The sequence below is a fragment of the Trichosurus vulpecula genome, chromosome 2, assembly GCF_011100635.1.
Source record: "Trichosurus vulpecula isolate mTriVul1 chromosome 2, mTriVul1.pri, whole genome shotgun sequence".
NCBI classification, from domain to species: Eukaryota; Metazoa; Chordata; class Mammalia; order Diprotodontia; family Phalangeridae; genus Trichosurus; species Trichosurus vulpecula.
The window spans coordinates 71412612-71554436 of NC_050574.1; the positions used below are offsets into that span (position 1 = coordinate 71412612).

General features: G+C 50.3%; 1 protein-coding gene across 3 annotated transcripts; it reads left to right on the forward strand.

The window, feature by feature from the left end:
* Positions 1 to 59216: 59216 nt before the first annotated feature.
* Positions 59217 to 112181, forward strand: ADGRB2 (adhesion G protein-coupled receptor B2). Of its 3 annotated transcripts, none has more exons than XM_036744653.1 (30): positions 59217 to 60069; positions 85320 to 85403; positions 86407 to 86571; positions 88216 to 88380; positions 89776 to 89940; positions 90379 to 90543; positions 90982 to 91083; positions 91170 to 91276; positions 92044 to 92238; positions 92661 to 92729; positions 92920 to 93028; positions 93334 to 93655; positions 93791 to 93893; positions 94168 to 94211; positions 94631 to 94757; positions 95590 to 95693; positions 96087 to 96189; positions 96994 to 97144; positions 97941 to 98010; positions 98908 to 98974; positions 99191 to 99276; positions 99857 to 99958; positions 101834 to 102005; positions 103661 to 103756; positions 104299 to 104338; positions 105011 to 105630; positions 110010 to 110045; positions 110535 to 110633; positions 110918 to 110971; positions 111599 to 112181. In XM_036744653.1, the coding sequence occupies exons 1-30, from the start codon at positions 59226 to 59228 to the stop codon at positions 111806 to 111808; spliced, it is 4776 nt and encodes a 1591-aa protein (XP_036600548.1). In that variant the 5' UTR covers positions 59217 to 59225; the 3' UTR covers positions 111809 to 112181. The 3 variants fall into 3 exon arrangements, with proteins under 3 accessions (XP_036600548.1, XP_036600549.1, XP_036600550.1); XM_036744654.1 differs by having other exon boundaries at positions 110538 to 110633; XM_036744655.1 differs by lacking the exon at positions 99857 to 99958 and having other exon boundaries at positions 110538 to 110633.
* Positions 112182 to 141825: the final 29644 nt, after the last annotated feature.

Sequence of the window (141825 nt, forward strand, 5' to 3'; positions counted from 1 at the left end):
ACGAGAGTTCTTGGGTTTTGTTGTATCCTGTGGCTGTGTTCCGGTGGTGCCTATGGACCGTTTCTCAGAACCACATGCTTAAATACCTAAAATGAAATACCCGCTATACTAAGATACAGACAGTTATAAAAATATTTATCTAATAATAAACAAGTTCACAGACCTCTGGGTTAAGGACCCTTGTGTCTAAACCAAAGTGTGCTAGGCTACAAGTCCGAAGAAGCGCCGAGTTCTAATCTGAACTTTGCCAATACTTGGCCTGATGACCTTGGGCAAATCCCTTTCTGGACCTCTCTTCCCTCATCTCTCCCATAAGGAGATTGAACTGCTTCCACTCGGAGGCCTCTTCTAGCTTGGAGAGCCTGTGATTTGATCAGCTGTTGAAGTCATGCTGATTTGCATGCTAATTTGCATATCATTAGCACTCTGGGACCTCCACTGAAGTCCTCCTTCGATGCCTCACTGTGGCACAGAGGTGACCCTGGGCTCCTGGAGCCTGTACCAGCAGAGCTGAAGCCCTGGTAATGCCTGGTCGTCTGGAAAGCCCCCCAAGTAGGGACCGAGGGATGGGCTGGAGCCGGCCCACCTACATCCACGGCAGCATGGCAGTTCCGTTCAATGAAATGATTTAACAAGCATTTATGAAGTGTCTATTAGGAGCCAGGCATTGTGCTAAGATGTGGTTACACAGGCTCCAAAAAGGAGAGGCATCCCTGCCCTCAAGAAGCTTCCATTCTACTGAGGAACATGCAGGCCTCCTACCAAATTAGGGAAGGGTCATGGGTTGGGAGATAGAGCTGAAGGGCCCTTCGAAGTCATCGAAGCCAGCGCTCCCCACCCCTCATGGGACGGCTGAGGAAGTTGAGATCCAGAGAGGGGAAGGAAATTGCCCAGAGTGACACAGACATTAAGTGTCATTGCCTGGATTTGGGCCCAGGCCCTGTCTCCAAGTCCAGCATTCATTCCAGGGCACCACACTGTAATGATCCTTGACAAGACATGCTCCCACCCAGGAAATCCCAGCTCTTCATGGTATTAAAGTGAGGACAGCAAGGATACTTCTTCTCCACCCAGCGCTGGAGCCCCTATGGACACATAAGGCTTAGTGTTCCCCTCCCACCCTCTGTCTAAGGTCACAGATGGGATAGCCTGGGAAGCTATTTCAAGGGGGAAGAGTATGAACTTTGGGCTTAGATACTTGGGTTCTTCCATCAAATTCTGCCCCTGATTCCCTTCTATCCCAAGATGCACCCCCCCATTCCCCATCCAGTCCCCTCATCCTTAGATCTAGAAATGTCCTTTGGACACAAAACATAGAAGACAGTCTGAACTGGAAGAGAGCTTAGAGATCATCTGATTTAATCACTTCATTTTACAGACAAGGAAACTGAGTTCCCCAGGAAGGAAGGCGACTTGTGCACACAGGTCACACAGCTGACCAGTAGTGGAGCCAGTATTAGAATCTGTTTTCTGACTGCCAGCCTAGGGGCACTTTCCAATGTATTATATGCCACTCTTCAGGGAGCATGCCAGACATGGCAGACAGATTGGCATGAATCTTATAGGAGAAAGGCAATCTGAGGACCCACCAAAAGGAGGTCCTTTACCATTGTCCCAGAAGGGAAGGAGGTTAGACTTCAGCAGGGTCTTCTCCACGTAGAATGGGGTGCATTTCTGGCCATGGGACCCCTGAGAAGCCATTTCCCAGGCCCAGGGTTGTGTCTACCTTGGTTCAAGATAGCCCTGTGTACAGTCTGGGCTCATCCAAGATCTGCATGCTCCTGGGCTTGCTGGGAGTGGGAAGAAGCTGGGGAACTGACAGGCCTTCTGTCTCCATCACACTGATTACCAACAGCTTATTCCTGGAGACATTTCATTATCTCTGCTGAGATGGAGCTGGGTCTGGCAGTGGCTTCAGTGAACGCAGACACCTGCTGAAGACCACAGCCTCTGAGGCTGAGAAATGGGGACCTCAGATGGCATTTAATTCTCCCCATCATGGAGCAGGAATGCCCTTTTCCACAACTCTTGTGTCCAGCACATAGTAGGAAGTGAATCAATGTTTGTTACTGTTGACTGACTCCCACAGGAATGCTCTTCCTTTGCCCCATTCCATAGAGAGCTCCTGCCTGACCCATCAGTGTGAAGGCCATACCACCGCTGCTACTGCCCCCTGTTCTAGGACTTGGCTAGAGCCCTGTTCCCCTTTGCCAGCAATTCAATATTTTCCCGTCCCTTGAAGATGATGGGCAACTGATCTTCCAGCTGGCTGGGCTTCATTTAGGAACAAATGAGAAAGTCCATTTGGAGCAGGACAGACCTGGACCTTCTAGGCTTCTCCACCCATTGGTTAGTCCTGCTGCCTACTAAGCAAAAGTGGATTGTCAGAATTTTGTTCAACTCTTCCCCCTGGATATGGAGCAAGATAGGGCTGCTGGTGATCAGAGGGCAATGAACAGGGCCCAAGGAGAAGAGGTGGCAGCAGGGGTGGGCAGGGGGGGGGAAGACATAGTCCAGGTCCTGATCTGAGAAGGCAAAGGAAATGCCCAAGTTGGTCAAGCTGTTAAGACAGCAATCAGGAGATGGTTGGCTCTCCTCCCAGTCACAGAGCTCCCAACAAATCCAGGCCTCATCCTCAACTCTCCACTCTCACCATCGATTTAGCCTTCATAATATCTCTCCTGAAGTGCAGATCTGACCCTGTCACCTTCCCCCAGCCCCACTCCCATTCAATAAACTCCAGTAGTTCCCTGTTATTGCCAGGATCAACTATGAAATCCTCTGTTTGGCTTTTAAAGCTCTTCATAAGCCCCTTCCTCTCTTTTCAGGCTTCTCAGGCCTCACTCCCCTCCACATCCTCTTTTATCCAGGGACTGGCTTCCTTTGCTGTTCCTTGAGCAAGAAGCTCTCAAGCCCAGGCAATGTTGTTTCCCTGGGGCCTGATATCCTTCTCACCTCTGCCTCTCGGCTTCCTTCATGTCCCAGCTGAGATCCCACCCTCTGCATGGAGCCTTTCCCATCCTCCCTTACGCTAATGCCTTCGCTCTGAGATGGCCCCCAACTTAGCCTGAATGTATCTCACTTATTCATGGTTATTTGCATGTTGTCTCCCTTATTAGACTAGGAGCATCCCGAAGGCAGGGATTTTTTTTTTGAATCACATGGATTTAGCACAATGCTTAATAAATGCTTATTGATTTGATTTGACTTGACTTGAAAATGTCTGGTGATGGGGAAGTCCCTATCTCCCATTCCGTTGTTGGACAACTGATTCTTAGGAAGTTTTTTTCTTTCCTAGAGCCTAGATTTTCCTCCTTGAGCACCCCACCGCCATCTCACCCCCCACCTCACCCACACACACATTGCTCCTGGTTCTGCCCTCTGAGGTCAAAGGAAATGAGCCCAGTCCTTTTTCCCCGCGTTAGCCCTTTGAATGTTTGAATACAGCTATAATGGCAGCTAGAAGGTGCAGTGGATAGAGTGCAAGGCCCTGGAGTCAGGAAGACTCATCTCCTGGAGTTCAAATCTGACATTTACTAGCTGTGTGACTCTGAGTAGGTCACTTAACCCTGTTTGCCTCAGTTTCCTTTACTGTAAAATGAGCTGGAGAGGGAAACAGCAAACCCCTCCAGTATCTCTGCCAAGAAAAACCCAAATAGGTCATGAGGAGTCCGACAGGACTGAAAATGACTGAACCATAAAATCATGTCCCCATTAAGTCTTTTCTCCAGGCCTGGTTCCTTCGACTGACCTTTGTGTGACTTGATTTCCAGTCTTCTACTCATTCCAGGCACATGCTCTAGCCTGTTGATGACTCCTCTAAAATGTAGTACTAGGATCTGGCTCCCAAATCCAGATGTGGACTGTCCGGGACACAGGATGGAGGTATAAGGGGTCATCTCCTTATGCTGGAAACCCCAACTTCTTAACGCAGCCTAAGATCTCATTAGCTTCTTTAGTGGCCAGACCGTACCAGGGACTCCTGGAGCTTGCAGTCCACTGACTCCCCAAGATCTTTTTCATACAAACTCTTATCTAGCTATGCCCTTGCCAACTTTTGCTTGTGCAGTTGATTTTTTGAACCTAAGCAGAGGACTTTACATTAATCCCTATTCAATTTCATCTGTTCAGACTAGGCCCGTGGCTTTAGCCTGTTGAGAACCTTTCTAATCATTATTTATCCTGTCATCTAACATGTTATCTCTTTTCCTCAAGTGCAGAGAACTCAGTTAGCTCTGGGAAGATCAGAGATTGGAAAAGCATTTATTGAGTCCTTATCAATTGTGCCAGACACTGTACCTGGGGAGACAATACAATACAAATATCAAATATCTTACATTTTAATAGGGGAAGATAACGTGCATTGGGGAATGGTGGCCAAGGGGGAATGTTTTGATCAGGAAAGTCAGAGAAAACCAAGGTTGGAATAATAGGGGGCTCAGTTGACACGTCCTTACAGGGTAGAATCGATCTGGTTACTGTCCTCGGAGACAGAGCTGGAAGGGGAGGGCCTGAGACCAGAGCCCAGGGTCCCGGGGATGATTCAAGCTAAGTGAGCAGCTCTGGGAAATGGGCTCTTGGGTAATTTTGGAAGCAGGTCAGATAGGAGGGTTGCCTGTCTGTTGGTCAGTAACAGGCGGAATGGTTTGGGGGCCTGTGGAGGAAGGATGGAGGGAAGTGGGCTGGCTGGTTTCTCTCTTCATCAGTTTCTGGAGCCCATTACCAACAGAGATGCTCATCTGGAAGTCTCTAAATGACAGGACAGGCTTCTTCTCGTAGAATGTAAACTCCTCCAGGGAGGGGAGTATCCCATTTTTTTTTTTGGCTCTGTATGTCCCTGGCACATAGTAGGCATTGCCTCGCATTGAACTGAATTGACCTGCCTGGGAAGGTGTGGGCCAGTGAGGCCCCAGACTGGTCCCAGAAGGATGGCAGGGGGAACGAGGCTCAAGGCAGTAATAACCATGAGGTTCAGCACCAACCTTTCATCGGCTTAGGAGATAGCATTTTAGGATCCTTTCGGCTCCCCAGCAATTTCAGTCCCAATAATACTTTTAGATTGAGGTGAGGGAGCAGATTCATCCGGAGGCTCAGAATTAACCAGCCTTTGCTATCTGATGGTCTGAGGGATAGACTTCAGAGGGCAGAACTAGGGATGATTGATGGAGGTGGGCCTGGGAGAGAGGGGAGGGCATTCCAGGGGGGCCAACTTGAGATCAGTATAAGGAAGAACTCCCTAAGAGTCCAAACTGTCCATGAATCAAGTTTCTTGGAAGCCTTGGAAGGTAATGAGTTTCCTGCCACTGAAAGTGGTTAAGCATACATTTCAGAACAGAGGACTTGTGCCCAGCACATAGTAGGTGTTTTGTCAAACTCTTTGCTGAATTGCCTACGTGTGTCAGCATGCTGAACTTGGGAATCATGGAAACCTGGGTTCAGATATTCTGTCTGGCTCTTAGTGTGACCACAGGCAAGCCACTTAACCCCTTCCAGGTATCCTCCTCTTTAAAGAATACCTAACAGGCCTTTCTCCAGCCTCCTAGGGTTGTTGTTAGGCTCAGATGAGCTAATATATGTAAAGTACTTGGCAAACTTGAAGGGGCTGAGTAAATGTCAGTTATTATTAGAGAGGATTCCTGCATGGGGTGGAGAGCTGGCCTGGATGGACCTTGAGGATCTTCCCAGTTCTGAGGTTCTAGGGTTCTAACCAGGATCTCTCTCACCCAGACCTTGGGGGCCATTACCCACCCCATCCCCTACCCCGGGGAAAAAGCCTTTACTCTTCCCCTTCCCCTCCCCCCCATAAAGGAAAAGGAGACAGGTCCTGGGCAGGAAGGAGGAGGCCCAACTATGGAGCAACCAGATGCTATAGTTATCCCCCTTGCCCAGAGGCTACCACGGGTCACCTGGCTCCTAGCCCCAAGGCCCTTACTCCTAGCCAGGCTAGAGTGAAAAGAGCAAAGTAAGCCACCTGGTGCCTTGGCCTGGAAGTGAGGTGACCTTGGTTCAAATCCTGACCGGCCATTATAACTACCTCACTGACATGAGCCCTGCTTCCCTTCTCCAGTCCTCAGTTTCCCCATATATAAACGAAAGGGTTGAGAACAAGGATCTGCCGCAGTCCCTTTCAGCTCGAGAGCCTCTAATCCTCCAGCCCCTTGTGGCCCTCCTGGCTTCCCTGGCCGCCAATTACCTCCCCCTCCTCGAACGTGCCCGATTAAAAGTTAATAAGGCAGCAAACACCTGCAGCTTTGGAGGGGCATTAAGAGCACCAGCCTCACCATCCGCATGCAGATAAGTGAGCAATTAACAAGCGGAGAAGGATGGATGGCAGTAATTACGGCCCCTCGAGCTTCCTGTCCACTGAAGATGGTGCCACGGGTGGGTGAGGGGGCAGGGGGAGCCCCGGCGGAGGCACCGGCCATGGGGAGAGCTCTGGCTTGTCCTGGCAGACGTGCCCTCACGCACACACACAGTGACACACATGTGCCATCTGGTCTCTGAGAAGCAGCTTGATCTAGAGGAAAGGCTTCTCCTTCTCCTGGAAGCCTGGGGACCTGGCTTCAAATCCCAGCTCTGCCCCTTACCTGCCCTGTGACTCTTGGCCAGTCCCCAATGCCTCCCAGACTCAGTTTTTCTCATCTGTTGAGTGGGGATGATGCACCTGGAATACCTACCTGCTCCAGGGGGTTGTCAGGAGTGGGGCAGTGCTTAATGCCATTCCTTGTAAACCCGAGTGCTTTCTGGAAAGGCAGACCCTGATGGCCATCCTGCCTTCTTGGGTCATTCTTTGGCATTTGTCAGCAGAGGAGAAGGAGCTCTCCTGCCCTTGGGAAGGTCCCAGCTCCTGGGGGAGGTTAGTCTCCTACCCGTGGAACGAGCGCCAACCAGCTCAGGACACCTCCAATGATGTCCTGAGATAGAGAGGCCCACGGGCTCCTAGATCAGGGCCAGCTCCCTAGACACCAGAGCAGGCAGGGAGGGCTCCCTGGAGGAGGTGAGCCATAAGTTGGGCCCTGAAGAATGGACAGGGAAGAAATCAAAAGATCATAGGATTCCTTGGAGGATTCCAGTCTGAGAGCTGACAGGAACCTCTGAGGCCATCAGGTCCAGTTCCCTTGATTTACAGGTAAGGACACTGAGACCCCAGGAGATGAAGCGATTTGTCTAAGGCCACACAGGGAGGAAAGGCCAGAAGATGGATTTCAGCCCAGGACCTCTGACAATGGGGCAGCTAGGTGGCACAGTGGTTAGAGCACTGGGCCTGAGTCAGGAAGACCTGAGTTCAGACACTTACTTGCTTGGTGACCCTGTTTGCCTCAGTTTCCCCTTCTGTAAAGTGAGCTGGAAAAGGAAATGGCAAACTGCTCCAGTATCTTTGCCAAGAAAACCCCAAATGGAGTCACAAAGAGTCAGACGTAACTGAACAACGACAAAGCCTCTGACTCAGAGCCAACACTCCTTATACGGTATTGTGGTCATCACGTCCAACGCCTTGGTTTTACAGTGAGGGAAACTGAGCCCAGTGAGAAGGGACTTGCAGCCAGGCTCGTGGTCCAGATTTCCCAGTTCCAAACCTAGCGCCCTCTCTATGATACAGCACAGGCATTGTGGAGAAGGTAGAGGGGGAGTGAGGGACGGGGAGGGAGGAATACTTTTTGTGGGAGACAGTGGGTAGTCCAATGTGGCTCCAGTAGAGGTATGGGGATGGTGGGCAGTGACTGGTAAGACTTGAGACCATCAAGGGCCTTGAATGCCAGAATCAGGAGTTTAGGGTCTGTCTCCTAGACCTTGGGAAGCTATGGAAAGTCCTGAGAGGGGGAGAGGACACGGCATGATACAAAGTGGGCTGCAGGAAGGGAAATCGGACAGCATGAGCAGGGACCTTGGGGCACAGGTCAGCGGGAGTCGCCCAGAAAATAGAAGGGCTGTCAGAGTTTGAATTTATACAACACTTAATGGTTTGTGAAACACTACACGAGGAGGAGGGTAACATGATTATCCCCATTTTATAGTTGAGGAGCCTGAGGCTGAAAGAGGTCAAGGAATTTGCCCATGATCCCCCAGCTAGTAAGTGTCTGAGGCAGGATTCAAACTCAGGACTTCCTCACCCCAGAGGACAGAACTCCCAGCCTCCAATATCCACCAGTCTCCTTCCTGGGGTTCTTTCCCATTCCCCTACTCCATTTTCATGCCTAAGGACCCTTTTCAGGGGGCAAGGGGCCCTGGGCCCCTGGGCCCCAATCCCCTTGGTCTGATCTTTTAGAGGTCCCCCTAACCAATCCTGAGGAAGCACTGGACCATTCTGCTTGGCCGCAGAGGGCCAGAACCAGGAGCAAAGTGGAGAAGCTGCAGAGAGGCAGATTCTAGTTTGATGTAAGGAAGAACTTCCTCAAGGTGAAATGGACTGCCTTAGGAGGTAGTGAGTTCCCCATCCCTAGAAGTCTTCAAATGTGTCTGGACAGTTAAGTAGGTTATAGAGACTCGGTGCACTTTGAGGACTCTCCTGCTGGCGGAGGACACGGCTGGGGGCCGCTGTCCCCCCTCGCTCCCGTCCCCTGTCTGCTCTCTTGAGGCAGGGCCCTGACTCCCCCCTCAGACTCTCATGAGCGTCCCACAGGCCCTGTCTTTCTGGAGAGCTAAGCACCTATAGGGCCAGGGCCTGGCAGGGCCTGCGCCAGAGTTTCAGGCCTGAGCCCAGCTCTGCGGAGGGCTGGCCCATGGGTCCCCTGGCGCCTGCTTCACCAGTTGGTATTCAGGCCACGCTTGGCTCAGCTCGTCTGTCCCTGCTTCTCACCCGTCACAACCTGCCTCCTGCTCCACGGCCTCAGAGGGAGAGACCGGGAGAGCAAACAGGAGACTGGGGAGGGGGTGTAAAGGGCCTTATGGGCTCAGAATTAACTCCTTTGTGGCCAGAGGAGTCTGCCCCTCTCCCCCATTCCCCTCCTACCCCAGCTGGATGTTGGACACCTGGGGGGCCTCAGAACCTGGCACTGGGGCTTTGGGGAGAGTACCCCACCCCCAGCAGAATCACGTTGGGTGTGTCCTCACCATGCCTTGGTGTAGCAACTCAGCCTTAGCCCTCTCCCTAGGCTCTCACATCCCTCCCCAGGATTTGCAGAGGGAAGCAGGAGCCCCCCAGTATTGCTCCCTGGCGCTGTGGCTGCATGTGGATGGGCCATAGGTCTGTCCTTGTGTGGTGGCACTGACCCCCACCCCTGGGGCCTGGGCAGCTCTGCTGCACTATCCATCATGGGTACTGAAGCAGGTATGACAAGCCATCTGCATACCCCCTTCAGCTTGAGGACATGCAGCAGAGTGGTTAGAGTGCTGACCTTGGAGTCAGGAACACTCAGGTTCAGACCCTGCCTAAGGCATTTACTAGCTTCAGGACCCCTTGAAAAGCACTTCATCTTGGTGGGCCTCAGTTATCTAATCTGTAAAATGGAAAGACTAGAAGGGACAGCTTCTAAGGTCCCTCTCTGCTCTGAGTCTGGGCCCCTGATTCCTCACTGGCAGACAGAGCTACCATAGCGGGGCGAGGCCCCTCTTCCTAACCCTTCCTCCCTCCCAAGCCCCCTGCCTGGGCAGGGTCTGCTTTCTCCTTGTTCTCCCTAACAGTTCGGCAGCTCCTGTAATGATCCTGAATAGAGGCTCCCCTTCCCCCAGATTTGGCTTGTAGGAAATCCAAGGGCCTTCTGTAATGTGGATTATTTGTCAGCATGAACCAAAAATTACCGTTCGTTCCAAACAGACCTCATTCGAGGGGGTGACTGGCATTTTGGCCTATGCAGTAATGACCGTATAGCGCCGGCCGGGGGCCCCATTTACAGGGCATTTCCATGGCTCCGAAAGGCTTTCTTCGCACCTACCCTAGGCTCTCCTCAGCCCGTCACCCTTTGGGTAGCTGTGGCCCGTGGCTGCATCTCTCAAGTCCCCTCGCCTCCGTGGATGGGGCTGCTCTCTTCCCAAAGAGAGAGAAATTGGTCTTTGTGCAATGAATGGACTCGGAAACATTTCTGTAGGAGGGCAGGTGGGAGCTGCAGTACAGCTCAGCTACCCGGATGCTCCCCCAGAGCCCAGGAAAAACCTGGCCACTTGTGCCTTCCCTAGGGTGGCTCCCAGGACTGCTGGGCTGTGCCTGGGGGCCTGTGGCAGGACACACACACACACACACACACACACACACACACACACACACACACACACTGTGTTTGTCTCTGCGTGGGTCTCTTTTTATCCATGTCTGTCACACATATGCCCACAGACATAGGAACATACTCTTTCTCAGCTGGAGGAAAGGGGGCCCCTCCAACAAGGGAGGGAAACAGGGGAGCCCCCCTCCAGCTCATGCCCCTCCTTTTCCTCCTTTGCCCCTCAGGCCAGATGGCAAGAGGGAGGGGGGGGGAGGGGAGACTGTCCCTCTCTCTCTCCATCACTGGCTAATCCGAGGCTGACAGGCGGGCTCGCTGGGCCCTGGTGCAAGGGCGAGTGAGCAGACGGCTGTAAATAGGGAGGTAATGATGCTTGGTGCCCCCCTCCCCTATGGAGACTGGTGGGGGGGTAGGGGACACTGCCTGGGGTGACCCTGAGAAATGTGGTTTTCCCAAAGAGCCCCCTCCACAGCAAGTCACGCAGGAGTGTCTGAGTGGGTGAGCAAGTGACTACGTGTGTCTCTTCTGTGAATGAGTTTTCATGTGTGTGTTTGAGTGTGTCCCACTTGAGTCAGCCTGTGGGTACATACCTTGTGTGAATGCACGTGTATGGGGGCTGGAGGGACAGGGGGACCAGGAGGGTCAGCCTCGTGTGAGTCTGTGTGTTTACCTCGTGTGAATGATTTTCTGTGTGTGTGGGGAGGTGAGGTTTCTTGTATGAGTCTGTATGTGTGTCTCTTGTGCAAGTCAATGTGTGAGTGAATGCATTGATGTGTGTGTGTATGTGTGTGTGTGTGTGTGTGTGTATCTCTTGTGTGAGTGAGCCTGTGTGGGTAGGTTTGTATGGCTGCCTGGGAGATGGCTTTGTGTCTGGTAGGCTAAACTCCCACCACCTTCCTTGAAATTCAAGGTCTCTGCCTCATTTCCCTGTCCCTGACTTCTCTGGGCCCTCCAGTCACAGAGGCAGCCAGACCTAGACACACACACACACACACACACACACACACACACATGCACACACACACACACACACCCCACCTCTCTCCTCTGATGGAGGCCCTGCCCCATGGGGTCTGTAGAAGGAGGAGGGTACTTTCCTCTGTTGGGAGAAAGCCTAATACACAAAAGGTCGGGGCAGGCCTGGATCTCTTCTACCCACCTCTAGCAGGTGTCTCAGGATGAGCCCCAGTGACTCCTATGCCTAAGGGCACCTGGAGCCACCAGATAGCCCCTTTGAGAGACCTGCCAGTAGGAGCCTGGCTTCCCAGCCAGTAGACCCAGGGGGTTCCATAAAGGGCTCCCTCTATCACTGACTTTGGACAGGTATCCTTCCCTTGTGGAGGCTGTTTCCTCTCCTGTACAGTCTGATGGACTCGATGATTTATTTCCAAGGGCCATCTGCCATACTGACACTAGTTCATTCATCTCTGGCCTCCCCAGGGTGCCGAGAGCAGGGCCCTCCTGGGCCAGTGCCTGGCTGGCTGGAATCCCAACAGGGCAGGCAGGGCCCTGGATGCTTGAGTCTTTGGCTCCTGGGCCTTGCCTGGCTGGGTCTCAAGGGGTTTGGGACCATGGCTGGAGAGCAGAAAGTTCTACTTGTAGTCTGACTGCAGTCCTTCCTGCTTCGTTCCCGGAGGCCTCAGGCACTAACAACTCTCCAGGCTCAGTCAATCATCTCCTCTGGCCCCACACCTCCCCAAGGCAAGACCCAGGTTCCCTTCCCCACCCAAATGAAAACTGACAGAAGCAATTTTCTCTGTTGGGGAAACAGATTGAGACTTCCTGGTCCCTGGGCCTCAGAGAGATGGAATGCCTGCTTGCCATCTGTCTGTCTTTCTGTCTGTCTATCAGTCTGTTTGTGCATCTGTCTGTCTGCCTGCCCGTCCATCTGTCTGCCTCTTTCTGGTGGAGGAGAGGGGGATGTAAGGGGCTGTTAGGGTCAGAGGGAGTCCAGCCTTATTTAAGGACAGACAATGAGTTTCCACTGCAGGACATGGGGCTGGAGTTTTGGAAGCATGGGGGGTGGGGAGGGGGGAAGGATGATGAAGGAGGCTCAAATTTCCTTCAACCCCACAGAGACCCGTGGAAAAATCCACCTGACCCATTTGCTGTACTAGGGGACTCCTGGAGGCAGGAGATCTGTGTTTTAGTCTTGGCTCTGACACTAACTTGCTGTGTGACCTTTGGTAGGTCATTTCCCTACTGTGGGACTCAGTTTCTCTTCTGGGAAAACGAGGGGAATAGATTTTCTTTGAAGTACCCACATGCTTTGTAACTCCTTAAGAAACAGAGAGGAAAGAGGAAGGGCATAAGTATTTATATAGCGTTTACTGTGTGCCAGGCACCCGGCTAAGCACTTTACAAAAATGATCTGAGCTCCTTCCAGTATCCTCTCTAATGTCTTGGGGGGCTTGGGGGGAGGGGATATTTAAGAGAAAGGGAGGGGAGCCAGAAAAAGGGCTTGGGGGTTGTGGCTGTCGGCCCCCTGCCTCCCACCTGCTCTGGGGACGGAGGTTCTGGGAGACCAGCTCTGCCCGAGGCTGCTCAGGCTCAGGGATTCCACTTGACAAGGTCTGCCAGTCCCCGGAATGCAAATACATGCAAATGAGATGTAAATTGGACAGTCCTAGATTAATGGAGAAATCCCCCAGTAGCCTCAGCCAGCTGCAGTGTCAGCGAGGGCTCCCCCATCCTCCCTCCATCTCTGTCTCTCTCTCTCTCTCTCTCTCTCCATCTCTCTGACTCTGCCTCTGTTTCTCTCTCAGGGCCCTTGTCTGCCTGTCTGTCTGTCTCTCCCTATCCCTCTGTCTGTTTCTTAGCCTCTCTGTCTCTGTTTCGGTGGGGCCGTCTCCCCCGTTTTCTTTGCCTCTTGACTCATGGTTTCCGACTCTTTCTGTCCCCTTCTTTTTAGTGTCTGTCTGACTCCCTGTCTCCCCTGCTCCTCCTCGTCTGGTGGCTTGGGCGGGGGTGGAGGCTGGCTCCTTTCTGGGGAATGGGGCACCGCCGGGGGTCTCTGATGGACACGGACTCTACTCCAGCTTGAGTCTGAATTGATGGGAGGAATCTTGCCGTGGAGTTCCTCTGAGAGAGGAAGGTGTTGATACCTCCCCCCTCCCACCAGATTCGCTCTGCCAAGACACACAGACCCCAGCAGAACTCCTAAGGAATGACTCGCTCCGTCAGAATCACCTGGAAGGAGTCTCCCATCACCAACTTCCCAGATGGGGGGAGGGGAGGGTGTGGCTGATCTGGGGGCTCAGGCCACCTTCGAATGGAGACATTTGGGGAGGAAACGGGGAGAGGGACTAGAAGGAGAAGAGAAAGGTGGTAAATCTGGGGACTGGGGAGTGTTCTCCGTCTGGAAGAGAAAGAAAGGGGGAGGGATCTGAGCAATAAGGTAGAAGGGGAAGACAGGGGTCTGGGGGAAGGGTTGGTGAAGGGAAGGAGAGAGGCGATGTGGTGGGTAGTGGGTCTGAGGCCGGGGTGAGGTTCTGGGATAGGAGAAAATGGGAGGAGGAAAGTATGGGGGTGGAGAGAGGGGGAAGAGAAGGAGGCACATGGGAGGGGGAGGAGAGACAGGGGTGTTCTGGGCTTCAGCCTTGGGATTAGCACCTCTGCTCGGGGCCACTCTTCTATCAGGCTTCATTATTAATGAGGCCATGGGTGATGCTGGGGAGGGAGCAGTGCAAAGAAGCTGTCAGTCTGAGGCAAAGGCACCTGGGTTTGGGGGGCCAAGGTTAGGAAGGGTTGATGCCCAGCCCCAACTTCTAAAAATAAGGGCTGGGGGGGGAGGGCTCCACTCATTGGCTCTGCAGGATGCCCGTTGCCTTGGCAACCCCTTCTCCAGGGTACCTGCCTCCCCCTCTGCTTGCAAAAGGGTTTGGCTGCCAGTCTGCCTGTCCCTCTGTCTGCCTGTCCCTGTGTTCATCTGCCTACCTGCTTTTCAACCTATCTCTCCCCACTGCCCCCTGTCCCTTCTCCCCACCCAGGTGTGTTGGGGGGGCAGGGTATGTATGCATTGAGAAAATGCTCCCCTTCCCCAGAGGAACCCAGATTGTTTTGTGTGTGTATTTACATGTGAGTATTTTTGTGTGTTGTTACTGTTTTGTCATCGTATATGAATCCATTATGTGTGCCTCAGTGACTCTGTGTGTGTGTGTGTATGAGGGGGGAGGGTTATGTGCATATGTACCTTCCTGAGTGTGGGTGTATGAGGGCGTGCTTTTGTCAGTTTGCTTGTCCATATAATGGCCATGGCTGGCTTTGGCTCAGGGGTCCCTCTCCGTCTCCTTTTGTGGGGAGTATTCCACTGTGGAGCCCAGGATCCTCTCCTGGGGGCACTGTTCTGTGCCCCACTCCCCTCTCTGTCCCCTCACATCCCAGACATCTCCGGGTCCATCCTGTCCCTCCTTCCACTCAATTATTTTGTCATTTTTAACCTCAAATGAGAATAACCTGCTACTCCAACCCACTGCATACTGGCTAGAGAGGCCACCCACCCAGGACCAAGAACTGTTTCTCTTTCTGGAGGAAGAGCCTCTTCTGTCCTTTACCCTGAGTTCTGAGGCAGAACTGGAGAATGGGGGGAGGGAAGAGGAATAAATAAACCAGGAGTCAGAAGACACCTGGGTGTGTAACCTTGGACAAGACATTTAGACTCTCTCTGAGCCTGTTTCCTGGTCTATAAAATAGAGATAATACCTCTTTCCAACCAGGACTGGAGAAAACTCCCTATAAACCTTCAGTAGCTGGAGAAGTGGGACTTATTATGAGTACTTCCTAGTGTCTACCTTCCATCCCTCCTGCTGTGGCTCAGGTGGGGAGGTAGCCAGGCTTACCAGGTGAGGAGCAGGGCAGAACCACAGCACCCGAGGCCACGGGCAGATGGGCCCGAGCCACATTTGGCTTCAGAAGCAATGGAGTGGTTTGTCCTCTCTTCCACTTCAGGGAAGAAGAGTGATGGTGTCTATGGTACCGTCTCCACCCTCCTCCCCCGGGGTCACCTCCAGGAGTTTAGGGAGCAAGGAACCATGATCTATCAGGCATGGCTGGGACCTGGCAGAGCTGGCTTTTTCCCTAAAGGAGAGAGAGACTTTCAGGGCAGCCTGAAGGTACAGGTTGGGAAAGTCAGACTCTGAACCTAGGCTGGAATAAATGAATGAATGGATGAAAAAGCATCTATTGAGCACTTCTTGTTTTCTGAGCACTAAGCAGCAGGGATACTAGAAAAAAACAAGGCAGTCCCTGCTTTCAAGGAGCAAATTGGGGAGATAATACTGAAGAGTTCAGCAAATGGGAAGGCTTGGAAGTCTTCGGGGCTCAGTGGTGGGCACAGGGCAAGGCCCAGAGGTCTTTAGGTTCCGTGAGTAGTTCTGGCACTGGAGGCGCTTGTTGGTGGCGGTCCTTCTTTGTTGAAACAGACTAGTGACATGTCTTGACTCGAAGGTGAACTGGATTTAAGTGAGGCCGAGCTGCACAAAGTGGCCAGCCTCACTCTCTCCTCCAGAGTCATCGGAGTCCAGTGGCAGGACAAAATTCAGGGTGACAGACAATGGCCTGGGATGAAGCCGCTGTAGGTTGTAGAGGCAGGGAAGGTAATAAGGCCCAGAAAACAGGAGGAGAGTACAGACAGTAAAGCCTGGTGGTCCCCAATCTCAGTGAAAGATCCAAGCCCAGTGGGCAGTTCAGTTGCCTGGGCAGGGCAAGGGCAGTAGCTGCCGGTGGTGGTGCTGAGCCTCATGATTCTCTCCCCCTCCTAAACTTTATGGGTTCTGGGACCAGCCAGAGGAGGGGGCAAGGGAGGAAGGAAAGGGGGCATGGTGACTTTAATGGCAGCCTATGTATGAGAAGGAGCATGAGAAACTATCTAGTCTGATCTCATTTTATAAATGGGAAGACTAAGGCTCAGATAGGAAAAGGATTTAAGTTCACATAGCTAACAAGAGGCCAAGGAAGACTGGAACCCAGGCATCCAGGACCATGCTGGAGCTGGCTAAGAGCTGATTGTTAAATTTTCCGTGTGAACATCTATACCTTGGAAATCAGCAAACGCTGTAAATCAGGGCTTGATTTATTGATTTTTCTTGATGTCTAGACTTAAGAAAGTGAAGGAGAAAATGCTGATGATGCAGGTTAAAACAAAAGTGTGTCATGCATACATTTTCCCCCCAGAGAGTTAGTTGTTAAACATTCACCAGCATATCCCTCCTTCCAGCCCAGAGATTCTTTCCCTATACAACTACCTAGGCCTGGGTAAGGAAAGCCAGGATGAGTAGGGAAGCTGGAGAGTAAGAAACTCTGATCTGCAAGGAAAAAAGGAATTAATTAATTAAGCTCTTTACTGAGCCAAAGAGGGAGGGGAAGGAGAGTGGGACCCCGAGGGCCCAGATGTTAATAACTGGCGTATTAATAACTGACTGAGAAGGGGGCAAGGGGCCCTTGCATGTCCTACCTCACCCTAGGAGAAAGTTTGACCTTGACTTTCTTCCAACAGGCAGCAGATGGTCCCTATGTGGCTGCCAAGCCTGGCACCAAGATGCCCACCTTCCCTGCCCCCACTGTGGAAGGTGGAGCCAAGTGTTCCGAAGGGATCCCAAGGGCCATATGCTGATGCTGATAGCAACACTCAGCTTGGGCGCCTTAGAAAGAACAGGATGAGGATAGGATCGTAGGGCTTAGAACTAGAAGGGGCCTTCGATGTTATCATCTAGCCCAAGGGTGGGGAACCTGTGGCCTTGAGGCTGCATATGGCCCTCTAGGTCCTTAATTGCAGCCCTTCCCTCCCTTCCCCTCTCCTCCCTTTCCCTCCTCTCCCTTCCCTTTCCCTTCCTTTCCCAGCCTCATTTTATAGATGTGGAAACTGTGGCCCAGAAAACTGAAGTGATTTGCCCATGGTCACAAAGGTAGCAAACAGTGGAATCAGGATCCAGACTCGTGTCCTCTGGGCCCCAAATTAAGGGTCTTTCTATGCCATGAAGGGGACCTTGCTCCACAGTGAGAGAACTGGTAGCCCAGATAAATCCCACCTAGAGGATGGGATGAAGGAGTTGGAGACATTTAAGCGTCAAGTCTGGCACATAGTAGATGCTTTGTAAAATGCTTACTGAATTGAATTAAATGCCTATTTTGTGCAAGGCAGAAGAAGCTGGTGTAGTGGATAGAGTCCTGTAGAGTCAGAAAGCCCTGAGTTCAAATCCTGCCCCTGACATTTCCCAAGTATCATCCAGCTGGTAAGGGTAGGGATCACTGAATGATTCTGAGCCTCATCCCAGTGCAGGGTACACATAAATGCTTGCTGAGTGGATTTGAGAGAAGACATGAGAGATATCTTCAAGGACCTGAAAGGCTGCCTGCTAGGAGAGGGGGCAGAATTGTTCTGCTTGGTCTCAGAGGGCAGAACAGGGGGCAGCGAGAACCAATGATCTGGGGGCAGATTCCTGCTCAACCTAAGAAAAAACTTGTCTTTGAGAGGCCTTGCTTGGGGGTGAGGGACTTCTAACCTTGTCTCTGACACTGATACTTCCTTGTCTGTACAATGAGGGAAGAGGTTTAGGCGCCTCGACTTTCTTCCTAGTCCAGTGATGGTTCTCAGCTTGGATCCTGGTCCTTTGGCCCTGTGCCCACATGCTTGGCATCATGGGTATATGCACAGCCAGCTTGGGGTGCTAGGAGTGGGGGCGGTGCTTCTTTCTGCTCCAACCCACTGCCCTCTTTCTTCACCAGGAAGGAGAGGTATAGGTAGGTGGGGAGAGATTTTGACAGCTCCAGACCTCGGTGAAGCTCATAAATCCAGCTATAAATTCAGTTGCCCAGACCCAGTCACCACAATTTATTTGTGTCCCCCCATCAATCAGTCAAATCTTTCTCGTTACGGTTATTGAGGGCACCCTCCAGCGGAAGAGAGGCAGCTAAGCTGTAGCCGGACCAGAGAGGAGGAGGTCCCAAGGTGCAGGGTGGGCACTGTCCTCCCAGCACTGAATGGAAGGAAGGTCTAAAGGGAGGGGCATTTCCTTCATTAGACTGGGAGCTTCTTGAGGGCAGAAACTGTTTTTTTGCCCTTCTTTGTATCTATAGCACTTGGCGCATAATAAATGCTTGTTCTTGTCGACTTGTTCCATCTGTTCCACAGCAGGGTAGGAAGACTTGGGCCAGAACACCTCAGACCCTTTCCACCAAGGTCCTGGGAGAAGGCTCTTTCTGTCAGTGCCCATGATAAAGCTAAGGGGGGTGGGAAGAAGGAAGGTGGAAGCAGAGAGAGCAGTGGTTTGACCCTGAAAGGCAGGGTCACTTTAGTTCCCCCTTGCCCTCTCCCCCTACGATGGGATGCAACTTGGATGAAGGTCATGGGGGGGGTGTGAGTGACCCCCTCTGCTCTCTCCAGGCAGAATCCTTGGATGGGAATCTTTGCTTGGGAAGCTCCAAAGGGCTGGGGGGGGGGGCTTGTGCTAGGGAGATAGTTGGGGGCCTGGGCCCTGATGGGATCTCCTCCTACCCCCAGCATCTCCTTCATGCTCCCCTGGGGCTCAGGACCCCAAACTGGCATCGGGTGAGATGGGAAAAAGGGAGGAGGTCTGACTGAAGGGGGGTTCATCCACGGAGCGTTGGCCACTCTTGAAACAGAATCCCAGAGGTGGTGAGGCTCCAGTAGGGAGACCCATATTCAATTCCTTCATTTATTCAATAAATAAACAAGTGTTTATTAATCATCTATCATGTGCCAAGCATGGTGCCAGGTGTAGGGGATTAACGTCATTCGGTTGTTTTTCAGCCATGTCTGACTCTCTGTGACCCTATTTGGGGTTTTCTTGGCAGAGACACTGGAGTGGTTTGCCATTTCCTTCTCCATCTCATTTTACAGATGAGGAAACTGAGGCAAACAGGGATAAGTGACTTACCCAGGGTCACACAGCTAATAAGTGTCTGAGGCCAGATTTGAACTCAGGAAGATGAGTCTTCCTGACTCCAGGCCTGACACTATCCACTGAACCATCCAGTTGTTCTAAGTGCAGAGAATACAAAGATAGAAATGGACATAGTCCCTGACCTCAAGGAGCTTACATTCTATGGAGAGAAATTGTATGTGCAGATAAATCCTTGTTGCAGCTACCTTCCCTGAAAACCCTCTGCCCATATCCCTACACCCTCTCCTCTGAGCCCCTAGCACCGACACCCTTCTTATGCAATCAGCCTGTTCTAATTAGTCCTGGGTCCTTGTCTTTTCTCCCTCCTAGACTGTGAGCTTCCTGAGGTCTGGGTACAAAGAACACAAGACTTGGGGGTTGGAGGACCAGAGCTGAGTCTCTGCTGTTATTACCTGTGTGATCGCTATCTCTCTGAGCCTCAGTTTCTTCACCTGACAAATAGGGATCATAATACCCTGCTTACCTGGAGGGTTGTTGTGATAGTCAGATGGGAGAATGTTCACAAATTATTTCCTACGACCCAAAGTGCTGGAAAAATAGGAGCGATTGCTCCATCCTGGAAACTATAGCTGGGTTCCACATCGGTGTTCCTGCTTGGGTCTGTTCCCATCCTTCCCCTGTGCTCTTCCCCCTTGAACATTCCTACCCCAAGTTCCTTCAGGGGTGGGGAACCTGCAGCCTCAAGGCCACATGTGGCCTCGGGGCTGCAGGTTCCCCATCCCTACATCTAGGCTCTGATCCAACTTGGGGTAATGCTTGGCTGGGGAGTTAGAACCATATTCAGGACCATACAGGTCAAGGCAGGGGCTCGAGCCTTAGAGGGATCCTAGAGAGATTCTGAAGTGAAAGAAAAGAGTTGCCCCAGGAGGTAGTGAATTCCCCATTCCAGAGGGTGATGGAGACTCTGGGAGTAAATACCATAAAGCCTTGACTGGGGTAGAGCAAGGGATGTGAGGTGTGTCTTCAATCCGTTGAGAGGGACGGAGGCCACACTGGCTTGAAGCCACAGCCAGGTAGGCGGCTGCAATGATAGAATGGTCATTTATATAAGCTTCAAGGTTTGCGAAGACCTTACAAATATTATCCTTACAATGACCTTGCTGTTATAACCCCTGTTTGATAGATGAAGAGATGGAGTCACAATGATGTGAAGTCACTTGCTCAGGGTCACAAAGCTAGTCAGTGTCTGGGGCCAGATTTGAACTCAGGTCTTACTGATTCCATTTTCTATATGGCGGGGGTGAGGGCAAGGATCAGCCCTGCCATCTGGTAGCTTCCCGTTTGAAGGAATTATTCTTACAAACTAGGCATCAAGCTAGGAGGCTGGATCTGGTCAGAGGACCTTGGGTCATCTTCCAGAGCTGGTTTGGCATCCATGTCTGTCACAGCCTTGGCGTGTCATGCACTTACAAATCACTTACTAACCTCTCCGGGCCAGTTTTCTGTCTTGTCAAACCAGGGGGGTTGGACTTGGTGACTTCTCACGTTCCTAGTTCTGCCCCTAAATCTACGGCTGGAAAGGCTGTGAGCACCCTCCTATTTTAGGGCCTTGGATCAAACCCCAATTGCCCTGCCTAAGTTATAGGTCTGGTCTTCAAGCAGAGTCTGGGCAGCCCATTGAGAGTGTTGCAGAGAGAATTCTTGCATGGGAAGGGGTTCAACTACATGATCTTTGAGGCTTCTTCCAATTTGACATTTCCAGACTCTGAAGCAATTACTGTCCCAGGCTGGGGAAAGGCCAGAGGAAGAGAGACCATGTGTTCTAAGTTCTCTCTGCACTCTACACCCCCTCACGAGTGAACCAGAACTTGGCCTGGGGTAGGGAGATTGGAACGGGGTTTAGGGATCATTATGTCTAAGAACTGATCGTCCATTTGATAGTTGCGGGAACTGAGGCACAGAGAAGGGGTGGGACTTTCCCTAGATCATACAGTGGTTGGCGTAGCAGCCAAGTAGGGGTTCAGAAAAGGAAGTAGTGGGGAACCAAGGTCAGAGCCAGAACCCAGGTGCCCATCTCCCTGTGATGAGCCCTAGAGCCCAATTCTGAAGTAGCTATGGGGTTTCTATGGAAGAAGAAGCTTTCGCCCTAACCCCCAAAGTTTGCTCCCTCTTTTCCTGGGCTCAGGACACAATCCAAGAGAGACACACACAATTTCTCTGAATGTCATCAGCCTATTGTTAGAGTCAGGAAACGCTGAGAATTCCTTTTCTTTCCTATAGTTAACATGAGCAACGGGCCCCGGGTGAGAGAAGGGAGCCTGCCCCCTGCCCTTTCCTGAGAACCTGCAGAACTCTAGCCCTGCCTCCGGTTAGACTGCCTCCAGTCCACTGATCAGTCAATAAACATTTATGGAGCATCTAATTGGTGCTGAGTGAGAGGCAGAATGTAGAATATTAGAACCAGAAGAGAACCTTAGAAAATACAACATGGAGAGGTAGAATGGCACCGTGAATAGAGCCAGCCTTTGAGCCAGGAAAACCCGGGTTTGAGTCCTGCCTATGGCACATACTAGCTGGGTGACCCTGGGTAAGTCACTGAACCTCTTAATGTGTCTGGAAACTCTCTACCTCGGTGAAATCACAGTTCTTGCTTTTCTGCCTCCAAATTTCCTTGGCTTCCTTCAAGTGTCAGTTTAAATCCCACTTTCTACAGGAAGCTTTTCCTGGTCCTCACAACTGCTAATTCACCCCCTCTTCAGGTCACCTCCTGTCTTCTTGGTACACATCTTATATGTTGCTATTATTCAGTTCTGACCTCGTTTGGAGTTTTCTTGGCAAAGATACTACAGCGATTTGCCATTTCCTTCTCCACCTCATTTTACAGATGAGGAAACTGAGGCAGACAGGGTTAAGTGACTTGCCCAGGGTCATACAGCTAGTAAGTGTCTGAGGCTAGATTTGAACTCAGGAAGATGAGTCTTCCTGACTCCAGGCCCAGCACTCTATGCACTATGGTGCTACCTAGCTGTCCCAAGAATGCACTTGATATCATGTTATCTCCCCAATTAGAATATATGCTTCTTGAGTACAAGGCCTGTATTGTTTCCTTTCTTTGTACATCCCCAGCAATAAGCAGAGTGCCTGCCACATAGGAAGACCGTAATAAATGCTTGTTGACTGACAAAAAAAAAGTGTCAAGCACTATGCTAGGTACCAGGGAGGCAAATACAAAAAACAATATAGCTTTTGCCCTCAAGGAATTTACATTTTGCAGGAGAGAAATATAAGATATTCTCAGATAATCAATAAACTTTTATTAAGTGCCTGCTATGTGTCAGGCATCATGCCAAAAAGAGGCAAAAGACAGTCACGGCCCTCAAGGAGCTACAATCCAGTGGGGGAGATGATATGCAAGGAAATACATACCAAGCAAGCCATAGACAGATAAGGAAATGCAGGATATATTCCAGGTCTTAACACAGTGCCTGGCATAGAGTCAAGATTTGATTGATTCATTGGTATAGATAAAATAAATACAAAGTCATTGGGAAGGGGAAGATCAACAACTAGGAGAATAAAGAAAGGCTTCCTGTAGGAGGTGGCGCTTAAGCTGAGCCTTGAAGGGAGTCCAGGATTCTGAGAGGTGGAGTAGAGGAGTGAGAACATTTCGGGCATGAGGGACTGCCTGGGCAAAGGTGCGCAGGCAGGAGATTGCGTGTGCTATATGACGGAACGACAAATAGGCCTGTTTGGCTGCATATGGAACCCATGAGGGGCAACTTGGAAAAACAGGCTGGAGCCATACTGGACTTTTACTATAATAATAATAACAATATATAGCAATATTTATTAATTAATGTGGCGAGTGGGGCAGTTAGGTGATGTAGTAGATAGAGCACCAGGAAGACCTGAGTTCAAATTTGGCCTTAGATGATTACTAGCTGTGTGACCCTGGGCAAGTCACTTAACTTTGTTTGCCTCAGTTTCCTCATCTGTAAAATGACCTGGAGAGGGAAATGGCAAAGCGCTCCAGTATCTTTGTCAAGAAACCCCACCCACCCACCCACCCATAAAAGGTGCTGAAGAATCAGACAAGACTAAAATGACTGAACAACATATGCCAGGCGCCCCTGTGCTAAGCACTTCACCATTATCGCCTTGTTTGATCCTTACAACAACCCTTCGAGGGAGGGGCTGTTATTATCCACATTTTTCAGATAAAGAAACTGAGGCAGGCAGAAGTTAAGTGACTCGCCCAAAGTCACCCAGCTTTTGAAGTATCTGAGGCCGCACTTGAACTCAGGTCTTCCTGACTCGCAGCCCAGCACTCCATCAAACCCAGAAGCTTGCATTTCATTCTAGAGGTAACAGGGAGTCGCTGAAGATTCTGGAGCAGTGAAGCAGATGGGCCTGGGCATTAGGTGAATGACTTTGGCCACCGAGCAAAGGGTGGTTTGGAAAGGGAAGGGATCAGATGAGTGGGAACAACTGGGAGGAGAGGTGGGGAGGGCCTGGACCAGAGTGCTGCCAGTCTGAGAGGAGAGGCGATGGATTGCTGCCGCGTCAGGGGTCTAGACCAGAGGTGGGGAGCTTCAGCCTCGAAGCCACATGTGGCCCTCAAGACTTGAGGCCGCAGCTTCCCCGCCCGTGGTCTAGAAGAGCAAGATGAGGCAGTTAATTAGGCTTGAGAGGGAAGATGATTTGGAGGCAGGACCCAAGGCGATTGGCAGGATGAGGGGTGCCTTTAACGAAAACAAATTGATCAGGGGGAGGCTTGGGCTTGGGGCCCGGCCTCGTTGGCCTGTCTCTGCCTGCGTTCCCAGCATCACCCCCTTTGGGGACCGCCAGGGCATGAGTAGCCGTTAACATCGCCCCAGGCTTTATGGTGTATGAAGCACTTTGTCACACCATTATCTCCTACAAATCTCAAAGGTGTTGTTCCCCTCCTGTTCCAAATGAGGAAAATGAGACCCAGACAATTCGCACCAGCCCCAGCCTGTGCTCTTCCCTTGGCTCCGAATCCTCAGGAACTCCTGCCCTCGAGGAGCCCGCCATTCTGTGGAGAGAGGGGCCTAGCCTATGCAGACAGACAGATAATGATGCAGAATGAAAATAGAAATAAGATAATAATTAATATAGAATAATAAACGAAATACAAACAAATAAATAATTAATTAATAATAGCTAACGTTTCTATAGTGCTAAGCATGTGTGCCAGGCACAATTATTATCTCATTTGATTTTGAGCCTCACAACAACCTTGGTGCGATAGATGCAACTACAATTCCTGTTTTACAGAGGAGGAAACTGAGGCAAAGAGGGTTACGTGACTTGCCCAGGGTCACACAGCTAGTAAGTGGCCGATTTGAACTCAGGTCTTCCCGACTCCGTGCCCGGTCTTCGATCCACTGGGCCACCCAGAGAGGATTGATTGACAATCAGGGGCATCAGGGAAGGCTCCTTGAGGGCAGACAGGTTTGCATTTTTGGTCTCTGCATTCTCAGCTCCTACCACAAGACATAACAAAATTTAATGAATGTTTGTTGAGTTGAAATGCAGCTGAATTGTCCAAGGTAAGATGACGAAAAGCAAGCTCTGGGAGCTGCTGCCTCCTGCCTCCCAGCCCAGGGCCACATCTGTCTCAGCCCGGGTTCCCTTCCCCGTCGGCTCTGACCCTGCCCTCCAGGAAGCAGCCCTCGTTCCTCTTTGAGGGCCCTCGAGGACTCTGACTGGTTGAGATCTCCGATCCTCTCCTTGTGGGGCTCATCAGAGACTCCCACCTCTTTGAGGAAGGCACTATAGAAGAGACAGTATGGGATGGGGGAGAGAATGCTAACTGTGTGACCCTGGGCAAGTCCCCTAACCCAGTCTGCCTCAGTTTCCTCATCTGTAAAATGAGCTGAAGAAAGAAATGGCAAACCGCTCCGGTGTCTCTGCCAAGAAAAACCCAAATGGGGTCACGGAGAGTCAGATACAACTGAAAAAAATGACTGAACAAGCTTGATACATGTGGATCATTGTTGTGCTATGAAATGGTAGAATCTCAGAGCTGAACGGGACAGGAGAGGTCATTTAGTCCCACTTATGCTGAAGTAGTCATCCTCTTTACAATATGCCCAACAGGGCATGACCCGGACTGTACTCGAAGAGCTTCAGTGATGGGGAACTCACTACCTATCAAGACAGCCATTCATTCTACTTTTGCAATGGGCTATCATGAATTACTATATTATAGTTTATATGTATATAAAAGTGATGTATGTTACACAATATTATATATACTATTATGTAATAAAGAATATATTAATATAGAATTATCATTTATCGTCTATTATCATACATCACATTTAATTATATGAATCTATAATATATTAGATATGTATAGTATATGGACAACACATTATAATGTTCTATATTATGCATTATTATCTATTATACATATATTGGTTTAATATGTTACACATATATAATATGTACATGTATTAGTTACTATATTAGCATAATGTTAAATGTAAGTCAACATTAGGGTTTTCCTCTACTACTGAAGTTAACTCTGCCTCTTGGGATCTCTCCCCACCCCAACTGCCTTATCCCCCCTTTCCCATGACAGCCGTTCAAATACTCGAAGGCAATTAGCACAGCCCCTCCTCAGTCTTGTCTTTTCCAGGCCAGACACCCTCAGTTCTTTAACCAATCTTTGCATGGCTTGTTTTCCAGCCTCTGCCCCCACCACCATCAGGGTCTGCTCTCAACTATCAACGGACTCATTCATGTTCTTCCTAAAATACGGTACCCAGAATTGAGCACGATACTCCAGGTGTGGTCTGAGCAGGGCAGAGGACCATGGGACAACGATAACCTCCCTAACCTTGGCCCACGCTCCTCTCCTGATAGAGCCCAAGGCTGCCCTGGAGGATTGACCAACTGGTGATGTGTTTTGGATGTCAGAAAAGCTCAGTACAGTACTAAGAAGGGCTGGAGGGCCTGGGCCATATCAGTAAAATCCTAGATGCTTGAAGCAGAGGGGCTGTAGGCTTCTGGGCTGCCGCTCGTACAGTTGACTCATATCGAGCTCCTTGCTACCTCTGAGGTCCCACCTCAGTTTCCCTTCAAAATCAACATTACAAGATGCAAATTCAGTGTGTTGGCTGGTGGTGTTTCAGCCAAAAACAACAACAACCCAAAAACCTCTTGGCTCCTAGACTGCAGTAAGAAATACAGAGAGTCCGGAACCTCAGAGGTGAGAGTCCCGCTGTCCCTTGCTCTGGCCAGGTCCCACCTATAGTGCCATGTTCAGTTCTGAGGCCAGATTTTAGGAAGGAGGATAAAGCGGGGAATGTTTCCTATTCTTTTCAAATTGACTGCCCTGTCTTCCTCTTCCGTGCTTCTCTTTCCACAAGTGGTCCTCTGAGCCTAGAACAGCCTAGGCAAGCGGTGTGGTACAGCAGAAAGAACCTAGCTCCAGAGTCATGGGTTCAAATCTTGCCTCTGACACTACCTATGTGACCTTAGGCAAGTCACAGCTTTCATGGGCCTCAGTTTCTGGACTCAGGTGGTCTCTGAGGTCCCTATGATCCCTCCTCACCTCTCCTTGCAGAATCCTTAGCTTCCTTCAAAGCCCAGCTCAGGTGCCCCCTCCTACACAAGCCCTTTCCTGATTGATTTCCCTTCCTTAATTCTCTTTGTCTCTTGCAGTCGATTGGCTTTAATATGCTTTTTATTCACTTACCGGTATTCATGTTTAATCCTCCACTCCTACCCCAGGAGAAGGGTGAGGACTAAGGCAGAGGCTGCTTTTTCTTTTTTGTGTCTTTGTACTCCCAGCACCTAGTATAGGCCTGGCACACAGTAGGTCTCTTAATGATTGTTTAATTGGATTATACAAGGATGGTGAAGGGTTCGGCAATCCCACCCTGCATAAAGATGACCTGAAACAGCTAGCAATGCTTAGCCAGGAGAATGAAATCCTTAGTGGCTGTCTTCTAGTTCTTGAAGGGCCATCCTATGGGAGAGGGCTTAGGCAGGTTCTGTCGGGCCCCAGAGGAGAGAATTAGGAACAATGTAGGGCAAGCTGCAGAGAGGCACATTTAGGCTGAATATCAGGAATAAACCTTCCTAATGATTAGAGCCATTCCAAAGTGGATTGAGCTGCCTCGGGAGGTAGTGAGCTCCCCATCATCAGAGGTCTTCTCGAAGGCAGGAGGCTTATGGCTTAAGTGCAGGACAGAGGGACTCTTGGTCCAAGGGGGTCAGGCCAGAGAGCCGGCTTTGACATTCTGTGATTCTGTGACTGGTAGGAGGCTGAGGTTTATCCCTTCTCTCTGTGCATTAACCAGCAAGCCTGAGAAGGGGCAAGGAGGCCCCAGTCCCTGCTTTTTCCTTAGTCCTGAACTTTGGTGTTATTATTATGTGTGTGAACTTGGGGACATCTCTCTGAACATAGAGGAAACAGTGGAGGTCCTGGGTTCAGATCTTCAGCTCTGCTACTCTGTGACCTTGGCTAAGTCATTTCTCCTCTTGGAATCTCTGTAAAATAAGGGGGTTGGACTGAATGACCTCTAAGGTGCCTCCCAGCTCTCCATGAATGATCAGCTTATGGTGAGAAAAGGGGCATGAGTCTTCCAGAATGGCTTCCATTGCTCATGGGGTAGGGTAGGTGAGTCTAATTTCCTGAGCCTGGCATTTGAGGCCCTATCCCAACTAGCCCCAAACTCTCCATCCTGATCTCCCACAGCTTCCCAACCTAGGTCATCCATTTCACCCTAGCTGGTATATTCCTTGTCCTGCTTCCCCTTTTCCTTTCTGCATTCCAGCCTTACTTACTCTGTTCTTCCCCCTTGGAATACCCTTCCTCCTTCCAAGCCCGCTTCCTCCTGTAGCTTTTTTCCCCCTCCAAAACAAAAGACGTTTAATCAACCATAGCAAATTAAATGACAAAACAACGTACACTCACTCTCACGGGTTACCGTACCACCCAGTCAGTGGTGCTGGTGGGGCAGAATATATTCCCAGAGAACATGTGTGAACAGAGAACACACTCACTAGAGAGGCATGCACACACACATATGTGTGGGCACATCTTTGTCTAACACAGGTCCTAGAGAACCTAACTGGCATCTTGTTCTGATGAGTGCAGAAATCTTTCTCTCCCTGCTTTTGCTATGGTCGCAGTCTTTTTTCAATTATATTTTTATTTTCAGTTCCAGATTCTCTCCCTCTCCGTCCCAATGGTCCCCAAAGTCAAGACCACACCAGAGCCTGTTCCCCACACTCCTCCCCAAGCAGGGGTTTTTGCTGGTATCTTTGTCTCTGTCCTCTACAGCTCATATCTGGACAAATGAGGAAGTCAGTAAAGACATACTCATTGGCTTCAGGCCATGGACATCCTGAAGGACCCTCTAGAACTTTGGTCCAAACTGCACTTCCAGAGTGGTAGGAATGGAACTCGGTAGCCAGGCCTTTCCCAGTGACTTCATGAGGGGCTGCCATGATGGTCCTGGGCCAATGGGTTGGGGGAATTGGGTCTCTGTGCCAATGGAGCTATATTTATTACTTCTAAATTAAGCACCAATTTACCCATGTAATTGTCTACTAATTGACACAAAAGCCTAATGCAATTAGCAGGGACCCTTATCTCTCTTGGAGCTAAAAGAGGGGAAGAGCTATAGTGGAAGGGTACTTGGCTCTAGGAGAGAAAACAGAAGAAAGAGGAGACTCATTCCCTGCCCTCAGAGAGTTCCTGGTTTGAGGAAAGAAGCCCCCGGTGGTGGGGGGAGACACAGCTCCTCTTTCAGGCCGAGGTCTTTTCTGACTAGTGGAGTCCCTGCCCATCCCTTGATATGACCCCATTTGCCTTCCTTCTCTGTTTGAAGCCATGGTCCCTCCTCCTGCTAAGCTTTGCCCTCTCATCCCCTGCCCTTCCGAGGGGCCTGGAGAACATCCTGGTAGCGCTTCAGTAAGAACTTCATGGTTGGGCACCTCCTGGATTCATGCATTGTCCTCTTGGATTCCAACCCAACAAGGAGGAAGACAGCTGGATTTGGAGGTTGGGAAACTAAGCTCAAAACCTGATTCATCCACTTACTACCCATGTGACCTTGGGCTATTCATTTACCTTCCCTGGCCTCAATGACCACTACAGTAAAATGAGGTTGTGCTAGATGAGTATAAGACCTGGGGTCAGGAAGACTTGAGTTCAAATACAGCTTCAGACACTTACTAGCTGTGTGACCCTGGGCAAGTCACTTAACCCTCTTTGCCTCGGTTTCCTGATCTGTAAAAGGAGCTGGAGAAGGAAATGGCAAACCAGTCCAGCATCTTTGCCAAGAAAACCCCAAATAGGGTCACAGAAAGCCAAGCGTGACCGTAAAACGACTCAACAGCAACAAATGGTAGTAGTAGTGGTGGTAGTAGTGGTAGCAGCAGCAGCAGCTAACATCATATAGCACTGACTAAGTGCGAGGCACTGTGCTAAGTGTTTTACAAGCATTATTTTATTTGATCTCCCAGCATCCCTGCCAGGTAGGTACTATTATTATCCCCGTGTTACAGGACACTGAGAAAAACAGAAGTTAAGTGACTTGCCCAGGGTCACACAGCTAGGCCACATTTGAACTCAGATCTTCCTCCCTCCAGGCCTGGTTCTCCATCTATTGTATCATGTGAACATGGTGCACTACTCTGTCTCTGAGGTCCGTTGCAGATCTAGATCTCTGATCTTCTCCCTCAATCCTGTGGCTAGCTGCTGCCTCTGTCCCTCTCCCCCTCACCTCTGGTTTGACTGACATCTCTCTCTTTCCCTGTCTTCTCTTTCCCTTGGGTTTCTGAGGAAGCCCTTGCTCTCTCCCTGTGTCCTTGACTGCCCTCCCTCCTCCTGCCTCCTTCCATAGCTCACCTCTCCTCTTCAGTCTCTTCATCCCCTCTCCTTTGGAACAGGCTCAGGTCTCCCTTCAGCCCTCCCACCCCCGTAAGCTGTCCTTCCTTCTCTCTCTTCCCTTTTATAGCCAAACACCTAAAAAGAGGTACCTCCACCCACTGCCTCCACTTCCTTATCACAGGCTCACTCTCCAACCCCCAGCAATATTCTCCTCCCACCGCTTTACTTAAAACACTCTCTCCAAGGTCACCAATGACCTCTAATCCTCAAATCCAACGGCTTCCTTTTGACTCTGATCATAGGAACATAAGTATAGAAATTGAAAGGACCCTCGATTCTTCTGGTCCAGTCCTCTCATTTTATAGTTCATTGGAGAGATTTAGAATTAGAAAGGACCTCAGAGGCCATTAAGTCCAACCCCATCATTTTACAAATAAGGAAACTGAGGCAAACAGGGATAAGCGACTTGCCCAAGGTCACACAGCTAGTAAGCATCTGAAGCTGGATTTGAACTCAGGTCTTTCGCTCTAGCCACTGCAACACGACTGAATTCTAATTCGTCACCTTCTCCTTTAAACTAGCCCTTCCTCCCATCTTTCTTAGTTCTCTTCATGGTCCCATCATCCTCCCAATCGCCCCAGCTCAAAACCCTGGAGCCATCTCTGACTCCTCCCCTTCTCCTCTCCCACTTTCAACGAGATGCCAAAATCTGTTGATTCTTCTTCCTCAGGGTCTCCAGCTTCTGTCTCCTCCTACTCCCCTCCCACAGCCATGCCCCAGGTACAGGTCCTCCTTGCCACCCACCTGGACCATTGGGATAACAGCAAACAACAGCATCTTAATAGTTCTTCCCACCTCCCTTCTCTCCCTTTTCCAATGCCGCCTCCGAAACCGGAATAAGCTTGTGACACTGCTGCTCACGGGTGCTCAAGGTCCCCCTCTGGAGCCCCACAGTTCAGTTCAATCTTTGGAACGATGTCAGCACCACAACTCTGGTAACGCCCACCTTTCCAGCTCCATCTCATGCAATCCTCTACCACGCACGCTTGGTGTTGTTGTTCAGTTGTTTCAGTCGTGTCTGACTCTTCGTGACCCTATCTGGGGTTTTCTTGGCAGAGATAGTGGAGTGGTTGTCTCTTCCTTCTCCAGCTCATTTTACAGATCAGGAAACTGAGGCAAACAGGGTGAAGTGACTTGGCCAGGGTCACACAGCTAGTAGGTGTCTGAGGTTGGATTTGAACTCTGGAAGATGAATCTTCCCGATTCCAGGCCAAGCACTCTATCCACTCCTCTACCTAGCTGCCCACCGTATACTTGACATACTGACAGAATTGGATTATTCTTCCCTAGTTCAGAGAAAGTGCTTGTTGATTGGTTTCCCACCTCTGTGCCTCTGTCCTTCCTCCTGCTTGGGATGGCTATCTCTCATCTACCTCACCCCTTGAAGTGGCCCTGTTATCTATGCGACTGTGCCCAGTGTGTTCAGCGGATCCTGAGCCCCTCCTTCTGGAAATGACTAAGATGCCCTCCCAGCCTGGGACCTGCATGCACGGCCCTAGCTATGTCTCAAGGCCTCCTCTTTTCTTGGCAGTGAGAGTCGAGGAGGTAAGGCGCGGTGGCAGGTATTATCTGCTCTCCCAACTCTCCCTCAGACCAGCCCTCTCTCTGTCTCTAGCTACGGGCTCTGTGACAGAAAGGAGATCTCTCCAAGGAGAAACCTCTGGTTAGGACATCCTGCTTAAGCTCTCTGGCCCTGTTCAGAAAGTGGCCTGGAAAGAGCTTGAGACCTGGAATCTGAAGGCCTGCCTGGCTCCTGTGGCCAGCTCTACCACTGTATGGCCTTGGATCCTTTCCCTCACTTGCCCCATCTCTGCAATAAGGCAGTTAGGTGGTGGGGTCTGGAGTCAGGAAAACCAGAGATCAAATTTCACCTAAGACTATTACTAGCTATATGACTTTGGGAAAGTCACTTAACTTGCCTTTGCCTCAGTTTCCTTAACCATAAAAAGGAGGCAATATCTCTGCCCCCTTTCCAGGGTTGTTGTGAGAATCAAATGAGATAATATTTGTAAGGCGCTTAACACAGGGTCTGGCACATAGTAGGTGCTATGCAAAGGCTAGCTGTTATTATTAGACTGCATGATTCTTTCTCGTTCCAATATTCTAATTTTATGTTCTAGCATTCCATGTCCGAAGATCCTTCCAGCTCTGACAGTCTATGTTCCAGGGCCCCTCCTCATGCTGTTATCCTGTGTTCTAAGGGCCCTCCCAGCCCTGACACCCCGTGTTCTAAGGGCCCTTCCAGCCCTGACATCCCGTGTTCTAAAGGCCCTCCCAGTTCTGTCATTCTACAATATAAAGTCTCTCCTGCTCTGACAGTCATAGATTTACAGCTGGAACGAAATGTAGAGGTCATCTTGACCAACCCTTTCATTTTATCAGTGAGGTGCCTGAGGTCCACAGAGGCTCGATGATTGGCCCAAGTTCACACAGATGGTAAGAGGCAGACCTGGGTTTTGAACCTGGGTCCAAGTCTAGCTCTTTCCACCACTCCATGCTGTGTCCTGTGTTCTAACCTCACTGTTAAGGCTCCTCCAGCTCCGACATCTTGTCTAGCCAGTCAGAATGGCCAGAGGGAAGTCCTTCCTGGGCTCTGGCCTGTATTCCCAGTGGGTTTCTGTCCTGTGACAGCATCAAGTGTGTGAGAGCCCCATTATCTAAGACAGATGACTCTCCACCTCCCCCCCGGAGACCCTGGGAGCGTGAAATGGGTTGTGCCCAATGGAGGGTGGCAGCTCCCCGCCTAACAGCCCATCCTCTCCGGCTGTTAGCTCCCGAGTGCCCATTCGGGAGGGCAGGGAGGGGAGTGAGTGTACTAGAGCAGGGCCTGGCCCTCACTCCTCAGCTTCCATGCCAGGTTAGACCTGGACACCCAAGACCCAGCTTCACTCGTCTTGCCTAGATTCCAGACAGTCAGCCCAAGATCTCCTGCCATAGAGCCTTGAAGGGGTAGGATGGTCCAGGGGTTAGTGCCAGGATGGGTATGCGTCAGGACAGGAGAACATACAGGTTAAGGCTTTTGGTTTCCACCTCCATAAGGGTTTAAAGCTCTGTACATGGTCCCCTGACCCCACTGGCCCAGGGGAGAGATTCTTACCCTTGACTCCCCATCCCCCAGCCCCTGCCCCAAGCCCAGAGTGTGAGCCATTTCCCCGGGTGCCATATAGGGTGGGCAGGGCAGAGAGAATCCCCAGTGGATCAGGCTGCTATCAGATGGGGAAGTCTGGCCTTGGTGGGCTGTTGGGGGTGGGGGATGGGAAGACAGCGCTTGTTCTTCCCCAAACACCGCACACCACAGCTGCCTTTGAAATTCAAATTCTCCCTTTGCTCACTGGGCCCAGTCCGCCAGCCTCGGATCCCCAGCTGCTGTAGCCGGAATCACCACGTTTCATCCTGTCTAATTACCGCAGGCTGCCCAGATCGGGAAATTAAAATTCATTCCAGGGGCGACCTTTGGAAACCAGCTCTGGGAGGAGGGGGCTTCCCTGGGTATGTTGGCTGCAGGATCAGCTCCTGGGGGCTGTGTCCATGTGTGTCTGTGACTGAGCCGTGTTCCAACTGTTCTTGTGTCCCTGTGTGAACAGGTCTGTATCAGGGTCTCGGCAGAAGCTCACATGGCTGCTGTTTGATGCTACAGGTCTGGAGGGGCCCTTTCCCTCTGTGTGACCTTGGGTCCTTCTCTGAGGCCAGGGAGAGGGGGGGGGGTGGGTCCGGATGGGGGAGAATAGGAGAGATGAGGCTGGTGGTGCGGTGGGAGTGTGGGAGGGGGAGGGAGGAGACTTAAGACTGAGTTTGGGGAATAAAAGAGCAGAGACTGTTAAGGAGATGACTTCTGGGGGTGAGGGAGAGGGGAGACTGAGTGATGAGAAAGAAGGAAGGTGCCTGGGTGGGGAGGGTCTTACGCTTAGGAAGAAGACAAAACCCCCAGAGCTGCAGTCGCATGTAGACCCATGCCATGAACGTCGGGCAGAGCCAGAGCAACAGACAGGCAGATCAACCTGCCACAAACACTGTGAGCGCATACACATACACTCCACACACCCCCACACTGACGCACACACCCACACACTCCTGCCAGTGAGTGCAGCGTTCACCGCCCCCACAGCACAATTGGGGAGCTTGCTCTGGGCGCCCCAGGCACTGGTAGCTCCCTCTCCTCTCTGCCCAGTCCTCCCTCCAGATCCTAGAGATCCCTTATCTCAGGGACCCTCTGGGAAGGTTTGCGGCTTCCCCCCCCCACCCCCAGCCTGCTCCCACTCCTCTCTCATCTTTTCCTTCTATCTCCTCTGTAGGGCTGAGTTGGGGCCTTCTATTCCAGGTGTCTAGGCTGCAGAGGTTTCTGGGCAGGGCATTCCCACATCTAGTCTAGGCATAAAAGGGCAGGGCCAAAGCTATAGGCAAAGAGACATGGAAGAACTTTTTTTGGCAGGGGCTGAGCTTTCCAGGCTGAGAGAAAAGCTTGCCACCCTTGGAACACTCATACACACTGATGGTCAAACCCCAAGCCCCCACCCGCTATGACTCTGGGGTGTGTCGGGGCGGGGCTGGTATTTCTCAATCTCTGGTTTGGAGAGGTTCTTTTTGGGAAAAAAAGGTCAGGGAATCCCAGAGACTGAAGGGAGTCCTGGTATCTGAAACAAAATGGAGAAGGAAGAAGTAGGGACCCTTACTGAGGTAGACGGCTCAAGAAATACTAGCTGAAAAGGGTCATTCTTTTCAGCTCTGCCTTTCAGGCTCTCACTTAATCCTTGTGGGGTTCAGCTGAGCCAGCTCTGTGGGACCTGCTCTGGACCTGAAACATTTCCATTTGTTCCTCCAAAACATTCATCCTCTCCCCCAAATACTTCCCATCATGTCCCCTGAACATCCCCATCCTTCCCCAAAGTCCCCTATCTTCCCCCCAAATATCCTGACCCTCAAACTTCCCGTCCTGTACCCACCTTATCTCCTTAACAGCCCCATTCCCCTCTCCAGCCCCACCTCTGCCCTAAAACCTCAGACAAATGACAAGGGGGCCATTTTTAAAGGGATTAGGCCCCGGGGAAGAGTGTGTGGGGGAGGGGGGCAAGAAGCAGGTGTCTAGGGGAAGATTATCAGTAATCAGGAAAATAAATTGTTTTCTGTCGCTTCAGTGCAGACCCAGCCCCTGGGAGAGAGGGGGTGGTGGAGGAAGAGAAGCTGCTGGGAGAGAGGATTTCGAAAGGGATGAAGAGAGGGAGGATCTAGGGGATGGGACCAGAGGAGAAATTGAGCACGGGAGAGGGGAAGATGAAGCGCTGGGATGAGGTCTCCTCAGAGAGATGGAAGCTTGGGGATCAGAGTTTAGACTGGGAGTTGGGGGATAGCCAGAGATTATCAGGAGATGGAGATGTCCTAAGGTTCTTTTTGGGAAAAAGGTTGGGAGACTGAAGGGAGTCCTAGTACTTGAAACAGTGACCCCCAAAGTAGGGGAAATGGAGAGCTTAAATTGACTACCTGGAGGAGTTGGCAGGGGTGGTGGGGAGAGGGGGAGGTTGGACCCTCCTCTCTGGGAGGAGCTAGGACGGTTATCAGAGGCAGCGGACTGGCTGAGAAGACCTGCCTTGAGTGGTGAAGGAAAGCAGAGTTTGGTTCTCCTGATATTTCGGAGTCTTTGTGTGGTGGTGGGCCAAGCAGCTGTTGGTGAAATGAATATGATAAAGTCTGCCTGGCTGGATCTTTTCCTATACCCTCCCTCACACAACCTTGGATGTCTAACTTCAGCTTCCATAGAAAGAATCCCAGAACCTCAGATTTGGAAGGGACTTCAGAAACAATCCCTTCCAACCAATTCCTTAGCATGGTTCTCTTGTACAGTATCCCTAAGGAATGAAAGAAAGAAAGAACATTGAAGTGTTTACTATGAGCCAGACACTATGCTAAGTTGCTGGAAGCACAAAGATTAAAAGATGAGATGGTCCCTGCTCTCAAGGGGCTTACATTCTTTTTTTTCTTCTCCTTTTTCTTTCAGTTATCTTATTTATTTATTTTTAGTTTTCAACATTCACTTTTATAAGATTTTCAGTTCCAAATTGTCCTCTTCCCTCCCCTCCCCACTTTCCAAGACAGCGTCTAATCTGGTATAGGCTATACACGTACAATCATATTAAACATGTTTCCTTATTAGTCGTGTTCTGAAAGAAGAATCAGAACAAAAGGGAAAAATCACAAGAAAGAAAAAAAGAGAGAGAAAATAGTCTGCTTCAATCTGCATTCAGACCCCATAGTTCTTTCTCTGGATGTGGATAGCATTTTCCATCATGAATCTTTCGACGTTGTCTTGGGTCCTTGCATCACTGAGAAGAGCTAAGTTTCTATGAAAGCTGGTCGTCAAGCAATGTTTCTGTTACTGAGTACAATGTTCTCCTGGTTCTGTTCACTTCACTCAGCATCAGTTCATCTAAGTCTTTCCAGGTTTTTCCGAAGTCTGCCTGCTCATCACTTCTTATAGCACAACAGTATTCCGTTACATTCACATACCACACCTAGTTCAGCCACTCCCCAGTGGATGGGTATCCCCTCAGTTTCCAATTTTCTTTGCCACCACAGAAAGAGCTGCTATAAATATTTTTGTACATGTGGGTCCTTTTTCCTTTTTTTTATGATGATCTCTTTGGGGCACAGACCTAGTAGTGGTTTTGCTGGATCAAAGGGTATGCACAGTTTTATAGCCCTTTGGGCATAGTTCCAAATTGCAAGGAGCTTACATTCTAGTAAGGGCAGAAGACACATGTAAGAGAGAAGGGAACTGGAGAAGGGAATTTTGTTCTGGGAGATGAAGGAAGGAGAGGGTGTGGGGGTCACCATCAGGGTGACAGGCAGATGGTGAGTTGGCTTGGGTGCCATATGTAGATGGGGCATGAAGGTGAAGTGTGGTATGGTGTCTAGGGTTGGGCCCTAGGATGGTGGCTCTAAAAATTGGGTGGATTAATTTCCCCAGGGACTGGAGCTTGGTTTCAGGAAGACCCTGCACTGAGGTCCAAGTGTCAGGTCCTGTGTGCAGTGAGTGTGCTGAGGAGCTCACTACCTTCTAGACACCATTCCACGTCAGGCCAGAGCATGTGTTGGCACTCACTACTATACAGCAGAGATCAAGCCTCCCTTGTCATTTCCACAGTGGCTCCTAGTGTGCCCTCTGAGGCCAAGCAGAGCACATCTAATCCCTTTTCCACTTGACGGTCTTTCAAATGCTTCAAGACAGCTATCATTTCTTCCTTCTGTTTTCTTCTCTCCTGGCTAAATATTGCCATTTCATTCCCATTTTCTCTCTCCCCACCCCCCCTTCATACCTGCTTGTTCCCCCTCAACCCTCAACCTAGGGCATGAAGATCCCCCATTGCAGCTCCAGCCTGGCTGGCTAGATGCCTGCCTGGGGAGGGATCCAGGTGGCCAGGAGCCCAGGGGAGGCAGCCTTACTGTCTGCTAAGCCCTAGCTTCCCCGAGGGATTCCCCTTCAGCCCTGCGCTGGCTACTCAGCTGGAAGGTAGGACTCCTGGGTCCTGCTCTCCCCAGCTGCCTCCCTTTCCCCCTCCCCATCCCCACAAGGCAGAGGATAAAGGGAAGGACACAAGGGTGTTGTGCCTGTGAGCCTGGGTGTGATGTTCCCAAGTTTGTTTGTGGGTCTGTGTCTGTATGTGTGTGGTATATGTCTCCGTGTGTATATGTGTGTGTTTCACACAAACAGGGAAGGAAGACAGCAGGAGAGAGAGAGAGAGAGAGAGAGAGAGAGAGAGAGAGAGAGAGAGAGAGGAAGAGACAGCTGAAGATGAGCCAGAAACAGGGAAATGGATCCAAATTCAATTTCTCTGCACGGAGACACACAGACGTACAGACACAGGGACACACTGCTATACACACACACACAAACACACACACACACAGATATAGAGACATATATCTGCAGAGATTCATACACCTAGATCTTATATATAAACCCTAGGATCCTCCCAAGGTCATGACAGTCAATCTCCTGCCTCTACTCAGCCCCAGTTGAGGCGGCGGTGGGGGTTCTCAGGTTTTGGAGCCCAGAGACATTGCCCCAGATCCCCGCCCTCCTCCAACTCTAACACAGATAGGTAGGGGGAGATCTTCTCTCTCCTTCTTCCAGTGACCAAGCATCTAACCAAGTCTTCCTACTGGCCTTCACTCCTGCAATAGAGGGGGATTGAGGCTAGACTAAGGGAAAGACTTTCTGTCTGGCAAGGTCTGTTAGTCACCTTTTCCAGGAAACTTCCATGGGAAGCCAGTGTCCAGGTAGGGGAGGAAGGTCCTATGTGGAGGCAGGGGTATGGATGAAATGACCCTGGTGAGGCGGGGGATGGGGAAGTAGACTGCAGAGAACAAGGAACTAGAGGAGACAAGGTCAAGGAGCCCGGCTGAAGATATGCTGGGGGCTTTCACCCCCTTCAGCCAAGCCAGGCCCCTGCCTAAGGAAACCTGCCTAGGCCCTAGGCCCAATAAATAATGGGAAAGAAAATGAGAGTACTTTCTAATCTGTTTAAAGGGCAATGAAGCATGGTAGAGACCTCCTCCCATGGGGAAGGAGGCCTAGCCTATGCCAAGCCAGGGACTTCACTGAGGGAGTGTGGAGGAGGGTAAAGGGAAGGGAAGGGTCTAGAAAAGGAAGCTTCAGGTCCTTCAGCCCTTGGGGGCAAATTCACTCCTTGCCTTCTTTCACTTATTAATTCATTCTCTTCTTTTTTCCTTTTCCCTCCCTTTTATTCTTTCCTCATCTGTCCACCCATTCAACACACATTTGTGGGCCTACTATGAGTCAGGCAGATGCCGGGAGCACTGCTGGTAATGTCAGCAGGAACCAAGGACCATCTCTTACTCTAGCTAGGTATGGCCCACTCCCACTTCTTGGGCCTAAGTAGTTAGAAACTAGGGAAATTGTTCCCTGGGTATCTGTTTTGGTGCCCTTTCACCTATGGGGCTGAAAGGCTAGGGTCAATTCCTATAGTGCCCGGGGGGGGGGGCAGAGGTCATTGGGATAAAGGGCTAGCAGAACCCTCCTGACTCCCATTCTGCTCCAGGCCAAGGGTCCTTAGTTCTGATTTGGATGTCCTTCCCTCAACCCTAATTCTGACTCCCCTTCTCTCTTCTTCTCTCTCCTCCTTTCTTTCCTCCCCCATGGGCCATTAGAGAAGTCAATTTGGCCTCAATCAGCTGCGTTTGAATATGGAAATGATTTTTAATTACTCCAAGTCATCCTGGGTGGTTTTATCATCCAAAATGGCTTTGAGGATTCCCTGGGGAGGGGACTTGAGAAGAGGTGGTGGTGGTGGTTGGGGGGATTGCAAGAGTTTCCCTCCCAAGAAAGGCCCTCCTGAGATCTGATCAAAGCTCTTCATGCCATCTGCCTTGGAGTCCCTGAGATCCTTCCCACCCCTTAGACCTCAAGCTAACTGCCCCTTTCCCCAAAAAAGGGTGTTGGGGTATCCTCCTGCTAGAGGCCAGGGAAGGGGTGGGGTGGGGAGTAAGTGGGTGAGATCTCTATCTGTTCCAGAGATGGCATTTTTGGGGGAGGGGCCTGATAAGAAGACCCACCTCCCTCCACCTGGAGCAGATTTTCTTAGGGGGAAATGGGTTCAGGAGCCAATTGTGGCACACCTAGAGTGTGGAACCTCTCCCTATCCCAGTTTCTGGCTCTCACTAGTCATTCACTCATCCATTTATTTATTTATTCAATCACTTATTCAGCATCGCTCCAGCGCAAGGCCTTGAGTTGTGCCTTTGTGTAGAGGAAGCTGCCACAAGCCCTGCCCTCAGGGCACTTACTTCGGTTGGTGAGGGAGGAAGGAGAAAGGAGGGAGTACCTCTCCCTGTATTTCTCTGGTCTTGCATACCCTCATTTGTTTATTTATTCCTTTCATTCAACTACCATTAAATAAACCCCGCCTGAGCTCTTTGTTCAGCCTGGAGGGAGACCGTGTCCCAGGCACTCTCGGAGAGTAGGAGTCTAGGGGAGGTAGGGATGGCTCCCAGCCTCTGAGAATCTCCCAGTCTCTGGGTCTCTCCCAGTTTCTGAGTCTTTTCTTGTCTCAGTACTTCTCAGTCTCAGGGTCTCTCTTAGTCTCTGAGTCTCTCTCCCTATCTTCATGTTTATTAATCTCTATGAATATTTATGAAGAGTTGATGGCCTCCCTCCGGTAGCTACTGGCCCCATTTTTATTCTATGTATAAAAATACATGCACACAAACACCCATATATGGGGCGGGGGGGAGGGGGGTGGGGGGAGGTGGGTGGGGGGAGGTGGAGAGGAGTTGTTAGTACCTGTGTGTGGGGGAAGGACAGATGTAGAGACCACTTTTAGGCCCCTTCCCAGTGGAAATGCTGCATGCATCTTGGTTTTGGGTGTGTGAGGTGAACAAGGGTTGGGCCTGCCATCCTTCCTTAGCCTTCATACTAGCCTTCAGGGACACACTGTCCTGGGGACAGATCTTTGGCTAAGATATCTAGTTCCCTCCCTTCCTGGTTTCTCTTTCCCCTAGGGGTCCCTAAAGTGAGGGGGGGGGAAGATAAGAAGGTCCACTCTTTGTTGGGGAGAGGGGTGGGAGCAGAGGCAACCAGTACTCAAACTCCAGTGACTGCTGAAGAGGGGGTAGTGATACTCCCATTCCTTGTCCACCTTGGACCGGGAAGATGCTCTCCTTTGTGATCCCCTTATTGGCTGGCTCACTGTCCCCACCCTCTGTGACCAGGAAAAGAGTACCCTAAGGAACTTGCCTTTCTGATATGCTAGAGAGGGAGAGGAGGTCAGAGATAGGAGGACCCTCAGGCCTAGTCTCACTCCTTTATTTTAGACATGGGTAAACTGAGGCTCCAGTCAGGGAAGGGACTACCCAGAGAGTGTCAGCAGGATACGGATTCCATCCTAGGTCTCCTGACTCCTCATCTAGAATGGAGCTAGGGGTTCTTGGGGGTGGGGAGAGGGAAATATAATCTGAAGACTGATGGGTTTACTCTCCTCCCACATAACCTCTCTGTGGACCTCAGGCCATCACTGGGAGGACACCCTAGCCTGCAGAGCCAGAAGGGAGTGGGGTTGAGAGAGATTCCAGAAAACAGATTCCAAGTTCTCCCACAATACTTTTCTGGCACAGGATGTGGCTGGAAAGGAATCTTGGGGAGCCTATTTCCCAGGGCCAAGTGAGGGACACAAAACCCTGTTGGGCACCAGCTCCAGTCTCCCCTCCCCTCTCTCCCCACCTTCATAAATTTTTTAAGGTGACAGATGAGGGTCCTTTTCTATTAAGGTTGATAATCTCTTCCCCTCTCAGAGAACACATTTTGCTCTCAAGAGGTGGCACAATGAGAGGAAGGGAGAGGGGCTCCTGGGAAAGTGGTTGGCTCTGTTGTCCTAGGGAAGACCAAGGCCAGGAAGCTTGGGGCTACCGGGAGATGGGAGATGCCCTTCCTAGTGCCCAGGGCCCATTTGTAGGTCAATTGTAATTTCCTGCCCTGGGAATGGGGGAGCCTAGGGGAGGGTCACTGACTGTTGCTTCTCCCCTGCTCTCTCTTCTTTTCCCTGGATCCCAATGGAAGTCTCGGAGGTAGAGTTGAGGGGGCCTCTCCCTGCTCTGTGGCTGATGTTTGTAAGGGACCAGTTGCATCTAATGTGTGGGTGGGATGGGGGAAGGAGGGCACCAGCCAAACAAGACCTAGTAGTACGGGGCAGAGCCGGTTCTGGGAGGTTTATGCTCCCCCATTCAAAGGCTTCACTATGCTTTGGGTCAGCAGTATCCTCTTGGTAGTCTAACCCCAATCCATCCTGCTGCAGCCATCACTCTGCCTGGGACAGTGATGCCCAGAGCCTTCCCACTTCCTAGACCACAGCTTCCTCCTCTCATATCCATCTGATTAACCTACTTGTCTCTGGACTCGCTGGCTGGCCTGGCCGCAGCGGTGAGTATCCCCCCCTTCCCCCCAAGCCGGCCTCCCCTGGCCCACTGCCTGCTGCCCACACCACAAACCACCAGGAGGCAGCCACTGAGTGATGGTCCCCCTGGGGGTGGGGGATGGGCAGACAGTATTGAGGAGCTGGGCTTTGAGCAGCTCTCCCAGAGTATTCGCCTTTCCGGCTCGGGATGGGGCACCTTGGCATCGCCCCCTCCCCACAGAGGCATAATGCCCACGGTGTTTCCCGTTCTCTAGGGACTCCAACTTCTTCCCGCAACGGGGCACACCCGTGCAACACGCCAGCCTGAAGCACCCGCATGGAACATGCACACTCCGGGGGCACATAGTAGGGAAATCATCCAGTGGAATACGCCTCCATCCTTCGGACATGTGAAACATGCCAGCACACCCTTGGTACTAGGGGCAAGGAGGGCGTACCCCAGAGGCGACTGATCCTACTCTTGGAGGAGCACCCCAGGGTCACCTTAAATTCTGCGGTGCAGGGGCGTGAAGTGGAGGGGAGGGGGGTGACAGAGAGCCTCCCCGGGCAGTGCGCCCGCGCCCCTAGTGGGTGGGGGGCCTGCAGGCGGGTGCGCGCGCCCTGGAGGCCTGCTTCCCCCTTAAGAGGAGGCGGTGCGCGTCGTCCCAGCCCCCTCCCCTCCCCTTCCCCAGCGGAGCCGAGCGCCCGGGAAGCCACGGGCCCCTTCCTTTCCGAGTGTCGCGCAGAACTGTCACTCAGGCCGGGCGCGCACCGCCCCTGCCCCCCTCTCCAAAGGCTTCCCCCCTCCCCCCTCCCCCCGTTCCCAGCCCCTCCATCTTCTCTCCCCTCCTCCCCCGTCCCCGGGTCTCGCGCAGCCGCGTGGTCCCGCCCCGCGCTGTCACTCAGCCCCGGCGCGCGCTGCGGGCAGCGGAGCCCGGGCACAGGCAGCGGCGGCGGCGGCGGCGGCAGCAGCAGCAGCAGCGGCGGCCACCCCCGGCTCTCGGCCCGGGCGCGAGGAGGAGGAGGAGGAGAAGGCGGCAGCGACAGCAGCGGAGGATGAGGCGGAGGCTCCGCGAACCCCGCGCGGCCGCCAGCGGATGAGGCGCGGGGCCGGGGGCGCGGGCAGGGGGCCGAGTCATGCCAGCGCGCGGCGGGCGGGCGGGCTCCGAGCTCGGGGCTCCGGGCGGTGGCGGCGGCGGCGGCGGCGGCTACAGGAGGAGGGGGCAGGAGGCGGCGGCGGCGGTGCCCGCAGCCTGCCCGGCACTAGTTGCTCGCGCCCGCGGCAGCGGCGGCTCCTCCGGCTGCTCCCGGGCCCGTCTGCACCTCTCGAGCTTTTAAGCCCGGGGCCAGGTTGCGCTTCTTTTTGCATCTGATGCGCTTTGCATTATTTTTTTTAATTAAAAAGAGAACATTTTACATTTGCTTTCGGCGTCACCTCCTGCCCCCCGAGCGGGCGCTCCGGCTGCCCCCGGGACCGGCCCCGCGCCCACCCCAGCCTCAGCCTTCCCGGCCTGATGGCAAAGTTGCGCCGTGGGGCCGCCCCCGACTCCTACTGACGGCGACCAGGTGAGTGCGTGCCGGCCGGGCCTCGGCTGCCCTGCTCCCCCGCCGGAGTTACCCTCCTTCCCTCCCCTTTCCCTGGGGTCTGGAGCTGCCCCTCCCCCAGTGACTCCCTTCCTCTCCCTCTCTATCCAGGGCTGGAGGGACGGGAGATGGGGACCCCAGCACCCCTTCCCCCAACCTGCTGGCCTCTGCCCTGCAGGCAGCCCGCTTCCTCTCGCCCGGGGCCGCGTCCGGGGCCCGGGGGATTGGGGGTGGGTGAGATGTGGCGGGGGATCAGGGGCCCGGGGTCCGGGGATGCCGGGAGCCGAGTGGTCCAGGGATGCTCAGCCAGCACCGGGGCGGGGGCGCTCTCCGCAGTTCTCCGCGCTGTGCGGGGGGGTGGGGGGGGCGGGAGGTTGGTGGCGGCGGGGGATGCCTGTCAAAGCCTCCTTTGAGCGCGGCGCCCGGGCGGAGTGGGCCCGGAGTTCAGGGGCCGGGGGCTGGCCTGGCCTGGCTCCCCGCGGGGGACCGGCTGGGAACTTTGGCTGGGGAGCCGGGAGAGAGAACAAGTGCCGAGAGATGCCGAGGCCGCCCCCGGTCTCCGCGGGAGCTGCTCTCTGGCGTCTCCTGTCGGTGGCCCGAGCGGCGGTGGTCCCGGTCCTCTGCTCCGCCCGGGCCCCCTCCCTCCTCGTCCGTTTCTTTTCGGGAGCCCCAGGGCTACTTCCTCGAACTCGACCCTGTCACAGGAGCGAGGATCGGGTTTAGCCTCGGGCATGCCGTCAGAGGCTCCTGGCCTTAAGTGAGTGCCCGTGGGCATCAGTGGGTGGAGGGGCCCACGTGGGCCGAAGACAGTAATCTTCCCTCTACCCCACCACCATGCACTCCCACTAGGGAAGAGACTTTTAGGTGCGACAGCCTCCCCTGCCTACATAGGTATGTAACCACCTGCAGTGTGGGTCTAATTGGCACGGTGTCTTCCCATGCTCCCCCTAGGCACTTTTAGGCCAATGGGCAGAAATGCCCTCCAGAGAGTAGCTAGATCTGATGCCAACAAAGTGGGGGAGAGTTCCTGAGGCAGTAGGAATGAACTTGGGGGTCTGGGAGACATGCAGGTAGGTCCTAGGATGCTGGGGGAGAGTGGAACTAGTGCACCCCAATGCCAGCCCCCTCCTCTCCAAGCCAGAGACAGAATGTTCCTGGCAGGAAGGGGAATGGGGGGAGGGGTGGCCCTGGGGAGGGAGCCAGCCATTGGCAGGGCCTTTTCCTCATTCATCATTGCCCAGCCCTGGAAGGGAGGAAGAGAAAGGCGGCTCGGGGGAGAGGGCCAGGGACCCTTCACTAGGTTTCTTGTCCCTCCCTCCCCCAAGTCTTTTAGGCGAGGGAGGGGTTGGAAGGAGAAGGGTGAGGTTGGAGACTGGGGGGTGGTGGTGCACTAGGTCCCAGCTGGGCATTCCCCCCAAAGAGGGCCTTGTTCTGTTTGTCTGGTGTCTGGGATCTTGTCTGTCTAGTCTGGCTTACAGCAGACAAGCCCCCCTCACTGCCTTTGAGAAGCCATCCTCAGAGCATTTACCCTGTCTTTCCTGATGGTCCTGGGTTGAGCCATGGGTGGGGCTGGTGGGGGGTCAGTGAGGAGCCCCCTGGATGGGCAGCCCTTTATCCCCACGCAGGTGGATCTGGGAGCCCTGAGACCTTTTCTTGCCCCCAGGTAGGGCACAACCTTGAATTGGATCTCCTTGGTGTTGTCCTATGTGTGTATGTATGTATAAGTAACGGGGGTGGTTTGGGCTAAGTGCTTAGAGATCTTCAGATCAAAGTCGATATAAGAAAACTCTTCCCAGGGGGCATTACCCTATTTCACTGTGTGGCTGGTCATTCCCAGGTGGTGGTGGTGGTGGTGGTGGTGAGGGGGATCCCAGTGTTGGATTGTTTTCGAGTGGCGTTGGATTTACTGCACTCTGCCTGGTCCGGGGGGCGGGGTGTGTGTGTGATACCACCAGAAGAAGCTGGTGTCCAGGAGGGACTTTTAAAGAACCTGGCCTGGACACAGAAGAGGCCTGCAGTTTTGGAATAATGATGACTGGTGGGAGCTGTGTGGGAGGGGCTGTGAATGGTCCGGGTGAGAGTGGGAGGAAATGCCCACAAGGCTTCCTGCTGATTGAGGATCATTTGTTGGGGGAGAAGGGGGAAGAGGCTGAGAAGCCTTGAGTCTCAAGGAAGTCACCGGGAGGGACAGGTGTTGTAACAACCCAGCTGGTGTCAGAGCATATAGTAGGAGAGCTCAAGATTTGAACCCTGGCCAGCCCCCCCAGAGGCTTCTGAGGGATGGCTGTCCCTGCCAGGTCCAGGGCTAGAAGGAGGACTCTTGTGTCCTCTCCACTAGGCCCTGACTTGTCAGGGGGGTGGTAGGCAGAGGTCTGGGTCAGGTGACCGAGGCCCAGCAGCCACAAACCTGAGAGCAGCCCCTGCTCACTGCCGAGGGGTAGGAAAACCAGAGGCCAGGACTCAAGGACCCTCTCCCATCCTGGCGTGGGGCTGGGGGTGTGTGGGGAGGAATGCTAAGGAAGCCAGTTTTCCAGCCCCCCTCCCCACCCCCCAAGGCTAGAAGAACAAAAGGTTTCTTCTCATTTGTTCATGTAGCAAGACCGGCTGTTGCAAAGTTCTGGGGAGATGGGGTGGGCTGAGTCACCACCCCCCTTCCCCTGCCTCCTCCAGGCTGGCTCAGTACCCAGGCACCACCTGGTGCCCCTGATGATGCACTGGGCTCTTCCCTCTATCTCCTCCCTATCTCCTCCCTTTCTCCCTTTTCCTCCTTCTGTTCCCTGGGCTGTATGCATGTATGTGGGGAAGAGAAAAGCCAGATTCTTCTCCCTCTTCCTCTCTCCTCTGCCAGTCACCAGAGGTAGGAGGAAAGCTTGTGAGGCTCCCCCGCCCCCAAACACATACCCAGGAGCTGCTGGAAGAGGAAAGAGGAAGGCAGAAGGTGCTTGCCAGGACAGTGTCCATCTCAGGAGCCTTTCTGTGCCAAAATAGCAGATTTGGTTAATCTTGTGCTGCTTAGTGGCCCTGCCCAGGGGGTTGTGTGGGCATGTTCCTGCCTGACACCTCAGAGGTTGGTTGGGGGCTCACAAAAGAGCCCAAAAGAGAGAAGGCAGAGAGCCGGAGGTGGGGGTGGTCACAGGGGAATGCAGTTTTGGTTGGGCACTGTCTGGAAGAGAACTCCTGGGGCTGTCCGTTTCTACCTGGAAGCTACCACTCACTCCTGGACAGTTATATAAGACTGGGGTTTTGAGATCATTTAACCTCCTCATTTTATACATGGAGAACCCTGGGCCTAGAAAGGGCAAGGGACCTATTCACAATTATACAGCAGAGCCCAGGAATAGGCCCAGGGTCTTGTGACTCCAGGACATTTCCCCCCATACCACATGGACAATCTGTCCCTAAGAATGTATTAGGGTGGGGAACTGCTAGCAGCGGGGAGGATACTTGGAGATCGGACCTCCAAAATGATCTGTTCTGGTCATTCAGAGCTGTTTGGGAGGGAGGGATAGGACTGGGTATTCTTGGCTTCTTTCCAGGGTCCAAGCCCTCTGGGGCCACATGGCTCTCAGAGTGTGTTGTGTTGTGGGGTGGGGCATGGGGCTGGTTGTAGGGCCCAGCAGGGGCTTTGGGCAGTAAAAAGCTGACAGTGGGGCATGCCTGGGTCCCACCCACACTGGGCATACCCAGGCCAAGCCAGGTGGGAAGCCCCTCCTTGTAATGGACTGTTTGGGAGGCCGAGCATGAGTGACGGCTGGGCAAATTAGAACTGCCAGGTTGGTAAACGGTGTGGACGTTCTTCCTGCTGCGTCTCCCTTCATATCCTCCATCAGGCCCTGGCAGAGCCTTCCCAGCCCACCCGACACCAGTCTGCGTTCTACAGACACTCCCATGCTCTCCAGCCCAGGCGCTCAGGAAGGGCCTCGTGGGGGATCTCTGATATGCTGTCTTCTTTTCTGCCCTCACCCAGCCCAAATGAACAGGAGCCACCCCTAGGGAACCCTGCCTTCCCCCTTTGCTCACCTGTCCCTGGGTTTCCCATTTCCTGTGGAGGTCCAGCATTAATCCCTCCCATTTCCATGTTTGGTTCTGGGGCTCCAGAGGATGTGGCTTCTAATGGGCAGATCTTTGCAGAACCGCAGGCCCTTCAGAGTTACCTGAGGCCCTGGCTGTGGGAGATAGGACAAAGCTGGTTGTTGTGGGGATAAGGAAGGGGCTGGGTGGTGCCTGATGACTTGCCAGGGCTCTCAGAGGCAGCCTGTGATATAGTACGTTAGAGCTCAGAGGGGCTTTAGAGATCATGTCATCTGCCCCCTCATTGTACAGGGCAGGCATTGTCTGCCTTTGTACAGTGTCCAGCACAGTGCCCAGTATAGAGAAGACACTAAATGAAGGCTTGTTGATTGATTGATGCAGAGAAAGAAATTAGGACACAGAAGGATTAGAAATGACTTAGCCAGGGTCACACAGGGAGACAACATACTCTTTACCCCCTCTCTTTACCTAGGGGCTGAGGGAGCCTTGGAATCAGGACCCCAGAGTGGCCCCTCAGGAGGGTGGGTAACTGTGTGTGCGTGTGTATGTGTGTGTAATAGTTTTTGGCCGTAAAAGTGTCTGACTGCCAGGTTTTGACTACCAGGGTAGAGGCCCCCACTGAACTCTACAAGCTGTGATTTGGGGAGCCTAACGTGGCTCCCTATTGCCTTGGGAATAAAATATACCTTCCTCAGTTTAGCATTTTGAACCCTTCACAATCAGTCTGCAGTCTGTCCTTCCAGGCTTATTTCAGGCCATCCCCTTTCAGCCACTCTGTATGCCAGCTTCCCTGGCCTGCCTGTTTGTCCCCAAATTCATCATTTCTTTACACATTCCCCACCCCTTTTTGATTTTTCACAGGTGCCTGTAGGCGACTCCTTCCTTCCTCACCGTTACCTCCTAGGCTCCCTGGTTTCATTCGGTGCTCAATTCTTGCTGCCTTCCACTGTAGTAAACTTTTCCCAATCTCACCCTCCTCACTTTAAAAAAATTAATTTATATTGTTATCTAATTTTTTCTACATCACCATTATTTCCGGAAGTATCCTTCTCCTTTCCCCTCTCCAGGCAGCCATCCTTTGTAACAAAGGATTTTTAAAAAAAGACAAATTAGCCCAGCAAAGCTAATGTGCACCTCAACCAAGTCTGACAGAATTCACAATTCACGGTATTCCACAACACTAGCCCCCTAACTCTACAAAGAAGGGAGACTCTTTTAGTTCGTAAGTCTTCTCTTCCTGCTCAGTACAATGTACTCTTCTTGAGGGCAGGAGATGGTTTTTCCTTTCGTCTTTGTATCCCCTACCCTTAGCACAGTGCCTGATTGAGAACAGAAGCTTAAATGCTTATTGGATTGACCTGGAACCTCCCAAGAGGGGGATAGCATCCCGGGGGCTCATCCCCCACAGGCCCCACAGCATCACCTGGACAACCTTCACTGAGGCTCTGAAGTGGGGGACCGGTGCTGTGGTGTGAGTATGCAACGGGGTGACCTAGAAGACCTGGCTGGAGAAGGATGTCCTCACCATCATCTCTTCTTACAGGTTCCTGTCTGCCATGATCCATACCACCAGCCTCCTGGCTGTTCCATGAACAAGACCCTCCATCCCCTGTGCATTCTATCTGGCCGTCCCTCAGGCCTGCAAAGTTCTCTCCTCATCTCTGCCTACTGACCTCCCTGACTTCCTTGAAGTACCAGCTAAAATCCAGTCTTCTCCAGAAAGCCTTCCCCAACCCCTCTTAATTCTAGCGCCTTCCTATTCTATATGTAACTTGTCTGTATGCCAGTGCCTGGCACACAGTAGGCATTTAATCAATGTTTGTCGAGTGATCACATCCCCCCATGCTGGGGCCATTCCAGCCATTGTACCAAGCCTGTTGTCTCATCACAGATGTGCAGGGAAGAAGCTTGCTCTGCATTCTGTAGAAGCCCACCCCTCCCAGGCTAGGGCATTCCCTGTCTCATCAGAGGTTATAGGACAAGGTTGGGGAACCTTTGGGGCCTCAGGGCCACATGTGGCCCTCTAGGTCCTCAAGTGCAGCCCTTTGGCTGAATCCAAACTTCACAGAGCAAATCAGTCAAAAGGCTAAACCCAAGGACCTAGAGGGTCACATGTGGCCTCAAGGCTGCAGGCTCCCCACCCTTGCCTTGGGGGGTAACTTGGTCTCGGATGTTCTAAGAATTGAAAGGGAACTTAGACCTTTAAAGTTTCGACCCCTTTTATTTTACAGGTGATGAAAATGAGGTCTACACAGGCTCAGCAAGGCCTCAGATAGCAAATGACAAAGCAGGGATTTGAAGGCAGGCCTGAGGACTCCAATTCAATGTTCTTCCCAACAGGTGAACCTGGCTTCCACTAAGACTCGATGGTGAACCCTACGGTGCAGGGCATTGAAAGAGACTGACTGGCATGTTTGCCTGGCCTTCCTCACAACTCCCTCCCCAGGACGAGGGGAGAGTTAGGCTGGGCCGGGGCCAGATAAATAGAGGGGATGGACATGGTCTCTGATAGGGCTGGAGAGCTTCCTGATAGCAGGGAATCTTTTGTCCTCAGTTGGTGGTTTGGATTCCCAAAGGTGTGAAAACTCTGACCCCAGTCAGGCATACCTCTGTCCAGCTTCAGGGCCTGGAGGTGGCATTTCAGGACAAAGAAACAGTGCGATTTTCATGTCCCACCCACACACTGTTGATGTAGGCTCTGGCCTGGGCCTCCATTCCCTTCCTTGCTCCTATCATCTGCCATGGGTTTAATTGGCTCCCAGATGGATACATCCAGCCCTAGCTTCCCTCCTGAGCTCTAGCTCTGCATTCCCAAGGACCTGCCACATTTCCGAATGGAAGTCTCACGGGCACCTCAAACTCAAGGTGCCCTAAGCAGAACTCGGCGTCTTCCCCACTCTTCTTCCAAGCTTCCCTATTTCTGTCTAGAGCACCATTGCCTTCTCAGTCCCCTGGGCCCTCAGCCCCCTTGTCATCCTTGGTGCCTCACAGAGCCAGATAGTCGCCAGATCTGGGCATGCATCTCCAAAGCATCTTTCACATCTTTCTCTAGTTTGGGTGCTCATCACCCGGACCATTTCCTGTCTCAAGTCTCCCTATACTTCAGCCCGCTTTCCAATCAGCCATCAGAGTGATTTCCCTAAAGTACAGGTCTGCTCATGTCCCCTAACCCTTGCCCCTTCACCCCATCTCCCTCCTTGGTAAACTCCAGCGGCTTCCTCTTCTGTCTAGAATCAAATTCAAATTACTCTTTTAAGCATTGGAAGCCCTTTGAAATCTGATCCTTTCATACACTAGGCAGCTAACATATGCAGTGCATGCAGGATTCAAATCCTGCCTCATGTACTTACTAGCTGTGTGACCCTGGGCCCTGTTTGCCTCAGTTTCCTCAACCGTAAAGTGGGAATAGTAGCAGAATTGTTACGAGGATCAGAGGAGATAATATGTTTGTAAGATTCTTGGTGTGGTGTCTGGCAGATAGTGGACACCACAGAGATGCTTATTCCGTCACTCCCCTCAGTTCACTCTGTGGCCTACCTTTGGCTCCGTATACAAAGGCCATTCACTTTCCCATCTTCGTGCCTCCGGGCCTGGAATGTTCTCCCTCTAGACTCGGTGCATGCCACACTCTGTACAGAAGGCCTTTCCCCCTCAGGTTACATTGTGTCTGTCTTCTGTCTTACCTCTTCATATATGTGTACATGTTATCTCTCTCCTTAGAGTATAAGCTACCTGAGGGCAGGGACTATTTTGGCTTTTTCTTTGTATCCTCAGCCTTAGAGCAGTGTGTGGTAAACGGTGATTGCTTAATAAATCCTTGTTGATCGATCCAACTGAGGGCCATCCTCTGTTCCTAGCAAGGAGTCAGTGAGAGAAAATGGGCTTATGCCGGGGATGGGGATCCTTCGGCCTGGAGGCCTCGTGTAGCCCTCTAGGCCCTTGGGTGTGGCCTTTTGATTGGGTCCAAGTTTTACAGAACAAATCCTTTTAATGAAGGGGATTTGTTCTGTGAAGTTTAGATTCCGTCAAAGGGCCACAGTCGAGGACTTAGAGGGCCACATGTGGCCTTGAGGCTGCAGGTTCCTCACCCCTGCCTTATGCTATAGTAGGAGGGATTGAGGCCAGACTCCAGAAAGAACTTACACAGGAGTATGGGCCCTGGAACAGATTTGGGCTCACCTGTTTGCCCAGAGCAGAAGTATGAATAGGATCAGACCTAGGCCTTTTCTGCCCCCAGGCTTTAAAGACCTGGGAGATACAGAAGCAGCACTTTGTTCTGGTAGTCTCCTATTTAAGGAGGGAGGAAGGGGGAATGCAGACTCGGGGGCCCAGGTTGGGAATGGAGATGCCTCTCCCTCTCCCCTCCCCACCCCGGAGTGGGTTGACTGGCTGGCTATGGGGGTTGCCTGATGAGCTAGCTGGGAACCTCCTGCGGCCCACAAGAAAAGGCATGGTTAATGAGAGTTTGCAGGGCTGATCAATTATCCATCATTGGCCTGTGCCCTCCCTAGCTCTGCTCCGGCTGCCTGCCTGCCTCCCATAGGAACACATGGAAGGAAGGAATGAATCTTACTCGGGGCCCCAAACCTCCTCTGCCTGCTCGATTTCTACTCGGCATCCCCCAGAAACCCTGGAGTGAGCCTGTGTGCGGATAACGATATGTGTGTCTGTAGACACCCGTGTACACAGGCGTATACATGTGGGAATCGGGGAGGGGGACAGGAGATGTGGGATGGGGGGAGGTTCTCCGGCACCCTGTTCTCAGTAGGGGGGGAGGAGAAAGTCTGTCATAATGCTGCCTCCCCCATTCCTCCCTCCCTTCCTCTCTCCTTTCCTTCTTCCCTCCCTTCCCTCCCACCCCCTTCTCTGTGTCTCTTTTCCTCTGCTGAGCCTAGAAGCCGCAGCCTGAATTTTGCAACCTGCTTAAAAATAATTGGGGGCAGTGGGGGGATTGGACGTCACTCATCTGCTATTTACCCAATGCCCGACTGTAAGCCTGACACCTGGGGAGGGCTGGACTGGGCTGGGCCTGAAGAAGCTCAGGGCCCTCTCTCTGGGGGCAAGGGAGCAAGTCCAGGCCCCTTGCCTGTGACTGAGGCCAACTCAGTCCCACCTCCAAATGAAACACATTGAGACAACATGGATGTCTGGGGACCCTAACCTTACTCTCTTCCCCTAAGAAGGTTGAGTGGCATGGGCCAAATGCCCAGAAGTGTGGATGGGGGTTCACAGAGTCCGCACCCTCTCATCCAGGTTTCCTGCTGGCCAAGGGCACAAGTTGGTGAGATGGCTGGGCAGGAAGGGTGTTGTGTGTGCCTGGGGCTCGGGGCAGGGGGTGGGGTAGGGTGGGGTTTGAGTTTGCCTTTCCACAGGATTGGAGGTTGGATCTGGAGATCAGACTGGATCTGGGGTTTTAGGATGACCAGTCAGAATCCAGGAGGGGCAGTATGTGGGTGACAGGTTTAGGGCTATAGTCTGTGAGGTTAGAATTGGCTTTGGGTCCAGGGTAGGGTATATTCTGTGGGCAAAACAGCAAGAATGAATTCTCAGAAAGGACCTCTGAATCTGCCCCCATCTAATGTAGTAAATGGGTTTTGGGGCGATGATTGGTGAGACTTAGAGCATAATTTGGAGGCAGAGGTTCAGAGTGTGGGGGTTAGGGTATAGTTTGTGGGATTGGGAATATCTAGGGGTGCAGGATATATTCTAAATGGATTTGGGAGGTTGTCTGACCAATGGAATATAGCATGGGAGATTGGGGGCTTGGGTGCAGTGTGGGACTAAGAGGATGGCAGAGAGGATGGGAGTTGTATTTGGGGGTTGGGAGGTAAAGATCCAGCCTGTGAACTTGGGGGAGACTTGAGGACAGAGGGCACCTTTCTTTGACCCCCATGCTGGCCTAGTGGCTGTGGGCCTTGGCACTCTGATCAGCCTGAACCAAACATATGGAAGGAGGGGGATCTCTGGCAGAAACTCTGGGGAGAAGAACAATTAGCTAGTACCTCAACCACCCTTCTGTTTACACTTCAATTTCCGAAGCTAATTGTCAGTTTGCTTAAGGCTGGTATCCTGCAGGGATCCAAGGTGTGAGCACATCTGCCTTCACTCTTTAGCCAAGCTGCAAATGGGAGGCTTGAGAAATCCAGACCTACTGAGTAGCCAAACATAGATTCATTTATTAATGAGCGTGGCTTAGAGTTAAACCCCCTAGACACAAGCTTATGTGCCGGGGCTGTGGGCAGAGTTGGGGGGTGAAGATACAAATCGTTGTAGACCTGTAGAGCTGGATAGAACTTTAAAAATCATCAAGTCCAACCCTGCTCATGTCACTGATGGAGAAGTTGGGACCCAGGGAAGGGAAACCACATGGTCAGTAAGCATCCGGGCCAGTAAAAAGCTAGGTCTCCTGCCCCCTTCCTCCCGAGTTTCCTGCTCTCTCTTTGCACCAAACTATGACATTGCCTCTTAAGATGTTTTTCCTTGCTTTGGGGGGGTGCCTTACAGGTTCAAGGTGTTGCCCGCTATGGGTTGCAGGGGCGTGCTTAAACTGGCCCTGGCAGTCTATAGAGCTCACGGCTAAATTTCCTGGGCTCTAACCAATCTCAGTAACCCTGGATGGCTGGTGGAGCCAAAGCTTGGGAATAGTTGAATCTCAAGAGGTGGTGGCTTCCCCTACTTGGAGGTCTTCAGGCAGAGGCTGGGCAACCACCAGTCTGGTATGTTAGAATGGCTATTCTTTTCAGATGCTGCTGAAGTCTTGTCCAAATCAGAAATTCTGTGATTCTGTGGCTTGGGTTCAAGCTGTGCCTCTTGATGCTTGGCCTTGGACAAATGGCTTAGTCTCTTCCAACCTTATTTACCTCATCTGTAAACCAAGAGGGTTGGATTTGGCCTCTGAAGACCCTTCCAGCTTTAAATCTATACTCCAGAGAGCCTGTGATTAGCCTGTTTGCTCAGAGTCAGAACCTGAGGCCCAGATACAGGAAGGCACCCATCCTCAGTCACTCAGCCCAGACTTCAGTAGAAGGGTCCCCTGGCCTCTCCCTGAGCCCAGGTCTCCTATTTCACAGCTATGGGACACAGATAGGGGAGCCACCTTGGAATTTTGTCATGGCCTTGGCACTGGCCTGGCCTGGATTGACCAGAGGTGAGCTGAGTGCCTTCTTTCCTCCTGGTCCCGGGCCTTCTAAAACCACTGTTCACTCACACCCAGCTTCAATTTTTCTGTTCTTTTTCCATTTGGATGTGGTTGTGGGTACCAGCGCGAGAGTGTCTGTTTTTGATTATCAGCTCCTGCCCTCGTGAGGGGTCGGCTGTAATCAATCGACTGATGGATACTTGAGCACCTACTATGCGAGCAACTGGGTTCTCAATGCCTCAGGGCTAGAGAGGCATTAGGACATGGTCCCTGGTCCACAATCTATTTGGAGAGAGAAGACTCACATGCATAAAGCAATTATGGAATAGTACAAGACAGTCTATAATTAAGTGGTAAATTGTGTGGTGCGGGCTACAAATGCCGTAGGAATCATTTGGGGAGTTGAAGGGGCGACCAGTGAAGGTTGGCGATGTCAGGAACAGCTTCCTGGGGGAGGAAAGATCCATATGGGGCCTGGCAGGATGGGGATTCAGGGATGGACAGAGGCTGTTTCTAGGCCAGAGAAGGATGGGGGCAGGGGAAATAGCCTTGTGATTTTGCAGGGAAAATGCTGGTTTTGGAGTGAGGAGAAATTTGGGTTTGAATCCTAATTTGTATGCCTTCTAGCAAATCGAATTCTTTGAGACTCCTTATTTCCTTTATCTGTAAAATGGGGACTCTACCTACCTTCTGGGTTATCGTGAGTCTCTAATAAGATAATGAATGTGATAGAAACATAACATCTAAAATTTATGTAAGGTTTGCAAAGTGCTTTATATGGGTTATTTTTCTGAGATAGGTGGCTTTTCTGATCCCCACTTTACAGATGAGGAAACTGAGGCATGCAGAGGTTAAGTGATTTGCCCCAGGGCCGCATAGTGTGTAAGACTAGATTTGAATTCTCCTGCCTTCAGGCCCAGCAGTCTGCCTCTTGTACCTGCTTGCCACCTGCAGTAAGGAACCATTAGGAGTTCAATGGCAGGGGGAAGATTCTATTTCACCAACATTTCATAAAGTCACAGGGCCACGTACAGAATGCCGCGCCTCGCCTCAGGAGAGGTTCGGGGTTAAGTAAGACATCGTCCCTGCCTTCATGGTACTCACGGTGTGGTGGTGAAATGAGACCACAGCTGTGATGACTAGATATTCCCTGATAAGAGGACCTGAAAGGTCCAAGCAGAGTGCTACGGACAGGCCCAGGGAGAAGGATCAAAGAGAAAAGCTCCCCAGAGAAGGCGTCAGCCGAGCGGCCTTTTGGGGATGGGGAGGGAAAGAGATGAAAGAGGACGTCAAAGAAAGTTAGGAGTAGAAAAAGGAAATGGGCTGGTCGCATGATGAGAGTGAGGGCTGATTGGTGGGCAGGCCGTGTGCCGCATGGGTCTCCTCTTAATGTGAGGACAAGTCAAGGAACCCTCTGTGGTAACCTGCTGAGAAGTGCGTCACATGGGCAGGCACATATATGTGTGTGTGTGCATAGACACACACACATGTGTTTATATATAGGGTGTATGTATATGTATACATACACACGTGTGTATACGTGTGTATTTATGTACATACATATATGTGTGTGTATAGATACACATACATATATAATTAGCTTGGCTAGAGGCATGAGAATGAGTCCATCTGAGCCTGGAGTCTATTTTATTTACTTACCTGCTTACAGGTTGTTTTCTACCACTAATAATAATAATGCTGACATTTATATAACACATATCATGTGTCAGCTACTATGCTAAGTGTTTACAAATATCTTCTTTGGTCTTCACAACAATCCAACCCAATAAACATTTATTAAGTGCCTATTGTGTACCAGGCATTGTGCTAAGTGCTTTACAAATATCTTCTTTGGTCTTCACAACAGTCCAACCCAATAAACATTTAAGTGTCTGCTGTGTACCAAGCATTGTGCTAAGTGCTTTGCAAATATCTTTTTTGGTCTTCACAACAGTCCAACCCAATAAACACTTATTAAGTGCCTATTGTGTACCAGGCATTGTGCTAAGTGCTTTACAAATATCTTCTTTGGTCTTCACAACAATCCAACCCAATAAACATTTATTAAGTGTCTACTGTGTACCAGGCATTGTGCTAAGTGCTTTACAAATATCTTCTTTGGTTCTCACAACAATCTAATCCAATAAGCATTTATTAAGTGCCTCCTGTGTACCAGGCACTGCACTAAGTACTTTACAAATATCTCATTTGGTCTTCACAATCCAACGCAATAAACATTTATTAAGTGTCTACTGTGTACCAGGCATCGTGCTAAGTGCTTTACAAATATCTTCTTTGGTTCTCACAACAATCTAATCCAATAAGCATTTATTAAGTGCCTCCTGTGTACCAGGCACTGCACTAAGTACTTTACAAATATCTCATTTGGTCTTCACAACAATCCAACGCAATAAACATTTATTAAGTGTCTACTGTGTACCAGGCATCGTGCTAAGTGCTTTACAAATATCTTCTTTGGTTCTCATAACAATCTAATCCAACAAGCATTTATTAAGTGCCTCCTGTGTACCAGGCACTGTACTAAGTGCTTTACAAATATCTTTTTTGGTTTTCAGACAATTCAAAAAACATTGATTAAATGCCTAAGGGGTACCAGGCACTGTGATAAGTGCTTTGCAAATATCTTCTTTGGTCTTCACATCAATCCAATTGCATAAATATATATTATTAGTGCCTACTGTGCACTAGGTATTGTGCTGAGCTCCTTACAATTATCTCATGTGGTCCTCTCAACAATGCTGGGAGGTGGGTGCTATTATTATCCCCATTTTACAGATGAGGAAACTGAGGCAAACAGGTTAAGTGACTTACCTAGGGTCATACAGCTAGTCAGTATCTGAAGCCATATTTGAACTCCTCAGATCTTTCTGACTCCAGATCTGGCACACTGTCCACTGTGCCATCCAACTAGAAGCCCCCTGAAGACAAGAATCATTTTTTTGGTCTTTATATCTGTAGCTCCTAGAACTGTGCCTGGCACATAGTAGTAGTTGGGACCATAGATTTCGAGCTAGAAAGAACCTTGGTGGTTGTTGAGTCTGGCTGGGTGACTAAGGCCAGATGCCTTCTCCTCTCTGCCTCCTCAGTTTCTGACTCTGTACAGTAGGGATGGTCATTGGCTCTGAGGATCATAGAAAGGAAGCTGGAAGGGAACTTTCCAGCCATGTGGTCTAACCCTTTCGTTCTACAGATAAAGAAACTGAGGACCAGGAAGGTCAGCCCACCCTCCATCCCTCATATTTTAGAGATGAGGAAAAAATGAAGGCAGGGGTTAAGTGATTTGCCTTCACTTAACATTCCAGGGAGCAAAGGGGGCAGAGCCAGGATTCCAACTCAGATCCTGTGACTGCCTCCCTAATAACGAGATTTTTATACACTGCTTTCCTCCCAACAAGCCTGTGAGGTAGACAGTATAAGTATTATTACCCTTATGGACAGATGTGGAAAGTGAGAAAGCGAGGTTTGAAAGCGAAAGTGACTTACCTACAGTCATTCAATTCTGAAGTGCTAAAGCAAGGCGATTCATAAATGCTTGTTGATGTAAACTGAAGGATTCTCTGCTCCATGTACTCCAGGGAACCACAGGAGTAAAGGCCAGTGAGGAATCTGGTTTGTCTAGAATAGTAGTGGGAAATCTGCAGCCTCCAGGCTGCCCTTGAGGACCTAGAGGTTTGGGTTCAGCCAAAGGGCCGCCCTTGAGGACCTAGAGGTTAGGATTCAGCCAGAGAGCTGCCCTTGAGGACCTAGAGGTTTGGGTTCTGCCAAAGGGCCGCCCTTGAGGACCTAGAGGTTTGGATTCAGGGCAGCACTTAAAGACCTAGAAGTTTGTCCACACTTGAGGACCTACAGGGCCACATGTGGCCTCAAGGCCACAGGTTCCCTGTCCTTGGAATGTATAGTGCATGACAAGAAGTAGTACAACGAACATCAGACACTGGAATTTGAACTTTATACAGGAGGTAATAAGGAGCCCCTGAGGATTTTTGAGCAGAAGAGTGATGTTACCTCTTCTGTGTTTGAGAAAGATTATTTCGGCAGCTAGATGGATAAAACATTCATTGAGTGCTTACTGTGTACTCAGCACTGTGCTAAGGCTGGGGATTCAAATAGAACAAACCAGATAGTTTCTACCCTCAAGGGGCTTACATTATGATGGGGGTGGGGTATAAAGCATATAGAGGGGAACTGGAATGGGGGGAAGGGGGAGGAATCCAAAGAGTGAGCTGAGCCAGGAGTCGAGTGGGCATGTCTGAGGCCAGCTCTGAAATGGTGTCTTGGGCTAGGGACTTGCCAACCAGAGAGTTGAGGCATCTCAAGGGGAAGGCTTCTGCCCATGTTGATGCTGAAAAGGCTGGGTGGTTAGAGGCAGAGGAGATAGGTCTGTAATAAGGAGACTGCACTAGATGGAGAGAGGGGTGTGTATGTATGTATGTGTGTGTATATGTGTGTTTGCGTGTATGTGTATATGTGTGTGTATATGAGTGTGTGTGTGTGTGTGTGGGCATGTAGGAGAGAGTGGGAGTGGGACAGGAGACATCTGGTGTTGGACATGTTGCTGACCCACTGACCTCCCATCTCTTGCAGGGCAAGTGACATAGGATGACCCCGGCCTGTCCCCTCTTATTGTCTGCGATTCTGTCCCTGCGCCTCACCGCAGCCTTTGACCCTGCCCCCAGCGCCTGCTCGGCCTTGGCCTCGGGAGTCCTCTACGGGGCCTTCTCCCTTCAGGACCTCTTTCCCACCATCGCCTCGGGCTGCTCCTGGACCCTGGAGAACCCAGACCCCACCAAGTACTCTCTCTACTTGCGTTTCAACCGCCAGGACCAGGTGTGTGCCCACTTCTCGCCCAGGCTGCTGCCCTTGGATCACTACCTGGCCAACTTCACCTGCCTCCGCCAGGCACCGGAGCAGGAGCCAGAACAGGAGCCAGAGCCAGAGCAGGAGCAGGAGCAGGAGCAGGCGACGGCAGCGGCGGCAGCCCAGGCCGGACTACGGCAGGAGGAGGAAGAGGTGGGGGGTGGCCTGGAGCTGTGCCAAGGCTCCAACCCCTATACCTTTCTTCATTTTGACAAGAACTTTGTGCAGCTCTGCCTGACGGCGGAGCCCTGGGAGGCCCCCCGCTTGCTGGCACCCTCGGCCCTGGAGTTCCGCTTTGTGGAGGTTTTGCTTATCAATAATAACAATTCGAGCCAGTTCACCTGTGGGGTGCTGTGCCGCTGGGGCCAGGAGTGTGGGCGGGCCGCAGGCCGGGCCTGTGGCATTTCCCAGCCGGGCTGCAGCTGCCAAGGGGAGGAGGCTGTGCCCCCGGGGCCTCCAGCCACTGCTCCCGCCCCGCCCCACAGCCAGACCCTCTCCAATGCCCTGGTGCCAGGGAGCCCGCCAGGGGAGGCTGACCTACATGCAGGTGGCAGCAATGACCTCTTCCCACCTGAGATAAGATATGGTGAGTTTGCTTCTAACCCCTGGAGACGGGAGCTCCAGGGTCTGGCCAAGGGAGTGGGGCTGGCGTGTGTGCAGGCCTCTGGTATAGGGGCTCTTGATGTCAGAAGGACCCTCCCCAGGGCCTTTGTGGCTAGTAGCCCTGTGGACTGGTTGGTAACCTTGTTAACTACTGCCTGGGAAAGGATGGTTCAAGAAAGATTGAGGCACAGAGAAGGGGTTAGAGAGAAACTGAGGCAGGTAGAGAAAAGCATATGTGAAGAGGGGCTGGGGCTCAGAGAGAAGAGTTGGGGGAGACTAAGACAGGTAAAATGGAGACGAGGGTACATGGAGAGAAGAATGGGGCAGACTAGGGTGTGGAGGAGGGGAGGGAGACTGAGGCAGAGAGAGGAGGGGGGAGACCGAGGCAGAGTGAGGATCAGGAGGGTACTGGGACACAAAAAGGAGGAGGAGGTGAGACTTAGGCATAGATCTGGTGAGAGAAAAGGGAGACTGAGGCAGAGGGAGAGAAGGGATGGCCGAGGGATTGAGCCATAGGAAAGAGAAAGCAGGGGAGCCTGAAGCCTGGTTAGTGAAGGAGGAGGCTCCAGGACAAATGGGGAGGAGAGGGTGAGGCACACAGATGGAAAAGGAGAGAAGAGAAAGTGGAGAGAAATGAAGGAAGTCTGGGGTGGGGGTGGGGGGAGAGAGGGGGGTGGAGAAGGAGAAGAAGGAGAAGGAGAGAGAGAGGAAGAGAAAGAAAAAGAGAGAGGAGATAGAGAAAGGAAAGAGAGTGAGAAAAAAAGAAAGAAAAGGAGAGGGAGGGAGGGAGAGAGAGACAGACAGAGAGGAAGAGAAAGAAAAAGAGGGAGAGAGAGGAGATAGAGAGAGAGGAAGAGAAAGAAAGAGAGGCGACAGAGAGAGGAAAGAGAGAAAAAAAAGAAAGAAAAAGGAGAGGGAGGGAGGGAGAGAGAGACCGACAGAGAGAGATGAAGAGAAAGAAAAAGAGAGGGAGAGAGAGGAGGTAGAGAGAGGATATAGAGAGAGAAAGAGAAAAAAGAGAAAGAAAAAGGAGAGGGAGGGAGAGAGAGAGAGAGAGAGAGGGAGAGAGAGAGAGAGAGAGAGAGAGAGAGAGAGAGAGAGAGAGAGAGAGAGAGAGAGAGAGAGAGAGAGGGAACAGAGACCAGGGTAGCAGAGATGGGGCACGCAGAGCTTGGAAGGAGCTAGGATCCTGGGTCCTGGTGCCCTTGGGTGAGACTGCATGGAGCTGAGTCCAGGCCTTTCCCTTTTCATTCCTGATTCCTCTCAGTCCCATGTCATCAGGCCTGTAGTTCTGGGCAGGGTGGGGGCTGGGGTTGGGGCTAGGGGGAGTCCCCTCTCTGCTTTTTGCTGACTGGCACCAGCATCTCTGGCCCCCCACAACATCCCTACTCCCTGTCACCAGAGGTTGATGCTGACTCTTCTTTATTCCAAGCTTTCCAAACTTCTCAGCTGGATCTGAGAAAAGACCCCTTGGATGGTGAGGGCCCAGGGCCTGAGGGAGTCAGTCATATTGTGCCACCCCAGACCCGACTCGCCCCATGCACCTGTCTCTGGGCTGCCATCAGAGACCGTCTGACAGGAAAGAGGAGGGGGTGAGCTAAGCATACCCACATAGACATGAGGGCCCATGGGAGGTGCCCAGGACCTCCCAAAGCCCAGAGCATCACCCCTATTTCTAAACCTCTAGGAAAGCTCTGGGCCTACTGTACCCCTCAGGCAGAGGCCCTCATCTGAGTGGGGACCCAGGCGTCCTGCTCTCTCAGTGAAGAGGGCTCATAGCAGCAGCTCCCTCTGGGCTGCTGAGTCAGGGTTTTGCTGTGGGCACCCCCTCTCCTCCCCTCCCCTTCCTTTCTTTCTCCAGGCCTCTCTGCTCCTGTGAATTGTCCCCGGTCCTGAGGCAGCCTTGACTAAGCCTTTTACAAGGGATCAGCAGAAAGTGGAGGGATGAGAGGCCCAGTGATTGGTGTGCAGGGCATGTTCTTCTCTGTGTCTCTCGCCAGCCCAAGACCCTAGTACCCCCTGCCCCAAGCCTTTGTGTTCCGGCGCTCTTCCCTCCTCCCCATCCAGGATTCCCAGGTCCAGGTGGGCCGGGTGCTGCCTTCTTTTCTCTTCTCTGTCCCTTACCCTGGTGGAGAGAGCCTGAGAACTGGGAGCCAGGAGACCTGGTTCCAGCCCTCAATTCTGTTCACGTGACCTCTGGCAATTCCCATCCCTTTCTGGGCATGTTTCTTCCTCTGTAAAATAATCGGGGGTGGGGTGGGAAGGGTTGGACAAATGGCCTTTGTGGTCCCTTCCAAAGCCTAGGGCCTATATGAGCTTTACTTTCCTCTCCTATCTATTGGGAGAAAATCCCACCTCTAGTGCTTGAGATCATATATGTGAAAATCATTTAGAAACATCTGGCATCTCAGGGGCAAGAGGATTATTATAATTACCACCTGCTCTGTCCTGGGGACTGGGAGGGAGCTCCAGGGTTTCTAGTTCACCTCTGCCTGTCACCATTCCAGAATAGAGGAAGTTTGGGGCTATCTTATCATTCTCAGGTTCTGTGCCACCCCATCTCCCTACTCCCCCAGACCCATGGGGTCAGGGCCTCAGTGAAGGCAGGCCCCATAGCTACCGATAAAGCCTGCTAGCCGAGTAACAGGTCTGGGCCAGATCAGGGAGGCAGGGGCAAGCAACACTGGGCAGGTTTTAGATGCTTACCATGTGAGCAGGAAACCCGGTGGGGCTGGGACCTCAGATTTAGAGCCTTCAGGAGGAAATTGAATTTTGTTTCTTTGTTGAACATAACCAAGGAGAGTGGGGCCATATATCCAGTGGCTTTATTATTCTCTCTGCTCTCCTTCAGGGCACATAGCAAGGTGCACGTGGCTTTGGGGAAGGAAGCATAGAACTGGCTGGGGAGGTTGATGGGGAGAACTGTCCCCCTGCTCAGTTTCCCTTCCACTTGAAGGAGAAGATATTCCTGTCTGGCTTTCCCCTCGGTCTGCGGAGCGGTCAGAGAGGGAGGCTCTGCCCACACAGGCGGGCACCATCCAGGCACTGTGCCATCCAGGGCACTGTGCCAGGGGATGGCGGGTTGTTGTGAAGCCGGAAGCAGGATTTGGTCCGTCGCCCTGGTGACTTTGAGAGCCAGGAAACATTGGGGGCTGGGATGAGGTGGTCTGTTGAGGGAACGGAGTGCCCTGGAAGTCCCGGCTGGCCTGGCCTCCCTAGCTCCAGCAACAGAGAGCCAAAGATGATTGGAATGGTGGCTTTGGGGGCATACACATGGAGGGTACAGCTTCAGGACTAGATTCCCAGGCCAGGGCAGGAGACCCAAGATACCTGCCAAGATACCTGCCAGTCATCTCTGATAGTTAAAATCATGAGGCTGTATCTTGTGGCATGGTGGAGATAACCCTCCCTGCTCTTGGCATCACCCTACCCCATGTCTACTACAAATCATTTCTAATCCACATGGCATTTCTTAGAGGTTGTCTCCCAGGAAGGCGGGCCTCCGGGGAGAAGTGCAGGTGGTTGTCATCACAAACGGGCACTGGGAGGATCTGCCTTTGCTCTCTTGATGGGAGAGGGGCCTGTAGGCAGCCTTGCACTCCAGGAGGGCACGCTGGTTGCTATAGTGCACTGAGGCCCGTGGGTGCAGGGGGAGGCAGCCTTCCCTTCTGCTACCTCCTATGCTGCCTAGGACCATCATTGGACAGATTAGTGCCAATTAGCAGGGATAGCAGGCGCTCAGCGCGGTTTGTTCTCCGTGGCAGGGAGTGTCTCTGGGGCCAGTGCCACCGCCAGGGCCTGGAGAGGACCGTGCCTACATGGCAGTGCCATTTGTGCCAAGCATTTGGCCTCCTTCACTCCTTCCCCCACCCCCTCTGTGCCAGGCCAGCTGGATGGCTGTATCGGCAGCAGGGAGACGGGCTGGCATTTTGCAGCGGACAGATTGCAATCAGGAATATGTGGGGATGGGAGAGAAAAGGCGGGTGGGTAGCAGAGAGCCAACTCCAGTTTCCTACGCTTGGCCCAGGAGCTGGGAGGAAGTGGGAGGAGAGAGAAACCCTGACCCTTTTTTCTAACCTCCAGCCCTCTGGTGCTCACCTTTTGTCATCTGAAGGAGGGAGCAAGGGACAAGGCCCTACCTGCCGAGGGAGATGGAAGGGAGGAAGGCGGGAAGGGAAGAAAAAGGAGCAGGATTTTCTGGACATCAGGTGGTGGGAGTCAGTGGCACATGGGAAACACTTTTTTTGTGATAGCTGAGAGTGTGTGTGTGTGTGTGCATGCGCACTGGACCAGACTTACTTGGTACCACCTCTGTCTTGGAGCCAGCTTCCTGGGAACTGCTCCATCTCCTGATGCTCTGGCCAGTAGACGACTAGTAAGGGCAGCTGTAAGTTTGGTCATAGGGACTATAGGAATTGGAGCTGAAAGATGGACCTTAGAGTTTCAATCCCTGCCCCATCCCCCCATGACATGCTTCCCTTTCATAGAGAAGGAGGCTCAGTTTACAGAGACTGAGGCTCTGAGGGCAAAAGTGACTTCCTGACTGTCGTCCAACCAGTGAGTGATAGGACTGGCCTGCAGGCCGAGGTCTTGTGCATTCAGTGGTCTTTGGAAGGTGGTAGCTAGGCACTGTCCCTCCTGGCAGAGCTTTGGCATCTCCTAGCCTGGGTGAGGAGGGACGTGCCCGGGGTGTAGGCTGGGAGCCCTCTGGGTCCTCCTGGGGAGGCTGCTGCCGAGCCATCTGGACCAGGGCGGGCAGGGACGAGGCCTTGGGTAGGAGAGGCAGGAGGGAGGAGCAGGGAAAGCCAGAGGGGAGGGAGAGGAGGCCTGGCAGGGAGAAGAGGAATGGGATGGAAAGCAGCCATAGCAGGAGGAAAGGGGTGGGCAGGGAGCGGAGAACCGGAGGAGGTTGTGGGGGGAGAGTGGATGGGAAGCTGGTAGGGGAGAGGGGGGCAGGTGACAGAGCGGCATCGGTGCCTTGGCCCGCCTGAGCCCGAGTTTGACAAGAGGGTCTGGGTGCCTGTTAATTTCACGCAAACTGCCTTTGATAGATCTCTTGTTATTTTTGGTGAGTTGAGCTATAAATTTGTACCATCTTGCTGCTGCAATCTGTTAAGTGGGGGGGGGGGGGGATGCGGGGTGAGGAAGGAACAGGAAGGAGTAGGGGGTGGAGGCAGCCTCCTGTGCAGTCTTGAATGCTCTAGGTGGGGCAGTTGCTGGGGCCCTAGGACAGGCAGACGGTGTCGGGGGGGGTGAGGGGGAAGTGGGTCCAGCGGATAGGGGTAAGGAGCCCTGGGAGTGGCAGCAGGAGGCTGGCAATCCCAGCTGGGGTACCCATCACTTGGTAGGGGAGCAGATCCCATAGTTCTTGCTTTCCGACCTTTAGTTACTGGGAAATTGGCTTCTAGTGCCAGCTGTGAGAAGGTGGCACGCTGGTGCCTGGGGCAGGGGAATGCTGCCTCCACCTCCTCATTCATAATTTGTGTTTTCCCTCCTCCCTTCCCTTCCCAAGTTTTTTTTTTTACTGGTATTACCAACTGCCTCTGTGATTTGTTTTCCTTGAGGCAGGTAGGGGTGAGCCTGCCGTGAAGGAGGGGAGACCCCGTCGGGGCCACTTTCAGTTGAGAAGATAAAGGAGGGCTTTGTGGAGAAGGATGGAGAGGGTTTGGATGGGCTCAAAGGAGAAGAGAGAGCCTTCTAGGAACAGGGAGAACAAAGACATGGCAGTGGGGGAGTGTGGGCCAAGTTTGGGGAACCGTGAGTCATTTAATTTGGCTGGAGCAGCAGGGTGCAGGAAATGGAGAGTAACACCTTTCCTACACCCATCCTCTGAGATGGGTGGTGCTAATATTACTATTTCCATCTTATAAATGAGAACAGCAGCTTAGGTTAAGTGATTTGCCCACCCTCCAATAGTGAGTAAATGTCACAACTGTCATGATAGGACAATGGGACTGTTCTCTCCTTTTCTCCCCTGGATATTAGACTTCTATTAATACACGCTAAGATTGTATCACTTTTTTTTTTTTTTTAGCAGCTGCATCACACTGTTGGCCCATATTGAGCTGGCGGGGCAGTTGAGACCTTTTTCATATGTCCTTGGACCAAGCTATAGCTTCCCCATTCTGTACTTGTGCAATTGATTTTTTGAACCTAAATGTAATTACTTTACCTTTGCTCGTCAGCCTATCTCAGAATTTTCTGGGAGTTACTTCATTTGTCTTCCTGCCTGCCAGTGGAATAGGGCCAGAAGCTTGTGCTTCTCTTCATGATTGTACCAGAGGACCTGTAGGATTCTATGAGATTCTTGTGTGGTTCTGAGCAAGTCACTTAACCCTAATTGCCTCTGAAAAATGAAATGAAACAAACAAAAAAAAGATTCTAAAAGAATTCCAGGGAAGGAAACTAGCAGCTCTGATTAGTGTCTCCTATATGTAGGGGAGGTAGGAAGGGGAACGTACATTTATTAAGTACCAACTGTGTTCCAGGTACTGTACTGAACGCTTTATAAATGTCATCTCATTTAACGATAAGCATAATAACTAACGTTTACATGGCTCTGACTATGTGCCAGGCACTATGCTTAGCGCTTTTCAAATATTATCTCATTTGATCATCACAATAACCCTGGGATGAAAGTGCCATTACGATCCCCAGTTTTACAATTCAGAAACTGAGACAGAGGTTAAGTGACTTGCCCAAGGTCACACAAGCTAGTAAGTGTCTGAGGCTGGATTTGAACTCAGATCTTCCTGGCCCAGTGCTTTGCCTATGGAGCTTCCCAGGGGGAACAGAACCTCATTCTCACCTTCTAGGAACTCCCCTTCTGGAATATATAGATCGAGGTATAGACAAAAATTCCGAGGAGTAGGATGGAAGTTAATGATAGCCACAACTTTGTGGCCATGACCTCTCCCATGCAGGGGTGCTGATTGACCACCCAGTGGTACTTCCCGATAATAACATTATAATATTTAGATAATTAGCACTTTGAAATTCACATTTTGCTTTCCTCACCACAAACCCGTGAGTTAAGTTATGCAGATGAAAACTGTGGCTCCAGAAGGTTTTTGTTGGAGGTCACACAGCTAGTCAGTCTTTGTGCTTGGACTTGAACCCAGTTCTCCTGAGTTCCACCGCCGATGGTCTTTTCCCTGTAGCACCAGGCAGCAGATACCCTAACATGGGGCTCATAGTCTAGAAGCTGGAATCTTATCCATCCCTGCCACCAGCTCTTTGACCTTGGGCAGACACCTTCCCTCTCTGAACCCCTCCATAAAATGGGGATAATAATCCTCAGCTGACTTTCCTAACAAGTGAGGGGAGAGATGTAAGGATGAGTTTTGTGGGAAAAGTTTTGGAAAAGCCAACCCTCAGGAGCTTGAGATCCTGGTATGGGTTTGAGGCTTTGCTTATCTGGACTAGCTCCTCGGGATTCCAGCTCTTTCCTGGGGTTGACCTAGAGACCTTTCTCTTTGACCCCTTTCCTTACCTTGTTAAAATTTTTTTAAAAATTATTTTTTTCAGTTAACAAGCATTCAATTTTTCTTCTCATCTCCTTTTCCCCTTGAACAAAAGGAATAAAACTATCATAATAACTATGCATAGTAAAGTAAAATAGATTCCAGTACTGACCATGTCCGGAAATATCTGTGTCATTTTTGACCTTGAGTCCATTGCCTCGATGACAGGAGGTGGGTGACATTCCTCAGCCTTGGTCCTCCGAAGTGGTGATCCGTCATTGCATTGATCAGAGTTCCGTTGCCTTTCAAAGGTATTTTTCTTTATGGTGTGGTTATGGTACAGATCATTCTCTTGATTCTGGTCACTTCAGTCTGCATCAGTTCATACAGGTCTTCCTAGTTTTCTCACAGACTCTCCATTTCCTCATTTCTAATGGCGTGCACATTAACATTCCATTATATCCACATACCATAATTTGTTTCTCTATTCCCCAATAGGTGGGCACCCTCAGTTTCCAGTTTTTTTTAGTACGACCAAAAGAGCTGCTATGAATAATAGCATGGTCCTTTTGTACATGGTCTTTTCCATCTTTTTTTTTGATCTCTTTGGGATATAAGGCCAAGCAGTAAGTAGTATCCCTGGGTGAAAGGGTATGCATAATTTAGTGCTTTTAGTTTAGTTCTTTTGGGGGGGTGGATAGTTCCCAATTGGATAAAATAAAATAAAACATTTATAAAGGACTCTGTAAACCTTAAAGTACTACATAAATGCTATTATTATAATTATTACTTGTTAATTAATAAATCTATTAATATTAACAAATAATTCATTGATAAATTCCAGAATGGCTGGAAATTCAACAACAGCTCTACCCACAATGCATCAGTATGCCTATTTTCCTACAGTTCCTCCATTAGTCATCATTTTTGTCATCCTTGTCAACCAGAGGTGAAAACTCAGAGTTGATTTAATTTACATTTCTTTCATTATTAGTGATTTGATCCTTCCCTACTTTCTAAGGTTGCTCAGATCTCCTCCTGACTTTCCTTTCCCCTGAGACCTCTCAGCTCCTGAAGCTCAGACACCCTCCTAGAGCTAGTCCCTGATTACCCAACCCTCCCTTCTGCTGCTGATACCACCATAAGGGGATCCCAAAGACCTCTTACCTTAGGTTGCTCTTTCTGTTCTCCTTACTATCTCTGCATCCTCCATATCAAAAGAGTGCATTTTCTAAATGCACGTACTAAAAGGAGAAGAAAAACTGTACACATTCAGAAAGAATATATTTTAAAGGAACTAAATTATATTAGTCCCAAACTATAGAATAAACTCCTTGAAGGCAGGGAGTATATCTCCAATGCTTGGAACATAGTGGGCACTTGTTGAGATGAATTTACTGATATCAGTTTAGTGCAATTTAATACATACAATTATATAATTTATACATATTTATACATACAAATTATACAATTATACACATACATTATACATACAATTTAATAAAGAACATAAAAGTCAGAAATAAAAACAAAACAAAAACAAATTTGCAAAATGAGTGGGGGGGACCAGATGTTCTCCCATGTCCTTTCCTGCTCTGATATTCTGTGATACCCCAGGAAAGCCCTTTAAGGGGCCAGTGTTGCCCTTGGCAGCCCTTCCCACAGCACACTGTATCTGGGATCCCTGGGTCTCCTTTCTCAAGCAACAAGAATAAAAACCCTTCCTTCCCTCGAGGAAAGGCAGCTGGGTTAATAAAAAAAAGATGACTTTTCTGGGAAATTCAGAGCAAGATAAGGCACCAGCTTATGGCAGTCACGTTTGCAAATGTGGAGAGACATTCTCTCATTTACCCCTCTCTGATCTCGTCCCATTGGGATTAGAAGAAGACAGGATTTCATTTCTCACTTAGGCCAGGAGAGCCACAGGGAATTTGGGGACCTCGAGAGTCTGGGCAGGGGTGGCAGAAATGGGCCATCAGCTTAGCACATCACCAAAGAGGAAAACCTTCCAGAAAGCATCCGAAGGATCCAGGGTAGGACTTTAAGCCTCATTAAACTGGGTCAACATCCCCCTGTTTTAGCTCCTTCTTGGAGCTGCTTCAAGAGACCTCTGGCTTCAGAGCTTTCAATTGTCATGACTTTCTGGGCATGCTGGGAGCCCCCTGAGCCCGCTTGGTCCCTGGGCTTGGAGCACTGCCACCCCTGATCCCTAATTAACTCCTCTATTCTCTGGCTCCTGCTATCCTCACTGGATACCTGAGTCTGGCCTTTACCCTCTCTGCCCCTTCTCCCTCCCATCTTTAGTCACGAATGGCGACGAGAGCCGATTTTCTAGAATTCGTCTTTGAGGGCAATAAAAAGTTACTAATTCTGAAATAAAACACCAAGGTGAGGTCATTAGAAGTATAAATAAAAGTCTCAGGCTGGGTGCCACTTCATTTCTAGTCTAAGCCAGTCTATTGACTGCAGAACTTTTTATGTGGCTTGATTCTGTAGGCTTAGTACAGAAGGAAGGTAGGAAAGAAAGGAGGGAGGAAGAAAGAGAGGAAGGGAGGGAGGAAGGAAAGGAGGAAAGAAAGAAGGAAGGGAGGAAGAAGGGGAGGAAAGAGAGGAGGGAGGGAGGGAAGAAGAAAGAGAGGGAGGGAGGAAGGAAAGGAGGAAAGAAAGAAGGAAGGGAGGAAGAAAGGGAAGAAGAGAGAGGAAGGAAGGAAGAAAAGCAGGAAGGGAGAGAGGAAAGAAGAAGAGAAAGAAGGGAGGGAGGGAAGAAAAGAGGAAGGGAGAGAGGAAGGAAAGAAGGGAGGGAAGAAGAAAGAGAGGGAGAGGAAGGAAAGGAAGAAAGAAAGGAAGGGAGGAAGGAAGGAAGAAGAGAAGGATGAAAGAGAGGAAAGAAGACAAGAAAGAAGGGAGGAGGGAAGAAGGAAGGGAGGGAAGAAGGAAAGGAGGAAAGAAAGAAGGGAGGGAGGAAGAAGGGGAGGAAAGAGGAGGGAGGGAGGAAGAAAGGGAAGAAGAGGAGGAAGGAAAGGAGGGAGAAAGGAAGGAAAAAAAGCTAGGGAGGAAAGAAAGAAGGGAGGGAGGGAAGAAGAGAGGGAGAAAGGAAGAAAGGTAGGTAGCAAGGTAGCATTTATAAAGTGCCTGTTATGTGCCAAGCACTGTGCTAAGCATTTTATGACTATTACCTCAGTTGATCCTCACAACAACCCAGGGAGGTGGATACTATTATGATCCCCATTTATAGATAGGGAAACTGAGGCAGACAGTGGTTAAGTGGCTTGTGCAGGGTCACACAGTTAGTGAGTGTCTGAGGTCAGATTTGAACTCGGGTCTTCCCAACTCTAATCTTGGTGCTCTATTCACTGTGCCACCAGCTGCCTGACCCATTCTGATACCTAAGGTCAAGTCAGAACCCTTTATGGACCTTGAATAAGGACATTTCCCTTCCCCAAGAGCACACTCAGGCTGGGTCTGGCTGTTGTATCTTTGAAGTCATCCCAGGCTCACACTCAGCCTGGTGAGATGTCACTTGATTCGGGAGCAGGATTTGACTTCTTTGCCTGCCCCCCTCCGCACCTTAGAATATCATCCTCTATTTGTTATTTCATCTGGTATGTCTCTCACACAGCTCTTGTGAGGTGGCAAAGTCGGCTTGGGACTACTTGACTGACTGAAATTCAATCAATCAATCAATCAATCCTTTATCAAGTACCTACTATGCGTCAGACTCTGGTCTAGGCACTGGGAATACAGGCAAAAGTGAGATAGTCCTGTCCTGGGAGGAGCTTCCATCTTCCTCCTCCTCCTCCTCCTCCTCCTCCTCTTCCTCCTCCTCCCAACAACAGTAATAGCTAGTATTTATATAGCACCTACTATGTGCTAGCACCTACACTGTGCTAAGTGCTTTTACAAATATCTCATTCGATCCTCACAACAACCCTACAAGGTTAGGTGCTATTAGGTTTCCTGTTTCATAGTTTAGGAAACTGAGGCAGAAAGTGATTAAATGACTTGCCCAGGGTTAAACCCCACAGCTAGTGAGTGCAACCCCAACCACCTCCATTCTATTGTGTATTTATACAGGTATATACAAAAGATATGGCCCGAGCTGAATCTTCAATTCAATTTAATGTCCCTAGATCTAGACCTGGGAGGCACCTCAGAGGCCCTTTACTGCCCTTCCTCCATTTTATAGATGAGGAAGAGGAGGCCAGAGAAGCCAAGTTCCTCCCCCCCCCCCACGGCCCCTCCCACCCAGGCGGGAAGTGTCAGATTAGTATGTGATGGTGGGTCCAAGGCTCTTTCCACTGGACTACACTGCCTTCCATTGTTCCAAGGGCTGGCTCCCTGCCGCCCCCCGCTCCCAAGCAAGCATTGGTTCTTCCTTTCCTTCCTCTCCCTCTCTTTCTTCTTCCCTCCCTTCTTTCCTTCCTCCCTCCCTTCCTCTCTTCTTCACATCAATTATGAAAAGAATGATGGCTTTGGAGTCAGAGAGACTTTTCAAGAAGTTCCTTCTCTCTGGGCCTTATTTACCTCACCTGTAAAAGAAGAGCATTTGATGACATCACTTCTGAGATCCTGATATCTCCACTGAGCCTTCTCTCCTCCGGCCTAAACATTCCCAGGTCATTCATTGGTCTTTACTGAGCATGATTCAGCCTCCTCGAGGGCAAGGACCGTCTTTTTGCCTTTCTTTGTATCCACAGTGCCTGGCATACAGTAAGGGCTTAATAAATGCTTGCTGACTGATGGACCCATCCTGTTCACCTTCCTGTTTTCATGCTCCAGTTTCCTTCCAAAAACATGGCTCCCTGAACTGAACTCCAGATGTGCGGCCTGGATGGACAGTTATAACAAGATGGGTCTTCTGATGGCTCTCCCTGCCTCAGGTTCTCTCCACTCCCAACCATCTCTACTCAGCTGTCAAAATGATCTTCTTAAAGCACGTCACTCTCCTATTCAATCAATCAGTAATCACTTATTAATTATTTATTATTAATCATTTATTACTTATTAACCATGATTCATTATTATTATTCAGTCAACTCTGGTGGCTTCCTATGGCCTCCAGGCTCAAACATCAGATCCTCTTTTTGACACTGAAAGCCCTTCATCATAACCTGCCCCTCTTCTTGCCTTTCCAGTCTTTTTCTACCTTACTCCCACTTTTCTACTCTACGGTCCAGGGACACGGGCCTCCTTGGCTGTTTCTCGAACCCGACACTCCATCGCCCCACTCCAGGCATTGTCTCTGGTTCTCTCCTTGGTCAGTGCATGAAACTCTCTCTCATCTCATCTCTTGTCTCCTGGCTTCCTCCAAGTTCCAACTAAAATCCCACCTTCTGTAAGAAGCCTTGCCCAGTCCTCCTTAATCTTACTGCCTTTATAACCTCCAGTTTATCCTGCTTATATCATATTTGTACCTAGTTGTTGGGCAGCTAGGTGGCTCAGTGGATAGTGTATAGGGCTTAGAGTCAGGAAGACTCATCTTCCTGAGTTCAAATCCAGCCTCAGATACTTGCCAGCTTTGTGACGCTGGCCAAGTCACTTCACCCTGTTTGCCTCAGTTTCCTTATCTATAAAATGACCTGGTGAAGGAAATGGCAAATCACTCCTGTATTTCTGCCAAGAAAACCCCAAATGGGGTCACAAAGAGTCAAAACACGACTGAACAACAACATAGTTGTTTGCACGTTGTCTCTCCTATTATACTGTGAGTTCCTGGAGAGTGAGGACTGGGGTTTTTTGCCTTCCTTTTTAACCCCAGCACATAGCCGGCATTAATAAAGGCTTGTTGACTCGACTTGACAATGGGATCCTCACCTTCCTTGATATAGATGTTGTGCCTGTGTGAACAGCCCAAGGTCACACTTACATCTCTGGCTGCTGCTTCATGCTGTTGACTCACACAGAGTTTGCCACGTGGCAGGGCCTTGCAGGAGGGCCTGGGAAATGGGTATCTAGGCAGTTTTGGTAAGTGGGGGAGCTCTCCCGCTATTGTATTGGGCAGATTATTTCATCACACTCTGAGTAGGCTTGTCCCCTGTTATAGCTGTAAATTATAACTTTATTCTTCTCTTGTAAATAAAGTCCTTCCTACGCAGGCACTCTGTTAGGTTGGGAGGAGGAAAAGGAGGAGGAGGAGGAGGAGGAAGAAGAGGAAGAAGAAAGGGATCTGGAAAGGGAATATGCGGCTTGGGGTTCAGGATTAGGGATGAGAGGGGGAAGTGTTTTGGTGGTGTATGGCTCAGAGAGTTTGGCCTGGGGCTAGATTACAGCCCCTGGAGACAGGCTGGTCCAGCCAGGTTCCATAAGCCCAGGGAGACTGAGTCATCATAGTGCTGTAACCTGGCTTCACATACCCAAAGGATCAATAGGCTGAATGACCTCTGAAAGCCAGTGTTCCAGGCAGGGGATGACCGTCCAGTGGGAGCCCCTTGGCTGGCCCATTTCCCCTGCTGAAGGGATACAGGGGGTGGTGGTGAGCCCAGGGACGGATCAGAGACCCTGGGACATGCCAACAATAGATTTCTGAGCTTTGACACTTTGGAATTCCCTAGAAGAGTCCTCCCATGGTCATCCTTAGTGGGCCATATGGGCTCTGGGCCATCCTTCAGGAGTATTGGGGCATCAGCTGTTGAAGGTCCAGGTGATCAGAACCATCCCTTAGACATAGCCCTGGCAGAGTTAGTGGTGCCCCTAGAGGGACAATGTAGAGCCCTGAGATTTTCCCTGGGATTGTGTCTGGGGGTTGCAGGGCCCTGGGGCCATCCATGGGAAGTCTGGAGGCCCTAGAGCCCACACTAGACTGTTATAAGGGTGGAGGGTTGTCCCCAGTATGTACAGGGTTTTAATCTGATTTTGGGGAGGAGAGGTTGTCAATTCAAACTTGTGTCTTTCTCATCTCCTCCCCAATATGTCTGTCCTGTTGATTTCAACCTTCAAAGGAAAGGGGATAGTCTGGCTGCCTGTCCCTTGCTTCTGCTTTGCTTTTCCAGGGCCTGGGGCTGTGCAGACAGCCTGAACCTCGCCCAGCACCGTGACACCCACCAGCAGAGCCCCAGTGACCCTGGCTACCTCCCCTTGCTGCCCTACTTGTATTGGCTCTTCCCCACCCCCAACCCCATATAGAGCAGAAGCTTTGGGACAGCTGTGGGTGCGCCTCCGTTCAAATGTAAACTCCTTGAGGCCACGAACTGTTTTTGCCTTTCTTTGTGCCCTCAGCTCTTAGAACAGTGCCTGGCCCATAGTAGGCACTTAATAAGTGTATCAAGATACACAATGACTATCAACCCCTTTGTCTTAACATGATATTTTGCACATAGTAGGAATTTACTGTATGTAGAAAGAGTGATTGAATGGACTCAGCTTAAGATCCCTGGCCTTCTCCGTCACACACAGGTGTCACTGAGAAGGCAGCACAGGCCAGGGAACAGCTTGACCCATTGCTTTGGGGTGGGTAGAACTGATGTTGTTCAGTCATGTCGCACTCTTCACAACTTCTTTTGGGGTTTTCTTGACACAGATACTGGAACAGTTTGCCATTTCCTTCTCCAGCTCGTTGTACAGATGCAGAAACTAAGGCAGACAGGATTAAGTGACTTACCCAGGGTCATACTGCTAGTGTCTGAGGCTGGATTTGAGCCCAGGTCTTCCTGACTCCAGGCCCAGCGCTCTCGATGTTTGGTGGGTGGAGTAACGTGAGCCCACTAAGGAGAGAAAGCAGAACCATTCTACTCACATTTTGTTTCTGTTTTCCCAACAAGGAGAACAGCTTTCAGACGGAAAAGGGGAGAATAAACATCATTCAAAGGGAATTGCAGCCTGAGATAGGTGATGAGATAGGAAGGGAACATTTAACTCTTCTAAATGAGTTCGCGCCTCCAGACCCAGACAAATTATGTCCCAGCGTGTCGAAGGAATTCGCTGATGTGATCTCACACCCACTATCTGTAATCTCAGGGAAGCTGTGGAGAACGGGAAGGGTGGCAGAAGACTGGAGACGGGTAAATGTTCTCCTCCTCCTCAAATAAGAGAGGAAAGGTGGCATTCCAGAAAATCGAGCCAAACAAATTTGATCCTTGGCAAAAATACGAGATCCAATCCTCAGACAGGTGGCTATGGACATTGAGAAGAGAACGTGGGGCTCTTTACTAACTAATGTTTATTCACTAAAGACAAATCATGTCCGGACGCCCTGATTTATCTGGGGAGATGGGGATAATAGGTTGGCCTTTCGGGGAAATGCGCAGTATATCTTGACTGCATTAAGCATTTGACAAAGTCTCCCATCATGCGGATGTTAGGTGGATTCTCAGCTGGCTGCATAATTGTGCCCAAAGAGTAGGAGTCAGTAGCTTCAGAGAAGCAGGGTGACATATTAGAATCTTAGGATGAGATCCCTGGGTTCTGAAACTCCAGGAATCAAAAGAACTGGGCCCCCTTCATGGTTTTTTTTTTTTCATCTGTAAAATGCAGATAATAACCCCTGCCCTGTCTCCTTCACAGAGCTGCTGTCAGTCAGTCAACTAACATTTATTAAAAGCTTCCTATGTGTCAGGCACCATGTTAAGAGCTGAGGATACAGAGAAAGGAAAACGACAGGCCCTGCCCTCAAGCAGCTTAGAATCTAGTGGGAGAGACAATACGGAAAGAACTATGCACAAACTAGATAAAGACGGGATAAATTGGGAATGATCTCAGAGGGAAGGCATTGGAATTAAGGGATATTGGGACAGGTGGGACTTTGGCTGAGACTTAAAGGAAGGCCAAAGGTAAAGATGAGGAGGAATGGGGGAGAACCCATGAAAACACTCAGACTCGAGAGATGGGATATTGTGTGCAAGGAAGCCCCTGTCACTGCATTGAGGGCCGTAGGGTGGAAGAAGAAAGCCAAACAGGGGATTTTCTATTTGATCTCGGAGGTGAGAGGAAGCCGCTGGAGTTTATTGACTATGGGGCTGGTGTGGTCAGATCTGTTTTTTGAGATCAATCGAAAGCTGAATGGTTGGATTGGAGTGGGGAGAGACTGAGGCCGGCAGTGCCACCGGCAGGCTAGCGAGATAGTCCAGGTCTGAGGGGATGAGGGCCTGCTCTGGGGTGACAGCGGTGTCAGCGGTGTCAGCGGAAAGAAGCGGGTGTAGATGAGAGATGTTACAAAGGTAGAAATGACAGGCCTTGACAATTGATTGGATATGGGGGAGGAGGTGAGAGAGAGACAGGAGTCAAGGCTGGAGTGGAGCCTGGGTGACTGGGAGGATGGCAGTCCCTATACAGTCATAGGGAAGTTAGCAAGAGGGGAGGGCTTTGGGGGCAAGAGAATGTGTTCACCTTTGGACATGTTGAGCTTAAGATGCAGGTGTCCAAGGAGCAGCTGGAGATGTGAGACTGGAGGTCGGAAGAAGGGTTAGGGCTGGATCCGTAGTCATCTACATAAAGATAATTGAACCCATGGGAATTGGTGAGATCATCAAGTGAAATCACAGAGATGCAGAAGAGAAGAGGGCCCAGGACAGGACCCTGAGGGACATCCACCGTTAGTGAGCATGACCTGGAAGAGTATCTAGCAAAGGGAATGGAGAAGGAGCAGTCAGACAGGCAGGAGGAGAACCAGGAGGGGCAGCATCACAAAAACCTAGAGAGAAGGGGGTCTCAAGGAGAAAAGGTGACAGATAGTGTCAGAGGCTGCAGAAGAGTGGAGAAGGAGGAGGATTGAGACAAGGCCATTAGATCGGGCAGTTAGGGGAGCTCTGGTCACTTTGGAGAGAGCAGTGTCAGGGGAACGATGAGGTTGGAAGCCAGACCGCAAAGGGTTAAGAGCAAGGTGATGAAGGGGAGGTGGAGGCTGGAGGAGTTTAGCCTCAAGAGGACTATGGCAAAGATAGAATATAATCCAGTGTCTAACAGGGCTACATAGAGCTAGTGAGGGCTTTTTAGGATGGGTATGTTTCAGGCTGGATGGAAGGAGCCAGGAAACGTTGGTGAGACAGCAGGGATGACAGGGGGGACAGTCAGCTGGAGAAGAGGGGCTGGAATGGGATCACACAGAGAGGGCTTTGCTTTGGTAAGGAGAAGGGCCCCATCTTCATGCGAGGCAGAGATGAAGGAGGAAAGCGGTGGCAGGAAGCATCTGAGTGATATGAGAATGGCAGGGGGGAGAAGACAGAGCTCTCGGCAAATGGCCTCGATTTTTTTTTTCTGTCAAATATGAGGCAAGGTTCTCAGCCGAGAGGGTGGGGGGAGGAGGAGCCATGGGAGGCTTGGGGAGGGATGAAAAGGTTTGGAAGAGCCGCTGTGGAGAGTGGGAGAGTGAGTTAATTAGGGAGGTGTAGAAGGATCGCCTGAGGGCCCAGCTGAGGTTATGTAACATAAATTTGTAGTGGACCCAATCAGCTTGATTTCGTGATTTTCTTTCTCCATCTTCATTCAGCGGTGTGGAAGCAGGAACAAAGTGAGCTGATGGTGGGAGGGAGCCAAGGCTGAGGTTTGGAAGGGTAAAGGGCCGAGGGACTTAGTAGGTCAGTGTAGACAGAGTTGGACTGGCTCACCAATGGGTCAAGAGGGCAATAGGAGCACAGTGCAGGAGTGATGGCCTGGGTAGAAGGATTGGAGGCTGAGGTGAGGAGGAAGAACAGGGTTAGGTGCTGCCAGGCAGAGGGAGATGTGGAAGGACAGGCAGATTGCGACCAGATGGTGAAATGCCAGAGTTCATGAACATGGTTGGGAACATTTGTGGGGGACAGCAAGGACACGGGGATGACCATCTCTGCATGTAGCTGTGGTGGGGTGGAGGAGGAAGTCGTGGGAAATGGGTTAGTTGAGAAATTGATAGGTTAGGATGCTTGAGCTTTAGGTGGCCAGGGAGGGTGTCTCGAGCATTTGGAACTTTGTGAGAATCAGATACGATGGTTGGTGGTGATGGTGCCAGTCTGGGGAGGAGGTGTCCCTAATGAGGTGCCATAGGGCTCAGTCCTTGAGTTCAAAAGGCTGGAGAAAAGAAAGACTTTGGGGGAATGGAGGAGGCAGGACAGGAAAGCCTTCTTCAGATATTCAAAGGACTATTGTGTGAAAACCTGTTCTTCATCCACAGGGTAGAGGGGAAGGAGGTTCAGATTTCAGCTTAGTATAAGAAAAAACTTCATAATTGATAGGACTGGACAAAAGTAGGATAGTGCTGCTTCAGGGAGTAATGACTTTCACATTGTTGGAGGCTATCAAAGAAGAATAAGCAAGCATTTTCAATCTTTTCTTTCTCTAATCCAGGTGTTCTTAACCTTTTTTCATGTACTGGGCCCCTTTGGCAGTCTTAAAAAGTCCATGGATCTCTTCCCAGAATAATGTTTTTAAATACAAAAAAACCACATCACATAGAACTGCAAAGTAAACCAATTATATTGAAATAGTTAACAAAATTTTGAACAGAAGCAAATTCACGGACCCCAAGTTAAGGACCCGTATTCTAATTCATCCTCTGCACAGATGACAGATTGATATTCCTAAAGCACAAATCCGACCATGTCACTCCCCTCCTCAAGAAGCTTCAGTGGTTCCCTATTACCTCTATGTTAAAAATGCACATGCTCTCTTTAGCATTTAAAACCTTTAAAATCTGGCTCTAGCCTATCTGGACTTCTTCACATTACTCTCCCTCACTCATTCCATATTCAAGTGTAACTGACCTATTTGCTGTTCTCTTTATATAAGATTACACCTCCCACTTCCCTGCCTTTTCAGGCTGTCCTCCCTGCCTGGAACACCAGCATCCTTCCAGTTACCCACGTTCACAATCTTGGTGTCATCTTCAGATACTCACTCTATCTTTATTTTAAAATAAAAATTATTTTTTATTAGCCTGTCCCTCCCGCTACTCCCCACCATTGAACAAATCTTAAAAAAAAAATTCCTCAACACGTATATCTACATATTATGGCAAAACAAATCCACAGTAGCTGTGTTTGAAAAAGGATGTCACTTTCTGTATGCTAAGTTTATCAGGCATGAGTGCTATGTTTCCTATTTGTTCTTTTGGCCTCCTGGTTTTGTTATTGCATCGATCAGAATTGTAACATGTTTCGAAGTTGTTTCTTTGCGATGTTGTTATCATTGCATGAAATGCTCTCCTAGTTCTGCTCACTTCACTCTGTATCAGTTCATACAAGTCTTTTCAGTTTCTTCTGAAATCGACCATTCCTTATTTCTCATGGCCCAGAGACACTCGGCCACATTTGTCTGCCACGTTCCGCTGCATGAAAGGGCGTGCACAGACTGTTGGGTAATTTTGTGGCCACAGCTACTCACTGTCACTCACCCACACAGCCAAACCATCAACACATTCGGTCCCTTCAAGCATCTCCTGCATCTCTCCCATTCTCTTCATTCACACAACCATCATTTTGCCCACGTCACCTTTTTCTCCTGGGCTTTGCAGTTGTCTCCTAGCAGTCCAATCCATCCTCTGTGTAGCCGCCAAAATTATTTTCCTGTGTCACTTGAAAATAATCGAAGGGAAAGGAAAAGGATCTGAATATTCAAAAATACTTATAAAACTCATTTTGTGGTAGTCCAGAAAGGGAAGCTAAGATGGTGTCCTTTTGGAGAATAGCTGAACAAATTGTGCTATATGAATGTGGCAGAATGTTTCTGTGCCATAAGAAATGATGAAAATTCTGTCAGGTACAGTTGTGCCGATAAATGTTTTACAGTGAGCTCTCGGAGGGGGAGGGGAGGAATGTATGCATGACACATTTTTAAAAAAAATTAAATTTTTATTTTTTATGCTTTTATTTAGCATTTTATTTTCCCCCAGTTATATGTAAAGACAATTTAAAACATTCATTTTTAAAGCTTCAAGTTCCAAATTCTGCCCCCTTTTTCCTCCTCCCCTCTATTGAGAAGGCAAGTAATTTGATATCAGTTATACATGTGTAGCATGACACACTTTTAATTTTAGTCTGCATTAACCTTTTTTCTATCACTTTCTTAAGACTAGACAATCAGGAAGGGGGAGGAGAGGGAGGGGAGAAAATTTAAAACTCAAAATCTTATGGAAGTGAACGTTGAAAACTAAAAATAAATAATTATATATATAAAGAGAAAACAAACCAAAAAAAAAATCTAGGCAATCAACAAAACAATAAATCAAGCCCTGATTTGTAGAGTTGCCAGTTCCTGAGGTATAAATAAATACTCACACTGAATTTTTTTTTGAAGGCAGTAGGGTTAAGTGACTTGCCCAAGGTCACATAGCTAGTAAGTATCACACATCTGAGGCTGGATTTGAACTCAGATCCTCCTGACTCCAGGGCCAGTGCTCTATCCACTGCACCACCTAGCTGCCTCCTCACCCTAAAATTTAATAATGGTTCTCCTAAGCAGGTCAGAGCTGGTTCCAGCATGACTCTACACAAGCTTCATTATGTCACTGTCTTACCCAATAAACCCAGTGACTCCCTGTTACCTCTAGGACCCAATGTAAACTCTCCTGGTTGATATTTAAAGCCTTTCACAGCCTGGCTCCAGCCTAACTTTCCAACCTTGGACTTCCACACAGTCCAAACAAACTGGTCTTGCTGTTCGTCATGTGGGACATTCCTCTGAATTGCCTGGTGGTTATTTAGTGTCTATTTCATATCCATTTATGTATGGTAATGCTTTTTCCTTGATACAATGTAAACTCCTTTGGCATAAGAATGACTCTGTTTATCGTATTTGTACCCTCAGTGACTAGCAGTGCCTGGCACAGAGTAGGTCCCCCACCATTGAATCAATCAGCATTTATTAAACGCCTGCAGATAAATATTCTTTCATTGCTTGCTTGGGATGGACTCCCTTTTCCCCCTCTCCCTCCTAGAATCCTGAGACTCTTTCCAGGTTCCCTCAGGTGCCACCTTTTAGGAGAAGCCTTCCTGATCCTGGCCCCCTCCTGACCACCCCAAATTATTTTTTATTTACTTGGTATGTGGTTTTTAAACCATTAACAGAAAGGCAGCGTAGTATAGGGGTTGATAGACCATCAGGCTTCAAAGCTAAGCGGGGAGATTCAAATCCAGCCTTTCACACATATTGTCTGTGCGACCCCTGGTAAATCAGTGAGTGCGCTAGGAGACCTTTTAAGACAGTGTAGTCCATGGACCCCTGGGAAATTCCCAAGACTCTCGAAAGGGGTCCCTGAGGTAGAAACTTCATATTCTAGTATTTATTTATTATTACACACTAGAAGATTATTGTAATATGTTATATTATTTTATTATTATTTTCATAATGATATTAAGACATTACTTGCCTAATAAAATATTCCTTCCCCCCTTTCCAACTATTTATCTGTGTGAGACTGGATTTTCTTCATATGTTTCAAAGGCAAAACAACGTATCTTAACAGACAGAATGCAGAAGGGGCTAAGACAATGCAGCCATCTTCTCTTAAGCTAGACATTAAAGAGATTTGCAAAGATATATAAAACGACCCCACTCTTCTCACTAATTTTGTTTTGGAAAAGTTATTTCTCATAAAATAAGTTATTTATGTTAACACATAATAGGTTAATTGTTACTATAAATACATATTTTAAAATTTTACCAGTTTGAATTTTAAGTACGGTGAATATTGACATATATAACTCACAAAAGCAAAAGCTCTCTGGGTTCCCATTTTTAAGAGCATTAAGGGGTCTTGAGACCAAAAAGTCTGAGAATCGCTGTTCTATATACAAGGCTACAAAGAAAGTGCTGATGTATCAGTGAGGGAGTTTCCTTAGCCAGGAATCAAACCCCAGGTTCTGTCTTCTTTGTTTTGTCTCTGTTTACCTGTGTTCATGTGGCTTCCCCCAACCCTGGGAGTCCACAAGCTTTTTGAGGGCAGGGACTACTTTTTCACTGTGCCTCGTATATAGGGTACTTAATTCACGTGTGTGTGTGTGTGTACACGCGTGTTCAGTTGTTTTTTCCAGTCATGTCCAACTCTTTGCAAACCCATTTGGGGTTTTCTTGGCAGAGGTAGTAGTTGCCATTTCCTTCTCCAGCTCATTTTACAGGTGAGGAAACTGAGGCAAACAGGGTGAAGCAACTTGCCCTGGGTCACACTGCTAGTAAGTGAATGAGGCTGGACTTGAACTCATGAAGATGAGTCTTTCCCTTGACTCTGGGACCGGCCCTCTATCCGCTGCACCATCCAGCTGCCCAATTCACAGACGAGTTGGACGCTACATCCTTTAAGGACTCTTTCAGATCTGCGACACTGGGATTCTGAGATGCTGTGCTCAATTCTGTGGTTCTGCCTCTGAGCAACTCTAGAGACTCAGAAAAATTGGTGTGGAGAATGTGGGGGAAATCCGGGAAGGCTTCCTATAGGAGGTAGCACTTGCTTTGAAAAATAGATAAGGGGCAGCTAGGTGGCACAGTGGATAGAGCTCTGGGCCTGGAATCGGGATAGACTTGAGTTCAAATCCTACCTCAGACACTAGCTGTGTGACCCTGGGCAAGTCATTTAACCCCCGATTGCCTCTGGGGTTGTGGGGGGGGGGGATATGTGCTAGGCACAAGGGGTGGTACATGAACAAAGATGAAGACACCACAGCATGTGTGTGTGTGTGTGTGTGTGTGTGTGTGTGTGTGTGTGTGTGTGTTAGAAGTAGTACTCTTATTCCTACTGCTGGTGGTATGCTGGTAAACATTTAACAACCACCTCTCTGGGGGCAAAAGTATGCTTGACACAATTTTAAGTTTAATCTTCATTATTAATATTTTTCTGTCACTTTCTTAAGTCTAGACAATCCATTTCCGAGGTGTAAATACTTAGGCTAAAAATTTAAAAATTGGCTGCTTTCGCCCTGCCAAAGCACAGACCCTGCTTGTTGGGGTCACAGATTGCCGGCTGGTCATCTAGCCCAGCCACTTCATTTTACAGATTAGAGAAACTGAGTCTTAAAAGAGACTTGCCCAGGGTCACTCAGAGAGTAAATGGGAGAGCCAGGATTCAAACCCACATCCTCTGATTCTAAATCTAGCCCCCTTAATACCCTCCATTTCCATAGAATTCTTTAGGTTTCTAAGCTGTGTCCTTCCACCAAACCTAGGAGGCTCAGAGAGGACAAGAGACTTGCTTGGGGCCACACAGCCAGAGTCCAATGTGGGATCAGAGGGTCAGAGAGCTGGAAAAGCCGTCAGCCAATACCTAGACCAGATCACCCCATTTTTCGGATGAGGAAACTGGTTTGGGGACTTTGCGATGTGCCCAAGGTAACATTGATAGGAGTAAAAGAACCAAACTTTCTGTTCCCAGTCCTTTGCTTTTCAGTTATCTGCTTCGTGAAGTTGTGTGGTTGGGGGCTTTGAGAAAGATTCCACTCCCTAAATGCATATACATGCAGGTTTCTACCACCCAGCAGCCTCCTAGACAATCTGGTTCTTACCTCCTCCAGCTTCATGCCTCAGTTTCTCCTTTCGGGGAAATCTTGTGGCTGCCCATCTCCTCAGGCCAGTGAGGGAGGAACCAGGATGACAGTATGTCTGTGAGGGTCCTGCAACTGCCTCTGACTTTAATTCCAGGTTGGGGACTGGTCTCACTAAATTAGTCTGGCCTGGGAAGAGTAGCATATCCTGTAATAAGGGTAGGATATGGGCCCACATTCTCTGCATTGGGTGGGAGGTCTGGGGCCCAGGATCTCTGGCCTCTTAGGAATTAGGACTCGAAGCTCTCCTCCCCTTTGGGGCAACTATAGTAAACAGTGGCCACCTATCTCCTTGGCCCACAGCTGGCACCACACGTGGGCATTCTCCACCACAGTAAGAGTGCCCAGAAAATAGACTTTTCCTACCAACCTGAAATCTCTGGGGAAGGTGAAGGGGACTGGGCAGAGGGAACTGCTGGGCAGCTGAGACCACTTTCAGGCTGGACCACTGTGTGTGGAGGAGAGAGGTTGGGGCTCACCAAGGCTTCCGTAGCCGAGCTAAGGGCTCAGCTCGGATCAATGAGCACTGAGTCAGCAGTGTAAACTGTCCCAGGAGAGGGTGCATGCCACAGAGACAGACCCTTATAAAGAAAAGACTCCTAGACTAGGAGCCAGGGGTTCTGGATTCAAGTTCCAGCACTGCCTTTCATTGTCTTTTGTTGTATGACCTTGGGCACTAGAGAGACCTCCCTTTTCAGTTTCCTCATCTGTAAAAGCAAGGGAGTGAATTAGATGATTTCTAGGTTTCCTTTCATCTCTAACATTCTGCGTTCTAAGATCCCTCCCAGCTCTGACACTTTGTGTTCTAAGGCTGCTTCCAGCCCTGACATTCTGTGTCTTAAGGGCTCTCCCAGCTCTAACATTCTGTGTTCTAAGACCCCTCCTAGCTCTGCCACTGTATGTTATAAGTCCTCTTCCAGTCCTGACATTCTGTGTTCTAAGGGCCCTCCCAGCTCTAAGACCTCTCCTAGCTCTGCCACTGTATGTTCTAAAGTCCCTCCCAGCTCTGACATTCTGTGTTCTAAGGCCCCTTCCAGTCCTGACATTCTGTGTTCTAAGGCCCCTTCCAGCTCTGACATCCTGCATTTTAAGGGCCCTCCCAGCTCTGGCATTCTGTGTTCTAAGGTCCTTTATAATGTTGCCATTCTTTGACTTTAGATCTCCCTCTGTCTCAGCCTTCCCCTTCCAGACTGTCTTACTCATGGGTTTTGCATGTTCTCTGGAGACCCTGTGAACAGCCCCAGATTTGAGACGATGGGGGAGGGAGGAGAGGGGATTCTCTCTTCTCCCCCTGCCCCATCTCCTGCCCAGCTGAGGGCGTCTCCATGTTGCAGGTGAGGAGCCGGAAGAAGAGCCGAAGGTGAAAACCCAGTGGCCCAGGTCAGCAGACGAGCCCGGAGTGTACATGGCGCAGACAGGTAACCGAGTCTGTCTGAGTCTGCGGGCCTGTGATGTGTCAGCCCATGTGCTTATTGCATCAGGGCGTGTGCTTAGCATGTTGGGGGGGGTTTGTGCTTGTTTCTATGTGTCTGCAGCCTGTGCTAGGGCTTTCCTTCTTCCCAGCCCTTTGGGGAGAACAGGGGGATTGGGGCAAGAGGAGTTTGGGGACATTCTGGGAATGGGGACTTTAACTGGGGAGGGGTCCTTCCTCCATGCTGAGTCTGCTATGGCTGCAGACCAGCAAGGAGGGTAGTCAGAGCGTGTTTGGGCTCTAGGGATCATAGCTTTGCAGCTGGTGGGAAGGAGGGTCTGCCCACAGGAAGGGAGAGGGGAGCCTGAGGCCTGCAGTCAGGGAAGCCCCTGTGCCTGAAGCCATGCCATTGCCAGACATTGCAGATGACTCTCTGAGAACAGAGGGATCAGCTCAGGGTGAAGCCAAGCCTAGATCATCTCCCAGATCATGCCTTCCATGGGTTATGGTGCTATTTGAACAGTCTGGTGACCCTAGACTCTCTGCTCAGAATTGCCTAGTGACCCTAGAGTCTGCTCAGAACTGCCTGGTGACCTTAGACTCTGCTCAGTACTGCCTGGTGACCCTAGAGTCTCTGCTCAGTACTGCCTGCTGACCCTAGAGTCTCTGCTCAGTACTGCCTGGTGACCTTAGACTCTACTCAGAACTGCCTGGTGACCCTAGAGTCTCTACTCAGTACTGCCTGGTGACCCTAGAGTCTCTACTCAGTACTGCCTGGTGACCTTAAACTCTACTCAGTACTGCCTAGTGACCCTAGAGTCTCTGCCCAGCTCAGCCCAATAACTCCATAGACCCCAGTGACCCTATAGTCACTGGTCAGAACAGCCTGGTGTCCCTACAGTCTCAGCACAAAACAGCCCTGGTGACCTTTCTAAGCAGCCTTGTGTTCCTGCCCTGAGAGGCATCTCTTGTCCCGCTGCTCCCCGACACTCCATGTCCCTTTCTCCTAGGAGACCCAGCAGCTGAGGAGTGGTCTCAGTGGAGCGTGTGCTCTCTGACGTGTGGGCAGGGCCTTCAGGTTCGGACTCGCTCCTGTGTCTCCTCCCCGTATGGGACGTTGTGCAGTGGGCCACTGCGGGAGACTCGGACCTGCAACAACACGGACACCTGTCCAGGTACGGCCCTTGGGGCCGCCCGTCCCCTAAATACACCAGAACACTGGGTCACCAAGGGCGGGGCACCGCCCCCCACCCAGCCACCAGGGCCTCTCTAGTTGAGTGGACATTCTCTGAGAAGGGGTCAGGGTCCCTAATTGGAGACCCGCTGGCCCCTCATTGAGTGAGGGGATGTCCTGGATAGGATGGAGAAAGGCACTCCCATCTGTTCCCAGGTCCAGAAGAAGCCTGATAGTGTGGAAAGGGAACCAGATTAGGAATCGGGACCTGGGTTTAGATCGCACTGTCTGTTACTTATCACCTATGTGATGTGGCACTCTTGGGCAAGAGATCCTCTCTGGGCTTCCATTTTCGCTTCTGTAAAATGAAAGAGTTGTCTCCTCCAGCCCTGAATCCCATGATGGTCAAAGGAAGGCAGCAGGGATGTCCCCATGACCCAACTCTAGGGTCAATTTCCTCTCCCCTTGGGGAGGAATCACCGCACATCAGCTCCTTCACATCTTTACTTAGCAGGGCTAAGCCAGACACCTGGAAGGTCTGGCTCTCTGTGCAAGGAGACACATTATTTTCTTGTCTTGAGGGTTTGAGGGGGAAGAGAAAAGTCCCCTTCCAGCTGGTCAGCTGTGGGCTGCCTAGGACTAGGAGGGGGCATGGGGCCCCCAGAAAGGGCTGGGGACAGGGTGGTCCTGCTCATGGCCGTGGGGCCTGTAGGCGTGCCCCTGTGTGTCTGCGTGTCCTTGTCCTCTTGTCTGTCTCTGGTGGGCTGGGGGTGCTGCTTGGCCCCCATCTTCCCCGTACTTCTGCCACACCCCACACACATGTAGCTCCTCTGCCAGCTCCCCAACTCTTGATCCCCCATCAAACATAGGAGTGATTGGCCCCATCTCTCCATTGGGGGAGATCATTTCTGATCCTGGTATCTTGGGTCCTCAGCAGCAGGCACCTTGGTGCAAGGGGTGATGACCATGAGAGAGGCAGGGCTTTCCCATCTGACCTAAATTAAAATCCCAGCCATGCTGCTTAATGCCCGTGTGACCTTGGGCAAATAACTTCCCTTGGCTCAGTTTCCTCATGTGTAAAATGAGCGGAGTAGGATAGATGGCCTCTAAGCTGTAAATGGATGATCCTCAGGCCCGCCCCTCTCTTCCTCTGGGTGGCATCCGTCCATCTGCTTCCTCTTGTCTGAGAGTGGAGGGGGCTGGCTTGTAGATATCCGGGATGGGGGAGATGGTTCTCCTGTCAACCCTGCCCATGGGGCACTGGGTGATGGCATTGGCCTCCAGCCCTCCTCCGATGTTAGAATCTGGACAAGGACTCATGGCTTTTGTGGTGTAGTGGAAAGAGCCCTGGTTCTGGAGTTAGGAACCCTGGGCTCAAGGCTCGACTCTGCTTTTCGTGTGTTGTGATTGTTAGCTGATACCTTCTCCCTGCTCTGGACCTCGGCTCCTCCTATAGAAAAGGAGGGAGTTGGACCAGATGCTCCTGTAAAGCGCTTTCGTCCTCTGTCATTGTAGGGGGGCCTTCTGCTTGCTGAGAGGAGGTAGTCTTGGGATCCTGGCTGGGGGCCTTCCTGGGGTGTTTTAAGCCTGGAAGTGGTGGGAGGAGGGTGGGGAGAGGTGACTTGGGTGGCGTGCTTCCTTACAGTTCCTGGCCTGTGGGAGGAGTGGGGGCCCTGGAGCCTGTGTTCCCGCACCTGCGGGCGGGGGTCCCGGAGCCGGACGCGGACCTGTGTGCCCCCCCAGCACGGTGGGAAGACCTGCGAAGGTCCCGAGCTGCAGACTAAACTCTGCAACCTGGCTGCCTGTCCGGGTCAGTAGCGCCCACCCCTCCCCTCCCCTCCTGTGCTCCCCTCTCCCCTTCTCCACCATCACCCCCCCCCAATCCTGCTGACCCCTCACTTTCCTTTTGCCAGGGCGCTGGGGTCACTTACTGAGTTTCTTGGGCAGGAAGGAGCCCAAGATGTGGGCTGGGCTGGGGTTGGGGTTTACCAGGGCTGGGGAGGGCCATTGGAGTGGGAAGGGGCCAGATGGGGAGACCCGTCCTGGATTTTAAACTGTGTCCTGGCTGCTGGGGTGGGAGGGGGAGTCCCTGAGGCTTGGGTAGGGGGTCTTTCCAGTGCTTGCTTTACCATGGGCCCCCAAGGGAACTGAAGGGAAAGACCACCTAACTCTATGCTCCGAGGGTGGTTCGATTTATGGGGATGGGTTTGTGATGGTCTGATGGCAGACATCTCTGCGATCCCTGATCCTCGGAGTCCCAAGTGCCCCAGAACCCTGGCCTTGGCCATGGGGAGGCCCAGCACTGGAGAGCAGCCTGGTAGCCTTGGGAAAGTACGTAATCTGATGACTTGGCCCCTCTGGACCTCAGGTTCTGTTCCGTAATACAAGGGAGTTGTACAACAAGAGCCCGGTGATCCCTTTCACCCATAAGCCCTGTCTGGGAGGGCCTAATTACAAATGAATGAAGGTGGCGGGGAAGGCCCTAGGGGGAGGCTTAACCAGCTCAGATCTCTCACAGAGAGCCCTAAGTCCCCAGGGGTGGCAGCGTGGAGTGGGGGGCCTGCTTTTTCCTCTTGCTGGTACCCCCAAAGAGTTTCTGAGGAGGAAGTGTAACTGTTGAAGAGGGCTCTGGAGCCTGGGGGAGACTCAGTGCCTTAACTTTGGGCCAGGGAAGTGGCTCTGTTAAGAGGCTTGGGGTCCTCAGGTAGGTTATGGAGATCCTTCCCCTGGAGCCTCCTCCTGGCCTCTCTGACAGCTCCTGTTCTCGACTGGTAGAATCCTCACAGGCTTGGGCTATTCCCCAGCCAAGGCTCATGCCTGTGGTTGGCCTGAGCACAAGGACAGAGCACTGTCCACTAGGCTTTCCCTCTCTTATTCATGGCCAGCGTTCCCTGGCTTACTCCTGGGGGGGCTGGAATGGGCACACTCTTATGGGACTAGGATACCGTATTCAAGGAGAGCAGGTGCCCCGCCCCTGTGCATGAACCCAGCTAGTGTGGTGTTATGGAAATGCCCCAAGTGTGTATTTGGAGGTAGAAAATGTAAGTGGGATGTCTTTGAGTGCCCACGGTGAGCCTCCATTTTCCAGTCTGTACAGCGAGGGAGGGAGCCTAGGTGGTCTCTAAGGTGCCCTTTGCTGCTGCCCCCACCCCTTCTCCTCAGCTCACCATCTGGCGTCCTCTCTGTTTCTGTCTCCTTGGGGCAGTGGAAGGCCAGTGGCTGGAGTGGGGCCCCTGGAGCCGCTGCTCCGTGTCCTGTGCCAATGGGACCCAGCAGCGCAGCCGCCGGTGTAGCGTGACGGCCCACGGCTGGGGCGAGTGCCGGGGTGCCCATGCTGATGCCCGAGAGTGCAGCAATCCGGAGTGCCCAGGTGAGGGCCAGCTGTGCCCAGGGGAAGGGATGGGCAGTGCAGCGTGTTGGGGGGAGGCTGTGACTCATGCTCACCATTACAGTGAAGGGCAATGGGACAGAAAGTGCCCTGGGTTTGGGTGTCTGGAAACGTGGGTTCAAATCTTCTGCCTCCCTCTAGTGTGACCTTGGGTGAGTCTGATATCTCTGGGTTTGGTTTCCTCCCCCATAAAACAAGAGGGATTGTTTTCAGTTCTAAATCCTTTCATCTTCGGGCAGGCTCCCACCCCTTCCCCTTGCCCCCCGCCTTGTCAACTTGGGCAGGGGAACCAAGAGCTAGAGGGCAGGAGAGGTCCCAGGCACAGAGGGCAGTGGTCATGAATGGGAAGCCATGAATGAGCACACGGCTGGGCCTCCTCTCCCTCCTCCCCATGCCTCATGGATACCATCCTCCAACCAGCTGATGGCAAGTGGGGCCCGTGGAACCCCTGGAGCCTGTGCTCCAAGACGTGCGACACAGGCTGGCAGCGACGCTTCCGCATGTGCCAGGGCACAGGGGTCCAGGGATACCCCTGTGAGGGCAGCGGTGAGGAGGTGAAGACGTGCAATGAAAAGAAGTGTCCAGGTACCCTCTCAGGCTGGCATCCTGGCATGCTATATAGAACAGGGGCTGGGTGAGGGAGATTGATGGAGAATGCCCAGGGTCATTCATCCAGAGAAACACCATAGGCAAGGAAGGTGACGTTAGACTGGCTTCACGTGGCCCTAGACTGAGGAGCGAGATTGCAGCCAGAGAGGAAGAAAAACCTGCCATCTGTCAGCTGTCCGAAGGGAGGTTGGGCTGCCTTGGAAGGAGAGGGGCTTCCCATTGCTGCCAGTCTTCAGATCCCAGATCTCTTGTTGGATGGGGATGAGATGCCTTCCGAGGGTTCTTCACCCTTAAGGAGGATTTTAGGATTTTGGGGTCACCTGGGGGGCTGGAGGGGGGTGACAGGTGGCAGAGGATGCTATGGGCAAGGGTCAGCTGGGCATTGGGCTCAGGCAAAGCTGCTCCCCTCTTTAGCCCTCCACGAGATGTGCAGGGATGAGTACGTCATGCTGATGACTTGGAAGAAGACAGCAGCGGGCGAAATCATCTACAATAAATGTCCACCCAATGCCACAGGTAGGAGGCCTCCATCACCCGTGTCCTTTTCCCACTGACTGGTGCTCCTTATCCTTTTCCATCTTGGGCATTCTTCTCTCTTCTAGGGTCTGCCAGCCGCCGCTGTCTGCTCAGTGCCCAGGGGGTCGCCTACTGGGGCCTGCCCAGCTTTGCCCGGTGCATCTCACATGAATACCGATACCTGCACCTGTCGGTAGGTGCAACCCAGGACAGCTCCCCTCCCCCACCTCAGGCTGTGATTCAGAGGAGTATGTGGGACCCCATCCCTGGGGGGGCAAGTCCTGTCAATATTTGCATGTTGGTGTGCGTATTTGTCTGTCTCTGTGTATGTTCTTGTGTTTTTGTCTCCACCTGCCCCTCTCTGGGTGTCTCTGTCTCTGGTGGTCTCCTCCCAGGGATCTGTCTCCTCTTGTCTCTCCCTGTCTCTACATATCCCTCAATTCTCTAGTGTCTGTCTCTCTCTAAGTACCCTCCTCTCCTCGTCTCTCTGACACTTTCCAGATTTCCCTGTGTATGCTTCTCTCTCTCTCTCTCTCTCTCTCTCTTTCTCTCTCTCACTCTCTCTATTCCTCCTCTTCCTCCCTCTCTCATTCCTTCTTTATGTGTCTCTTTCTACCTATCTCTCTTTCTTTAGCTATCTCTTCATTTTTCTTCTGTCTCTTTCTTTAGATATCTCTGCTTCTGTCTCTGGTATTCCTCACCTTTGTCTCCTCAATACATCTGCCTTTCTCTGGATATTTCTGTTTCTCCCAATAGCATCTCTGTGTGTGTCTTTGACTCTCTCTCTAGGCTCCTGTCTCTCCCCTGAGTGGCAGACTTGGCATATTTAGAGCTGTGGCTAAGTTGGGTAGGCTCTGGGTTGGCCCAAGGTGAGAGGCTAGAGCTGACCCCCACCCCACCCCCAACGCACGCATGCTCACACACACACACACATACACACATATTCCTCTTGCCCCACAGCTGCGGGAACATCTGGCCAAGGGCCAGCGGATGCTGGCTGGTGAGGGCATGTCTCAGGTGGTCCGAAGCCTGCTGGAGCTCCTGGCCAGGCGCACCTACTACAGTGGGGACCTGCTCTTCTCTGTGGACATCCTGAGGAATGTCACTGACACCTTCAAGAGAGCCACCTACGTGCCCTCGGCGGATGATGTCCAGGTGGTGGGGCTGGGTGTTTAGCACTGAACTGGGAGGGGTCATCTGGCCCAACCCCCTCATTGTATAGATGGGGTAACCCAGGCCTGGTGGAGGAGAGGGGATAGTCACATAATGAGTACCTGGGAGAGGCAGGATTAGAACCCCGTCTCCAGAGTCCTCTTCCTTTCTGCTGTGCTCTGAGAGCTGCCTCATAGACAACGGCCCACCCTAGGGAACATGGTGGGTAGAGGGTGTGCCTCCACCTTTGGCAAGGCATGACTCCACTATCTGGGAGCTCTTGGTCTATGGATGGGGAGCAGGGGCAGCGGCAGGACACAGTGAGAAGCCTGGCGCCCTGTGGGCTGGCACCACGTGTACCTTGGTGCCAGCCTGGGCTCGTGGTGCCCTCAGCACCCCCTCAGATCCTTTCCCTCCTCCCACAGCGCTTCTTTCAGGTTGTTAGCTACATGGTGGACGCAGAGAACAAGGAGAAATGGGATGATGCCCAACAGGTAAGGGGCCCTAGGCAGTTAGGAGGGGAGAGAGGGAGCAGATGCTGCCCCAGAGGATGGGAGTAGCTCCAGCCCATGGAGCAGGGAAGGCTGATTCTGGCCCTCCTGAGGCTGTGGGTGTTGGGATGGTGAGGGGCTCCATCCTGGGCCCTGGGCCGCCAGGCTCCTCATGCTGCCTGTGGCCTTCCAGGTGTCCCCGGGCTCCGTCCATCTGCTGCGGGTGGTGGAGGACTTCATCCATCTGGTGGGGGACGCGCTCAAGGCTTTTCAGAGTTCCCTCATCGTCACAGACAACCTGGGTATGGATGAGGCGGCACTCACCTGGGGCGGGGTGGGGGGGGGGTGGGAGCAAAACAGACCTAGGTGGTAAATATGGAAATGCTGCTGCTAATTCATTTCCCTCCTTGTCCCCTCCTTGCTCCCTTCCATCTTTCTGTGTCTCTCCCTGTATGACGGTTTCCATGTCTCTCCATCTCTGCACTCCATCTCTCTCTCGTTGTCTCTGTGTCTCTGGTTTTTTCATATCTCTGTCTCTGTTGGTGTGTCTCTGGACCCACACCTCTCTCCCCCTGTGTCTGGGGCCCCATCCCTGTCCCCACCCCAGTGATCAGCATCCAGAGGGAGCCGGTTTCTGCCGTCTCCAGTGACATCACCTTTCCCATGCGGGGCCGCCGGGGCATGAAGGACTGGGCCCGGCACTCCGAGGACCGGCTCTTCTTGCCCAAGGAGGTGCTGAGCCTCCCATCTTCTGGTAAGGCCATCCGTGCTCTGGGCCTCGGGGTGGCTGGGACAAGCCTATCTCCCCTCTACACCCCGATCCACTCTACCCAGCTTCTCCCTCTCCCTGCAGAAACAGACGAATCATCCTATTTTGTAATTGGGGCCGTGCTGTACCGGACTCTGGGCCTCATCTTGCCAGCACCCAGGTAAGGGCCGAGTCTGGGGATCCCCCTGGACGCCCTCCAAATCAGAAGGACCCAGAATGCCTGCAGCACAGGGGGAGCCGAGGATGAGGGGAACCTGCTGTGCCGAGCCCCCACGCCCGCTCCCTCTGTCTCCAGGCCCCCTCTGGCAGTCAGCTCCAGGGTCCTGACGGTCACAGTGCGGCCACCCACCAAGCCAACAGAGCCCCTCATTACCGTGGAGCTGTCCCATGTCATCAATGTGAGTGAGGTCGAGGCATCCGAGGCCCCAGGAGGCTCCTGCCCTCTTCCCACTGGCAGTGAGAGGGTGGAGCTCCTTGTCTCTCAGGGTCCCTTGTGGCAGCCCCACCTCTGGAGTCAATCTCTCCTCAATGGGCACCCCTTTCTTTCCCACATCTTCCTTTCTTCTGGTCCTCTGCTCTCATGCTTCCCCAGGGTTGGGCAGGAGGCCAGGGAGATGGGCCTGGGGACCAGGCTTCACTCCTCATCACGCCACTGTGTGTTCTGTTCCACAGGGTACCTCAGATCCCCACTGTGCCACATGGGATTACTCTAGAGCGTGAGTACCTGGGTGCCCAGAGGTGGGGCCGGCTAGGCTCTGGGAAGGGCCTGAGTTGGGGCTCAACGGAGACTCAGCTTGGGCTGTGTCGCAGCCGTTCAGGGGCAGTGGGCCAGTCAGCACCTTAATCTCTCAGGGCAGTGCCCAGCTAGGCCTACGTAAACTTTTTTCACCCTCGCTGTTCTGCTATCCCTCCCAGCCTCTCCCTGGGGACCCAGGTGATCTTGTGCTTCATGTACTGGTCATCTAGGGGTTCACCCTATCTCCCCATATTCACCAAGACCCTCCAGATTCAAGGCATTCAGACCAGCCCTTGTCAGCTTGGTGCCATTGATCAAGGGCGGGAGGTACAGGCAGGTGCCCCTTGGCCTCCTCTGGTCCCCTCTCCTCCAGTGACGAGGATGCCTCCCCATCTGTAGGGATGCCAGTTCTGGGGAGTGGGACACGGAGAGCTGCCAGACCCTGGAGACCCAGGCTGCCCACACTCGTTGCCAGTGCCAACAGTTGTCGACCTTTGCTGTCCTCGCGCAGCTGCCCAAGGACCTGGTGAGGGGGTGTGTGCTCGTGTGTGAATGAGAAAGCATTCCAGTGTTCCATGTCCATGTACGGACGTACATGGACATAGCCGGGAGGTGTCCATATGGACAAGTCTCCCTCTCCCCTGCCTCCCCTGCCTCTGCCCCTGGGCTGCCCCTCCCCCAGGTGTCCATGGAGGTGCCTCTGCTAAAGGCTCCCCCATGACCTCAGGCAAGGCCCTTCCCCATTCTGAGGCTCAGTTTCCCTATCTGTAAAATGAAAGGGTCAGATTAGGTGATATTTAAGGCCCTTTTCCACTGACATACTGTGTTCTAAGCACCCCTTTTTTACATTCTATATTCTAGGTTTCCTTATACCTCTAACATTGCATATTCTAAGATTCTTCTTAGCTCCAACCTTCTGTGTTCTAAGTTCCCTCCCATCCCTGACATTCTGTGTTCTGAGGGCCCTCCCATCCCTGACATTCTGTGTTCTGAGGGCCCTCCCAGCTCTGACATTCTGTGTTCTGAGTGCCCTCCCAGCTCTGATATCCTGTGTTCTAAGGGCCCTCCCAGCTCTGATATTCTGTGTTCCGATGCCCCTCCTGGATCTGACATTCTGGATTCTAAGGCTCCTCCCAGCTCTGACCCCCTGTGTTCCGAGGCCCCTCTTGGCTCTGACATGTTCTATATGATTCCTGTGACTTGAAGATGGAGACAGCAGCATGGACAGTCCTATGTGACCCTGTCCTCAGAGGCTCTCTGGGGGAGTGGGTCAATAGAGCTCCAGCACAGAGCTGCCTCTTCTCTGAGGCCCCCCCACCCCATCTGCTGCTCCCTGACGCCCCCTCTCTCTGGCCTAGAGTCTGGAGCTCTCAGGCGCCCCCTCCGTGCCCCTCATGATCGGCTGCGCTGTCTCCTGCATGGCCCTGCTCACCCTTCTCGCCATCTATGCTGCCTTTTGGAGGTGGGTGCATGCACGTGAGACCTGAGGCACAGTGGCCACACAGGGTCAGGGGTGAGGGAGGAAGGCGGCTGGGGGCCGACATAGAGGCCGTTCAGCCTTGCCCCTGCCGGGTGAAAGAATCCTGGAATTTAGAGTCTAGAGTCCTGAGTTCTGCCAGTAACAGCTGTATGACCATCCCCTCTGGGGCATTAGCCTTCTCCTCTGTGAAATGGGCATGGTAATGCCAGGGCTGCCTCCGGGGTGACTGTAAAGACGGCCCTCTGTAGAAGACAAAGCAGTGTAGGCATGTGTGTGCCGATAGGGAGGGGAGTGCACTCTGGGGCCAGGGGTGACCCGTCTGTGCCCCAGCCCCCCCGGAGCAGGCGCCTCTTCCCATGCCTCCTCTGCCCCCAGGTTCATCAAGTCCGAGCGCTCCATCATCCTCCTGAATTTCTGCGTCTCCATCCTGGCTTCCAACGTGCTCATCCTGGTGGGGCAGTCCCAGATTTTGAGCAAGGCAGGTGTCGGGGGGGCCTTGGGGGCAGAATCCGCATCTGCTTGTGTCTCTGTGCACATGTGGGGGGATGTGTTGGGATGCACACGTGTGTGTGTGTGTGTGTGTGTGTGTGTACACACCGGTTTAGTCCAGGCATGCCTACCTCTCCCCGTGACAGCAGAGGCTTTGAGTCTGTGTCTGTCCCCGGAGCTGCGTTGGAGTGTGGGTGGCCTCCCCGCCTCTCCCGGCTGCCTGTGCGTGTCACCGGGACTGTGTCGTGCTGTGTGTGGGCGCTGGAAGTTGGGGGCGCTCTGGGAGGCTCTGGTGCTGCTGGGGAGAGGGAGGGATGGGGCCCAGCCCCTTCACACTCCGCAGGAGCCTGAAGCAGCTGCCAGGTGGCCGTGCCCATTCCCTCTGAGAACATAGTAGAGGCACACCTGAAGAGAAGACGGGCAGTAAAAGGGGCATTGCATTTGGAGTCTGGGGGCCTGGGTTCAAATCCTGACTCTGCTCCTTCTTAGCTGTAGCATGATGCCTCTAAGTGGCAAGGGTTCTGGAATCAAGAATCAAGAGAGACGTGGTTTCCAAATCTTGCCTCCCACTCTCACTGGCTTTGTGGCCACGGGCCAGTTGTTTCAACCTCTCTAAGCCTCAGTTTCCCTGCATGTTAAATGAAGGAGAAGCATCCTGACAGGGTCTCAGTTCCCTTTTGGTGCCGGTCCCCGTGATGGCGTGACCTTGCCTGCCACCAGGCCCGGCGTCCGTCGTGACGGCCGAGGCAGAGAGGGGCCAGATGGGGGAACAGGTACCTCCCTCCTCTTGCAGGGTGTCTGCACTATGACGGCAGCATTCCTTCATTTCTTCTTCCTCTCCTCCTTCTGCTGGGTGCTCACCGAGGCCTGGCAGTCCTACCTGTCTGTCATCGGCCGCATCCGCACACGCCTCGTCCGCAAGCGCTTCCTGTGCCTGGGATGGGGTGAGTGGGGCTGGGGACAGGCTGGCTGAGGGGACTCCATCCTAGGGTCCAGGGGTCTTCACCCCTCCACCTGTGTGACCTCTGGGCCTTAGCTCTCCAGCTATGATTTAAGAAGGTTGGATCAGGTGATCTCCGAGGGTCCTCTCTGGCTCTAGGTCTGCTCTCCTGGGGTCTCCAAGAGAAATGGAAGCTGGGCAGGCAGGTGGGTGGGGGCGCTGAGCTGGCCTAGAAGGTAAACCTGGGTGCGTCATTGGGTCAGAATAAGCTTTGGGCAAGCCTGGGAAAGGTGCCTGGGCTGGGAGTCAGGAGGCTAAGTTCCAATCTCCCCACTAGCTTATTGTGACCTTGGGGGCCCCTCTCTGGGCCTCTGCCTCCCAGAGAGCTGTTGTGAGGGAAGGAAAGGCCAGGAGCTTGTGGCCATTACTGTCATCCCAGCCGCTGGGCCTGGCTCGCTTGGGTGCCCCCAGCTGCTGAGCGTGTGTACTGGGGCTTGGGCTCATGACCAAGAAGGAGAGCAGAAGGGGCCACGGGAGTCACCCCACCAGGCTGGGAGTCCGGAGATGCCAGTTCAAATCCTACTTACTCAGTGTTATAATATTTGGGGGGCTTCAGTCCCATCTGTAAAATGAGGGGGTTGGATTGGACGGCTCTCTGGGAGTTAGATCGAAATTATCAACAACATTCTGTCTTTCTCTGTGCCTAGAGGCGGGGTGGGGTGGGGGAGAGAGGCTCCCGGACTCCCTGGACTGTCCTCTCTCCCTCTTTCTCTCCTGACCTGACCTCCCTCTTTTTCCAGGTCTGCCCGCCCTGGTGGTGGCTGTGTCCGTTGGCTTCACCCGGACGAAAGGCTACGGCACAGCCAGCTAGTACGTGAGATGCTCAGAGAAGGGGGGTGTGCTTGAACCCAGGACTGGGGAGGTGGGCAGGTGTGATGTATCGGGTTCTTTGGGGAGGGGAATATCATTTATGAAATACACTCTGTGCTAGGCACCCCACTAAGTGCTGGGGATACAAAGGATGAAATGGTCCCTGCCTGAGCTTACAGTCTGGGGCTAGGCGATGTGTGTGTGTCTGTGTGTGTACACATGTATACACACACATATATATATACACACATATACATACATACATACATACATATATATATGTATATACACATGTACATACCTGAATGTGGACAAAACGAAGACAGGCTAGCTCGGGAAGGAGGGTCAGAGTAGCTTTGGGGGGATCAGGAAAGACTTCATGGAGGGGGTCCTTGCCCCAGGCTTAAAGGAAGCCAGGGGTTCCAGGAATGGGAGGTGAGCCCTGGCCCAGGAGTCAGCCAGACCTGCGTTCTGCTTGCACATCTGCCTCTGGCTCACCGGGTGACATGGGGCAAGCCCCTCCCCCTCCATGCCTCAATTTCTCCTGATGTACGACGGAGGGGCTAGACTCGGTCTCTAGGACCTCCCCCAAGGGTACCGCTCTGTGACAGTATCTAAAAGATATGTGGATACCATCCAGATGTGAAGTCGGGGCTGCTAGTGAGTGGTGGGACATGATTTAGTACACAGAGAGGCTTGGACCCCTGGGGTGGTTTGGCTGAGTGGGGACCAGAGTGGGCTACGGGGAGAAAGGTGTGAGGAGCTCCGTCTCCCTGAGCCTCAGTTCACCTAGATGTAAAATAAGGAGAGTTAGCTCTGATGATTTCTAAGCCCTTCTTAAGTGGCAGACCGTCCTAGGGCCCATCCGCCTCTGACAGTCTGTGTTCTGTGTCACAGCTGCTGGCTCTCCCTGGAGGGGGGGCTTCTCTACGCCTTCGTGGGTCCCGCAGCGGTCATCGTTCTGGTAGGTGTCCCTTGCCTCGGGTCCTCTCCAGCATCCTGGGGCAGGGCTTTGGGGCACACTGAGGGCCAAGGGGCCTGACCTCTGCTGGTCCCAGCAGGACTCTCTGGCAGTATTGGGAGGGAGCGGATCTCTGTCCTCACCCACTTCACACACCCTCCGGCGTGGGGGACGCTTTGTGATCCCCTCTGTCCCCCTCTCCTCCCCGCGGTCTCTCAGGTGAACATGCTCATCGGAATCATCGTCTTCAACAAGCTCATGACCCGGGATGGAGTTTCAGACAAGTCTAAGAAGCAGCGAGCTGCGTAAGCTAGACCTGGGGTCCTGGGCCCTGCCCTGTCCTGCCCACTGCTGTAGGAACTCAGGGTCCTGTCCCCAGCGAGCCCTGGGGACTGCTGGCTCCTACTCCTGCCATTAGGGGGTGCCAAGGGGGTGTCCCCAGGGGGCCTGACCTGCGAAGAGTCTCCCCCACACCTAAGGGCCTACGGCCCTTAACGTATGCACACACACAGAGCTCAAGAGGGAAGGAGGGCAGGAGTGAAGCAGTCGTCTAGACTTGAGATCAGGAGTCCTGGGTTCGGATCCTAGTTCCCAAAGCCTTGAGCTTGAGACCTTCTTTTGGCCTCAGTTTTGTCATCTGTAAAGTGGGGCTAATGGCACTTTGTACCGCCTACCTCACAGAGCTTTTTTGAGGCCGTAAGGCTGTCCGGGAGCGTAGGCGGCTTTGGTGACGACCAGGGCGGTAGCCTTGCCCACACTAACCGGGCTCTCTCTTTCTCTCGTCTGCCCTTCCCCTCCCCACCGCTCCGGGGGTGGCTCCGCCTCTTGTCTCTCCCTGGTTTTCCGTCCGTCCCTCTCCTCCCCTGTGTCTGTGCCCCACCCAAGCCCGCAGCGGCTCCCCTGTGCCAGCCTCCTCCTCCTCCCCTGCTCGGCCTGTGGAATGGTCCCCAGCCCCCTGCTCAGCTCGGTCACAGCCAGGAACGCCATGTTAGTCCTGCCCCACGGGCGGGGGTGGGTGGGGAGAGGGGGGATTGGGCAGGGTGGGGGAGGGAGAGCTCAGGGACCTCCAGGGCTCCCGGGTGCCCCTTCCTGAAGAAGGGGACCCAGAGAACAGGCACCTCCTTCTCCCTCCAGCCTGTCCTATCTCCTTGCTCTAAAACCTGAGAACCAGAGACTCTTGGGCTGCCACCCGGAGTCCAAGGACCTGGGTTTGAATCCTGGCTTGGTTACTTCTGTGTGTCCTTAGACAAGTCACTTCCCTTACCTTTCATCTCAGTTTTCTTCTCCTTTAAAAAAATGGGAGGAAGTTTGGCCTCATGGATCGATAAACATTCCTACCCTCAGTCCTTTGAAAACTAGAGAAGGGGACCTCCGAGGGTAGCCCATACTTAAGCAGAAACCTCACTTGTATCACCTTTGGCAAGTGGTCAGTTCCATCTCTGCTTGAAGACCTCCAGTGACGAAGGGCTCACTACCTCCCAGAAGGTAGCCTATTCTGTTTTGATATACAGAACCAAAGTCCCGTCTGCACTTTCTACCCATGGCTTCCAGTGCCTTCTGGGGCTGAGGGGAGCAAGAGTCTGACCCGTCTTTGTTAGGACAGCCTTCTATATACTTAAAGACTAGTCTAACCTCCCACTGGACCCCACCCCCACTTTTCTTATCTAAGCTAAACACCCTAGTTCTTTCCATGGATCTTCTTGGGATGGGGTTTCTGGGCCTCTCAACATCTTCTAGCTTGTCAGTGTCTCACTTATGATGCTGTAAGCCCAGACAGAAATCTGGTCTGACCCTTGCCATCCTCATGGGCATCTGCCAGAGGCACTGGCCACTAATACCAATGGGAGGGGAGTGGCCAGGTAGAAGGGGGGGGGGTGAGTGAAGACCTCCCTGAGCTCTGTTCTGGGATCTTCCCAGCTATTCTCCTTCTTCCCCTTGGGCCTGGGGGCTCCCTCAGTATTTCTCCTCCCCTCTCTCCTCTCCCCCTCAGCCCTCAGGCTGGGGGCAGGGAGAGGGAAGGGATATAAGGCGGTGGGTCGAGGGCATCTGCATGAAGTAGGGGCTGATGATGTCCTTGGGCATCCTGGAGCTCAGTCCCCAGGGACCCACCCCCAGTCTGGGGAGGGAGTGGTCGAGGGGGAGGAGCATGTGTTTGAGATGGACTCATTCCCCTGCCTTTCCACTTAGTCTTTCACCCTCTTACCTCTCTCTCTTCATCTTGTCGCTGTCTTTCAGTCTCAGCCTTTCTTTCTCTCTGTCTCTGTTTCTCTCGCTCTGTCTCTGTGTCTCTCTCTCTGTCTCTGACACACACACACCAACACACACACACACCCCTGTATCTGTCTCATTCACAACAGCTCCCCCTTCCCTGCCTTCATCCTCCCCCCAGGTGCCCCTGGGTGGGCACATCTCCACTCGCTTTTCTCGATGGTTTTTTCTTCAGGGTCTCTCTCTGGGAGGCCGTACAGCATGTCGAGAAAGAGACGGCTCTGAAATTGAGACCTTTGTTCAAATCTTGCCTCTGATCCTTAATGCCTGTGACTTCGGGCAGTTCACGTAACTTCCCCATGCCTCAGTTTCCTGTTCTGTAAAATGAGAGTGTTGCACCTTCGGAGGTCTCCTCCAGCTCCGTCACCTGTGGTCTCTCTGTTTGTCTCTGGATCTCTCTCGGTTTTGGGTTTTTCCATCTCTGCTTCTCTCTTCTGTCTCTCGGCCTGCATCTCTCAGCTGCCTCCCTTCTCCCCGGTCGTCTTGGAGGGTCCCTGCAGCTTGAGCCCCAATCCCCCCGCTCCGGCCCAGGAGGAGCGTGGCTGTGTGCAGGGGCTGACGGGCCTGCCTGTGCATCCCTCTCCTCCACTGCAGGGCCTCACTCTGGAGCTCCTGCGTGGTGCTGCCGCTGCTCGCCCTCACCTGGATGTCTGCCGTCCTGGCCATGACCGACCGCCGTTCCATCCTCTTCCAGGTCCTCTTTGCCATCTTCAACTCTGTGCAGGGCTTCGTCATCATCGCTGTCCACTGCTTTCTTCGAAGAGAGGTGGGAATGCCAATCCTGCGCCAGTGGCCTCTGTCCCTTCCAGACTCTTTCTCTGATGGCTCACCCCATCGTACAGACAGAGGGAGGGGGTGAGGCCCAGAGATGAGAAGGGCCTGGGCCTGAGGTCACAGAGAGCATTGGAGATGGGTGCTGGGCACAGGGACCCCCACCTACCAGGCTAGTTCACTCCGCCAGGCAGATCCGCCACTGATCAAGGCTCAGCCTTTCCCATTTGCCCCTGTGTGCTTGAAGCTCTGTGAGGCTCAGGCAGCAAATGGGGGAGGACAGAGAGATGCTGTGGGGCTGAGAGCTCTGTCCCTGCTTTTGTGGTAGGTGAAGGGCACCTAGGTGGCACAGTGGATAGAGCACTGGGCTTGGAATCAGAAGGACCTGAGTTCAAATCCAGCCCCAGACACTTACTGGCTGTGTGACCCTGGGCAAGTCACTTAACCCTGTTTGCCTCATCTGTAAAACGAGCTGGAGAAGGAAATGGCAAACCACTCCAGAATCTGCCAAGAAAACCCCAAATGAGGTCACAGAGAGTCAGACACGACTGAAATGACTCAACAACAACAACAGAGAGCCAGAATCTGGATGTTCTTGTGGGACACTCGTCCAGCTTTATTCTGCCAGTGTCCACCTAGCCCTGCAAGCTCCCAGCCCAGTCTCTCCCTGTCCGCATCCCCAGGCTTTCTGTGATTCTCCACTGGCCGGCCTCTCTCTCTCTCTCTCTCTCTCTCTCTCTCTCTCTCTTCCTCCCTCCCTCCCTCCATCTCTCTCTCTCCCCTCTCTCTTTCTTTCTTTCTCTCGCTCTCTGTCCCTCTCCCTCCCTCTCTCTCTGTCTCTCTCCATCTCTCCCTCTCTATCTCTCTCTCTCCTCTATCTCTCTTTCTCTCTCTCTCTCTCTCTGTGTCCCTCTCCCTCTCTCTCTCTCTCTCTCCATCTCTCTTTCTCTCCATCTCTCTCTCGGAATCTCCCTTTTCTTTCTCTCTCTCTCTCTCTCTCTCTCCATCTCTTTCTCCTCTCTGTTCCTCTCCATCTCTCTGTCTCTCCCCATCTCTCTCTCTCTCTCTCTCTCTCTCTCTCTCTCTCTCTCTCTCTCTCTCTCTTCCTCTCTTCCTCTCCCTTTCCCTCTCCCTCTCTCTCCATCTCTCTTTCTCCATGTCTCCCATCGCACCTTTCCCATTCTCCTCTAGCTTCTGGATGTCTCCTGTCTAATCCCTGTGTCTCTCCAGTCCTTGTCTCTCTTGGTTTAGGCCTCCCCTCATCTCTCTCTGCTTTCCCCCTCTATCCACAAGCCTTTGATCTGTTCTTTCCCTACCTTACCTCTCCTCTGTCTCTTCAGAGTAGAACAGGAGGTTCTGGCTTTTTGTTTTGCATGAGTGTGGGCAGGACGGGCTGGGGAATGTGAGGGAGAGTCAGGCTGCTGGGCGGGAAGGATCCAAGTAGCTGTCTTTGGGAGGAGAGAGGAGCGGAGCTGGAGCAGAGTGCCTGGGCAGCTCCCACCATTCCGGGCTCGGATCTTGGTGGGTGGAGTGTACCTAGCACCGGGACCTGTTGGCCAGTTAAGGTCTAGGAGCCCATCAGGCTCCCTGTGGCTTTTCTGCTGGGTCCAGGAGGGCCCATGCCTAGCAAGTGCCTCTTGCCTGGCCTAGGTCCAAGATGTGGTGAAATGCCAGATTGGGGTTTGCAAGAGCCAGGAGAATGAGAACTCGCCCGGGTCCTGTAAGAATGGGCAGATCCAGGTCATGGTGAGTGATCTGGGCAGGGCAGAGCTCGTGGGCACCCCTGGGAGGGTGGCTGGGGCACATCTGTACTTCTCATGGCCCTCTCCAGCATCTCCGCTTCTTCTCCCATCATGCCACCTCAAGGGTTAACCTTGGGGAGGTCTGAGGGCCGTGTAGACGGAGCTAGCTCCTTGACTTCTGGGGTTGGGGGAAAGGATAGCAGGAGGGGCTTGGGCCTCATGGTGTAAAAGGCTGAGCCGGGAGAGCTAGGTTCTCCCCCTTGCCTCTAAATTACTGGGTCACTTTGGGCAAGGCTTGCCTCCTTTCTGGGCCTCAGTTTCCCTGTCTGTAAAGAGAAGGGGTTAAATTTGATCTCTGAGGTGCCTCCAGGCTCAGGGTTACCCTCTAGCACTGACATTCTATCCTATTTAGCTTCCTACTGCCAAGTTTTGGGGAATGGAGGAAGGGGAAGCCTAGGGACAGAGGAGGAGAGCCTCCTCCTTCCACTGCCCCCTTTATGCTTCTCCCTCCTTCCTTTCCAACTCCCTCCCCTTCTCTGCCTATAGACAGATTTTGAAAAGGATGTGGACTTGGCGTGTCAGACAGGTGAGAGTGGTGAGACCCCAGATGGGGAGGGGAGAGGGGGAGGGAGGGGGCCTGGCTGGGAAAGGGGAAGCCTTTGCTAATGACCTGGATATGGAGGCTGTGGGGGCTCATTATACCTTGGCAGTTCTGTCCAGGAATCTCTCGAGGTACCACCACTGCCCAGGAAGAGGGAAGGGCACCTGCTTTGGGCAGGAGGGAGATATATGTATATATGTATATATATGATATGTGGTGGAGGGAATGGGAAAGAGGAGTGTGTCTGTGTGTGAGGGAGTGAGGGGAGGGGGTTAGTGGGTATTTGTGTAGTCTTATTAGAAGGTGGCCTAACCTGGGATCTGGTCCTGGCTCTGCCCCTGAGTTATTCTGTGACCCCTCCCTGGGCCTCAGAGTAGATGGTCTGTAAGCACCTTCAATCTATGACAGTCTGTGACTCCACGGTCCCTCCGTCTGTTCTGAGACCCTGATATGATACCTGGACCTATGTCCATTTAGTCTGTCAGGGCGCTGTCCCTACTTCCAGAGTGACAGAGATGAAGTCACTCTTACATTGTGGGTACCTGGCCCCCACCTCTGGGTCTACCCTGGGAATGGGCTTTGGGGGAGGGGCTGGTACCCTTCAGAGTTCCTGAATCCACATCCTTTCCCCCACCCCCAATGTTTGCCCCCCACCAGTTCTGTTCAAGGAAGTCAACACGTGCAACCCCTCTACCATCACGGCCACGCTGTCCCGCCTGTCGCTGGATGAGGATGAGGACTCCAAGCCTTGCCTCATGGGCACAGAGAGCGGGCTGAACTTCTCCCCACTGCCAGGCAACATCTTGGTGCCAATGCCAGTGCCCTCTCCTGGAGTAGGCGAGCCCCCCCACCCACATGACACCAACCCCGTGTACATGTGTGGGGAGAGCAGCCTCAGGCAGCTGGACTATACCTGGCTGCGGTCTGGGGACCCTGGGAGCGAGGGAGAGTACACGGTGCTGCCCCGGAGGACTCTGAGCCTCCAGCCTGGTGGCCGGGAGGAGGCCAAGCGGGCGAGGCCCGAGGGTACCCCCCGTCGTGGGGGGAAGGGGCTGTCTCAGACAGAGGGCTACCCCAGCTTCCTGTCCGTGGACCATGTGGGCCTGGGCCTGGGCCCAGCCTATGGAACTCTGCAGAACCCCTATGGGGTGCCTTTCCAGCCCCCGCCCCCGGCTCCATCTGGTGCTCGCCAGGGCCCCACCCCTGAGCCCGGCGAACGCAGCCGCACCATGCCCCGAACTGTGCCCGGCTCCACCATGAAGCTGGGCTCTCTGGAGGTGAGGAGGCTGCTGGGGAGGGAAGGGCAGGAGTATCCCCAATCCTGTGTGTGCTGCTGGGCCCTTCCAGCCTGTGTCATTAGGGAGAACTACTAAGCTCAGGAACTGGCTTCCATTTGCCTTTTGGGCTAGGATCTTTCCTTGTTTATCCCTAGTTTTCCAGCCTCTCTCAGATCCTTCAATTTGACTTAGTAACTCTCTCCCACATGCAGAGAACTGTGTTCTGGGCTGGGGAGAATACAAAGTTTAGGAGACATCCAGGGCCTGCCCTCATGGAACTCAGCATCTAGTAATTCATAGTAATTCACATCCAGATAAAAGGACAGGGGGCAAACGGAGCAAAATGCAAGGTAAGGAGGTTAGTGTTCAGTCACAGGGGAGCTGGAGGGGTGAAGGAAATCAGGGAAGGCTTCCTGAAGTAGGCAGCACTTGAATTGGGCCTTAAAAAGACAGGTAGGAATTGAAAAGGCAAGACAAGGTATGGCGACTGGTGTGAGCCAATGCACAGAGTCATGAGAACATATTTTAAAGGAAAAGAAAAGCATTCAGTTTGTCAGGAACATAGAGTGCATGCAAAAAGTATGAGATAAGGCGGGAGAGGCAGAGTGACATTAACTCACTGAAGACCTTGAATGCCAGGCAGAGAAGTCTGAACTTTGCTCTGTAGAAATTGATTTCTGAGCAGACAAGTGATGTAAGCAGGGGAGTTATTCACAGAGATTATTCTGGCCAAGTGCAACAGATGGATTAGAGGGGGGAAGATGATGGAGGTGGGAAGATCTGATGGGCGGCTGTCACAGTCATCCTGGAGCCTGGCAAATGAGGGCCTCTGTTACACTAGAGTGGGAGTAGAGATGAGGGGATGGGTTCTAGAGAGACTGCAAAGGTGGGAACCCCAAGACAGGATACAAGGTGAGGGAGAGGAGATAATCAAAGATAACATTGGGGTTTGCCTGGGCCAATAGTGACAGAAATTTGAGACAGAAAAACAAGTTTAAGGGAAAGCTCTGTGCTAGCACCCCAATTTAGATGATGGCACCCCTGATCTTTGCGAGCTTGTTTACTTAGCATCCCTAAAGTGGAGACTTTTTTGTCTGTAATCAAAGCTCGGTTCCTTCTTAAAATCGGGAGACTGATCCTGAGAAGCGCCAGTAGGGCATGAACCCGCTAATGGCGCTACTCTAGCTCTGACTATATCTGGATAATCTGGGGACAATTCTCTGGTCCTGTTTCCAGTCTTCTGAAGCACTTCATAGAGCAGCTGAAGTCTGGGAGTGATGATGAAAGCTAGGTCTTAGAAAGGCTGAATTAGAGAGAGAACCAAGGGAGACATCGAAAGAAGCTGTTCTGATGGTCTAGGCAAGAGGCAATGAAGGCCTAGATTTGGGCAGAGGCTTTGGGAATGATGAGGGGCCAGACAGAGAAGAGTGGAATTTTGAAGGGAGAAAAGATCATAGGAAGGAGAGTTCAGAGGTGGTGCTCAGGTTTTCAGGACCACGAACGTCAGGAAGAGGAGCAGGTCCAAGAGAGGGATGTTGTCTTTTGGTCTAGATGTTGCTGGGTGGAATGGCCACTGGGATGCTCTGGGGACTGGGAGTTTGGGAGTCACTTCAAGGATAACTGAAACCATGGGAGTGGATGAAATTTCCAAGGGAGAGAGTGGAGAGAAAGAAGGAAGATGAATCATTGAATAACCAGAGAAGAAAGGTCTGACAGACATGAGAAGAATGGTATCGTGGAAGGCAAGGAAAGCATAGCCAGAAGGAGGCAGCCGTGGAGTCCCATGGTGTGGGGTGGGAGAGGGAGGGTGAAGAATGAGTAAAAGTCACGAGATCTGGTGACCAGGAGGTCAACAATGACTTGGAAGTACTTTCAGTCTCGTGGGAGGTGGGTGAAAACTGGCCAGATTAGAGAAACAAGGAGGGAGAGGAGAGGCAAGATGTGGGGTACTGACCTGGGAGCCAGGAAGCCCGGGCGCTTCCTGGAGGTCCGCTGACTCACTGTGTGTCCTTGGGCAAGTCTCTTCCTCTTTCCAGGCCTGTTTTCTTCTTGGTAAAAATGAGGGGGTGGACCAGCTGATTTCTGGGGCTGCTTCAGGTTCTGAGGCTCAATGACTTTGGGCCTGGATGCAGAGAATGAGTGGGGTAGACCTGGCCCAGCCCTGCTGGTTCTCAGAGTTGGAAGGGAGGGAGGGAGGGAGGGAGAGAGAGACAGAGAGACAGAGAGACAGACAGAGAGAGACAGACAGAGAGACAGAGAGAGACAGACAAAGAGACAGGCAAAGAGACAGAGAGACAGAAAGGGAAGAGGGAGGGGGGAGAGGGAGAGAGACAGAAACAGAGAGAGAGACAGAGAAAGAGGGGAGGGAGAGAGAGACAGAGAGGGAGAGAGAAAGAGAGAGGGAGAGAGACAGAGAGAGGGAGAGAGACACAGAGAGAGGGAGAAACAGAGAGGGAGAGACGGAGGGAGAAAGAGAGAGACAGAGAAAAAGGGAGGGAGGGAGACAGAGAGAAAGAGGGAGGGAGAGACAGAGAAAGAGAGAGAAGGGGAAGGAGAGTGACAGAGACAGAGAAAGAGGGAGAGAGAGAGAGAGAGAGAGAGAGAGAGAGAGAGAGAGAGAGAGAGAGAGAGAGAGAGAAGGAGAGAAACAGAGAGAAGGAGGGAGGGAGGGAGAGAGAGGGGGAGAGAGACAAAGCGCAAGTGAGCAAGCAAGCATATAGGATATCCAGGCAGGAGTTTGTTTTTCTAAGATTATAAGATTCAGAGCTGGAAGAAATCTTTGTTTCATTTCAGTAGTGACCAACCCTTTGTGACCCCATTTGGGTTTTCTTGGCAGAAGTACTAGAGTGCTTTGCCATTTCCTTCTCCAGCTCATTTTACAGATGAGGAAACTGAGGCAAGCAGGGTTAAGTGACTTGCCCAAAGTCACATAGCTAGGAAGTATCTGAGGCCATATTTGAACCCAGATCTTCCTGACTCCAGGCTCCGGGCTGTATCCACTGTGCCACCCAGGTTCCCTAGAAGAAATCCTAGAGCTATGCTCATCTAAGCCCTTCAGCTTGGCAGATCCTCATCTGCCGAAGCTGTCATTGGTAGGAAGGAGCAGAGTCAACATTCAAACCCAAGTCCTCTGATTTCAGATCTTTTGTCCTTTTTGGTTACACCATCCAAACCAATCCAACGGTCAGTCAATCAACACACATCTCTTAAGGGCTTACTGTTTACCAAGTGCCATGCTAAATTCTGGAGATACAGGGAAAAAGCAAAAATAGTCCCTGCCCTTAGGGAGCAGGCATGAAAGTGGGGGGTGGGAGGGGATGCCCCTAGCCCCCAGAAGGAATCTCCATGACTCCTTACCTTCTGTCCTTTGGGCCCAATGACACATCTTCTCAGTATACACACAGACACACACACAGACACAGACACATACACACACACATGCACGTGCGCACACGCATGCAATAAATACAGAGTAGCTAGAAGGCAGCCTTAGTGAAGACAGCACCAGCAACCGGGAAGAATGGGAAAGACCTGCTAGAGAAGACGACTCCTGAATGTTGCCTAAAAGGAATCCAGGGCTTCTAAGCAGCATTTATGAAGCACCTACTGTATACTTGACACTGGGGAAACAATAGGTTGTCTTTTCCTACAGGGATCTTACATCAGCTATTTGTCTCCAGGAGAAGGGTGAGGGCTACCCAAGTATGTTTGGGAAGAGATGGAAGACGTAGGAGAGAAATGTGGGTTGTGGAATGCTCGTTGGGTCTGGCCTTGGCCAAGAGCAGGGACAGCTTTTCCTTGGAGGCTTGGAGAGAAGGAGGAAGGAGGGGATGTAGGAACAGAGAAAGCTGGGGTGAGGTGGAACCGGGGGTGGAGAGCCCCTGCCAGCTGGCCTCTGTGGGGACACGTGTGCTTCTCACCACCTCTCCATCTCCGTGTGTTTACCCATGCTCCTGGCCTGTGTCCTTTTGCGTGCACGTGTGTGTCCAGGGTGTGGTGAGCTGGGGGATGGGGGGATTGGTTGGCTTGTAGGCCTTGTGGAGAGCTGGGTCTCAACTACGGCCTTGTGGTCACTGCCCCCTTACTCTACTGGGATCTTCCACAAGCTGGGACCACTCAGCTCTCCGCACTCCCTGACATCCCGGGGCGATGCCTAGGGCCATCTGGGTGCTCTTCCTGCCAGAGGCTTCCCCTGGCCCTAAGAATCCTGTCCCCATAGCTCCGAGCAACCAGGTGGACATAAGGTACCCATGGTTCCCTGACTCAAGATCTCACCCTTGGGAAGTCCTCTCATCTTTATTCCCAAACATGAACTAAAGCAGTCTTTTTTTCTTCCCTTTCTCCCAACTCCCTGCCCCCCCCCCCCCCAACAACCCCAGCGGAAAAAGTTGCGCTATTCGGACCTGGATTTTGAGGTAAGAGCTGCAGAGGGAATGGGGCTATGCTTAATAGGGTGCTTGGGGGAAACCTCCCTTGTGCTCTGTAGCTTGATCCCTTAGGACACCCCCAGTCCCAGCCCTGGGGAGAAAGGAATTAGGACACCATTTAGAACCTAGGTTCCAGGTACCAGAGGGCACTATTTTGGTAGGACCTATCAAAAAAATCACCATTTCTCTTCAAGACCTTTCTGTGGTGAGAGGGGAATAGGGAGAAGCCAGGGCTCTTCCAGGAAATAGTAGTAAGGGGGATGACCTTGTTTTCTCAGACTGGATCCTTAGCCCCTAGTCACTTAAGCCACTGCTGGAGAGGAAGGCTTCAGGGCCTGTAGCTGAACTGGGTTCAGAGCAATGTGAGCAGGAGATGAGGAAGACAAGTGGCTTCGGGAGTGGTGCCTTGTAGGCTGAGGGAGCAGTCAAGGGGGAAGGGAAGGAACATCCCCCCCTGAGCCTCCCCCTCCCCCCCAGAAGGTGATGCACACACGGAAGCGACATTCAGAGCTCTACCATGAACTGAATCAGAAGTTCCACACCTTCGATCGCTACCGGGGCCCGACCTCAGGCAAGGTGAGAAGAAGCCAGGTAAATCTTAAAGCAGGTACAGTGCAGCAGCTCTGGCCCTGGAGTCAAAGGACCTGGGTTCAAATTCAGCTCAGGACAAATCTATTTGGCCTCATTTTCCCCTGATTTTCCTGCTTCTAAGCATTAGGAGGCTTTGGCTTGCTCTGGGCACCCTGTTCATCTTTCCTGGTCCCCCATGATATGGCAGTGGGTGACAGCTGGGCATTCGATGGGCACAGGTGGGTAGATGGGAGGAGGCCCCGACTTGACTCCCTCCTTCCCCTCTGCAGAGAGAAAAGCGATGGAGCGTGTCATCTGGTGGGGCTGAACGAAGTGTTTCCACTGTAAGTGATGGTCCGGGGTGGGGGGAGTTCTGGTCTGGGAAGGACTAATGTCAATGCTGGTATCTAGCATGGGGTCCAGGGCTCCCCTTCCCCAATCAGACACTACAGCGCCACCTTCTGGAGCGCCCAGAATGATCTAGGACCCTGCGGCCCTTGACTATCGGCGTTCTTAGACCAAAAGGGGACAAGGTCTGGGGGTAGAGTGCATTTGTGTGTGTGTGTGTGTGTGTGTGTGTGTGTGTGTGTGTGTGTGTGTGTGTCTTTCCCCTCCTCAGAGTCCATGAGAATGCATTTCCTAGAGCAAGGAGGCATGGGGGATCTTAGTATGACATGGGTTAGGAGGAGACAGAGAGAGCGCGTGCTCTAGGTGGCCCACTGGGCCTGGAGTCAGGAAGACCTGAGTTCAAATCTAGCCTCAGATGCTTAGTAGCTATGTGACCCTGGGCAAGTCACTTAACCATTATCTGACTCGGTTTCCTCAGCTGTAAAGTGACAACAATAAAAGCCTCCCAGAGTTGTGAGGATTAACTGAGGTGATATTTGGGTAAAGGGCTTAACCCAGTTCCTGGCACACAGTAGGTGCTTAATAAATGCTCGTTTCCTTCCTTTCTCATCCTCCCTGTGTAGGAGAAGATAAGCCCAGGAGAGAGGCCGCCCTCTCAGCAGCAGCAGCAGCAGCAGCAGCGACATCAGAGTTGGAGTACCTTCAAGGCAATGACGCTGGGCTCGCTGCCCCCCAAGCCCCGTGAGCGGATGGGCCTGCGCCGGACACCTCGCTGGGAGTCAGCAGGCCTGGGTCTGGATGCATCTGACGGTGACTTCCAGACGGAGGTGTGAGCCCTGGCCAGCTGCCCAGGCATCTATAAATATATATATATATCTCTATTTTCACACTCCAATTTGGAAAAAAAAACAAGGAGCCAGGGACCCCCCTTTTCTCTTCTCGTGTGCGGTCTTGGCCCTTGGAGGGAGACACAGCCGGACTCTGGCTCCAGACAAGGTGGGGACCCTGGAGATGAGAGGGGTGGGCTGGACTCCAGAGAACTGCTTCAGGCCCAAGGAGGAGGCAGAATAAGGGGCCCCCTCCTCATTTTTCAGAGCCTATAGCCCCAGGCCACCACGTCTCCTGCCCCCAAGCCTGTCCGTGCGTCTGTCTGTCCCACCTGGGGCTGGGGGGGATCTTTGTTGGGAATAAAGTTCGCTCTGTGGAGTTGCCTGCCAAGTGAACTTCTAGGCTGGGGTGGGGGGTGGTATGGGTGGGGTGGGATGGTATATCCACCCCAGGATGGGCTATTGGGTTTGCATCTCAGTCAAGACCTAGCTAACCCCTCTTCTGTTTCCTGCCCCCTGACCCTCAGCCCAGCCAGATTTCTTGTAGAGAAGCTTTGGCCCCACAGTATGCCTGGGGGACCCTAAGGGACTCTAGTCTTGGGACTTCAGTGCTGCAGAAAGCAGGCAGAGCCTGACCACACAGGGGAGCTTTCTAGATTTCAGGTTAAGCCTTGTTCATACAGGGTCCCAAGACTCCGCCCTACTTGCTAGGGCTCCTAGACCCTACCCCTCCCCGCAAGTGTCGAGGTCCAGGTTCTTCTTGTCTCTCCCCACCAACCATCAGAAATGTACCAAGGATCACACAGCAATCTGGGCTACACCTGTCCTCTTGTTAATTCAGGATTTGCGTAGGGGTGGCCCGTCTCCTGTTCCTGTCCTAACCCCCCTCAGAAGAATCTTATTTCCAGGAGAAATATTCTATCTCAGGTCTTTGAGGCCCCTCATCAGCTATGACTGTGAAATGGGCCAGCTAGACTTGGGGGTGAAGAGGCAGGAGTAGCTGAGGTCAGACTTTGGGCTTCCTGGATGCCCAGTTTTACACATTCTCCACCCTCCAGGGCCTCCTTGAGCTTCCTACTCTGTCTCCAAACCAATGTGTTCCTTTTCAGGGTATTTAACAACACACACACACACACACACACACACACACACACACACACACACACACTCACTATTCTTTCCAACCTAAGAGGGAGAAAATGGGGTCTCCAGAGACCAGAGATGGGGACCCAGGGTCAATGAGTGAGAATTAGAGGTGAAGGGCCTGCAATCAGGACCTTAATTAAGATCAAATAAATCTGAAGATTCCATTCCAGAGCTAAGTCAAGTGGGTCCCTCTCCAGTCATCATCTCTACATTCTTTCGACTTTCCTTTTCCCTGGGCACAAGGCGGTCTTGGTCATAATCATACATTTAGAGCCGGAAGGGACCTCAGAGCCCTTCAATTCCGGTCCCCCTCATTTTGCAGATGAGAACACAGGCTGAGAAGGTTAAGAGACATGCCTGGAGTCACATCACTGGAAAGTGGCCGAGGCAGGATTTGAACCTAGGTCTCTGCCCACCCCAGCTGGGTTTATGGAGGATGATGTGGATCTTCGGGTCCCCTCCTCACACCGGTGTCTGGTGCATCTTGCCTACAGAGTCACTCTCAGAGGAGTGTGCCTTCCTACACTCTCTGCTGAGGGGTATTGGTCTGGAGATGGCCAGTGAGTGTAGAACCTCCTTCTGCTAGGTGGGGAGTGGGGACCTCCAGGAAGCTTCCTCCCTTAGTCTGAGCTGATCCTACGTAGGCCTTACCTACTCTCTGGGCTCCCCAGCTTCTCTTGGCTCAGATAATAGAAACAGTCTTCCTCCCCTGCCCTGAAACTTGATTAAACCAAGGCAAAACATCACCATGGAACTGGGTGGGAGAGAAAGTCGCTTCAAAGGAAGAAGGTGGAGCACTCCTTTAACCCTCTCTGACCCTGTCCTGCCCTCACAGGATCACAGATTCAGAGCCAGAAGGGACAATCCAGTCATCTCATTTTATAGGTGAAGAAACTGAGACCCCAAAGAAAGGAAGTAGCAACAACAGAGAAGGGGGTTGAACTCGGGACATGCTTTACCACACTGGCCATCCCTGACCCAATCTGTTTGTGTCTGACCCCCTCTGACCCTATCTTTGTCCATCTCTCTCTCACACACACACACACACACACACATACATGCACATGTACACACCCACAGTTCAAATACATATACGTACATTTGTACATGCATACCCACTGTCCAGACATCCATATACATGCACCTTCACATCCACTGTCCACACACACACACACACACACACACACACACACACACACACTGTCCATTCCTCTGATTAGTGTCTCCCTCTGACCTTTGAAATATCCCTGTCCTTGTCTTACCCCACTTGACCCTCAGACAAGCTCTTATTTCCTCGTCTGACCCAAATCCCACCTGCTCACCTGCAGACTGGCCCAGACTCGAGCATAACACAGGCAAATTAAAATAAATGAGGATAAAAATAATGCCCTCCCTATCCCCCAGGAGATGCCTTGGCCTCAGGCCAGATTCCCTGTGACTTGCCTGGGGCAGGCAGGCTGGAAGCCCTGAGATAAGGCAGTGGGACTCTTTTCTGTAGTAACTGGAGTGAGGGGCAGAAGTGCTGCCAGGTCCCTTACCTCCACTCACTTCCCTGAATCTGAGCTCCAGCAGATGAACCCAGAGCTCAACATGAGGTCTGCGGCAGGATGATGGAGAAGTCGAGTCCTTTCCAGGCCTTTGATCACAGCTGCCAGCTACAGCCTAGGAAAGGCTTTGGGAGACAAGAGGCCTGGGTGCTGGAGCCCCATGGCCACTGATAGAAGAAGCTCTTGGTTCACTAATAGCGTGGCGTAGGCCTCACAGGGACCTTGCCCCTGGGGAGGGCACTGGAGGGGCCTACTTCTTCCCCACCTCCCTTTGGGCCTAAACGACCTAGAATCACAAACTGAAAATGTTTCGTTACACACACACACACACACACACACACACACACACACACACACACACACACACCTTTTCTTAGGGGTGTGATGGCAACTCCCAAAGGCCTCCAGATGGAATTGTCAAATTACACGACTTTGGCCCCAGGGACCAAAAAGAGGCAACTCGTGAGTCTGGACACCCCCCAATATGGGGAGGAGCTGGCTCTGGGGGCTCTTCTCCCCACTGCTCCAGCTTTATTACCCTCTCCTCTGAGGACTTGCCTGCTCTCTTGATACTCCCTCCCAACCTTATTTCTTTCTCCTTAAACAGCTCTTCCCTCCCCTTGTAGAGAAGAAAATGAAGAACCCAGCTTTGCCCCCATGCTTCTCCACCCACACTCTCCTCCTCCCTGGCTGACAAACAGCCACCACAGCTGCCAGCAGAGGCCCCTGGGGACGCTGGGAACACGAAGCAACTTTCCCGGGGGAAGGGCGGGAGTGTCCTTGGGGAGCGTTTCCTACTGAAAAGTTTAAAGGAAGATTGCACTCGGTAGCAATGGTTTCTGGGCCTCCGGAGAAGGGAAGGGTTAATAATAGTAACGATAGATAGCATTTTGGGAGCGTTTTAAAGTTTGGAAAACACTTTATAAATATTAGCTCATTTCATCCTCATAACAACCGGGGGGGGGGGGGAGGTGCTATTTTTATCCATTTTTTACAGAAGAGGAGACCGAGACCGACAAAGGTTCAGTCGCTCGCCCAGGGCCACACGGCTAGTGTCTAAGGCTGACTTAGCACTCTCACTGCACCCCCAGTTGTCCAGCCGCCTCCCAGATCTATGGCACTGACCTTGGCTGGCAGTGAGCTGGGGTCATCCCCTAAGCGCTGCTGAGCCCAGGAGTGGGGGAATTGAGGCTGCAGAAGCTGCCTGATCCTTCTCTAGCAAAGAGGGTTTAAGCCCCTAACCTGAAACTTGACATTAGTCCATTTGAATCCCACCCTCCCATCACTTTTCTTTCATTCTGCCACCTCCCGTATTCTCCTACAATGACGTATGTATGTCCCGACGTATGTACGTCCCTACGTATGAGGGCGGGGCTTTTTAACCTGATGAGACCTTTGGAACCCTTCTCAAAATAATATCTTTAAATGTATAAAATAAATAGGACGGCAAAGGAAACCAAAGCTAGTGAAATGCGGTTATTAAACTATTTTTAGAATCAAGTTTGTTGGACCCCAAGTGAAGGACCCCTGTTCTAGGACTTTAAACTGTATGGGCAAAATAAAAACAAAGTGCGGTGTCGTTGGTGAGCTTGGGACGACCTGTGCGATTTTAGAGGTGATATTCCTATCAACCTCTCCCTCGTATCATAGGATACCAAGGCCTTCAAAGAACCCTAGAGATCATTGAATCTCTAGGCTTCATAGCTGGAAGGGAGCTTGGAGGCCATCTAGCCTAACCCCCTTCCTTTCCAGATGAAGAAACTAAGGACCTTAGAGGTTAATCCAGTCTGGGAGCATGCTACTAGTAAGAGTGTAATCATTTGAACCCAGGTCTTTCCAACTTGACGTCTTACATTCCATCCACTATGCCAGAGCGCTTGGCCCACACTTTATTTAATTTTTTCCCCCCTTCATCAGGCAGCTTGCTGGTGATTAGGTAGTACCAGGAGGAGAACACTTTAAAAGAAGGCGCTCTGGAGAGCTAAGAATGAGCCTGGGATTGGGGAATGAGCTAATGAGTTTGGGTCACGCTCAGTGGTCAAATTCCAAATCATGGTCCTCTGGGGCAAAGGACGTCATTCTTGTGGCGGCCTCTGAGGAGCCGAATGTCACATCATAGGGTTTCCCAGTTGAGAACCAATGGTGGGCCAAGGACTCAAGCTTGCTAGAATGTCTTAGAAACGCTGTCTATATAAGGCTATATACCACCTAGTTTCGAATGGAGTGGTTTTCTTTTATATGTCCTTCTAACAACCTTCCTTCTATTCATATACGTTCCTTTCTCTTTTCTTTTGAAAATAAACCCTAGAAAAGAGCTCTTTTGGTCTGGAACATGTGGGCATAGGGAGGAAAAGGGAAAAGAAGCAAACGCCAGACTTGGGCACCATAGGGTTAGATTCGAGAGGGACCCTTGAGTTCATCCAGTCCAATCCTCTCATTTGACAAGTGAGGAAACTGAGGACTAGAGAAGAGATAGGCCCAAGATCACAAAGGAGAGCCAGGGAGAGGCAGGCTTTGACTTCAGATCCAGAGCCCTTTCCATGATACTGCAGTGGTGGCCATGGCAGGAAGATGGTGATTAGGGACAGGAGGTGGGAGGTACCTCAACCCTGGAAACTAAGGAGGCTCATGGGCAAGGGCGGTCAGGAATTAGAATTAGGTGAATTAGAATTAGGTGCCTCGAATTAGGGTCCTGTGATCAAAGACTCCCATTTTTGCAGTAACTTAAGGCTTGCAAAGTTTTTTCCTCACAGCAGCCCTAGGGAGTAGGCAGTATTATCTAAGTATTATCTTCATTTTACAGATGAGGAAAGGTTAAGTGAAAAATTAAAATTACCCATGATCACACCAGGAATAAGTATCAGAGCCAGGATTTGAATTGAGGTCTTCTGACTTCAAGTCCAATGCTCCTTCTCTTATAGGAATGCTTTAGAAAGTAGGGGAAGGGTTAGAGAAGTCCTGGGGCTACAAGCAAAGGCCACTGGATTTAATCCAAGAAGGAGCTGTGGTCAGCGAGACCTAAGGCACTACCAGGGCCAGATATTTTTCATGAAGCCTTAGGGGAGTGAGGAAGGTATGATCAACCTTGGCATGGTCTCTACTAAAGTCCTTGCTAGTGGACTTTGGGGCTCCAGTTCCTTTCAAGGACAGCCTTGATCGTGGATAGTCTTATGCTTTTGTATATGGCACATCCACTCTAGGCAGAAAGATACCTTGAGGTAGTCTGCTTGGACCAGGCCTCAGCCTCCAGAGAGAAAGGAATACATAATAGGTGTATACATACACACATGCATAAATATACATGTTATATATACACATCTATGTACATCAATACATGTACATATACACGTTATACAATGCACTTATACATGTATATGTGTCTATATATATGTACATGTGTATATATAATATTATACACACAGTTGGAATGACTGATGAATCCATGAATGCAGATTCGAGGAAATAACCAAAACCTCTGGGTTTATTCTCATCTGAACCGTGCATGATTGGTATGTGCAAAGGTACCAGGCTCTGTTTACCTTAGATCAGGACATCCAAAGGGTCCAACTTCCTTTGAATCCCTCAGTATAAAACCACACAGCTCCTAAGTCTCAGGGCTCACTGAACCAGGATATAATCTGGATAGAGCAGATTGCCCAAGTTGCACTTATGTGTGTGACTTTATTTCCCAGAACCAGATCAGGATGGGGACCCAGGGATGGCCATGAGGAGGAAACACAGATGTCTCCCTCTGTCATTATTGAGGGTTCCAGTTTGTATGCTATTGATAAGCCCTGGGGTTTACAGGTTACGTACGGGTGGGTGTGGCTGTGTTTCTGTCCATTGAGGTCCAGGATTAGACCGGCAACCCTTAGGCCCATCTCCTCTCCATTGTGCCCCCACCCCCACCCTTCACAGAGCTGGCAAAGGATGATTTAAGAGAAGAACTGAAGGTGGACTGTTCTAGGTGTAGAACGGGATAAAGAAAGAGATGGATTACAAAATTGTGCATTCAAACGATGGATCTGGCATTGAGGAACAGACGAGCAGAAGAGGGAAGTGAGCAGAATCCTAGCACACAACAAGCACAGGAGAATCCTTTGGCTTTAGAGACTTTGCCTGTGAAATCTTTTCAGAGCTTTCCCTTCACTGGTCTTGTCATCATTAGGGGCCGTAAGTAGAGGTTGACAGATCTCTCTGTCTTCTACCTCCCCCTACCAAATACACCACACACTGAAAGCCAGGGCTCAGAGCATTCTTTCCACTCTGAGTTTCATTTTTTCCATCTGGGAAATGAGGGTGATATTTGTAATTTGCTATTATCATCTTTTGTTTTTCCATCACTTTAATTTCTGAATATATCCCTTCTCCTTCTCCCTACTAAGTGAGCCATCCCTTGTAACAAAGAGAAAGAGAGAAAGACAGAGAGAGAGAGACAGAGAGAGAGAGACAGAGAGAGAGAGAGACAGAGACAGAGAGAGAGAGAGATTGAACAGTGCAGTAAAACCAATGGACACATCAACCCAACCTGAGAGCATATGCAACATTCAACCCCCATACCTCCCATCTCAGTGAATAAGGGAAGGATTCCTCCAGGGCCAGGTTTCTTGGTCATAGTCATGCTGTGTTCAATTTCATTTCTTTGTTCTTTCCGTTTACATTGGTGCAGTCATTTTTGTAGGCTGTTTTCCTGGTTCTATTTCCTTGACTCTGCATCAGTTCACAGATATTTTCCCATGCTTCTCTGATTTCTTCCTGATCATTTTTTATACCACACTGATATTCCATCCCTGTACCCCAACTTGATCAACCATGCCCCGATTGATGGACATCTACTTTGTTTTGATTTCTTTGCAACTACCCAAAGTACTGCTGTGGACATTGTACTTTGAATAGAACCATCCTCTTTGTTTTTGATCTCTTTGGAAGCCTATGCCTTGTAGGAGGATCTCTGGCACTATCTATCTCACATGTTTGTGGTGGGGAAATCACTTTGTAAATCATAAAGGGTTAAAGAAATGGAAATGGGACCATTATTTCCACATCTGTAAAATTAAGGGGAACCTAGATGATGGGAGGAGGAACATCCTAACAATTAGAGCTGCCCAAAGTGGAGTGGGCTGCTTGGGAGATAGTAAGCTCCTCAGCAGTGCCTGAGAGACCAGCAGTGAAGGTCAAAACCCATTCACACCTCTGCATCCTTTACAACTCTCGTCCATGATCGTCTTGAAGTCCTCCAAAGGGGAGTTCAGCCAACATTCTGGGGGCTTTCTACTTGTCTCGACCTTATCAAGAAACTACTGAAGTATGTGGCTGGTCCCTCAGTCATTCCTTGTTCTCACATGACCAGCCCACACTCTTTGGCTTGTACATCCCTCTCACAGCATCCTTCATGCCATTTCTGCCATGCAACTCTTCATCACTGATATGTCATAGCTTATTCAAGCTCTTCAACTGCCTCTCCATTACCCTTTGCGTGACCTAAGACTTTATTTTTTCCCTGAAATTGTAGTATTCTGTGACTTGCATCCAGACAGTATCTCTGGAAAAATATTGGTCTTTGGTTCATGGAGAAGCTATCACTCCTTAATAGCACCATATTACTTCCCAAAGGTTATATTTGTCAGTCTGTTTTCTTTCTATATAACTCTGAGCCCAGCTAGCTGTCTAAGCATTGTGTCTTCCCAATGTAAGTGCACCGATAGAGGAGTCCATCAAAATCTGAACAACAGGCATTCTTCATCCACTTGGTTTGTTTTTTGTGAATAATTAGACTGAACTTAATTATTAATTATTTAATAATAATTAGACTGAGCTTAAAAAAATTAAGCAACAAATGGGATTTGATTATGTGCAAGTCACTGACATTGTGGAGGTTACAAAGAAGAAAATAATTAAATATAATCTCCTTCCTCAGAGTGCTTACAATCTAGGTGGAATGAAAAGATAAACACAAAAGAAAAGAAAAGACGAACATATTAGAAGTGAGACAAAACATGAACGACAGAACAGGGTAAGACTGTAATGTCAAAAGCTATGGTTGTATATGATAGGTGCTGAGAGAGTGATGACATGAGTGAGTGCCATGGTAAGCTGGACTCCTTTTAGTGTCTATAATTCTCATTTAGGAGGCTCTACAGCAATCCAAGGCTCGAATCATTACAATGTCACCCATAGCCAGGAGCCCCCACCTAGAGGATCTCACCATCTATATTGAATCCTACTTCACTCTGGATTCTGCACAAGGGAGCCACCATGACAGTGACAAACATAATTTTGAGGGAATCAGTTCTCAAGGAAACTCAAAGAGAAGAGGGCATCAAAGGCTTAGAAAAAATTCCAGACCTTATTTTTACCTCCCCAAAGACAACTGAGAATATATCAATAATTACCAACCCATATGCTCATTTCCCCATATCTACAAAATTTTTATGAAAATAATCTGCACACACATCAAGGGTATCCTTAGGTAAAGATACGGGATAAGGATAGAGAGGCTTTTGCAAATGATATTCTATATCAGAGTACATTTTTAGTCACACAATTGGCTTAAAGGCAGTATAGAGTACAAGGTCAAATGCTATTTATTGGAAGCTGACAATTTTTTTGAAAAGCATTTGATTTATAGCAAAATCTTGCCTTAAACATTCTCTTCCAACAAGGTAACTCCCAAGTGTGTATTAAAATCATGAAGTATTTTTCAAAAAGAATAACCACAGAGATGACTTTGTTTGATGACTCTGAGATCCCAGATCCAGAATTGGAATGGATCTCAAAGGCCATCTAATGTAGCTCTCCCATTTTAGAGATAAGGAAACCGAGGGTCAGGAAAGTGAAGGACTTGCCCAAGGTCACACCAGTACTAAATGTCACAGGTAGAATCTGAACTCAGGTCCTCTGACTCCAGTGCCAGGGCTCTTTCCACTAAACCATGCTCCCTTTGAATCATTAATATCAAACGAGGTGTGAATTAGGAGACATGTGCTCTCCACCAAACACCAGGGATATTTGCCACCATCTTAATTGCTGGGTGACTTCAAATGGAGGCTGCATGACTCTTATCCAAGATGTTGTGGAAAGATTACTTCACAGGAAGGAGTTTGCCTTCTGGGATCCCTTTCAATTCTTTTTTTAAAATATCATTTATTTATTTTTAACATTCTTAAAAAAATTATTTTTGAGTCCCGAACTCTCTCCCTCCCACCCTCCTACCCTTCTTGCATCAACTGAGAAGGCAAGCAATATGATATTAATTATACATGTGAAATCATGCAAAACATTTCCATATTAATCATATCACAAAAAAGGAAGAAAAATAAAGAAAGTGAGAATATTATGCTTCAATTTGTACTCTGAGTTCATCATTTCTCTCTGTAGGTGGATAGCATTTTTTCATCATTAGTCCTTTAGAACTGTCTTGGAACATTGTAATGGTCAGAGTTGATCACATGATATTGCTGTTACTGTGTGTGAGTATCTCTTTGCTCTGCTCGCTTCACTTCGCATCAGTTCATATAGTTCTTGTCATGGTTTTCTGAAACCATCCCCCCAGTCATTAGTTATAGCACAATAGTATTCCATTGTAATCGTATGCTTACAACATGTTTAGTCATTCCCCAACTGATGAGCAACTCCCCAATTTCTAATTCTTTGCCACCACAAAAAGAGCTGACATACAGTTAGCCCTTCCTCATCGTGTCTTTCCCCATCATGGTTTCAATATATCATGGGTCGGCATAAGAAATTAAATGGGAATTTTGGGGGGAAGTTTTGCAGAAGCCACAGACAACATGCAAAGGCCAGCAGAGAACACAAAAAATGTTTAGAAACTTGGAAATGTACAAAATATAGTATTGCATAATATCAACCCACATTTTACAATAAAGTACTATAACTACCCCCCCCCCCAAAAGAAAAAAAAATCAGACTTCTTCTCTGGTAGAAAGGTAGGGTCAAAAAATTTTACATGGATTTTCTAGATCATGTGGAAGGGATAACTGTACCTGTATTTGTACATTCAGATCCTTTTGCATTTTCTTTGATCTCTTTGAGTTACTGAGTTAAGGGTACACATAGTTTTATAGCCTTTTGGGCATCATTGCAAATTCTTCTTCTTAATGGTTGGACCATTTCACAACCCCACCAACAATGCATTAGTGTCCCACATCCCCTTCAACATTTCTCATTTTCCTTTTCTGTCGTGTTAGCCAACCTAATAGGTGGTACCTCAGAGTTGTTTTCATTTGAATTTCTCTAATCAATAGTGATTTAGAACATTTTTTTCATATGGCAATAGATAGCCCAAAAATATCCTTTGACCATTTATCAATTGGGGAATGGCTCTTACATATATAAATTTGACTCAGTTCCCTATATATTTGAGAAAGGAGATCTTGGTCAGAGAAACTTGCTCTAAAATTTTTTGATATTACTTCATTGCCTATGGCACATTTTAGCAAAATGTGGTTTCCTTGATTTTCTTTTTCAATTTAGTCTATTTTTGCTTTTGCTTTGTCTGAGATCACGATTGCTACCCCTGCCTTTTTTACTTCAGCTAAAGCATAATAGATTTTGCTCCAACCCCTTATTTTAACTTTGTATGTGTCTTTCTGTTTCAAGTATGTCTCTTGTAAACAACATATTATTGGATCCTGGTTTCTAATCCATTCTGCTATCTGCTTCCATTTTATGGATGAGCTCATCCCACTCACATTCACAGTTATGATTACCAACTCCATTCCATTTTCTTCTGTTTATCTTTCTCTCTCTTTACTCTGTCCCTCCTCAAAGTCTGTTTTGCTTCTGACCATGCTTCCCTTAATCTGCCCTCCCTTTTATCACCTCCCCACACTTTCTCTTATCCCCTTCCTCTCTTATTTCCCTATTGGATATGACAGACTTCTCTACTCAACCGAGTACATATCTATATATTCTTCCCTCTTTGAACTAATTCCAATGGGAGCGAGATTCAAATGTTGTGCACCAGCTCCCCCATTTCCCCTTCTACTGTAAAAGCTCTTTCTTAGGCACCTCTTTTATGTGAGGAAATTTCCCCCATTCTACCTCTCCTTTCCCCCCCTTTCCCAGTGCATTCATCTCTCTCATCCCTTCAATCTTTTTTTTTTTGAGATTATCCCAACTTGCACTCATGTCCTCTGTCTAGGTATACTCCTTCTAACTGGGCTAATAATGATAACATTCTTAGGAGTTACATATATCATCTTCCCATATAGGAATGTAAACAGTTTAACTTTTTATTTATGTTAACTTTATGATTTCTCCTTCATATTTACCTTTTTATGCTTCTCTTGAGACTTGTGTTTGAATGTCAAATTTTCTATTCCTTTCATCTTTTCATCAGGAATGCTTGAAAATCCTCTATTTCATTAAATATCTGTTTTTTTCCCTGAAGGATTATACTCAGTTTTGCTGGGTAGGTTGTCATCCTGGTTTCTTTGCCTTCTGGAATATCATACTCCAAGCCCTCTTCTCCTTTAACATGGAAAATGCTAAATCTTGTGTAATCTTGACCATGACTCCATGATAGCTGTATTGTTTCTTTCTGAGGGCTTGCAATATTTTCTCCTTGATCTGGGAGCTCTGGAATTTGGTTATAACATCCCTTGGACCTTTCATTTTGCTATTTCTTTCAGGAGGTGATCAGTGGATTCTTTCAATTTCTAATTTAGCCTTCTGGATCCAAGATATCAGGGCAGTTTTCCTTTATATTTTCTTGAAATATGATGTCTAGGCTCTTTTTAAATAATGGCTTTCAGGTAGTCCAGTAATTCTTAAATTATTTTTTCCTTGATTTATAGTCCATGTCAGTTGTTTTTCTGATTAACTATTTCACATTTTCTTCTATTTTTAAAATTCTTTTGATTTTGTTTTAATGTATCTTGATGTCTCATAGAATCATTAGCTTCCAGTTGCCCAATTATAATTGTTAAGGAATGATTTTCTTCAGTGAGTTTTTGTACCTCTTTTTTTTTTTTGCAATTGAGGTTAAGTGACTTGCTCAGGGTCACACAGCTAGTAAATGTCTGAGGCCAGATTTGAACTCAGTCCCTCTTGACTCCAGGGCCAGGTGCTCTATCCACTGCACCACCTAGCTGTCCCTGTATCTTTTTTTCCATTTGGTCAGTTCTTCTTTTTAAGGAATCCTTTTCTTGAGGGAATTTTTGTGCCTCTTTTACCAATCTTTTTTTTTTTGAGGTGTTATTTTCTTCAGCATCTTTTTGTGCCTCTTTTTACCAAGCTTTTAATGGTCTTTTCACAATTTTCTTGCATCACTCATTTCTTTCCCCAAATATTACTCTACTACTCTTAGCTCTTTCTTTAACTCTTCCAGGAATTCTTGCTGAACTTATGTCCAATTAGAATTTTTCTTTGAGGCTTTGGTTATAGCTGTTTCCACATTGTTGTCATCTGAGTTTATGCCTTGGTCTTCCTTGCCACTGTAGTATCTTATTATGGTCAGGTTCTTTTTGTTTTGTTTGCTAATTTTCCAGCCTATTTCTTGACTTTTAACTTTATTTTAAAGCTGTGCTCTGCTCCTAGGTGGGATGGGGATGGGGGCCAATAGATTTTTCGTGCTGTTGTTTTCAGAGCAATTCTGGGGTGGGGAGAGCGGTGTCTGTAAGTTTTCAGTGCTTCCAAGGTGGTATGATCTAGGGAGAGGTATAGTCCCTGCTCTCCTGGTCTGCACTCTGGCCTTTATCCAGGAAGGGCCCTTGTACCCTGGTAATTTCAAATGCTAGTACTCCTCTTGGCTCTGGAACTGTGACCAGGTCCCCTGCTCTACTGTGGCTACTAGTGCTAGTGTTCTTCTTTGCCTTGGAACTGCAACCAGGACCTGGCTCTCTGGTGACTGACTGATCCCTCTCAATTCTGAGACTCAGTCATTGTCTTATCTAAAGTCCTTTCCCATTGTGAAGTTCTCTAGTTCTGTGGAATACTAGGTAATTTGGAGGGGGTGTTATTGTTTATTATGTGAGTCCTTGAGGAAGGTAGAATGGGGGCAGACAGACTGACTGGCTAATCTCATCAATCATGCTGCTAATTTAATACTTGATTGATACCACCTCCCTCAGCCTCCTCTCCCCTCTGATTGGAGGGCTGGAGGGTGGATTACAAAACTCTTCCCAATGCCTTCCTTTATAGAGGGCAGAAACTGGACTTTGGGGCTCGTTCCACTCTATATGTGCTGCTCTGCCTAGTTTCAAAGCTATAGAACAAGGTGTCCCTGGGCAGGGTGCCCCTTAGTCTCCACCACTCCCACCTCACTCCACTTTTCCTGGCTCTTTTTGTGTGTTGTCTCCTCTCCACTAGATTGTGATCTCCTTGAGGACAGGAGCTGTCTTTCTTTTTATTCATTGTCCCTCCAGCACTTAGCACAGTGCCAGGCATATAGTCAGTGCTTAATAAATGTTTATTGGATTGGATTCCATTGTCCCTTCATTTTCATTTTGGCTCCTCCTTTCTCACTTCACTGTCTGGGTGGTGCTGAGCCAGGCTGTGTCTGGCAGCTATCCAGGGTGCTGACACAGTCGCAGTATCAGGCTCAGCCTTTGCCCTACCCTAAGGGAATCCATTCTCTACACATACAGACAGAAGGCTGAAGCCTGGAGATTCATAATTCATACCAATCAGTATGTCCTCTATGTCTGTAACTCTCGCAGGATCAGCTGGTAACAGAACCCTTGACCATCTTTACACAAGAAACAGAAGCAAGTGTTTGACACTGTTTGAAGGCTAAAAACAATTTTTTCAACTGTAGTTGAACCCAATTCCTGGCCCTGGATCTTGAGGATGTGGTGGGAAGAGCCCTTGAGTCAGACTCCAGCCAGCAGACACATGGCCTTAGCCCCAGCAGCCTCTCAGCATATGCTTGCCTGCCTGTCCCCTCTGGCCCCAAACTGTGGGCATGGGGATTGTATCTGAGCCCTGCCCTTGGATGAAGTTCTTCTCTGCCTAGATCTCTGACTTGTGTTAGGCAGGCACCAGGCACCATATGAATCCTCCCCCAACCCTTCCCAAAGCTGTGTTTCTAAATTGTGAGTTTATTTTAAATTAAATTGGGATTTATTTAGCAGGCAGAACTCTGGGACAACACATTCCAAGCATGTGATAGACGGTGAAAGTCAGTCAACTAGCATTTATTAAGTACCTACTGTGTGCCAGGCACCCTACTAAGCACTGGGAAAACAAAGAAAGGTAAAGGAGAGTCCCTGTTCTCAAGGGACTTACAGTCTAATGGGGGTTGGTGGACAACATGAAAACAACTATATACAAACAAGATATACATATATATATATATACATATTATACACACATTATATATATATATATGTATATACATAATTAGAGATAATCAACAGAGGGAAGGCTTCTTGCACAAGATAGGATTTTAGCTGAGTCTTGAAGGAAGGTGAAGAAATTAGGAGATGAGGAGGGAGAGCATTCTGGGCATGGGGGACAGCCAGTGAAAATGTTCAGACTCAGAAAATGGAGCATCATCCTCGAGGAGCAGTGAGGAAACCAGTGTCCCTGGATTGCAGAGTACTTGGAGGAAGGTAATAAGATGCAAGATGACTGGAAAGGTAGAAATCGGTCAGTTTATGAAGGACTTTAAGAGCCAAACAGAGGACTTCCTGTTTGAATCTGGAGGTGATAGGGAATCACTGGATTGGGTTGATTTGAATTAGGGGGTGACATGATCAGACTCGCCCTTTAGGAAGATCCACTTAACAACTAGGTGGAGAATAGACTGGAGTGGGGAGAGACTTGGGGTGAGGGGCCCAACCAGCAGGTTATTTCAATAGTTCAGGTGCAGGAGGATAAGGGCCTGCACCGAGGTGATGGAAGTATCAGAGTTGAGAAGGGGGTGTATATGAGAGAGGTTCCCAAGGTAGACATGGCAGGACTGATATGAGGAATGAGAAAGAGTCAAGTGATGATAACACCTAGGCTGTGAGCCTAGGGGACCAGGAACCTTGGGAGAAATCCCAAATCAATGGGTGTGATCTGGATGAAGATTCAATAAAGGAAACAGAGAAGGAGTGGTCAGACAGGTAGGAGGAGAACCAGGAGAGACTAGCACCATGAAAATCTAGAGATAGGTTCTCAAGGAGAACTGTATGGTTGACAGTGTCAAAGGCTGCAGAGAGGTCAAGAAGGAGGATGGAGGAAAAGGCATCAGATTTGATGATTAATATGAGGATTGGAGCTGTGATTTCGCTGTTACAGGGTACTCCTTGGTGATAAAACTCCCTCTACCGGGACAGGTTGGAAGCTTCTAAAGTCTTTAAGAGTTGCCTAGGATGCTGAGTCTGATGAGACAACTGAAAGAGGTTAATTAACTTCCCCCAGGTCCCATAGACAGTATTTATTACAGGCAAGTCTAGAACACAGATCTTCCTAGCTTTGAGACTTTCTCTCTACTACTCCATGATGCCTCATCATGTGAGCAAGAGCATAGGGTTTATTATTCTGTAACCTCTGCTATAGGGTAGAGAGAATAGTTCAATTTGCCTGGAAAGTAGAGTGCTTAAAGATGAATATTATAATATTTTGTTGTTTGTTGTTTAGTCATTTTCAATCGTATCTGACTCTTTGTGACTCCTTTTGGGGTTTTCTTGGCAAAGATACTTGGGCGGGGGTTGCCATTTCCTTCTCCAGCTCATTTTACAGATGAGGAAGCTAAGGCAAACAGGGTTAAGTAACTTGCCCAAGGTCACACAACTAGTAAGTGTCTGAGGCCAGATTTGAACTCAGGAAGATAAGTCTTCTTGACTCTGGGCCCTGTGCTCTATCCGCTGCACCACCTAGCCGCCCTGATATTATAATATAAGGCTAGAAATAGAATGGTGCCAGATTGTGAAGAGCCTTGAATGCCAGGATAATGCAGATTGAATTTTACCTTGTAGGCGATGAGGAACCATGAGAGATATCTGAGCCATGAAGTTAGGTAGTTAGAGCTGAACTTCGCAACTTTGGCAGTTTATAAAGGCTGGATTGGAGAGGGGAAGAGATTTCAGCCAGGGAGATCAGTTAGGAGACTAATAATCACCCAGGAAATGTATGATGTGGCCCTGGGATGGAAGCAATGGGAGAGAAGGAAACATACGTTATAAAGGTGGAATCACCGTGGCTTGGCGAAGTAACCACTTGGCTATGCAGAGAAAGCTGAGAGAAGGAAGAATCAAAGGTCACACTGAGGTCAATGGCTGAGTTGGAGGATGGTGGTATCTTCATCAGAAATATGTAAACTTGGAGGAGACTTTTGGGGAAGACATTGAGTGTAGTTGGGGTAAAGCAACATGCCAAAGTAGAAAGAACCTTCAGAAGACTCTGATTTAAGTCTAGGTTTCATCACTTGCTGTTTGCATGAGTGGGCGGGCTACTTTCCCCCCTTTGTGCCTCATTTGCAAAGTGGAGATAATATATCCACACTACATAAGCCTGCTTTGAGGATAAAAAGAGATAAACATTTGTAATGATATAGTTTATAGAAATCCAGAGGAAGGGTAAGATCCCATGGATTAAAGCCCTCTGGGGGAATTCAGCTCCAAAGAGGTGGGAAACCCTTTAAGAATAAAAGCACAAAGAGAAACAATCATGATGAGTAGGAAGAAGGCTAGTTGTCTGAAAAACCCAATGTGGATGTTCAGGAAACTCAGCAGCAAACACATACTTTTGAAAACTGTCTTCGGAAGATGGAGGCAAGGGCAGATGATGGAGGCTGAATATGAAAGGGAGGTGCAATCGATATAGCGTCAAGAATGCTTAGCTGGTTGGTTGGTTGTTGTCCTTCGTTCTCCCAGAGGACCAAAATGGCATCACTATGCTAGAGTCAAGTTTCAATGTGTCCGACTCTGGCTGACCAGGCCAATGTGAGCTAGGAATGCTCTACCACAGGTCAGGCACAAATAGTCCATGTGAATATTTGGGGTGGATACTCCAAACTTGAGCATCCCATGTTTTCTTTGAGCTATTTCAATTCTGCTTTGTTCATAGAGCACAGTACCTTCTCCAATGTGGGAACGCCACACTGAGCAGTCCTGTGCCAGTGTCTCCTATGTCACACAATTAATTCCAAAGTTGTTGAGAGACACCTGGAGAGTGTCACTTCTTCTGACCACCATGTGAACACTTACCCTGTGTGAGTTCTCCATGAAATAGTCTTTGGCAAGCACATGTTTTGCATTTGAACAACATGGCCAGTCTATTGGAGTTGTGCTCTCTGAAACAGAGTTTGAACACTTGGCATTTTAGTTCAAGTAAGGACCTCAGTGTCTGGTGCCTTATCCTGCCAGGTGATCTTCAGAATCTTCCTAAGACAATTCAAATGGAAGCAATCCAGTTTCCTGGCATGGCGCTGGTAGACTGTCCAGGTTTCACAGGCTTACAAGAACTAGTTGAGGTTGACAAGGAAGGCTCAATGCCACAGAAATCCTCCCCAATCCAGTAGCCCCCAGACAATGTTCAGATGCCTGCATTTGGCTATTCCTGCCAGGAGCAGCAAGTGTCCCAAATGTGAAATTTAGCAAATGGTCATTTAAGGTCTCCAGGGCAGTCACAGGGAATTCACTTGGGAGAACCTAGGAATCGGCTCCTGGCGCTGCTGCTCTATCTACGGGAACATCCACCTCCCGTCTTTCTCCCCAACAGCATCTTTAAGCTAGTGCTCCTCATCTGGGTTCTGATCACTCCTTGAGGCTTGTTTGTTGCAAGTCTATGGTGGTGCCATATAATCACAGGCAGGCCAGGCATGCCGAGGAAAGTCTGACCGCATCACTTCTCTTCTTAGAGACTTCCCATAGGTTCTCATGACCATATAGGATAAAGATCAAGTTAGGTAGCCTAGAAGATAGCGTGCCGGAATTGGGGTCAGGAAGACCTAGGTTCAAATTCCAAGTAACTTTGTTGTCGTTTAGTTATTTTCAGTCATGTCTGAATCTTTGTGACTGTAGGCAGATACTGGAGTGTTTTGCCATTTCCTTCTCCAGCTCATTTTACAGATGAGGAAACTGAGACAACAGGGTGAAGTGACTTGCCCAGGGTCGTACAGCTAGTAAGTGTCTGAAGGCTGGATTTGAACTCAGGAAGGTGAGTCTTCCTGACTCCAGGCTCTGTATTCTATCCAGTGTACCACCTCGCTGCCCCTTGATAAGTCACTTGCTCGCTCCCTCTAAACCTCAGTTTCTTCAAATATAGAAACAAGAGGATCAAACTTAACCTCTAAGGTCCTGTCCATCTCCGAATCTATGATCGCGGAAGCCTAGGGACCTCCATGTGGGGTGGTTTGTGATCTTGTCTTCAGTGACCCTCTCTTTTCCCTGCTTCCATCTTCTCTGGATTTAATCAGCCATACACAGCTACCAAACTTAGCTTGCTTTTAGCCTAGGGGGCAAAACAATGGCCCTCAGGTCCACGTGGTTCTTTTATCTGCTAGTTTGTGGTGTTTATATCAGATGAGAAGTTATTAATACAATCACAATAGCTCAGAGACCCTCTCAGCATTGAAGTGCCACTCTTCAAAAGTCCAATCCAGCTTGCTCCCGTCACCATTTCCCGTCCAGCCTCTCTTCCTTCTTTCATCTCCTTTTTTCTCAGCTTTAGAGATGGAGCCAACTATAAGCACAGGGCCAATGGTTCACCAGATGAGGGCATGGATGGAAAACCAGCTGCATTTTGGCTTCATTTTCTCTGCCAAGGGGAATAACCTCTGGACTGGAAAATGTGGCTAATAGGAAATGGATGTCTGAGATAAGTAAGAGAGCACCTAGCTGCATTTAAGGAGTTCAGGTCTCCAGGCCCAGATGAACCACGTCCTTAAGTACTAAAACAATCAGCAAATGAGTTTGTTGAACCATTTGCAGTGATGGTTGAATGCTATTGGAGAATAGGAGATGTATCACAGGTGGGAAAAGAGCAAACATATCTTTTCTTCTCTCTCTTTCCCTCTTCTTCCTTTCCTTTCCTTTCCTTTCCTTTCCTTTCCTTTCCTTTCCTTTCCTTTCCTTTCCTTTCCTTTCCTTTCCTTTCCTTTCCTTTCTTTTCCTTCCTTCTTTCCTTTCCTTTCCTTTCCTTTCCTTTCCTTTCCTTCCTTCTTTCCTTTCCTACTCCTTTCCCCTCTCCTTTCCTGCTCCTTTCCTTCTCCTTTCCTCTCCCTTTCCTCTCCTTTCCTCTCCCTTTTCCTCTCCTTTCCCTCTCTTTCCTCTCCTTTCCTCTCCTTCTCTTCCTTCCTCTCCTTTCCTCTCCTTCTCTCTTCCTCTCCTTCCTCTCCCCTCTCCTCTCCTCTCTCTCCTTCCCTGCTACCTTCTCCTCTCCTTCTTCCTTTCCTCTCCCTCTCCTTCTCCTTCTCCTCTCCTCGGTCCTCCTTCCCTCTCCTCTCCATTCCTCTCCTCTCCTCTCCTCTCCTCTCCTCTTCCTCTCCTCTCCGCTCCTCTCCTACTCCTCTTCCTCTCCCTCTCCTCTCCTCTCCTTCCTTCCTTCTTCCTCTCCTCTCCTCTCCTTTCCTTTCCTTTCCTTTCCTTTCCTTTCCTTTCCTTTCCTTTCCTTTCCTTTCCTTTCCTTTCCTTTCCTTTCCTTTCCTTTCCTTTCCTTTCCTTTCCTTTCCTTCTTTCTTTCTTTCTTTCTTTCTTTCTTCCTTTCTTCCTTTTCTTCCTTTATTTCTTCCTTTCCTTCTTCGTTCCTTTCCTTCTTTCTTTCTTTCTTTATTTCTTTCTTTCTCTCTCTCTCTCTCTCTCTCTCTCTCTCTCTTTCTTTCCTTCTTTCTTTCTTTCTTTCTTTCTTTCTCTATCTGTCTCTCTCTCTCTCTCTCTTTCTTTCATTCTCTTTCTTTCTTTCTTTCTTTCTCTCTCTCTCTCTCTCTTTCTTTTTTTCTTTCTTTCTTTCTTTCTTTCTTTCTTTCTTTCTTTGTTTCTTTCTTTCTTTCCTTCTTTCTTCCTTCCTTTCCTCTTTGGAGGCAAACAGGGTTAAGTTACTTGGTCAGGGTCACACAGCTAGTAAGTGTCTAAGGCAAGCCTGTACAACATATGGCCTGTAATCTACTAATGGCCTGCCAAAGCGGCCTCATGTTATACAGGCCCGTATTTACATCCTCTACATTTTTCATTGGCAACCCAAAATCCTTTGGTGGGCCGCAATTGGCAATTGAGCAGGCCAATTGTTGTGCAGGCCTGGTCCAAGGTCATATTTGAACTCAGGTTCTCCTGACTCCAGGGCTGGTGCTCTATACACTGGGCTAACTAGCTGCCCCACACTTTTGCTTTTCCAGAAAAAGAGAACGAAACCTGCAGATTCCATGTCAGTGAACTTGACTTTGATTCCTAGCAAAATTCTGGATTGTCTTATCATTTGACTGATTTTTTTTTAATGGAAGCCTTTTGTTTTTGCAACATACATATTTTTTGAGACAGGATGTGCCTGGCACACAATAGGCACATAATCCTTCTAATAATAAGCACTTAATAGATGTTTGTTCCCTTCTCCCTTCTTTATCTTGCCTAGGCTGGAAATGCAGTGGCCACTCACAGGCATGACCTCCATACTCATCTACACAGAATCTTTGACCTGATCTCTTTCTGACCTGGTCTGGTTCCCTGCTCCTTTGGCCCTCTCCTCCCCAGGGGTTCACCATATTGGTGTAGACTGAGTATGAATGCTATATCAACCTTAGCCGTGGTGCAGTTCAAAGCTCATGAGCTCAAATGATCCACTGGCTTCAGCCTCTTCTAGCAGCCAGAATTACTGGTGTATGCCAGCCACTAAGCCCAGACGCACGAATTTCTGAATGAATATACATTGTCTCCCTTTCTTACTCAGCCAGCCTTCCCTGGGAGTGATTAAAAAAAGAAATAGAAAAAAGTGTTTTCGCAAAACCAACAAACATATCAATCAAGCCTGAGAGCATGTGCAATGGGCCCCATCCGTTGTCTCCCGACTTCTGCAATGAAGGAGATTTATTTTTTCCACTCCTCTCTGGATTGATGCTTGGTCATCATAATTACACAGAGTTTTGTTTCATTTTTCTGTTTTGTCTTTTTTACATTGTTAGAGTCATTATGTGTAGTGGTTTCCTGGCTTTCTTCCCCATTGATTTAAGACTTCCCTCATTTCTCTGAATTCTTGACATTCATCGACTACTCCTTTGCATGCCTGTACCACCTTTTGCTCAGCTGTTCCTCAGGCAATGGGCACCTATTTTCCAGTTTTCAGTTCATGGCTTCCACAAGGAGTGCTGCTTTCAATATCTTGGCATTTCTGTTTTTGACTTCTTTGGGGTTTATGTCTGGTAGTGAGAGATCTGGCTCAAAGGATATGCAAATGCCATGGATGTACAGCAGTTTGCCTAGATTTTAGCAAAGCATGTGACAAAGTCTTGTTCTGTTTGACAAAATGTAGAGATCTGGGCCAGATAACAGGAAGATAAGATAGATTCAGAAGTGATTGAATGATCCGAACCAAAAGCGAGCACTCATGGTTCAATATCAGCTGGATGTAGGTCTCAGGAATCTTCACTTGGCCCTGTGCCATTTAATATTTTTAATTATGACTCAGATAGAGGCAGAGATGGCTTGCCTGGTAAATTCGCAGTTGATACAACACTGAGAAGTGTCACTAACACACTGAATGGACAACAGTGAGGATCCGAAAAGCTCTCGATAGGCTCTGACACAGGGCCAAATCGAATAAGAGGAAATTTAATAGCAATAAATATAGTCTTACTCTTGGGTTCAAAAAACAAATGTGAGAAGTGAAGATGGGGGGAGTGTGGCCACACTGCAGTTTGTCTGAAAAAAAAATGACCTGGAGGATTATAGGACTGTGAGCTCAAGTCAGCTGTGCAATGCAGCAGCCAAAAACAAGTTAAAGCGATTTTCAACTGTGTTAAAAGAGGCACAACTAGGCACAGCTATTGGGGCAGCTAGTGCACAGAGCACTGGACCTGGAGTCAGGAAGACTCATCTTCCTGAGTTCAGCTCTGGCCTCAGACACTTACTGGCTGTGTGACCCTGGGCAAGTCACTTAACCTTGTTTGTCCCAATTTCCTCATCTATAAAATGAGCTGGAGAAGGAACTGGCAAACCACTCCACCATCTTTGCCAAGAGAACCCCAAATGGGGTCATGAAGACTTGGGCACAACTGAAAAGTGACTGAACAGCAACAACAACAAGAGAGAAACAGAGTTCAGGACTGGGGACGTGAGAGTCCCCAGTGTCTTCTGCCTTGGTTCTATCGCATCTTGGGCATTGGGTCTAGTTTTAGATCCACATTACAGGAATGCTGTTGATAGGATGGAGGGCAACTGAACTAGTGAAGGGACTCAATTTTATGTCATAGCATAATGTCGATCAAATAGTTATTTTAAAGGAAATGCCAAGGGCCTCCAGGATCTCTGCCAAGATAGCCCCACCTGGGGTCATAAAGAGCGCACGTGACTGAAATGACTGGGAGACAACAACGAGGTGGGATGGGCTGCTTCGGACGTTGGCCAGATGATCACTGCCCAGGTACATCACTAAGGGGATGCTAGGCTAGGTGTGGGTGGCAGCAGGCAGCGGCCTCGGTCCTTCCCAACTCTGTAATGAGGGTGTGGAGTGGCTACGTAGCCCCTCTTGCTTGAGGGGCTGATGGAACTCCATTGGGAGAGAAACTCTATCAGGTGAAAAACCCCAAGCTCAGCAAAGACTTGTTGGTGGGCTCAGGTTCTAGAGATTCTGGGGTGGGGATGGAGAAAGGCCGGGGAGGCATCAGGAGGCATCCCCCACTTCCTCCCCTGACTCTCCGCCTCACACATCCTGACTCTCCCCCCTCTTCCTCTGCCAGCGCACAGCCCCTAGGGAGAAGCTGGGTCAAGGCCGCTGTGTCTCTGGCAGACACATTAAAACTCAATTGGGGCTTAATTCGCATCTATTAGACGCTGATTAAAAGAAAATTAAGTGTTGTTGTATGGGCATGGAGGGCCAGGCAATTCCCCTTTCTCTTCCCTCCCTCTCTTTCCTGAGTATTCTCTATCCTCCCCCTCACCACCCCCCCTCTCTGCAACCTTCTCCCTCCAGGCTCATTGGGATCATAGCAAATGCCTGCTGAGCTCAGGAGGCCTCCCTCTCTAAGGTTCAATCCCCATCTTCTGCTCCTGCCCCAAGTCCCCCTCATGAGTTCCCAATCCCCTCAGATATACTCCTTATATTCAACCCCAAATTATATGCAGAGACAGAAAGCACCTTTGAGGTCACGTGTTCCAACCTCCCTGTTTTATGGGCAGCTGGTACAGTGGGTAGAGAACTGGACTTGGAATCAGGAAGACTCTTCTTCCTGAGTGCAAACCCGACCTCAGACACTCACTAGCTGTGTGACCCTGAGCAAGTCACTTACCCCTGTTTGCCTCAGTTTCCTCATCTGTAAAATGAGCTGGAGAAGGAAATGGCAAACCCCTCCAGGATCTTTGCCAAGAAAACCCTAAATGGGGTCACAGAGAGTCATCAGACACAACTGAAACAAATGAACAACAACTTTGTCTTACAGCTGAGGAAACATGCCCAGAGAGGTTAAGTTATTTGTCCAAGGTCACACAGGTAGCAAGTAGTAGAGTCAGAATTAGAACTCTGGTACTCTGGTTCTAAACTCCCCCATAAATCTTCTTGATTCCAAGCCCAGGGCTCTCTCCACTGTGCCACCTAGCTGCCCCATAATTCCCCTTATAATGCCCCAGGTCCTCCTCTTCCTATTCTCCTTACATTCTCCTATAGTTCCCCAAGATTCTCCACAGGATCCCCCTCCCAGTGTCCTCTCCTGATCCTCCTTCCCACCTTCACACACACACACACACACACACACACACACACACACACACACAAACCCTATTTCTGAAGGCCTGCTTCCCACTCCAGCCTGGCCCTGGTCCTCCCTCCCTCCCTCCCTCATTAATTCAGAACTTCTCATGAATTCCTAATGATATGGACAAACACTGAGTACAGCCTATACCAAGATTTCCAGGAGCTAAAGAGGGCTGCTTCCTGGCCCCAGGAACTCATACACTTTCAAGGATTCTAATTCCAGGTGAAAAGTACTGGGGCTATATCCTGAAGGGCAATCAATGAGCATTTATTAAAAGCTTGCTTTGTACAGCGAGCACTGGGGATACAAAGCAAAAGCCCAGACAGCCCCTGACCATAAAGAGTTCACATTCTAAGAGGGGAGATGAACTATAAAGATCAAAACACACAAGAGGAATACAGAGTAGGGGGAGAGTGACCTTAAAGGGGATAGCGCTAGTTCTGGGGGATGGGAGGGGAGAACGAGGAAAGGCTTCCTGGAAGAGAAGGCTCCTGAGATCCCACAGGAGTCAGCTGAGCTGATTCCTAAAGGACATAGAGGTTGGGAGGGACATCATGCCAGAAATGGGGTACAGCCAATGCAAAAGCATGGAGGCAGGAGATGGGAGTGTTTAGGCAAGTGAAAGCAAGTATGCTGGCATGGCTAGCTCTTAGGGTGAGTGGAGGGGAGTAGAATGCAAGAAGATTGGAAAGTCAAGAAGAGACCAGTTGGTGGTGAGCAGGAGGATGATGTGGTCAGACCTATACTTAAGGGAAATCCCTTTGGCAGGTGGGTGGAGGTAGGGTTGGACTGGAGAGAGCTGAGGCAGTGACACCAGTCAGAAGGCTAATGAAATAGTCCAGCTGAGAGGTAGTGAGAGCCTGAACTAGGCAGTGGTTGTTGGAAAAGAGAGAAGCAAAATATGGCAGACGTGTCATAGAAAAAGAAAAGAAAAAATGAAGTAATAGATCAGAAATGTGGGGTGAACAAGAGAGACAAGTCAAGGAGGTCACTGAGGTTGAGAAGCTGGGTTCCTGGAAGGATGGTGGGCCCAGAAACAGGCTCAGTTGAAACAGGGAAGTTCACAAGAGGGGAGGATTTGGGAGAGGGAAAGACAATTCATTCTATTTTGAACATGTTAAGTTCAAGATACCTATGAGACATCCAGTTCAAAATATCCAACTGACAGCTGGGTGATGTGAGACTGGAACTCAGGAAAGAAATCAGGGCTGGGCAAACAGATCTGAGAACTGTCTGTGCAGAGATGATAATTGAGACGTGTTGTTTGGTAATTTTTTCGGTTGTGTCCGACTCTCTGTGACCTTGTGGGGTTTTCTTGGCAAAGATTCTGGAGTGGTTTTCCATTTCCTTCGCCAGTTTATTTTACAGATGAGGAAACTGAGGCAGATAGGGTTAGGTGACTTGCCCAGAGTCACACAGCTTAGTAAGTGTCTAAGGTTATATTTGAACTCAGGTCTTCCTAACTCCAGGCCCAGCACTCTGTCCACTGTACCACCTAGCTGCCCATTCAAGTTCATGGGAGTCGATCAAATCATCAAATGAGTGTAGACAGATGAGAAAAGAAGACCCAGGACAGAAACTTGGAGAACACCCATAGTGAGTGGGCATGACATGGAGGAAGATCACCCAAGAGAGACCGAGAAGGTGTAAAAGGAGAACCAAGAGCGAGCAGAGTATCTAGAAAGCGTTTGGGTGGTTGGCAGTAACAAATGTTGCAGAAAGGTCAGGAAGATGAAGACTGAGAAGGGGCCATTAGATTAGATGATGAGGAGATCATTGGTAATTTTGAAGAGGGCAGTTTCAGCTGAATGATGAGGTCGTGATGAATGACAAAAAGGCAGACTTCAGAGAGTTTAGAAGAGAGTGAGAGAAAAGAAAGCGGATGGACGCATTGCGACGGAAGCCTCCATTGTAGATGACATTTCAAGGAGTTCGGCCGAGAAACAGAAGAAAGTTACAGGACCATGGTTAGCAAGGTTGGGCAGACCAATCGAATGTTTTGTTTAAGGACAGGGGAGGCATGGGTGTGTTTTTAGGCAGCCAGGAAGAGATAGAGATCAACTGAGGATCAGAGAGAGAGTCGGGGATGGATCATGGTGGCAATGGGGAGTCATTGAAGGTTTCTGAGAAGGGGAGTGACTTGGTTAGACCCAGACTTTAGAATAACAAGAGCCACAGCAGTAATAACCACTTACCTTTTTAGATGTACTTCGCAGCTTATAAAGTACTTTTCTTCCAGTAGCCCTGGCAGGTGGACAGCAAGCATCTCATATGCCTCTCCCAAGTTCCTTAGTTGGTAGTGGTCTTTCCCTCTTGAAATAATGTCTTTGTCTTCATAAATGTTATATTTCCCCAACAGAATGTAAGTTCCTTGAGGGCAGGGGTAGCTGTTGTGAGTGGTTTTTCTTTGAATCCCTAGCACTCGGCACAGTGTTTGGCCCATATAGAAGGCGCTTAATAACTAAATGTTTGTGGCACTGGAGTTTGTGGAGAATGGGCTAGAAGAGGAGAGACAGGAGGCAAGGAGCCCAGCTGGACAGCTCTTGTAATAGCCCAGGTGAGAAATGACGAGGGCCTGGCCAGGCAGGGCAGGAGCTGGAGGGGGTGGTGTGCTATGGGGGTCAAATGAACAGGAATCGGCCACTGACACGATGCAGGGCTAAAGGAAAGGGAAGGCTTGGGAGTTCTATGGCTCTGAGACTGGGTGACAGGAAATAGGAAAGCGAGGAGAAAGAGAAGGTCTGGGAGGGAAGATGGTGTCCCATTTTGGTCAAGCTACCCAGCAGGATGTCCAAGTGGAGATGAATAGATGCATGAAAAAGCATTTATTAAGCTCTTACTATGTGCCAAGTGCTGGGGTTACAAACTGAAATAAAAGACAATCTCTGCTCTCAAGGAGATCATACTATAATTAATTTCAGTTGCAAGGAAGCTAGCAGGGCCTTGGATTCCTTAGAGTACATCAGAGCATCTGCCCTACTAGAAACTGGAAGGGATTGGTCACCACCATTAGAAGTAGGGAGTGGGCCTAAGGGCCCCTTGTAGTCACCTGTAAGGAGGAGGAAAAGAAATGTGGCCCTGGTCGGAAGGTTGGGGGGTGGGCGGGTTATGGAACCAATTTAAAGTTTACAAAGTATGTAACATATCTCACTTCTTTTGTTCCTCATAAGAACCCTATGAGAGAGGCATTATCATCTCTGTTTTACAGATAGAGGAACTGAGGCTAAGAGATGTTAAATGACTCACTCACTGTCACAATATCTGAGTCTAGATTTGAACTCAGATCTTCCTTACTCCAAGCCCAGCACTCTATTACACTAAGTTGCCCCCAGCTCTGAGAGACTGAGTCCATAAGCCTAGAGTGATGAGTGAGAGGAACAGGAGATAGAAAAGAACTGGTTCCAGAGACCAGCTGGCCTCTGTGCTCCTTACTCAAGTCTAGGGTGCTAGTCCTGCTCTAGGCACGGGGAAGGGGCAGCCCTTAAACAGTGGATGAGGTTTGGTCTGATGTTTGGAGTCTAGCAGACTTTGGCAAAGACGTCTTTGGGAATCAGGCCCTGATCCTCGCCCAACCCGAGTCCCAGCTCTTCCCTTCAGTGGCCCAGGAGAGAGCTGTCCCTTGAGAGAGCCCCCATTGAACATCACGGCTGGAAAGAACTTTAGGAAGCACCTAGTTCTCTCTCTTCTCTGACATTTTACGGATCAGGAAACAGGCCCAGAGAGGCTAAGCAATTTGCCTAGAGTCTCACAGTAGATTAATGTGGACACCTGGGCTGTAGCCCGGGTCTCTTGCCTTCTAGGCTGGGGACCATTCCTGCAGACCACAGCATCTCCCTTAAGGGGCTGTCAGTCTGAATGGGCAGGCCACATCTCCCCTTATTTCCCCTCCCTTCCAGCTCCCCCCTGTCCAGTCACACAGACATCCATCATCCATCACAGGCAGTCCCCAGATGCAAAAAGAAAGTCAATATTTCATTTGGGTGGCTGGAAAGTGCATTGATTTCCCCCTCCCCAGCGGGGGAGGTTGGGCTCATAGAGGGCTCTGAGGCTTCACCCCAGGAGGAGCCAGGGCCTGAAAGAAAGAAAAATTTGGTTACCAGCCCCCTATCTGCTCCTTGTAACACCAACTGAAGCAGGTGGAGGGACTCTAACCTGCCTTTCTGAGTCCCACCTACTGAGAAGACCAAGTCCTATCATTATCCTCCACCCCCAGGTGTAGATACAGAAACAGAAGTAAACCAAGAGACAGAAAAAGAGAGAGAGAGAGAGAGAGAGAGAGAGAGAGAGAGAGAGAGAGAGAGAGAGAGAGAGAGAAAGAGAGGCAGAAACCAAGAAACCGAAACAAAGCCATAATAACCATAGCTCTCATATCACATAGTGATTCACAGTTCATAAAATGCCTCCCCCATATAAGCCCTGTATGCTACAGAGGGCATTACGATCTCCATTTTACAGAAGGGAACATTGAGACTCACAAAGGCAAAATGACTCATCTGAGGTTTCATATCTTGCAAATAGTCAATGGCCAGGATTTAAATTTGGGTTTTCTGAGGCCAAGCCCCTAAATTTAATCTATTACATATGGCTGTCTCTCAGAGGGGAAGGATGGAGAGGATGGAGCTAAAATGAGTCAAGAACATGGGAGAAAGAATCAGAGACAGAGACCCAGGCAGAGACTAACCTACCAGCTGGGAGATTCTGGCCAAGCCTCTTAAAAAGACCTGTCCGAAGTCTTGGATTCTATGGTTAGAGAGAATAGAGCTGTTAAAATAAAGGAAATATAGCAGCAGAGGCACCCAGAAATTCATATGTGACAAAATCCAAGAAAGGAGTCGATGATAAAATCTATGGTCTCAGATATCTGCACACAAATAAACCAAACATGGGTAACAAGCAAGGTGAACTAGACATCTGTACATAAGGCAGAAAATTTGGTCTTGTGGGTTTTGTTAAGACTTGTTGGGCAGGGATCCATGCCTGGAATTTGGATCTCAATGAGTATACCTTATTTATGGTATGTTTTAAAAGAGGGGGAGGGAGAATAGCACAGTATATGAAAAAGATATGTTCACATGAGGAAATGCAGGAACCACAGATGGGAGAGCATTTCGGTGACAATCCACAGTGGTAGAGAAAGATGTGTTGTTGTTGTTAGAGTACACGACAGACCGCCTGGACGGAAAGAGACAAGAGATGAGGAGTTCGGGAAACAGATTGATTTCATGCAAGCCTCTGAGAAGCGTGATATTATTAATGTCATAGGCTCACAGAATTTTAGCACTAGAAAGGACCTCAATGTCCATCTAGGCCAACTCTTTCTTCAAAAAGGATTCTCTGTACAATACACTTAAAAGATTATCCAGCCTTTGCCCCACACCTCTAATGAGAGTGAACCTACTTCCTCATGAGACAACTCATTCTACTTTGGGATGGCTTTAAATATGGCATCAAATCTAAATCTGCCTCTTTTCAACTCCACCTGT

What these genes read in the sequence shown, in the direction of transcription:
- ADGRB2 (XM_036744653.1), top strand. Translation starts at nt 59,226, where the DNA reads ATGACCCCGGCCTGTCCCCTCTTATTGTCTGCGATTCTGTCCCTGCGC. An exon ending in CCCACCTGAGATAAGATATG is followed by an intron (nt 60,070 to 85,319) that starts GTGAGTTTGCTT and finishes TCCATGTTGCAG; the next exon opens with GTGAGGAGCCGGAAGAAGAG. An exon ending in GTCACAGCCAGGAACGCCAT is followed by an intron (nt 99,959 to 101,833) that starts GTTAGTCCTGCC and finishes CCTCCACTGCAG; the next exon opens with GGCCTCACTCTGGAGCTCCT.